This window comes from Pseudopodoces humilis, chromosome 24 (genome assembly GCF_049639895.1).
Source record: "Pseudopodoces humilis isolate 2021_Gansu_Grassland_sample_001 chromosome 24, ASM4963989v1, whole genome shotgun sequence".
NCBI classification, from domain to species: Eukaryota; Metazoa; Chordata; class Aves; order Passeriformes; family Paridae; genus Pseudopodoces; species Pseudopodoces humilis.
In genome coordinates, this window is record NC_142223.1 from 5,235,832 (window position 1) to 5,368,482 (window position 132,651).

The 132,651-nt window shown below is 40.7% G+C and overlaps 4 protein-coding genes across 7 annotated transcripts in view; 2 read left to right on the forward strand and 2 right to left on the reverse strand.

Annotated features, from left to right (window-relative positions):
* The window catches only part of FAAP20 (FA core complex associated protein 20), a 3,598-nt gene extending 1,043 nt beyond the window's left edge, over positions 1–2,555 (forward strand). The window contains exons 2-4 of the mRNA XM_014257200.2: positions 134–281; positions 958–1,559; positions 2,118–2,555. Of these exons, the coding sequence (XP_014112675.1) occupies positions 134–281; positions 958–1,559; positions 2,118–2,190 (823 nt within the window). The 3' untranslated portion in view covers positions 2,191–2,555. The remainder of the gene's footprint in view (positions 1–133; positions 282–957; positions 1,560–2,117) is intronic.
* A 2,985-nt stretch (positions 2,556–5,540) lies between these two features.
* On the reverse strand, positions 5,541–43,885 carry PRKCZ (protein kinase C zeta). Of its 3 annotated transcripts, XM_005528365.3 has the most exons (19): positions 43,651–43,885; positions 42,687–42,885; positions 38,926–39,047; positions 37,004–37,093; positions 36,569–36,619; positions 24,137–24,222; positions 21,305–21,436; positions 20,084–20,165; positions 19,831–19,883; positions 17,682–17,870; positions 15,183–15,280; positions 12,148–12,234; positions 11,367–11,502; positions 10,779–10,866; positions 10,429–10,548; positions 9,832–9,911; positions 9,187–9,276; positions 6,231–6,346; positions 5,541–6,039 (listed from the first exon to the last, which is right to left on the reverse strand). In XM_005528365.3, exons 2-19 carry the CDS (start codon positions 42,755–42,757, stop codon positions 5,952–5,954), a joined length of 1,779 nt encoding a protein of 592 aa, XP_005528422.1. In that variant the 5' UTR covers positions 42,758–42,885; positions 43,651–43,885; the 3' UTR covers positions 5,541–5,951. The 3 variants fall into 3 exon arrangements, with proteins under 3 accessions (XP_005528422.1, XP_087922588.1, XP_087922587.1); XM_088066462.1 differs by lacking the exons at positions 36,569–36,619; positions 37,004–37,093; positions 38,926–39,047; positions 42,687–42,885; positions 43,651–43,885 and adding an exon at positions 33,290–33,501; XM_088066461.1 differs by lacking the exons at positions 36,569–36,619; positions 37,004–37,093; positions 38,926–39,047; positions 42,687–42,885; positions 43,651–43,885 and adding an exon at positions 32,928–33,003.
* Positions 43,886–53,068: 9,183 nt separating this feature from the next.
* GABRD (gamma-aminobutyric acid type A receptor subunit delta) lies at positions 53,069–73,203 on the reverse strand. 2 transcript variants are annotated; one of them, XM_005528367.3, is made up of 11 exons: positions 73,044–73,203; positions 69,175–69,312; positions 66,563–68,049; positions 59,692–59,804; positions 59,078–59,145; positions 58,502–58,722; positions 57,639–57,721; positions 56,144–56,281; positions 55,084–55,236; positions 54,303–54,514; positions 53,069–53,997 (listed from the first exon to the last, which is right to left on the reverse strand). In XM_005528367.3, the coding sequence occupies exons 3-11, from the start codon at positions 66,628–66,630 to the stop codon at positions 53,698–53,700; spliced, it is 1,356 nt and encodes a 451-aa protein (XP_005528424.1). In that variant the 5' UTR covers positions 66,631–68,049; positions 69,175–69,312; positions 73,044–73,203; the 3' UTR covers positions 53,069–53,697. The 2 variants fall into 2 exon arrangements, with proteins under 2 accessions (XP_005528424.1, XP_005528423.1); XM_005528366.3 differs by having other exon boundaries at positions 55,084–55,239.
* Positions 73,204–73,512: 309 nt separating this feature from the next.
* CFAP74 (cilia and flagella associated protein 74) lies at positions 73,513–109,732 on the forward strand. The gene is made up of 40 exons (XM_088066613.1): positions 73,513–73,736; positions 74,364–74,474; positions 74,574–74,611; positions 75,023–75,113; positions 75,545–75,691; positions 75,892–75,990; positions 77,420–77,524; positions 78,639–78,812; positions 79,410–79,520; positions 80,682–80,784; positions 81,517–81,674; positions 82,174–82,381; positions 82,794–82,976; positions 83,632–83,802; positions 84,264–84,382; positions 87,201–87,267; positions 87,679–87,768; positions 87,888–88,061; positions 88,821–88,968; positions 89,898–90,010; positions 90,481–90,603; positions 91,599–91,720; positions 94,243–94,371; positions 97,364–97,451; positions 97,800–97,973; positions 99,170–99,303; positions 99,911–100,187; positions 100,652–100,747; positions 101,421–101,566; positions 102,735–102,869; positions 103,247–103,356; positions 103,715–103,770; positions 103,991–104,110; positions 104,316–104,468; positions 104,769–104,898; positions 105,437–105,591; positions 106,400–106,529; positions 107,311–107,432; positions 107,870–108,004; positions 109,417–109,732. Exons 2-40 carry the CDS (start codon positions 74,395–74,397, stop codon positions 109,528–109,530), a joined length of 5,028 nt encoding a protein of 1,675 aa, XP_087922739.1. The 5' UTR covers positions 73,513–73,736; positions 74,364–74,394; the 3' UTR covers positions 109,531–109,732.
* Positions 109,733–132,651: the final 22,919 nt, after the last annotated feature.

The following is a 132,651-nucleotide window of genomic DNA, read 5'->3' on the forward strand; positions in this document are numbered from 1 at the left end:
ATATAATGCTGCAAAAAATAGTTTGCAGGCACAGTAATGCCTTTGGATTCCAGAAAAAAGAGGCAAACTAGTATCAGTGTAAGAGTATTTTCTTTCTTTCCCACCTTCAAACTATTGGACTGTATCTTTACAGGGCATTGACTGACAGATGTTCCTGGTTTGAAAAGGAAGACTTAAATGAGTGTGAAAAAACCTGGCTTTTGCTACTGAAACACATCAGTCAAGATTTGCACTGCACAAACTGGGACACAATGCCCAACTTTCCGGCGTTCTTGGAAAAGGTAGTGTGCTGTATCCTTGTTTTTGCACTTTGTGTCCTGCTTACAATAGCAACAGCCTGATTAATGGGAAACAACCCGAAATAGCCTTTAGAGATGTAAGGTTTCAGCTCTTCAATCTCCACAGCAGCATAAAACCTGTGTGCAGTGATGTGGCTGGGCATGGTGTGGCAGGGTATATAAGGACAGCTACAAGCAGCTTTTTTTGCAGTAGAGCAAATTCTTTCCAACATTTTGTTGGGAAGAGGGAGCCTGTGTAAGGATGCTGACTGTCATAAACACCAGCATCTCCCTAAGGAATGAAACTGGAAAAAGCAAACTGTAATGGAGGGGTTAATTACACAGAACCTACCCTGACATCACTCCAGTGGCAATAGGCAAGATCACAACATAAAAATCAGTCCTAAAAAAGACTGTACACCCCTGAACAGTAGCAGGTTGTTGTCTTCATCCTTAGTCTCTCTGGAACATGAGTACCCATTGCATCAATTTAGAAATGTTAAGGGAAGACCCATATTCCATCAGCTCCAGGAAACTCCTGGAAGAGGGACATAAATAAAATGTTCTTTTCTTCCCTATAGTTCAGATTTCTCAGTATTTGCAATGTCTTCCCAAAGCCTGGGTATTGGTTGAGCTCACTTTGCTTTAGATATTGTGTGTGTGTATGTGTGTGTTGTAGGAACAACAGGAAAGGAGTCCAGAACACCATGAAGTCTTTACAGTCAGAATAAAAGACATTCAGTGGGTATCATTCCCATCTTTTCACAAAGAAAAATGTCTGAACCCCAAGGATCTGAGCTCTCAGCAGCCAACACAGAGTCAGAGCAATGAACATAAAGGACAGGACCAATCATCCACAGCTGGGAAAACCTGCAGGGGAACTAGTACAGATCAAGCCAAAACTGTGTCTGGGGCAGACACAAAAGGTGTTTCAGAGCTGGATGTGAGTCCTAAGTCATGTAAATTCCCTGGGCACAGCAGCTCAGCACAGCCCTTGGCCTTGGTACAAAGCCCTGCAGAAGCTCTGAGCCCTCAGCAGCACCACACAGGGACTGTACAGAACAGTAGGGCAGACAGGAAAGAAAAGGGTGAGGAAAAGACTCAAATCCAAACACATCAGGGGGATCTTCCAGTGGGGGAGGCCACAGAGGTGCCTGCTGAGAAGCCTCGGCTAGGGAGCACTCCAGGGGCTGAGAGCCGTGAGGAGAAGATGGAAAACCAGAGTGAAGCATCTTCAGCTCTTGACAGTTGTCCAATGTGTCTGATGCAGTTTAGTGGAAGGTAAGTTTGTGTTTTGGTTTTTTTCCATAACTTTCCTATAAATGAGCCCCAGCAAGGTCTGCATGCATCTTCGATATATAGAATAACAAAAGCAGACAAAGCTACTGTAAGCTGTCAGAATTACCTACTTTAATCCCATTTACAAGTTGAGTACCTGTCCTACAGTAAGAACTGTTAACGAAATTTTATAGTACTTAGGCTGTCGGAGTTGCTGAAAATGTGCTTTTGCACAGGTCCTCTAACCCTGCAAGCTCTGTTGGGTGCCACTTTCCCTGTTGTTGGGAGGCTGAACAGGGAGACAAAGGAATGGCTACATTAATATCTACACAATTTTGGTTATTCTGTCCAGAGACTTAGACAGACAGGCTTAAGATGCCTGGTCTCCATATTCAGGTCTGTGCTACTCAGCTCCAGTTAGAGCAGCAGTAACAGCAAGGCTGGGAGGTTTTGGTAGAGGATTTGGGCATAGGAGTGACTGCCCCTCTAAGGTACAAGAACACTTCTGGGAGAGAGTAACTAACAATCAAAACAAGGATGTGACTGTTCCTGTGTTTGCAGACTCTCTCAGCTGGACATCGATGGCCACCTTGCCAGGTGCTTGTCTGAAAGTGCAGATGATGTCATGTGGTAAATCCAGAAGAGTGGAGAGCAAAGGAACAAGGCCAAGGATGAAGCTTTCTCAAAGGAAAAGGAAAAATGTGTCAAGGAAGCACATCCTTTACTCTGACTTCAAGCAGTAACTCAGAAGAAGGATAAATGCCACCTGCCTATTTGCTTCTTTTTTTTTAATTTTAAAGCCTACCAAATGCACATGAAGTAGTTCTAGTTCTGAAAGCAGTGCTCTGGGATGTCCCAGAGACCCCCAGGGAAATCAGGCTTGGTATTCCTGAAAAAAATGCACTAGTGGAAATCCCTCAAGCTTTGTCTCATGTACCAGAGTTCTGAACCTCTCAGGACAGAAGAAAGCAGCTGAGCAAAAAACAACTGTTACTTACTCTAACCCAAAAGTTTACTGTTTTGTTTTGTTTTTTTTTTTTAACAGATAATCTATGAAAATAAATTCAGTTAAGAAGTAATTTGAATTTGGCATTTTTTGTTGTTTTAATATCTACATAGGAAAGTGTAATTGTACAATTGATCCTGGGAGTATAGCTATTTAAGAGAAAACATAGCCCAGACAACATAAAGGTTGTGAGGTTTTTATGGTTCTGAAGGAGCCCAGCTAAATTCAAAACCTTACAGTGCAGGTTTCTAAGTTAGTATCAGTGTTAAACCGGTGATTAATATGACTATAAGCTAATTAGCCTGCAGAAGGAACACTTCTGCCAGTGTCACAATGCTGAGCTGGAAAATGAGATTTAACACAGTGAGCCAAGAGCAGATTTTTGTACCAGTTCCACATGGCCCCCCCAGCCACCATCAAGGGCTGAAAGCAGGGAGCAGCCTGGTGGGGCTGGGAGGGGCTCAGGAGGCTCAGCTGCTCTTTTGGTCACTTCTCAAGAGGAGCAGGAGAACACTTGCTAAGCCTGGGAATGACAATAAATGACATTTAGTGACAGCTCAGTAACCACAAACCAAGGGATGAGATCACCAACCTGCTCTGGTTTATTTCCCTGTGCCCTGGACCTCAAAACGTGCAGCTAAGCTGGGATTCAGATACAGGAATAATGATGGAAATACCATTGTTAATGGTATACAGAATAAACACAGAATACAGTATAAAAATACAGGGAGGTTCCTATAGATTTAATTTACAGTGGGGTCTGTTTCAGTGGTTGGACACAGCCCAGTTCACTGATAAATAATAAGTCTATTAACTTTTTCATTAAAGTCTTTAATAGATGTGCAAGAATATAAATGATCTCAGCTGTTATGGATTAGTATACCATCTTCTGCACAATTAAAACTGATCAGCAAAGATCCCAACTAATCAATAATACAAAACTACAAGAACATATTTACTGTTTTACAATCATTAAATTAGCTAGAATTTTCATTTACTATTTCAAATAAGACAACTATATATCATTACCAGAACCATTTGCAATATATTAGGATTTTTTTTCCAAACCACACATTTAATTACATCCTTCATTTTCTTTTATTTATAAAACAAGTACTTTATATAAAAAATTTCCCCTTCGTTATGAACAGAACATTATTCAAACACTTGCACATGAGCAACCAAACTTGTACCCAGCAAACTATTTGGCAACACAACAACATTGTAAATACTGTAAATTCTTAAATAAAACTCAAATAGTCCTTAAAATGTTTGATTACCAAAATGTGTCTTTCTATTCTTCCTTCCCTCCCTCCCAAGATGTTCTGAAACCTAGAAAAAAAGGTTAAAAAAAAAACCCAACCCACATTTCTAGTATTTCCAGTTTAAAGTTCCATGCCCTGGTATGTCAAAGGACAGCTTAACTGTCACAGTTCCATTCATGAGCTGCCTGCAGTCACTCTGATCACTACTGATTAGCTTTAGTACCAGGGGAGCTGAAAACACTAAACGGGAAATTATTCAGGGGAAATAAAATAAGAGGGAAAAGGGGAAAAGAGCAATTAAAAAAATGCCAGATTACATTTAAAAGGTAAAGTTGCCTTTAGTAGATAAGAAAGTATCTAAAGTCCAGGCATTTGAGGCAAGTACTTTTTACTAGTTAAATTATTTAGTGCTGATTAAAACACATTTTGCTGAATATGAAAAGCTACAGTCCAACAGAGAAACCCACAACTGAAACCTGAATGGGATTCATAGAACTAAACAAACACAGGTCTGCATAATTGTGGCTAAAGAGGGGATACAAAACCTAGATTGTTAATGATTAATTGAATATTTCAAACAATGTTTTGGCAGTCTGGTCCTAGCACCTCATGACTTGGATGTGAATCCCAAAGATGTCATGTTCAGCACCTAATGCAATGCTGTACCCTGAGAAAACCATAGGTTAATGTAAAGAAAGTGAAAGTGTCACAATTTATCCTGTGTTTTACACCCAATCAGGTGAGATGCCACAGCATGGGGTTTCTGTTTTCCCTTCCCAACCAGCCCTGGAGCTCAGCCCAGCCTGAGGCAGCAGAGCCTCTGCTGTCCCGGGGCTGAACCCCGAGGGCTCAGCACAGCTCTGGCCCCCCAGCATGGCTTTGCCAGCTCCTGAGTCCTCCCCTGCCCCTGGCTCCCCTGGCACCCCCCAGTTCCCACCAGAAGGGATTCCATAGTTGTCTTTTGCTTTTTCCAATTTCTTAGGTATTAATTTTTCTTCCATGAAAAGAATTGTACTACTTTGATGCAAATAATTTTGCTGAAATATCCTATTCTCTACTGCAGAATGATTAGTTATTAATGGACACTGAGCAACCATAAGCAGACAGTTTATCGTAAGTAGGAGGTGTCCTTTATCAGGAAAGTAGATTTCATCTTACGGTTATTCTAAATTTGCTACTTAAACTTTAAGGCTATGCTTTACTAGGATTTTGCTCTACATCTGAATATTTGTATTGTTGATAAAAATACTTCTCAAAAATCTAATATACAACACAATATTATTGTAGGTGTAGGCACTGCTTAAGTAATGTTTAGAAATCCTTTGTGTGCAAATTTAATTTTCTTCAATCTCTACATTTTGGTAAATTTGGAGTTTAAGAGAACAGATTCTGAAATTGATACTGTAAATTCTAATTTGGAAAGAATCTCACTGAGTCACTCTGCATTCCAAATTCTACAAAAATGCAACTAAACATCAGGCTGCAGCTGTGAACTGTATCTTTCACATGGAAATGTTACTTAATATTAACAAGCAGAACTTACCAGGTGTAAAAATATCCCAAATATGCAATAATCCTTCAATGCAGTTTATCCATTTAGGCACTTAAATCTTGTACCCAAATTTATGTTTTGATTGCTAATAAAACACAACTCCTTTTAAATATATCTGAGATGTTTAGACAGGTACCACTTGTGAAAAAAGGCATCAAAAATAAGCTTCAACACCACCATAATATATTTTATTCTTCAGGATGTTACACTGCAATACTCTTCAACTGGGAGCTCATTGCATCAAATGTTTGTAGGAAGTGTGTGGATCTCAAAGTTTCTCATTATCTCCTTTTGCAGGGATGCAATGAACATTTCAATCCTTCATGAAACAGGCACAAAATGCAAATTCCTTCATTAATGAAGCCAGTTGTGTCAGTGCCCAGAATGTAAGAATCACTAAGTGGCAGAGGACACCCACCAAAATCATTATTCTCTTCTTTGATTTTCAGCAGCAAATTTGTTTTGAGATCATTGGTCTCTATCCAAAGTGACCAGTCCCCAGCCTCGCATGCATATACTGTAGTTAAGGATAAATTAATGTCATTCGCACTGTCCCCAACAAGGTCATTCCTTCATACTGTTTCTTCTGTTGACAGCAACAATGGATTAATATATTCAAATCCTTCAAATTCTGACTGATCTATTCGCTTTATTATATCTCTGAAAAACAAATGAGAGCAGTGATTAGTTTATCAGAACACTGGGCAGTCTTCTATCATCTAATAAGTTATGCAAGATACAAAGAATTTCAAATTTACTGTAACGTGACTATGTTTTAATGGCAAACACATAGTCTCTTAGTGATTTTCAGATAGTTTATGAATTAATTTCTGGGGCAAAGCCGCACGTACTCATCATCTGGGGTGAGCTGCACAGGCTCGCTGGTGAACTGCGTGTCAAAGTTATCCAACCCGTAATCGTCCGTGATCTGTGGCTGGAATGGGGGCGTCATCTGCTTCTTCTCCAGCTACCCAAAATATGGGGGACAGGAAAAAAATTACACTGTGGAAGAGTTACAGCATCCCTCAGGAAACTCAAATCCAACTGCTGTAAATGCTATTGGAAAGGAACATCAAAAATACCAAGTACTACACCTGACAAGCCAGGCAACAGATACCAGTACAGTTACTGCTCTGCATTTTAAAATAAAAATCCACAAATAATTCAGCCTTTTAAGTTCTCTCTAAATTGGTAGATTAGACTCAGGATTGATAAATTCCCACAGTACTGCAATACAGCAGTTAGCAAAATATATTTACTTTCGTTCCTGAGAAATCAACCTACTTTTCTTCCTGCATTTGTGTGCAATGTCACATAATCCAATTTATAGTAGACACTACCTTTCTAAATCTAACATTTATATTCAGTTAAAAAACTGTCTAGGCTGCAAATCTCCATAATCTAATTTAGGATAGGTAAGTGTGATGAGAGTGAGTAGTAGTTACCACTGACCAAAATGATCACTTGTATTACCAGCATTGGATAAAAACCTGATTTTAAGGCCAGGATCTCTCATGATGCTTGGTACAGAGCAAACAAAATGGGGAATAAATCACAGAAAAATCTTGGATTTCATGTTTCAGACAAGAGCACAGGAAGTATAGACGAAGATAGGAGGAAATTGTGAAACTGTCACAGGGTGGTGCATTAACATATCAACATCCCATCAATGATCAGGTCTGGGAAAGCACCATGAAATCCAAGTTGTGAGGAAAAAATAATCAGGTCCTCCCAAACAAGAATGGCAACATGAAAGAATCAGCAAAATGAATATTCAAAAACTGAAGTGGGTGGCAGGGCTGTCCCTGTGAGTTGTTGCCACACACTCACATCCAACAGCCAGGCACTATTCCACAAGGGATTAAACATCAGACTTCCTTCTTTGTTATACTCAGTAAAGTGTAAAAGCCCTCTTAAATCAGCCACAGAGAGATGGCTTCAGAAAACTGAGTTTTAACTTGAGAAAATGAGTGAAAAAATAGGTGGTGCAGCTCTAGAAAATGCCTAACTGCAAACAGGAGCTATGGCTTTGTAGCTCTTTCTCCAGCATATAATGATTAAACACCGGAAAACAGGCACTGAGGTAAGAATAGACTGAAAATCCCAAAACAATCCAAAAATGAGCTGCCCTGGATGCTACTGAGACATCCTACACCAGAGTGAGCAATCTGAAGTGTTCTGGGCTCTGCCACACACTTTGGATGACTAACACATGGAAAAATGTTCCTGGGCTGTGTGTTCACCTTCCCTGTATTTATTTTTCCATTTAGCTCAAGCTTCACACGGAACAAGTTTAAATCAGTGTTAGACTCATTTCCTTAGGTTCCAACTTGAAAAGATTCGGAAAAACTTTTAAGTCCAAATGTTTTCTTTGAAATGCAGGTGGTGAGTATGAGATTCTAATAACTAAAAAAGCTTTCCAAGTATTTTCTCATTTTTTCCTGAGTACATTTTCCAGAACTTATTAGAAATTTAACTTCAAATTTATCTGGTGTTGATCCTCCTGAGCAGTACTCTCTTAATAGTATGACGAAGCAGATCATCTAAATATTCCTATTTTTTTAAAAAGTAGAGATTTAATATCGAAGCATTCCACCATAAAAAAACGTTAGAAAATATAAGAATTCAGTCAGCGTAAATGTTGGCCAAGAAGTATCAATTTTGATGAAGAGTTTTTTTTTCTACAAATAAACAAAATATAAATCTAACAGCTGTCATTTTCCCTCTCTCTCAAAAAACTTCAAAGCAGAACAAACTGGAAGACATTATGTTCTGCTCCACACCCCCAGGTGAGCTGTACCAGGGGACCACAAGAGAGAAAAAACAAAACAAAAAATAACAAAAAACAAACAAACAAGAAAAAAAACCACCAAAAAACCACACAAAAAACCCCAAAAAACAATAAAATAACCAAAAAAACCAACAAACACCAAAAAACCCCACTCAGGTTGAAGGGATAACTCCAAACAAGGGATGTCTGACAAAACCAAAGACAGCCCTCATTACAGGGATAATTTTGTAAACACCAGGTCTTTTAAAGCAGGGACTCTTTCTGCAGTGAGTGTGTTCTCTGAAGAATGTTACAATGAAATTCAGAGCAGAAACTTCAAAGGGAAAATGAAACTCTGCAGCTTTCTCTCATCTGAACTTTCATGTTAGTGTTGCCTCTTCCTACACTTCCTGCAGCCTTTCCAGACTATGGAAATACTACAGAGACACACTTTTCAATTGTTAACCACCTGTTAAAAATGTAATGCTGATAGGGAGGTGCTCCAGACTTTACAGCATTTATTGCTCAAGTGCCAATAAATGCTACTATGGCATTTCTGGGATGGTTTCCACACTTAAGACAGAAGGTAACACAATTGCCAAGTAGCAGAAGATATAAAAACCCAATTTTGATACAATTTTATGCTTGCAAACCCACTAAAAAGCAAGTCGTCTTCTTCACTATGAACCAAAAACCTCCCTCACCCCAACATTACTGAAGAAAACCTGCAAACTGTAATCAGAGCGCCTTTAAAAATAAGCCCAGTACTCTCCTGTCACATCCTTAACAAAAGGGACTGATCCTGCTCACTCCCCCTCAGGTCCCTAAACCCTGGGACAGCCACCTGAACAATCCTGCTGATTTTAGGAGTCATAGAATTGGTAAATTCAGCTGGGTTTTGATGTACTGTGACTGCTACTTTTACAGTCCTAGAATTCATTTTCCCTGTTTGCAACAGGGTTGTTCATATGCACAAAATGAATAAATTAGTGAATTATTCCTTTTGAAAACCCAGAAACACAAGGACTGATTTTTACCAGATCCCAATCTATGCTGCGGAAAAACGTGTGAGACTTGATATCAGCAAATCCCGTCTGGGGCTGACAGCCAAGCCTTTCTTTGGGATCCTGTGGAAAACAGACACTGGAATTACACACTCCAAGCCTCTTACAGCCCACATTTGCCAAAAGCCCACAGAGATGACTCCAGCATTCCCAAGACTGTGTAAACTCTGCTGGGATAAACACACTATGGGTAGCAAGGGATGTTTAATTCTTTTTTTTTTAAATAAAATTTGTTTGAAACTTAATTTTTAAATGATCTTTTACAGCTTCTTAAAATAAGAGATTTCTTTAGCAATGTATAATTCATATCCTTCTTTTTTCCATTAATGATAATGGATCTTCAGATTCCAATCAGCTTAATTAAATGAGTAATATATATTACAGAAAAGAGTTTATAAACAAAGCTACAGTTATTTTTTAAAAGCCTGCACCTAGATGAAAATCAAGCCCATGCTGTGGAATTCCCTCAATAAATTTCCAGCTAAGTGGGATTTTTAACATAGAGGACACCAAGGTTTTATACATTTTCTTAATAGTAAGCTGATTAACTGTATCACTTTCAACAGGAAGCTCTGACTTCCAGCTTTCAGATGCTAAAAATAAGAGACTGTTATTTACCTTGTTTAAAAATCCTTTTAACACATGGGAAGCCTTGACAGAAAGAAACCTTGGAATCCGGATTGGCTTCTCCAGAATAACTGTGACAGGTTTAAAAACAGCAATATTGGGTTTTGGTTCGTGACACTGACCAGTTTCAATACAAACACTTATTTCAGTATGGTACCAGTTAGAAAATGGAAGATACAGTAATTATTTAAAATCATGCAAACAAAAGGAGCTACAGGAATTCAAGGCATTGTTCTATTGACATTGGAAGATTTCCTAAGGGACATGTTACCTTCAATACCCTTTGCTATTATTTGTTGTATAAATAGGAAATAAAACTTCCAGTACTCAGTATATTTCAGTCCACACTTTGTGATTTTAAACAGAAAATGATTTTATATCAGGCCCTTCAAGAAGAGCATTGACAGATTCTGTCACAGAACTGCAGGAACTGCTCTAAAGAAGTTTTGCCTGTTACGGAGTTTGCAGCTTCACAACTGACCAGCTCCAGCAGCTGTGGGGCAATATTGGGAAAGGGAACCCTAACTCTGCTATGCAAACTGCCCATTTTGATTGTATCCCCCCCAACCCAAACCCCAAAGGCTGTACCTTGGAAGAGGTAATCTTCAGTGTTCATGTCTGGATTGTCAGTGATGATGTCGAATGGGGACCTCCCCGCCATCATCTCAAACATCAGCACTCCCAGTGCCCACCAGTCCACACTGAAGCCTATAAAATCATTTAATAAATATTTTTCAGGCCAAGTATGACTTAAAAGAAGCTGAAATAAGTGATTGGAAGAGAAAAAACCACTTTATTTCAGGATAAAAATTAAATTGTAAACAACCACTCAAGTTTTACTACATATTAACATTAAAAAAAAGTGTAGAGTCAAAAAATTAATTGCATTGAACCAAGCTGCATTTTTTGTAACTATAGGTTGTTTAGTCATGACTTACCATATTCTTCTCCTCTGAGGATCTCTGGTGCAATGTAATTTGGTGTCCCACAGAAAGTGCTTGTAGTGTCACCTGGGCCCAAACCTTCCTACATGCAGAAATAATTTCATAAATTAAAAGCTGACCTCCTTTTCTGGGTATTTCCTTTAATTAGACTTAAAACCTCAAGTTACTCAGGGACTTCAAAGAGCTTCCTTTCACAAAATAAATAGTCATAGTGCTCAAAATGCCCTAGGACTCCACAGCTCCTCTTCAGCAAAGCTGATGAAAAATGAGTTATATGTAGGTAACAATACTACTGAGCTACAACATGTAGGTAACAATATTTTGTTCACTAATTACAGATACAGATACATTTAAAAAAATCAGTTCAACAATTTGGAAGTCCCTTTCAAATAAATGTTGGGGAAACAAAACTTCTATTACAATTCAGTTCCAAATGTGGTTCTATTCAACAGTTAAGTTTTTTCAAAATAAACTTCTAATTTCACAACTAAATTCTGGGCTCAGTAACACTAGTGTTTATATAAAGATGAATTTTCTTAGTGCTCCCTAAGAGTCACAGAAAAAAGGTCAGGAAAATCCTACCTTGCACATGCCATAATCTGTTAATTTGATATGACCCTCTGCATCTAAGAGAACATTGTCCAGTTTTAAATCTCTGTAGATGATGCCTCTTTCATGCAGGAAGTTTAGAGCAATACAAATTTCAGCAGCATAAAACCTGAAATTAAGAAGGAGAAAGTTCTTATTACCATTAAGATGACAACAAAAGCTGGTGCAATTTAAACGTCTGTTTTTAAAAACATAATTTTACAGCTTACAACTTTTATGTATGAATAGCACTAAAAACCCCAAGCAACATTTATTGATAAGAACACTGACCTCTTGTAAGACCATTCCCTAAATAAAAATGAGATTTTTTTTTTCATTCTACTAATTAAGAAAATATTTATTCTTTATTCTACAGATTTTTTTTTTCTGAAGATTACACATAGCAAGATGGAAGATCTTTATTTTCCTCTAATTCAGAGTGACAGTGAGCCTTTGTGTGGTGCAGGGCCATGCAAACTGGAGTTTTAATCTTCTCCCACCAGCACGGTATTATTTCAACATCAGAGCAAATTAGATAGAATATTACATGTTCTATCAACAGACCAAAGAGGCATCACCTAAATATGAAGCAATAAAGAGGAGTAAATTGGAATAACTTCTACTGCTGATGGACTGCTTGCTCTCTAAAAATAATCACATTCTTCAAAAAGATAAAATTTACATTTCTTCCCAGGCAGGACATTCTAAACTTAAGAATCCAAGTCCATTAAAGCACCAAAACCGAAGAAAACACATGCCCTGTGTCAGGAAATACCTTGCATGTTCCTCAGGAAGTTTCCTCTGCCGCTGCATATGGAACATGAGGTCTCCCCCATTCACATACTCTATGACAAGGAACAATCTGAAATTATAGAACACAAATCATGCATTCCAAGGAAACTCTCCAGAAAAGCTGTTTTTATTCTTCCCATCTGAGCCATTTTCACTTCCACTCTTGATTGAGACTTCTAGATTTCTTGTAGTTACAGAAACTACTCTTGAGGGAAAAAAGAGAGTACTTATTTGATGTATATTATGTAGGAACATCCTCTTTAAATGCCACTGCCTTTATCCATATAAATTAATTAATTATAAGTTATAATTTATGAATTCAACAAGTGTGACACTGTACACAACACAGGCACCAGGTGGAAGCTCTGGGCTCATTTGTTCCTCTGGAGAATGAATGTTTCAAACAGGCTGCTCTAAACTAGGGAAAAGTCAGTAGGGGACAGAAATCCAGGTGGAATTGGGCAGACAAAAATTTTTATGACAGCCTGCAGGAAAGCTTTCATCCTTGGGAAAATATGATCCAGGCAATGCTGCCAATGTCAGAGAGAGCTCAGAATAGGAATGTGCTGAGGGAGAGCTTCTGGGGAAGGTTAGGCTGGCCCAGGGAGCAGCATCTCCTTCTACACCTCATTTTCCATGAGCTGAAAACTCCTTTCCACACATCCACACACTCGAAAACATTCAGTTTGGAGAACATGTGCTCCAGTCTCTCAAGATCACTCTAGCTGGCGATTTTCTTTGTTCCTTGAAAAGGAGTCTTTGTTTGAAAAAGTTATAAAGTGTTAAACTAGGAAAATCTGTTGGATAAAATCCAGCTGGCAGGACTCTGAGTGGCCTCCCCACAAGAAGAATAATGCTAAACTGAACTTAAATAAGCAACAAACAAAAATACATAACAATGCCATGAGTATTTTATTAAAGCACTCCTGATGTTTTCTGCTGCCAGCTTTCCTATCCTATTTAGAAGTCCCCAATGCTTTATCACCATTCAGAAGTTGCATTTTCGAGCTCCTTATCAAGTCACATTCAAGTATATCAGTAGTGGCAGGCCTTGCTGGGTTTAGGATTTAGTGAAACATCCCCAGTTTTGCAGGCTGGACGCTTCAGGTTGATGCCATCCTTGGAAGAAACTTATCTGGCAATTCTGGGTAAGTCCAAGGCACATATTTTATTACAATAATGAAACAAGCATCATCTGTATCTGAAACAATGAACAGCTACATACAGCATCAATTAGCCCCACATTTAGATACACATTTGTGTTAAAAACTTATTTAAAACTATATTCAAGAGGAAGAGCATCTTCTGTGACCTTCCTGTTAGTACCCTTGTCACAACCTGTTCTATCACAACTCATTTTCCTTGGGCCACTTAACGCAATCTGATGTTGATGAATTTATTCACTCTGAATCAGGTTTGTGCTTTTCCTGCTTGATGTAAATGAGGTCATAGTTATGATTTTATAAAATTATATCTATAATTAAGTTGTGAACTCATGACATTATGGTTATATCCATGGCAATTGGCTGAAGTTACCAACAAAAAACTAGAGTTTCACTGCAAGAAGCAGCTGAGCTGGAAAAGCAGGACTCATAAAGATACATCAGGAATACAGAAAGCTTTGATTATGTTCAGCATGGGGTTTCTTTCCTATTTCTGCTCCTCAGCTCTGTCAGTATAGCTGCCAAAAACAAATGCACAAGGTCCTACTGCTGACTCGGCTTTTTCCTGGGTTTCAGTAGTTACAAGAAACTTCATTCTCAATCCCTCACCCTGCCTGACAACTTGAATTTTTATATTTGGTGTACAATTCTATTTTGTGTTTGGTGAGAAAGTGTTTGGGAATGTTGGTTTAACTTAAGAGCCTTACCAAACAGTTTGTCAGTTGTCTAAAGGTTTATTTATTCTTTCTGACAAGTCTGTTTTGGTCAAATCCTGACACAGTGACCTTTAGGAATCATTCTTTATTTCTTTCTCCCTGCTTTCAAACACTCCTTGGTCCATGTACCTTCAGAACACTGATACAGCTCCTTTACCTCCTTCACCCTTTTTCTCTGCTGGAAGATTTCCTCTGTCTCTAACCATTAGGGAGGTGAAAATTTGGGGACTGAAGAAATGTACAGTGCATAGCTTTGTATTTTAAAACTTGACAATACACATTGCAACAAACAGATGATTATTCTTAAGGATAAATGACTGGAAAATCCATGAAAACTTTTTAAAACTTTGCACTCTGCACTGCAAGTAAGTTGGATAGAAAGACAATTTTCTGATTATGACACAATAGCATGAGGCAATATAAAAGTGTAACAGCAAACAAGTGCTTGTGAAAACAAAAAATATCCCAAACCACCAGCAAACCACACCTCAATTCCCCAGTAACATACTCTGGCATGGACATGAAAGTTCTTATTTTCTTCATATTCCAATTGCAAAATAAGCAGCAAATAATCCAGGTCATATTGTGCACATAGGGACAAAAGAATTAGTATTTCTAAGTAGTTAAGAGTTAAATAAGCACTTTCTCAAAATCACACACTGCTTTGATATGTGCTAAAGGCTTTTAAGCTTCATAGGTAACAGTACCACTATGCAAGTATGGGTTTATAGTATCATTAAAAGGTTATTACTGGGCAGCCCAACTCTCAGGCTCTTTAGGAACAGTGAACTGCTGAGAACTGATATGGCCTCCTCAGCAGAAGGTGCTGTAAACTGTGTTCCCCATTTCACAGGGCTGTGCTCAGGATCCTCCTCTTCCTCATTCCCCCTCCCCCTTCAGGTCTGACCCAGAACACCAGACTTTTCTCCAGACTCCTGCCTGAGTTACCCCTCTAGAAATGACTTTGTTGCAGCAGTGAATCCCTGACAATGCTAATGCTTCCTTCCAAAAATTCCTTGCTCTGTGATGGCAGTGGTTACATTTGCATTAGGAGAAGCAGTTCAGCACAATGATCAAGATTCTCAGGGAAAGAAAAAAAGAAAAAAAGAAAAAAAAAAAAAAGTTCAGATCATTCTTACCGACTTGTTGTTTGAAAGCATGAATGTAAACCAACTAGGAATGGGTTACTGGATGCCTGTTCAAACACATGTTTCTCTGTCTGTACCCAATCAATATCCTGAAACAGAGTAATTGAACAATCAGATCTCCTGCTGGATAACCACTGTGGGTATTCCCAGAAAAACACCTGTGAACATTACAGTGCAGCCTTACACACGCTGTCATTGTTATATTGTTCTTCAGAAAAACAGACCCCTCAAAATCTGGAGTAAATTATAAAACTCTGTAATTCAATTATATATTCAGAAGTTATTTAACCACTTAAGGAAGCCCTGCACAAAATATAAGTCATTGTTAATAACATACATCTGCAATATTTGACAAACTGCTCACACTGCTGCATGGAAATAATTTGAGTTCTTACATAAATGATCCCAATGAGCTGTTGAAGCAGCTCATGCCAGTAACACAAGCAACGTGAATCTCCAGCTTTTAAAAGGTTCAAGGGAACTGAACTTCATCTCCTCATCTGAAATTCAAATTTAATTCAATAAAACTACCAAAACCTGTTTAGTTGGTCCAGCCAAAATTATTTCAAAGCATCACAGATACCTTTAAGCCTTCAACAGGGAGAAGTCTTGAACACGCAGTGGAAAACCACATCATAAAAACCTACCACAGTTTGCGTGATACTGGCACAGTGCTGCAAAATTCAGAGCTGTGATAAAGCATTTAAGCTTTACTTCATATAACCATGCACAATTTAAACATCACAGCTGGGTTTAGCAGCAGATATTCACCCTTCATGCAATGCACTGATCATGTGCCACCCTGCAAACACTCAGGACCCTGCCAATATACCAGAACTGTACTTGTTCTAAAAATTCTCCATTTACCACAGATACTCCCATCATCCCAACCAATCTGGAGACAATAAATACAGAGACTGAGAAATCAGACCTTCCTGTCAGGGATGGATGCCAACACTGAAGTCTCAGAGGAAACCAAGAACTGTCATCATCAAATTAAATAAACCTCTTAGGTTTTGTGTGTGGACCCTCATGAAGATCACCTTGGAAGGGTAAACCTGAGTCTAGACCAAAATCCAGAGCCAAAATCCAATTTTGAATAAAGCACTAAATATGTCCACTTCTTGGTTTAACTAAATGAGCTTCTCTTTAAGAGTCTTTAAATTCATTAGTGCACTTGTGTACCTGGCATTAGGATTTTACCAGTGCTCAATTTTACAAAACTAAGTTTAGCTAAACTGAACAGAAGCCCAGGTATTTGCCTTCCCTCTATCTCTCTTCTCTCTACTATCACCCATACCCTGGAAAGCACCAGCTAATTTCAACATGCTAATACTTGCTATGTAATTGATTTTTCCTTCTTTGTGGAACACTTCTAAGGTGAAATTTCCATTACTTGCAGTATCTCATGCACTCACAGAATTCAGTCAATTTCCTATCAATTCCCAGAATTTCATTATACACCCTATCTTAGGGAAAAGAAAAACCAATTAGCTCTATCTTCTACGTAGTTACAAGAGCCACATTCCAGAAAGCCTTTCCACATCTGCCTCTGGCTCTCAAACAGCTGCACAACTCATTAAACAGGACTTGGCTTTGGCTCCCACCTTCTTGGAAAAACACATGTTAAAAAAGGAAACAGTAAATAAACCACACAACAATGGTTTACAAAATAAACGTCAAATAAATGAGAAAGCCAAAGGATTTTAGGAGAACTAAGCCCAGCCTGGAATGTCTGGAATTATCACAAAGATGACAGCCAGAGCAACTGATTGAAACTACCAACACAAAGAGCACTTAAAATAGTGTTTTGATGTTTTTTTCCCAAACATCCTACTTTCAAAAAAGTGTAGTATAGGAAAAAGATGAAAAAAAACAAACAAAAAACTTCCCTTTTTAATTTTCAATTTTCCCCCAAAATTTGTGCTTTGAGATCTTGTATTAAAAAAAATCTGAAGGATTTTGAAAATAATCGAGAAATGCAGCAGATTTCTGTGGCAGACAAACACAGGGATCTCAAATGGCAGTAGCATAATTTTTGAACTCACAGAAGAAATATTTCAGAATACTGAGTCACTTGTGCATAGGCTCTGCCAACATGAGTGTAAGAACAGTTTCAGCTCCGCTTCTGACACACAATGCTTTTGCCTTGAAAAACATATTTACTTTCTTTCAAAATTAACTTCACAAATTCACCCCATTTATCTCATCACTTACAGATTAGCACATCCATGTTGAAAGGTTTAATACATGATTTCTACCAAGACCATTAGTAATTGTTAATTGTTATTAAAATTAGGGACATTTATCTCAGATTTCATCCTGGTGCTTCATGCAGAGTTGATGACAAATGAGTTCAAATGACAGAAAAACTTCTCTGCCAGAGAAGTTGTCTGAAACATGAGCTCCTTGCTTAGTTGAGTGGTTTCTGTTAAAAGCATAGTAAGTTTTTATAATATGTAACAGAATGCAATTAACACAGACTTTTACCTCATCATCATGGACCAGTTCTTTTTTCACTACTTTCATAGCATAAACCTGATCATTCTTTTTTAACCGAACTAGAAGAACTTTGGCATAACTTCCACGGCCGATAACTCGAATTAAATCAAAGTCCTGGAGTCCAAGCCCCTGAGAAATCTTAATTCCATCCATTCCATCAATGACTGGTTTGAGATCCTGTGTAAAAAGAAACAGATGCTAGAAACTGGGGACAATTCCATAGCAAGTAACTATTAACGCAGAATGATCTTTAAGCACTGGGCAGAATTTGCTGACTTTGCTTGGCACTGGCACCCAGGGCTGTTTGGAACATCTTTGTTTACAAATCTTTGGTTGCCATTGGGTTTGCTTTTACTAAAAGTTACTGTTTTCTTCAAGAAAGTAGTTCATCCAACTAATAATTTTCATATTCTTGAAAAATGAGGTCTATCCAAATTCCTGAACCTCAAGCCATGGACATTGTATCCTTTGTACAAAGTGAGGAACATTGTCAATATTCTGACAGATACAGCACAAATTAATAAAGGCTATCTAAAAATAAGATGAGTAAGGAAACTAATTTGCTAATGAATATACCTGCCTTGGTTTCAGTTTAGGCAACAACTATGCGTATTCAGCTCACTATAATTTTGATAAAAATTAAGATTCCTAACAGGTTCCTGGGAACACACAGAAGCAGATCTCAATTTCTCAACTCTAAGAAATTGCAGGAAATATTCCACTATGAAGAATGTAATTTTTAAATTCATTATTTTAAAAAGAGAAATTTTATCATCTTGACTGTCTGCTGGAACTAGATGTGAAAACATGGGACTGAAGATGGAGCAGCTGAACTAGACAAATACAGCAAGTACTTGAACTTTCAGGTTTTACCAATATACCCAAGGCTTTGACACACTTCTGTGGCCTATTTTTATTTGACCTCACACTACTGTACTTGTAGACAGATCAGCATTCTGCAGAACTGTGGAAAGTGTTTATATAAAGAATCTTGATCTAGGATTGACTGCTATTAGAAGAGATTGCTCTAAGCTTAAAGATTCTAGACAAAGCTCCCATAACACCAACTCCTTTCTATAGGATACCTTAAATTATTTCAGTACAGCTCAAAGGCAAGGTGGGACAATCAGAGCAGCATCATTCAGGACAGCTGAGCAAAAACAGCACCTACCAAATTTCAACATAAACCTGAGAACTGACCACAGCTAAAGTGAGCGATTAAAATTCTCTGATGTGCTTTTAATTTCTACCCTTCCACTTCTGATTTTTGGATAATCATACATGGCTGAAAATAAGGCAGTCACCCAGGAGCAGGAACTACTCAAGTATGAAAGGAATGGTAGTGACAAGCATTGTAGTGGAGGCAAGGGAAAATGGTGCAGTATTGCTCAGAGGGGAACATCAGAGCAACTGCCAGTGTTCTGCAGAGTGCATCCTATTTATTTTAAATATGCCAGAAGCTTTCTTAAAAGAAATGTCTTTAAGCCCTTTAGAATTGAAGCATATTCAGTTTTTTCAGACTGCTCTAGAGGAGTAACATTGTTGATGTGCAGAGATTGAGTCAGATCTTACACAAAAGACCTGAAAAAAGAGTTTAAGTATATGTTATTCTACTTGTGCTTCCACAGAAGCTGTCTAAAAATGCTTAGGTATTATTTATATGAACCCTCTCAGAGTACTGGGTAGTTAATGGATTACCAGACTGAACCAAGTTCCACAGCAATAGTCTGAGGGTGACAAGAGTTGAACATCCATCAGGGACAGCAGTCAAGGCAATGGCAAAGCCACCATTTGTCGTAAGGACCGTGAAATCCTCTGCTAAATCACTGTTATTCCAACAAGTGGAAGTGAGGAAACAAAAATGTTAAAAGGTATCTTGGATCATGAGTGGAATGACAACAGCTGAACAGATAAGAAATCTGAAAAAAATCCAATAAAAAAGCTTAAAAAAAAATTATCAACTTTTAGAAAAAAAAAAACAAAAAAACTTTTGCAAAGGGCAGCAGAAAGCCCAGAACAAATAATCAGCTATAATAATTAGGTTGGACTTGATGATCTCAAAGGTGTTTTCCAACCTAGTTCATTCTGTGATTTGGAGTACCTAAATACAAATTGGAAAAATATTTTAAGAACATACCTCAGAGTCATCTTTAATGGTGTCATGTTTCCGGTTTGAAGGAATGTAGGGAACTGGAAAAGAAATCAAAGTGGTGTGGTTATAAAGGCCTTCATTGAAATAGTTTTAAAAATCAATAAACAGAAAGATATTTAGTAGTTTTTGGCCGGTTTGCTTTAAATATTACTGGAAAGTTGACCATGTTTTTCCACTTTTGTAAACAGGAAGAGTTAAGAATGAGGGCAAGAGGGATTCTAAATAACAAAGCACTCACTTCCATCTGTGTCTTCAGAAGGGACATCAGCCTCATCGTTTTTGTCATCTAAGCGAGGTTCCTGGGAAGGCATGACAGAATCCTGCCAAACACACAGGTCACACCAACAAACCACAATGGGCGTGCAGCCCCCTATGAGTGCCCTCCCTTATACTACAGCTCCATGAGATCTTCACATTTTCCATAATGAAAACTGGATTTTGGAGACTTTGTAGCCAAATATTAACATTTTGTAATGCATGATAAAACCAGCCTACCAAAACCTAAATGCTAGATTAGCTATTCTCTGCAGCTACAACAGATGCTTGGCTGTCTTCTAAAAGTAAGAGTGGTGTATTTTACAGCAAAGTTCAAACTTTTATTCTACTTAAAGACCTCTGAGTGTTTTGCATGGAACTACAACCAAGTAAACGTTTCAGCATGATGTTACACACTCCATTTAGAGCACTGGCATATTCCTTTCCTGCTTAATAAAAACATGAATTGTTGCTTATTATGCATAAATTAGTGAAGATCACAATAACAGATATTTTGTATTGCATTTAGACGCTGGGTTCATCCCCAAGCCTACAAGACAAGGAGGACTACTCCAGGAAGAACAGCAGCATGCAGAAATTAATTGGCAAAGAATTGGTAATGTCAAGGCAAGTCACATACAATACCAGCAAAGAAAAATACTGGTTTAAGTTCCAAGTCACAAGAAACATGATACAACCACCAGTAAAATACTGGGGATGAATACAGGAAAGGGATAAAATTCAGATACATAGATGTTTAAATGTTTTGATATTTAAAGCCTAGGAAAGACACCAGCATTGGCACTGGAATGATGGTCATGGAGAGGAGGAGAACAGTACTGGAGAGACTGAGATGGCAAGAACAGGAAAGCAATATGCCTTTCTGAAAAGAGCAGTGCAGAAATTATATCAGTGCCTTAGTTCTTAAAACATTCCCACAGGCTAAAAGGAATAGCTTCTGAGGTTGCCAGGGTCTAATGGAGAAGTTAAATTCAAGCTTGAACATACTGAAGTCACATCACAAACTTTCTTTCTCATTTTTTCTCTGCTCACAATCCAAAGGCTTGTCCTCTGCAGAAACAGAATATACTCCCAAGTGTTACAAATCCACAGCTATGCTCACATTTCATTACTCAGGACACATTTACCAACAGCAGCACAGGCCAGAGTGGCACCCCTCAGCCCTGCTACAATACATACTCACCATATGCCTTTTGCAGGTCAGTGGGACAAGGATATGACAACGTTTATGGACCAACAGCTTGCAGTTGATACACTTGTAGCCTTGCCTGGCGAGCCCCCATATCCTTTCACTGCACTGGCCACAGTATGCTCTCTGCAAGTCACAATGCACATTGTCAGTTCCAGGATCAATCCCTGCTGGAAGTGAGCAGTTCTCTAGCAGCAAGAGCCCATCCCAGTCAACTAACAGATGTTCCATAATAATTTTAGAATACCCAGAATTACAATAATAGCTGAAGGTTATATTTCACACCCAAAATTCAGCTAAATGCAGTTCTTTTTAAATTAATGTTAGGAAAACTAATACCTCAAGCATGTGGAACACATTAGTGTGACATCAGCAAATAGTTTTTAGAGAATAAGTCCACTTAGAATCTCAGGTTTTGACAGAGATTACCCAAACAGAACTGCCAGAATTTGGTACTACACAATTATGTATAAAAAGCACCGAAACAGACCGTGTTGGAGAGCACTGGCACAAAAAGTTTATCACACAATGTGTAAAAAGTGTTCTACATCTACACCTATACATTTTAACAGTGGTAGAAACTTTGCATAATTAAAATCCATTAATCATGTCTGATAATAAGCCTCTCTGTTGCACTGAGCATCAAAAATCCATGGTGTTTTAACATATGCAACAAAAGAGCAAAATGAGGATAATGAAGAAGCCAGACATCCTGCTGCCGACTTTAACAGGAGATGTTTTTAAATCACTGTTCCAGTGTATGTTGCTACGGTCACTTCATCCACTCTACTCAAATTGGCAAACAACAATCTGAGATCCTTACACACAAAAGTCACCCAGGTCCAGTGATCCCACCTCACACTACCAGTATAAAACTCGCTCATTATTCCCTGGCTGCCAATGCTCTTCAATAACTCCTGTAGCAGGCTGAGGTATTGCCCATCACCCTGCAGCTGCTCCCAGCTCAGACAGAGCTCCCAAAGCCACAATGCCAGTCTGTTCCTCCCAGGCACTGCCCATTACACTGCGGTCATTCAGATGCTCACACCAGTGACTCACACACACTCCTGCCCAAAACTCTTCAGCTCCTGAAAATCCCTACTAGTAGTGCTAGAATAGTTAAAAAAATAATATTCCTCTTGCTGTATTTTGGTAGTTGTAGAAAACAGGACTTAATTCCATCTCCCTCATCTGTGCAACCAGTCCTCCTCAATCAGAGAAACCTAAACTGCACCGCCCAGAAAAAGAAAAACAACCCAAAAACTGCCAGATGAGAGGAAGCCTGGGATATCTACTGCCACCTCTTCCAAAATTCCTGGCCCACCAGACTTCCTTCAGTATCCTTTTATAGGTTTTGCAGCAGTAGTATTAAGACTAAATAAAATCTGTCAGGACCTGGAAGTAGAGGCAGATCCCAAATTCCATCAGAAATTCAGGTAACCCTTTCATACCTCTCCAAAACACATGCAGTCAAAGCCATATCAGAGAGCTGACCTTTATGTTATGTTCAACAATATTAAAGTTTAAATTTTTGCATGTGTTCATTCATCTGAATGACCTGAAAAAGTTGCAAAAGGTTACTCTGAAACAAGAATGAATTCTTAAGGCAATACTCCAGTTTTAAAAATTCCACCAACACTAAAATTTGGTATTAAATTCAGTAATAAAGACATGACCGTAATTTCTCATTAATTTATCAATCTTAATGTCATAGTTTACAGTTTATGTCAACCTGCTTACTAACTTCAATTGGATGTGATTTGTGTCCTGGCTCTTTATGATGTCATTTGTATGCAGGCATAAAAGCAGTCTTGTTTAGGATTGTGACATCCTAATGAGGTATCAAAATCTCTCTGTGTATATTCACTATTTACCTTGTTGCAATTAAAGCATCATTATCTATAACATTATGGATTATTAAATGACTGTATGCATTCACAAGTGTTTCAACGGAAATATATTGTTATTATGTAGCAAATAAACATAAGTATACTTTAATACTATGAATTAAAAAATTGAATTCCTGTAGCACATTATACAAATTCATGTGATAATTCATATATATGATATTTTTAATATATTTAGTGATAAAATGCTGAGTTTTAAGGGGCTTTTCCTTCTTTCAGTGCATTTTTGGGATAGGATATTTTAGAAAAAACCTCTTATTTCAATGTTTAGAAAAAATGTCCCTACTGAATGAAAGAATTAACTCTTTTGAGTGCACTCAGTTTTGTGAGGAAATCCCCCAAGTACATTTGTATATATGCTGCAATACTTAGGCATAATGGGATAAGTGAAGGAGATGTCTCAGCCTTAAAGCCACATTCACTTATGTAGATTAAATCAGGCTCTCAAAACACAGACATATTTTAGCTCAATAAAAAAATCTTTTTAAAATTCTTTGATTGTGTAGTACCTCAGACTCTAAACAGTTAAAGCTCTCATCAGCAGCTGGAACTTTTACAGATGGCAAAGTGTTCTGAAGGTAAAAGATTTTACTAACAAGCAACCAAAATCACAGAACAAGTAAAGACAGGAGAAGCTGCTCCAAGGATGTATCAGCTTAAATAGTCACAAACCCAGTATTTTAGAGACTTTAAAAATAAATAATTTCCACCAATCCTGCAGTAACTCAAATTCAAACACTGCCAAGTTTTTCCTGCTCATTATGACTTGAATAACATCACAGAGACCGAAATGTCACATCAACAAGCATCAAGCTTTTCCTTTCTTTCCAACACTCCAACACAGAAAAAAGCACAGACTGAGGCAAACAATGAGCACAGAACATGAGCAAACCCCAACGTTTCATGCAACAGTACTCACTCTGTTAAAACGTTTTGCTTGAAACAAATGCCCATTCACACGGTACAGCTTCCTCCATCTTCGAGCTCCCCGGCGGTAGATGGATTCTAAGGAAGAAACCAGAAAGGTGTAAAGCAGCAGCATGGCAGCCCAGCAGCACCACACACAGCAGTGTAAGCAAGTTGTGACTCAGAACAATCTTGCTTTCCTAAATATCAACGCACAGCCACAATCCCTGGGGATTTGGATTTTTTAAGGCGGCCGTGAGTGACAGCTGGGGCAGGATATGCTTTCACCACTGCCTCTCCCTTCCCTCCAGCCCTGTCTCTTTTCCCTCACATGATCATAATCCCGTTACAGTTCTGTGCCTGCTCGGGCTCAGGTGAGAAGGACAGAGCTGTTAAAGGAACAGCTCCTCAGGGAAATGGCGCTGCTGCTCTCACCCTGGCACCTTCCATGGACTGGCACAAAGGATGCCTGGTACTGATAGTGTGAGACATGTTTGGTACTGATAACACCTCACACATGCAACATGAAACATGTTATAAGTCTGCATTATTTGACTTCAAACGTTACCTTGGCAGTAAACATTACCCAAAATATTTCTTTTGTTCAGGCAGGTCAAGTGCAGGTCCACAATTATTTTTAATATATTCTAAACATAAGATGAAATCTTTTAATCTGTTTAAGCCAAACACAACATCTACTCCAAGTTACTTTTGTTGTTGCTATTTACACGTGGATGAACAGTTTCTGTGTGAATGGTTAATTAGAGAGTTTCATATTTAATATTAAGTGTTGTGCCACTGGGGTCCCTTTTAGAGCTGCTCTTAGATGTAAGGGTGACACAGCAAGCCCTGCACACCACCAGGGTCAGCAGCTTCCCACAGCCATTGTGGGGTAGAGGGACCATAAAGTCTGATATACTTGATTTATAATTGATACTCTGTCAGAATGAAGCAGGCTGTACATATATAATCCTCAGGAATTAATGCAAAAGCATCTTACATTTTCATCTTTAACGTTACTTTCAAGTTTCAAACATTCACGCTTCATCATAGACAAAGACTTTTTTTTTAATAGAAAAGCACAGAGACATTTTCTGTGTCAAATAATAATGCAAGTAGTAAAAAAGTTTCTTTGTCAAAAAATTATTTTAACATTATATTGAGCAAGCCAAAATTCACAGGCTACTGACACTCAATGTGTGAACACTGGCTGCAATACTAGGTCTGATTTTAGATCGTCTATTTTTGTCCTTCCAAAGGAAGTACTGAAGTTTGTGTGATTCCACATATCTACAGTGCCAAATGCCCAAACATTCATACCTACTCTATTTGCATGTGCAAATGTTTACTGTGCAAGCATTTGAAACAGATACTGCACTATTAAACTAATTGTTAACGATTTGGAAAAACCAACCAGCTTCTCAAAGTAGCTAAAAGACTGCACACCAAAAGTGGCAAACATACAGCTACTGGAACAGAGATGCAGACTAAATATGGCCATTTGACCCAAACAACTCTTCAAAACTGCCACATACCAACTTTAAAGCAAACTTTTCTCAAGTGCAAAGAAAATTAAAATGAGAACCTAGCAAAATGACTGCAAAGTTTTTAACTAAAATATGCACAAACACCAATGGAAAACCCTCCCACCATTTCTAGGGTGACTTTTCACCAAAATCTCCACAAGGATTTTTTTTTTCCAAAATAGTTAATTAATTCATTAGACAAAGCACCATATGGAAGCAATGCAATACATCTGTGATCTGAACATTAGCTTATCACTGACATTAGGAATATTAAGTGAATGATAAGCTAACGAGCAGCTTGCACTGATGAAATCTGTAAATAGAGGAGCAAGTCACCTCCCTAATTAATGATAAATATTAAATCAAAGGCAGGGGTTTATATCATGTACTTGTGAGGCAACAGTCTAACAAAACCTGAACTTAATATAGACTAGCTTTAAAAAGTAGGAATCCCTACAATTTAGCCCTAGGACTGTCGTGGTTCAGTGCAGGGGCTAAGGTAAATCAATCTGTATTCCCTGGCTCCAAAAGGGGCCAAGGTAAAAAAATGAGAAAACAGTGATCCCTGCAAGACATACCTTTATAGCACATGTTCTATTATTACTACACCATAAGATTAAATTTATCTGACAGAGTAAAACACTCTTGTTCACTGAGGATCCAAAACTGGGACAAGTGGCTGATGCACCACACAGTTGTGTTGTCAGGGACCTCAACTCCTGGAAAACTGAGCAGGCAGGAACCTTATGAAAGGGGACATCCTTCCCAGAAAAACCCCCAAGGATAATGCCAGGCTATAAAAAGCAGTTTGAGTTTCCAAGATCATCTTTACTTTGAAGCATTATCAGCTACAAGTCCCAAATAGAGCTCTACCAGATCAAAGAAACCACCTTGAACAATAATCAGATTAATAAAATGGCAGTAACTGCACACTTTGAAATTAAGAAACAATTTCTTGTCAGTGTTGTGTGAACAAAGCTCTCATCTGACTTTGCATCTCATCCCTTTCACATGGCAAAATGAACCCAAACAACATTTTCAGGGACATGTTTCTAGAACACTTCAGACTAAAACAAGGAATGGATTCCGTCATTCCTAGTAACCAAGGACTAAACCAAGTTTATACAGGGTTGATCTCAGCTACCTAGAAAGAGGAATGCCACCACAAAAGTTTGACTATTTAATTACTGAGCTTAATGAGAAGGGCTGTTTTTTCATTTATTTCACAGGACACATCAGTTAACTCTTTAAGGAGCTCAAGCTGGCTGCTTGCAGGCTGAAGGAGATGATAAACCCCTAATAAAACAAAGTCATCTTTTCTTGATGATTAGCATTAAACACAAGACATTACCTAACAACAAAAAAAATCCTTCAAACCCTAATCTTGTATCTGAAAAGGTTTAGAGAAAAAAAAAAATCAAATATATTTTAAGCTCTTAGCAGGGATAACAATTTTTAATTGGGGAACACAAATACGTATCTTAAATACAATATCTACTTCCAAGACTGGAAAATTGAAAGAAAAAAACACAGGCATTTTCAAAGTAAGAGTACAAGGGAAATAAAAACACTCAGAATAAAATTAATCAGCTGCCTCTACCTAAAGAGCAGTGAGGAACAACTGGCTATTGCTGCTCTGCAATTCTTCCCTCTGTTGTCAAACTGTGCAACTACATCACTAACAGTGATACACAGGAAACCCCACAAATAGATTTGAAATTACATTTCCTAGGACTGGGTTTGGGCTTCTTTCCTCATCTTTTAAAAGATATTGTAGAAAAATATTCTAAAATAAGGAAAAGCATGAACACGCAAATAAAATTTTACTGTGGATATAAATGGACAAGCAATGTCTACTGTTTAGTGTTAATTAAAATGAACTTATCTACAGAAGATACTCCTCAATTCCATAATGAGGTCTGCAGAACTTCACAAAAAGGATGAGAACTTTGCCTTGAAAAATGTAACTTGGAAAAGCAGGGGAAAATAGAAGGAGGCACAGTTGCTTTCCAAATGACAACACAGTTGGTTTACACCAATGAAGGGCAGTAAGATGGCCACAAAAATTATTCCCTCTTTATTCGGATTTCCAAATGCAATTCCAAAGCTGGCTTTTATGTGATCCAGCTCTAATGAAATCTGCTCCTCTCCTGAGCACAAAGGTAATTTGCTATAGCTGCAAATCACTTCTCAGAGATTAATACAACTTATTTACAGGCCAATTATCCAGCCTGCCAGCTGGACACTACCAGAATGCCCAGTTTTTGTTTTGTTCTTTTAATGTTGTGCTGACCACACAAGTGAGCATTCTTTCAAAACCAACTCATGAATTACAAGGGGGAAATTGATATTGTCATTTCAGATAGACTGGACTTGATCAAGAAATTACATCTAAAGATAGAACATATTTTTTGGGGCACTAAATTACAAAGTACACTTTGATAGTACATTGCTTGACATCTGTTTTTTAATTTCCTACAAATAGTTACATTTAAACAATTTACATGCTTCAGAAAGCAAATTTAAGACATATATTGGATGTTAACTGGCTCTTCTTTTTATTATGAATAAGTTGCTATTTACAATTGAAGCTGGAAAATGAAGAGAGTATCCCTAACAATATGGAGGTATTAAGTGCTTTGACCTCTTGCAGATATTGCAAAATATTAAATGGCCAGAAAATAGCTTTTTAAAATTAAATTTAAGGCTTATTAGCACTTGGGAAACCATCTCCCCATCCTTTTTTTCTCCAACAGACACTAAAATCAACTACAAAGTTAGATCAACCTCTGTGAAGGAAAAGCACAGTTAAGACAGCAACAATGATCAAGGAAGTGTAGGATCAGTGGAGAACCTATCAGGAAACAAATGTCCCACAGAGCAGCAGCATTTACCCAGCACAGCTGGATGAACATCCTTCCCCAGTGCCTTAGAAGGGGCAGTTGAGTCCCACCTGCACTGCACACACCCCCAGTGCTCCCTCATGCCTGAGCTCTTGGATGATCACCTTCAAATCCTGCTGCTAAAATGGCTCCGTGGCACTGCAAGGTTACAAAGTCACACCTCCAAAGACAATGCCACAAATACAAGAGCACTACTGCTCATTTGGAGTGAGTCTCTGACTCACAAGCCTGTGATTTTATGTGCAATTTATCAGATGTACTTGAAAATAACAAAATATACCAAGTGCTACTCAGGAAATCATCACTAAGTCCAGTCAGTGGCTACTGCCCCAGCAGTGACCATGTCCTGGTTCTGAGCATCTCTGGGCACATCAGTGACCACAACCTGCTGATGTCCTTCCCTCCTCAGCATCTTGTGGTGACAGTTCTGCCCTTTGCAAGGCTGTCCCAAACACAGGATAAAATGCTGCTTTATTTGCTGCTCCAATTTGAAAGAATGTTATGAAAAGGGCTAGAAGACAACTGGTGGTGGATCCACACTTCTGAAGGCGATTAACATTTTTGTTTAGGAAAGGAAAACAGGTTCATATTTTCCCTTCTCTAACTGGGCCCTCTAAGCAATTTTCAGTTCATACTCTTTCATGATGTGCAGTTGACTCCCCTGGTTACAAAGTCAGTGGTCACATGAATCCCAAAACCAAACTTGCATTGCATGGTAAATAGTATGTCCAAAGGTTTCTTCTGATGATTGCATCATTAATTCTCCTAAAATAAAAATCTTCATCACTTTCATTAAAATATTTACTACAATGAAAAGTGAATTGAATGTTCTATTAGCATCATTTAGGAACTGCATTAAAATGTTTGATCAAGCTGAAAGAGTATTGAGCCAGTACTTATTTAAATTATTGAATTTAGTTAAGTTAGGACTGAAGTACAACAAAATGAAGTTCTGAATATTTAAGCAATCTGTGGCATCTGTATCCACTTTCAGGCCACTGTTTTGTTCTTAAAAAAAAACTCTGTGTCTTGGTACATCCATGAAGCAAAACTTTGTTATAAATAAAAGCCAGATAACAGAAAGTCTCTGTCTTTTATATATCCTGGAATCACTGAAGAAAGCAACCAAAAAAGTGAGGAGCAACCTAATGAAGTTTGGTGCAGGAATTTGGGTCTGCTGTATCTCAGCAGCAGCCTGGATTATTTAAGACTTGCTGGGAGTCTTACCCTAGACCTGACAGCACACATTTTCAAGAAAATTTTCATCCTTTGAGCACATGTAATTCAAATCTATGGGTAACTGAAAGGGGGAAGAAGTCCAGTTCTCGTGACTGATCAGAATGAATTGAATCCACACCATTCACGTGTCATCAGTTAAAACTTGATCAGATCTAGTTTTCGCCTTGTCTTATTTTTTCATCTTAAAAAGCAAATTATGACATGTCTATTGTAAAGATCAAAGGAAAAACAAAAAGCTAACTAGTGACAAATCCCTGAGAAAACATTTTATAAGATTTTGTTCTAAGTGTCCCATTTCCCCACTTCTTGTCCTTTGGAAAACAGTTAACTAATTTATCTTATTCTGTCCCAAATGTGATTTTAAAATTAATTTTAGCATATTTGATCAATTGACTTCTTCTAAGTTGAAGTCTTACTCTTGTCTCCTTGTATTGAAACATTCCACTGGTAGTGGCCTGTCCCATACACTTATTTCCCCCTCATTTCAGAGTTACCTGGACAATTTTACTTGTATTGCAAAGCAGTACTGCATATGAAGCTGATCACAGAACTACCAAAAGCTTACCAAAGAACATGTGCCTGGAATGAAACTGAAATTAAAGTTAGGTAACTTTTCATCAGAGTTGGCAAAGTAAAGAACAGGGAGTCTTGTGCCGGTCACAGAGCACCTGCACTGCTTTACTGAAGAGCACTAGATGAGAACCTAAATTATTGGAAGAAGCATACAATAGCATTATTTGTAGTAGTAATTAATTGTAAAAATAAAGGTCATACTAAAATCCTGGAGTACTGCCTTCAAATAGTTTCTGGTTTCCTTTGTAACATGTCACCAGCTAACAATTCAAGGACAAGCCCTAACAGATGCAGAAGAAATAGCAATGAAACTCGAGTTACAAATGAGGCACTTTCTGGTCAATTGAGAAGATCAGTTTTTCCTTTTTCCACTCCCCAAGGCAGCTCCTTCCCCATGTGGTTTTAGGATGAACTGTACAGTCTGCTCACTCTTCTCTCCCTGACAGTGATCAGGGCTCTCCTGTGCCTCTCCTGGGAGACACCCTGTCAGCAAGCCTCAAGTTTGCTGCTTTTTGCTTTATTTGCCACCCAGACTTGCACTACTGCAAGCTCTCAGAGGATACAACTGCTACCAGAACCTCCCAAGGTTTGCTCCTGGTGCTCTCCACTCCAAATGAGCAGCACTGAAATCTCACACATAATCTGGTTTCTCACAGCAACTCCAAAATACAGGAGATCAATGTTGAAGGGCCCATACATTTGCCCTGCAGGCCTCTGCTGTGAATTCTGTGGCTCAGTTCAATGTTAAAAATCATAACTTGAATAAAACAACTAATTTCTGAAAGTATTACACAGAACCCAAGTATAATAATATATAATTAACCTTAGTTGTATAAATGAGGAAGTTACATACTAAACAGCTCTTCCAAGCTACTGAAACACACAGACCTAACTCAGGTTTAGCAGGCCCACGAAAGTTCACTGATTCCAGCAAAACTGAAAAGCTTCATCACCTCCTTTCCCATTTAGTTACCCAAGTGTCTGAATATCAAGAGTGGATTTACCAGCTTATGAGAAGGTATGAGACATAACACAGGGAGAGGAACTAGACATTACATCAAAGAGAAGCTTTCTGAAACCAGGTGACATCCTTTCTGCATTTAATATACTACATTCTGAGTAATAGGAGAGGGGAAATGGAATAAAGAACAGAGATCTTTTGTGACACCTTAAAAACCAGCCCACACATTCCTTAGGCCATTGTCATTTTAGTCTATAGTTTATAAATTGGAACACAAACATCTGCTAAGACACCCAGTACCTTTAATTAAGGGCAGATCTCAAATCCCACAATCAGACTTTTGCTTCATAATTTTATGCCTGAATTAAAAAAAGGGTGGTCCAGCCCTTTATTATTCATTGGATGTTTCACAGTTAAGAAAAGTGCTGACATTATTTAGAATTAAAAAATCATGAAATGATTATGACATTATAAACCAGACCTTTAACTACAATTCTGTTCTCAGTAACTTATGCTGTCTCAAAATCTGTCTCTTTTTCAAATATGTCATATATGACACAAGCATGGTACAGTTAAGACAGAGGAAGAGATTTCAGGTACTCTTGAGAAACTATGACACAGCTATTTTCAAATCCTAAGCAAAAATATCTTACATTAAAGAAGTACAGTCCCTCCCTCCCCCTAGTTCAATTACTAAAATCCAAGAGAGGGTTACTAGCTGTTTCAAGATTGCCTAATTATCCAGTGGAATCCAATCTATGTCTTCAGAACAGTCTCTACGGTGGCAATAGTGCTTTTCTTCATTGGGGGATTAAATTGGTTCACGTGCTCTGAATAACCTAATCACTGCTGCCAATACAGCAACAAATGAAGGGAGAAACCTGCCTTATGAGCTAGAAAAATATTTACAGGCCACACTACTCCAGCAAGAACCATTTTAAAGCTATTTCACTGTATCAGGCAGGACATGAGGCAAAATCAAATATCTATACCTAAAACAAAAAGCCCACAACAATAATTAGGTTACTAAGATACCTTTACTTAAGCCTATGAAGAAATTTTCAAGAAAGATGGCTTGGGGGGAAAATGAAGTCCAAACACCTAACACTAAAATGCTGAGCAGATAAACAAAGAGCATAGGAGACATGCACAACAGTGTAATCATTACAGAAAAAAAAAAAAAAAAAGGTAGAAAAATCAGCCAGAAATATTAGAAAATAAAAACTATCACACTAATCTCGTAAGTACTAAAACACTAAAAACATATTCATTCTCTTCTGTTAATTAATTTAAAGGTTTACTATTCTGCATTCTTCTATTTAATGAAGCCAACAGCAAATAATAGCTATCCAAACCCAAGATGAATTTGAATATTAAATACACAGATCTATCTGTTAAGCAGAAGTGAACTAGCACAGTTAGTTCTGACAATATTAGAAACTAAGTAACCCTTCATTCAAAACAAGTATTTCACAATTAAAAAACAGTCATCTATGACAATCCACTAAGCAGAATTCAACAATAAGGCCTCAGAAAATTATGCTCCTAAATGGTTAGCCTTTACATCAGCAAACCTACAATAAACAGGCCCTGAGAACATACCGTCAGGGTTTTTGGGATACATTTCTGTCATTAATGTCCAATATTAGCAGCAGCAGCATCACTCACTCTTCTGTTCCTTTCCTCCTAAAATACATTCCCCAGGAGTCCTTTCAATGCAATTTTATCAGCATTTCCAGGAGGTCTCTCAGCCACATCCCTACACACAGAGGCAGCAGGAATCTCTGCATTTGTAACAATCCATGGCTGCAAGGGAGGGTGGCAGGCACAGCGACTGTACCATAACCAAAATGCTGAGTTCTCTCCTGCAGCACACGTACACACAGCCCGCATCAGTGCCTGCCGCTAACAACAGCAACCACAACGATGACATAAAATCTACAGAAAAAGCATGCATTACTCACTGGGTTTTATTCTTTAGCCTCTTCAGCATGTAATTTACAATGTAGTAGGTATGAAATGAAACATTTTCCCTTTATTCCACGGATACCGCCGTGTGAATACCATTAGACACCATGGACAATAGGCAGGATCAGCTCAAACATTAAGAGCAAATATTTAATGGAAGACTGGTTACCCTGTCTCTCCCTTTCACATCTCTGCCTCATGTATCCAGGCACGGGTGGTACTGGCTCCCTTGAGAGGCTGTAGCTAGCAGCTGAGGCACAACTAAAACATGGCATGGATGTCAAGGAGCTGATGTCACCAAAACAAGTATTTCTCTGATAAACCCAGCAATTCTGTTAGGGAAGCCCTATAAATCGATGGGAATTGTTCAGCTGGATGTGCTGTGTTACACAATGCATTGCAGCACTAAGAGTGATAAATCAGATCAAGATCTGTCAGGATAAATAAGCTGAGACTCCAATAACTAAGCTATAAAGCTGCCAATCAGCTGCTGGGACACGCACTGTCAGGAGTGCTGGCACCTCGGGGCACAGGAGAGAACTCACCAAAAGCCTCTGAAACAACCTTGTTTATTTAATTCTGAAAGAACAGCTCATCTACTGAAAAAGTAAAAGGGAAATGCAAGACTGGTCTAAAAGTCTGCCATCTTTTTCAGGAAACACTGATCAAGCACCCAAGGCTCCAGCAGATGCTGGAAATGCCTGGGAGAGGTCACATTCAGTGTCTGGGAAGGGATGGGAGATGTTTCAGCTTCACTGTCACCTCACAGCAGCACTGCCAGCACAGTTAGCTCAGGGAAAGGGGCTGCTTGTAACCACAGCTGTGCACTTACACTGGGAGCTGGGGCTGGGTCCAACAAAAAGCACAGAAATTCAGGAGCAAAGGAATACAGAGACAATACAAATGCAGATGCTGGAGACTGCAAATTCTGTCTCACAGACAGCACCACATCAATATAAGAGCAGAGGTTCTTCAAGCACAGAAATAACTTTCATTAAGTCATACAAATGGAAGTGAAATATTAATCATGTGGTTTATTTCATTAATGGATTACAGGCTTTTATTTCAAGTTTTGCTGACTGGTACAATCTCAAAACCATATCAGTTTAACAAAGGTGAGGATAGGTAGCAACTCTATTATTAAATTTCAACATAAATGTAAACCCTCCAGTCTGTATTCCTGCACACTTCTTCCAAAGGATTATTGTTCTGAAGGAGCTGGAAAGAAAAAACCCTACAATCCTAGAGAAATACAGATTTGCACTTCAGAAGATCACAAACTATTGGAAAGAGACACTCTGTGACCTAAGATGGACACATCTGAGCAACAGATTGGAAATGTAATTATTTCACAATTGAATAGTTTTATTTAAAAACTCAATTTCAAATTGTCTGTAGTTCTGTAACAAACTAGCAACCCACACTTAGAACTGCTAATTTAAGTAGAAGTTTATTTTGGATAGACCAACTACTTCACTGTTTGTTTCTGGAAAAAAACCAAGGCAAACTCCTAAACTCCTTTATAGTGTAAACGTGATGTTCCAGAAAACATATACATATATGATATAATATCCCCACTTTTAAAAGGATTTCCTATGAACATAACTACAGCAATAAAGACACAAAATAAGAATTGCAGATATGATGAATATTTTCTGAGGCAAAGACAGTGTTTCAGTCCTGACAAAATAAACAGTCCCTTAATTAAACTGTATCACCAATACAGTAACATTTCCATACAGTCCAAGTACAATGAAGATGTTTATTGTGGGCCTTTGGCTAACAAGCAACAATACTGAATGTATTAGTCTATGCTAAATAGGTCTGTTGCAAAAAACAGTTATACCTAGGCCACAGGGCCTAATTTCTATGCAGGCCCCACAGAGGCAAAGAAGTAATGTGCATCAAATTAACTCATGAAAACATGAGAAACCTGATCAGAGATCCCTTATCAAGTACATCCAACTAAACAGGCTTTTTAAATAATGTGTGATTCAATGTGACCTGTAAAACTATACAAGGAGAAATACCCTACAGACACAATAATCAGGTCAGCTGAGCCACACTCAGCTGTGCTTTCTGCAGTTCATCTCGTGGCTTGAGAGAACTAAAACTTCTAACAAATTAACACAAAAAACTTTCCTACTAGAATATCTACACCTTTAATGGGTTCATTAAATTAGGTCTCTCAGGGATAATTTCTTTAACTCTTCTAATCACAGTAGAAGACGCTTTATCTGTTGTCTTTGTTCAGCAAATTAGAGAAATTAACATTGTACATTTACTTTCTTTGTTCCTTTCCAGAAGACAATTTCTATAACCTAGTCAACATGAAAACTTACCTGGCTTTTACAGTCAACCTTTCATCTACTGTAGTTTAAATGTAGAAAATAATTTTTGAACTCTAACTTTTTGGTATTTATTTCACCTCTCTCCATCTTCATAGAAGTTCTCAAGAGTGCAATTATTAGCATTATTTCTCTGTTTAAAAATAGTATTCACAGCTATTACCACTGCACTACTCATCTTTAGCCAGTCTGTCAATGTAAATCCTGATCAACCAAGTACTTTTCTCCTAGTACTTGCTCTTATCAGCAATTAATGTTATCTCCTCTTATATTTCTCAAAGAGAAGAGCAAAAGTTCTTCAAATTCTTCAGTCAGCTTTTCTTTATACTCCTGTGAGCAGCTAAGCATCATCTGGTACCTCTGGCACCCAATTATCCCCATTCCCTTCCTTAACATTTACCAAGATATGAACTAAAGTCCTGATGCCATCCCTCTGTAATGAGAACTGACTATACAGCTATTTAATCCTTTTATCCCTGTGCAGTTCAGGCTATTGAAATACAGGTAAACCATATCAATTATGTGTCCTTCCTCTGGAATTTTATCTACCTCACACAGGATTATTTTTATAGAGACTAATAACCTTTCTATTAAAATGGCTGTATCTCCCTCTTCAGTACATAATTTCTTTCACCTGAAAGTTAAAAAAAATCAAAAGAACCACAAAAAAGCAAAGGCCTACGTTCCAATAGGCATCAAAAATCCTGTTGTCTCCTCCTCTGAATGTCTGAACCACAAAAATCAGCACTGATACAACGATTTATGCAATTTCTCTGTTGACAAAATGTAAAACATTTTACATTTTTTTAAGAAAACAAAACAGATGCACACATATGTAGCACTAATTATGAAAATATTTTAATGTATTTCTTTTCCATGTAACAGAAAAAAAATTTAGCTAGAATTTAATAACATTTTAGTACTCACGATCTTCTCCTGGACAAGGCATGCCTGGTTTCTCTGGAGTACTTGGGAAAACTAAAACAAAAACATTAGATTTTTAAGGTAAAAGATTCTCAGTAGTAGTTTTCCCTTGATTCTTGGATAGATTTACACACAGACAGTTTTTGGAAGCCTTTAAATAATTCTGCATGAGAAATGATGCAATCAAAATTTGGTTCCAGACTGGCAGGAGCTTATACTGGAATAAAGCATGAACAAATCTGTGCAGTGCTGAACTCAAAGCCTCCTGCACAGTTTCAGCTTTGAGCTCCACTTCCTTCCTTCCTCAGCATCGAACTCCAGGACAGCAGCTACACAAAGAAGGATACTTGACAGGCAAGGGAGTCACTCCAACCTCCCACTTAAGCAGCTGCTGGGATTATCAGACACACAGGGGATCCTGAACTGTGCAATACTTGCCATGAATAATCAGCCCTTCGTCTCTGTTCTGACAATACAAACGGAAGGCTTCCTCCAGCTCCATCTGAGATGAGATGGTACAGGGGTCACCTAACAAAAAAAACAACACACAGGCAAATTTACCCCTGAAGAATTCAGTGGAGAATTTCAGTTAGTAAAAAATGTACCAGCTTCAAGTATTGCCTTTCTTTTAATCACTTAATATTAAGCTGGCATTTTGATCAAATGGAACAACACAATTATTCCTTAAAATTTTATCAAAATTGAGTAGACAGAACTATCCTACAGGATAACCAAATATACAAAAGTGAACAAATATGCCTGAAGAGCCCCCCCATTTTCTTGTTGTCTGCTTGTGGTCACATTATTAGCATTACCTTGGGAGGGTTATTTTTGTTAAAACTGGATAATTAATCCATAAATCTACTTAACCAGACACACATAAAGTACAGTATGTCACAATGCACTGAGAGCAAGCAAAGAAGCAAGTGTGTCACTCTGAACCCGTCTCTTTGTGGAACAACCACCTTCCTGCAGCACACCTTGGGTGACAGGTGACCTTATGATAGCTAGGCTAAGTGATGACACCAGTGTCAAGCCACATACTAAACCTTAATTTCTAATTTTTAAAAAACATTCTTATTTTGTAAAATGATGAATCCAGGGCCCAGCTACCTCTCTTTGAAGGCCACTGCTGTTTGATGATCTATAAATGCAGAAATAATACAACATGAAAGACAAAATAATTTCTTGTACTGCAAATCAACAATCCATATTCCTTATATGTTTACAGGATTTTATCATGAGTGAGCTCTTCACAGTTCAAACCTTTTGGACCTTGTCAAAAACAAAGAAACACCATACAAGCCCAATCTATTTTCTTCATCTCTTGGTAGGTTTTGTTTATTCATTATGCCATCGGCAATTGTTTGCTATTAGTTAGTTCAAAGAGAACATCTGTTTGTTTCAGTCAAATGAACTTAAATTCCATGTGGCAATAAGTGAAAACACTTGTATGCAGAAATATGATAACTCACAAAACCCAGGAGGATCGAGGACAGCCAACACAGCAGATTGGCTGAAACTCAACAACTCAAACCCAGGAACCAGAAAAAGGTTGTACAGGTATGTATTTAACCAAGACTAGAGGAAAATACTAGAACAAAGACTAATTTCATTTTAATTTAAGTAAGCTTCAAAAAGCCAATGCAACAGAGAGCCCAACCAATAAACACTTAACAGGACTCATGTCTTAGAATCCTCCAACTCAAAACTCAGGGAGTTTTCCTCTTCCCTGCAATAATCTTCCTTTATTAGCAGGCGTGCAGTTCAAACAGCTAAGTACAGGCAATGTAATTATCTTCCATGTCCTTCTGATCAGGTTACTTTTTATTATACCACTATTAAACTGAGGTTGGTACAGTTGCCTTTGCCCTTCTTGATATTCAAAAGATATAGAGTAAAATTTAGAGGTATTAATACTACTTCTTGGTGTCATAAAAAGGGCTGAGTCATCTTTGACTACCAGCTACCTCCTTCCAAGGTCAGAACTTTGAAATTCCATTCACTCAAACAGCACTATCAGCTAAGAGAGCTATTAAAAAAACAAAACAAAACACACCACTACAAGTATCAGCCAAACCTGTTTGGTATCTTTCCACCTTTCTGTATTCAGTTCTAGTTCTGCAGGCCCTGGCTTTGACAAGGTGCTTCTGTAGAAGTGAATTTGAGTGCTACTGCAATCAACCCTGATGTCTTGCGTCTCATTTCTCTAAGCTCCCTGCTCTGTGACAGGATTCTGTAGTTAGGCATTTAGAAACAAAAAAACTCCACATTATGATATTTGTTTATACAAGTTCCTCAATGCCCCTTCTCTGTACCACAGTGACCCACAAACCCTGAGAAATATTTCAGACCAGTACCTTCATCATCAATCCACTTGAGGGTAATTGGCTGTTCTTGTTGCAAGTTACACATCTCATGCACTTCATCACAGAGTTCAGCATAGCTCATGGATGCATCCAAATTTGTTATAAGGATGTCCCTGCAGAAGATGAAAACATTTTATCAGAAAATACTTGCATATTTCAACAGTTCCGTCCATGGACACCAAGCTGCAGAATCATACAGAATGAGCAATCCTCACATAAAACGCTCCCACTATGCCAGCACGATTACACCTCACAGTGCTTAAATTAAAAATACTCCAGTATGGAAGAAATAAATGTGTTAATTACCCGTCTTTAATGCATGTTTACTCGGGTGAGCCAAGCTCCTTTATTATAATTATCAGCGTTTGAAGTGTTGTTAAAAACACACCAGAAGTTTTTGTAATATTTTTTTTGTAATCCAGGTGCTTCTTCCATCAGGAGATAAATAAAATGTCAATTACTGTAAAATCCTTTTAAACTGTAGGCTTTTCCTCACATCCACTATATTGTTTGAGATGAAGCTTTGACTAGGTGAATCCTCAAAAGTTGTAATTACAGGAAAATTCAGATAAAATCTTACTCAAATTCTGCATCTTTCACTCTACCTTTGTAGTGTTTAGAGAACGTGAACCCAATACTGAACTCTCTATGTAAACTATACATTATCTCAGGAATTTGCGACAGTAACTTCTGATATAATGGAAGTTCACAAGTCCAGTCAAAGCAGGTCATATACTGAAGACAGGAAAAAAGATTATGCAAAACAAAGTCTGATGATAAAAACAAGACTCTCTACTATTTTAAAAATAGTAAATATTTTTTATATTTCAAATAACTAAGTCTGGGAAATCAATTAATAAACAAATGCAAAAAGAAACAGGAGATGAACTTCTATCATTTCACTGCCTTCAAAACCTTCCAGACGACAATTAGGACACTGTTTTGTAGTTAATGGCTACTGACATGTGTAATTCTTTCCCCTCTTAGTTTAATATAGGAAATATATCAGAAGTTGTCCAACATGAATGAGATAATTTTTTTATTTCCATACTGTGTGACAAGTCATTTTAGAAAAAATGTTATACAACATATTCTGCCTACTTGTGTCTTTCAGCCAGCAGTTGAACAGTACTACACTGAAATAAGAAACTTAAACGCCACAACTTACATTTTAAATTATATTCATTAATAACTCACCATTTTGCCTTTGCTAAGAAAAATTATGATCAGCAAAGCTCTAAAACAATCTTAAAAAACTATACTGCTTCAAATTCAGATTAAAAGCACTGCTACCTTTTCAAGTGTATCTTTAATCTATACTTTGTAGAGCTCTCAAAGAACAGCAACTTAGTAATTCTTCACAACAGCAACAGCAAAAGAAATACATATGCCACTGCCAACCTGTAAATCTGTATCACCCATAACACTGAGAACTGTCAGGTGAGGTTGAGTTTAAGAACATTCCCCGGTCAAAGAAGTCATGTTTTATGCATTTATGAAAGTAAGAGACCAAACTGGTTCTCACAGCAATGTTTGAGGGCTGGTACAATGCCTTGCCCAAAGACAAGGTCACCAACAAATGCAGCTCATTATTTAAAGCACTGCCACCACGTGCCACTCATGAAATCAAGCAGCTGTAGATGTGTGGTAACCGTGGACAACCACACTTTCATAAGTATCTACATAACATTCAGAAACTGAAAATACACTGTAAGATAACACTACTACGCACTATAAACTCCAAATAAAGCTGGCAACCACTAATGAGCCTTGAATTGTTAAAATTATTATAAAGATCTCATTCTATAAGTAAATTAATGAACTTCATATCCATGATGTCCATGTTCCTTTGAGACTTACTTATTTAATCTTGACATCTCTACAGCCACATCAGGCAATCAGGGCACAGGGAAGTGAAAACCATTCCTTATTTCACACTACATAATCCCACAGGACAGTTTAAAAAAAAATATTTGAAACTGGACACTACACAGTAATATGAAGAGCTAATGACCTGTAAGTTCTGTCTGAGCAGTTACAGCAAGAGAAATAATTCCAGTGACAGATCAAACATGTCACATCTTAGAGACAAGATAATACACAGCAAACCAGACTGCACCACTGCTCTGTTTCAGTGATTTCAAGCAACCAGGTATAAACTAGAGAGGCAACCTGTGTAATTCTTAGTTTATCACTGCAGTTACTTAGTTTTAATTTTGTAATCTCTTCTGGCAGTGATTTCTAGTGTGCTATGTTAGGAACTCTGTCACACCCAGAAACAGGAATACCCGAGATACTCGGCCTCCAGAGATACACTCAACATTCATATTTCAAACTTCCTCATGCTCAGATTTCTAACAACGATTTCAATATGGCATCTGTACTATTATTTTAACTTTAGCAGCTACTTGAATAAGTTAGTCTCTAATTCTGAAGATGCCCTTGATGATTTCCTGCAGTCTGTCAAGCTTGTTCAAAAGCTGAATGCAGTACTGCAATGGAGATACTGAGGTGATCAGTTGTAGAGGCTATAATGCCAGAAAGAGTTTGACTTCACATAATTTGATCAGCAGAACAAAAACAAAATTCACAGAGCTTGGAACTCTTGTTTGTAACTTCTACAGACTTCACAGCTAATGCAAAAGACTGAATGTAGTGTTGCAGGAAAGACTACATAGTTTATTGTAAAACATGGTAATAATAATTACTTGACTTCTAACATTGACACAATTATTACCACCTCCCCCAGTTCTGCACACAAGTTCCACAGACACACTCCTTATATCAACACTACCTGCCAGCAAGCCACCACAAATTATTTACACACAGTTCTACTGATGTTTGTAGTGCCTTCCCTTACAGACCTGAGGCAGCCCTCCCGTTGCATTACCTCATTAATTTAATTGCTCTAGAACTCTAAATTCAGGACTTCAAACTACATGGCACAGATGAACAGGTACGTTTAAAAAGAAAACATTTTGTTTTCAACAAAATTTGTGAAGTGACTTGCATAACTACATCACATTTAAGGCAAAACAGCCTTTTTCTACACCATAATATAAGAACATGCACAGCAGTAGACACATTTACTTACTTAACAGTAAAACATCAGAAAAGATCACTCAAGTCAAGTATTAAATGCCAACAAGTTCAGTCTAAATACTTCCAACCAAGTTTAAGGATCTACTTGGGCCAAATATTTAACTTCTCAAATGCCTTAAACTCAGGCCTTGAAGGAAGACACGAGAGACTAAAGCATTATTTTACAAGGTCCTCAGAGTGGCAGCAAACCAATTAGATCAAACATCCCTGAAAACTCAAATTTCATGTTGCTGCAATAAAACCTTCCTGTTTACACTGACAACTGAGTGAAGTCATAAAGGACCATAACATGCTGATTATAGACAGGATAAAATGTAATAACTGCATCTGGATACAGAAGATGGATCTAGACCTGGCTGTGACTGTGGGAATCAATAACCCATCAACTCACAATAACTGTGGGTTTGTCAGTTATGCACATTTTCTCCCGTTCTGAGACAAGACTAAATTAACTTTTCTTCTTGATCAGCACATTGCAGGAGTGTGACTGGTATTTTAATAGCTCAGAAGTTTATCTGCCTGATGTGATATTAATTACAAATCCACCAAAGCCCTGGTTACTCTATCACTAGGTCAGACCACAAACTCCTGCTCAATATGCTTCAAAAATAGACAGGTCACAACACAGAGGAAAGGACACACTGACTTACCCACTGTAGTGTGTTTTTACTCTGATGAAATCTTTGTTCAGGTCAATTTTGGAGCCCATTCTGCTAGGCATGGTCTGTATTTAGCAGCTATATAAAATTATAAGTATGCAAAAATAAGTTGATTTAAGATAGATAATAGATTTTGAAGTGAAAAGCTTCACGTGAAATGTATTTCTCCTCCAGATGATTCTCAATCCAGCTGCATGGATAAAAAAACCAGAATACTGATGAATATACACACACTGCTAAACAAGTTGTGTCAAATTTTAGAAATACAAATAGCTTTACATAGAACAGCAAAAAAATCAAAAGGAAAATGTGTAAGACCCTTGACCTGCACAGAAATTCAGTAAGATTGGTTAAAAATACCCTGTCCGATTTAGCTTTACAGAAATATCCTAAGCATTTGAGGATGTTTTCTTAAAAAGTCATCCAACAGCTCTCTCCTGGCTGAAATAACTCCACAAAAGTTTCTACTTATTCATCAACACAGCATCTTACTTTTTTCACCCAAAGAATCAAGTAATTAAAAATAGCTTTTCTGTAAATAAAACACTGTAGCCAATAACTATCAGTTACAAATTTACCCAAGAGAAGCAGCAGAGGAACTCTGAGGGGCAATTAGCATAACTTTATGACTGGAGCCTGACAAACATCCTGTTTATTCTAAATTACCACCTCACACATGAATGCGTGTATCCAGACACTTCCCTAACCCCGCTGTCCGGGCAAGCCAGGCCACAGGTACCGGGGGAGCGGAGACTCCCGAACTCTCAACCCGAACCTCCCGCGGGGCTCAGGGGAACACGCGGCCCCTCCCACCCACCCGGGGTCCCCCCTCAGCCCCGGCCTGCGGGGAGCGGCCGGGACGCGACACCGTCGCTCGGGACGAGGTGGCGCCGGCACTTCTCCCGACGGAGCGAGCTCTGCCCAGCCTCCCCACAGTGAGCTTCCGGACTCCTACCTGCTCCGACCGCGGTGGTCGCACCCCACACAGCAGGGCCCCGCCGCGAGCAGGGGCCGCCCCCTGAGCCGTGGTCGGCTACAACTCCGCGGCCTCAAGTTGCTCAAAGTCCCGCAAGGAAGTTTCGAAGCGGACTTTGCCTCGTTGCCGGCGGTACCCCGGCGGAGAGCAGCAGCGGCGGCGGCCGGCAGGAGGAGCCGCGGTGTCCCTCAGGTGCCCCCTCAAGTCCCACCCCAGGTGCCCCCGGCGCCCCTCAGCCACTGTCCAGGCTCAGTGCCCCGCGCCCGCGGCAACATGGCGGCCTGAGGGCGGGAGGCGCAGCCAATGGGGGGCCAATCCCCGCCCGGGTTCCGCCCCCCCGCCGCCAATCGCAGCGCGGGAACCGTTACCTGGGGAGCCGGAGCGTCCTGGCCAACCAGAGTGGGCGGGGGGGGGCGGTGGGGAACACCTGCAGCCAATGGGAGCGCGGCGCTGCGGGGGGCGGCGGCTGAGGGAGCGGGGCATGTGTGAGAGGACAGGGGTCTGCTGAGGGGACAGTGCTGAGGGAACAGGTGTAAGCGGACAGGGGACTGGTGTGAGGGGACTGTGCGTAGGGGACAGGTGAGGGGGACAGTGCTGAGGGGGCAGGTGCCGAGGACTAGGGAGACATGTAAGTGAGGACAGTTGTGAGGGATAGAAGACAGTGCTGGGGGACAGGGGACAGGTGTGAGGGGACTGGTGTGAGGGGACTGGCCCTGTCTGCCTCCCCCCAGAGATGCCAGAGCTGCTTTCCAGGAAATTTCAGCAGGAAGCCCCAGCAGTGATGTCCCGTGAGTGTCAATCCAGCGTCCAGTCCGGGGAGGGGCCACTCAAAGTGGCTAAAGCAGGAAAACCACAGCTGAGATAATAAAGAGGGAATAATATCAGACTCGCCAGACCAGAGAGAAAAACAATATATTAGTGGTGGAGCAACCAGAGTTCCACAACAGGCAACCTGTGACATGGTTAATGCCCTTCACTTTGTAAAGTTGGGTTTGGATGTTTTTCCCTAATGATGCTGTGATATTTTGCTTCCAAACTGTGAATCCTCTGTGACTGAATCAGGATGTCCTGTGTTTTCTTCACATAAAGCTGGGATGGTGAACTTGAGTCGTCTAGCGGAAATGCTGCTCATCCTGCCCAAACAGTTGGTTTCCATGTGTATTTTAAAACTTTCCTAAGCAAATAAGCTATCCAAGCAAAAGGTGTTGCTTTGGGACTTTTTCTTGATGTATTTATATCCACCACTGGGCAACATAACTTACCACATTTGAAAAATAAACCAAAACAGGGAGACACAAATGTTCGATTTTTTTTTTTTTTTTTTTTTTTTTACTACCTGGAGTTGAGTGGTCACAATTTGTATTTTGAAATGGAAAAAAATAATCAGTCCTTAGTCTCCTGCTATTCCATCTACACCTACATCAAGTTTTTTCAGTAATGTTTAGCGCTTTCTCATCACCTTTTTGGGGCTTTTGGGGTTTCTGTGTTGGACAGTTTGCAGCAGTGTAGCTCTGAGACATCTTCCGGTGTTTCTACAATCTTCCAAAATACAAATAAATAATAGTTGGCACTAGTTTAATTAGCAGTAAAATGGGAAAATGTATTCCCATCAGTCAAGATGTTTTCTCTGACACCAAGGAAATGCACCCAATGGCTTCATTTATCAGCCTTTAATTAAATTATTTGTGTGTCCACTGCTAATTTTATCTTATTGAACTCTCAATTTGGTTTCAAAGTGGGCCCTTAAATCTTCATGTGTTTCAAATTTCTCTGCTTAAAATGGAGAACATTATGTAAGGTTGGTCTACAAACATAATTCTTTTAGGTCCAGGTAGACTTTGATCTCCATGTCACATCAATTAAATGCTTCATCTCCTTGAGCTGTTGGATTGGGAGATAAAAGGTTTTCAGAACTGTGATCTGAAGTTTTGTGTGGGTTATTGCTGTTTTTTATTCTAGCACAACTTACCAAGGAGATAAGCTAAGGTATATTTTCAGCGCTTGATGAAAAAAAATCTCAACCATCATAATATTTTTACATCTCACAGAGATATTTTATAGTTATTCACTTAGTATCAGTGCTGTTGTTTTAGAAGTCTTGTTTTGGGATGGTTTGTATTTTCTTACATTACAAGACTGTTTAAACAGTTGAATTTCTCAGTAGATGCTTCCCACTTCTAGGCAGATGGCAGTTTTTGGAGGGGATCTTGGCTTTGCTCTGTGCATTAGCTGACAAAGTTGTAACTGGTTTGAAACACAACAAGTTGTAAATCTTGAGTGTATTCATGACCTTTTTTCGCCCCTTTATTTTCCAGATGGCAGGCATTGACTTTTGACTACCAAGCCATCCTTAACGTAAAAGTTGCAATATTTCTGTCTACTACATCTAGATTTGAAGAGCTGACAGCCTCCTACAGGTAATTTACTTTAATTCCAGGTGTAAATGAGATATCTAAAATTTTAGTTATTTTAAAAATCACCATTAGAATCTTTTCATATCAGATCTTTTAGTCTTAAGAGCAGTGATCTGAAGTGATCTGTTTGAGAAAGAGAAAGCTAAAAAGGGGTTTTGGGGTTTTTTTTCAAATATTTAATTTCTGAAATTCTACATTCAACCACAGCATCCAGTCATGCCACAGATTACTGTAGCAGCAAAGATGTTATTTATTAAATAATCTAATGATGGTAGTCCAACTAATGCAACCTGGGAGTCTGATGTTTCATCCTTCTTGAACTATCTTTTTTGACTAAAAGTTATGAGCATTCTGAGTGTTGCTTTCTGAACATTCTCCATTATTTCCAGGCACTCTTGTTAATTCTTTTCAGGGCTGTACATCCGCAGGTTTCCAGCAGATGGCAAGAGATTCCCAGGCAACGCTCTGGGAATCACGGTTGTGCAGGCGATTCTTACAAGTCGTACGTCTTTATTTAGTGCTTCAGGGTGTTGAGAACTGTCCTTTAAAAATCAGTTTAAAAGTGAAAAAAAAAGTCTTTGGGTTAATGATTGCATTAATATAAAGTACAGCATCGGACACAAGGTACTTGTGGTACTTATCTCTCTGACAAGGCTGACCAAAAACTCCTCCCTCCCAAATGCTCCAATGAAAACATCATTATGGCAGCTACTTCTTCAAGACAACTGTTGCAAAAAAGGGTCAATCAGTACTAATTTCACCTTGGTAGAAGACAGGTATCCTGTTTGTACTTGAATTCATGACTCAAAATCTTCAGCTATATTAGGACCTTCCAAGTTTCCAACATTTTAAAGATTTAGTAGGGATTAGATTGATGCTTTCAGACTGTGAACTAAACAACAAAGAAATTGAGAGAGCCAGCTCATATCTACAAATGCATGTTAAGTGTGAATAACCGGTTCTGTATCACTTCAGAATAAAACAGAATAAAAATGCCTCCCCATAGAATGTCTCTTTAACAGATCAAACCAGCAGCATGTGCAGGCTGCTCTCCAGCCTACTTAATCTCTTCTTTTGCCAAGGAAGAGACTAGATATTGTTTCCACTGAAATAACTGGCAGTGAAATCCTTGGATGCAATGGGAATGAATTTGGGCCACATGCCACAAAGTTTGGGTAAAAATAATAAGGCAAAGCATTAATATATTTGAAACATAAATTGGAGTACAACAGATATTTTACATAATATCAGAAATCACCATGGCAATTCTTTGTAGCCTTTCTTGCTGGCTTGAATATTAGTGTTTTTCTAGCCAGTGTTAAAATAGACAAAATGAATAGCTTCAAGACTATTTTAAGCCAACACCTCCCTTACTTGTCTGTCTTATATAAGGTAGAAGCAACCAGAAGCTGACTCTCTTGTTGACACCTCATTAGCCAGGAGGAGAAAGAATTCTACGAGTAGCCCAAACTACACAACTTTAAAAGCAACTAAACCCAAACCTTTGTGCTTCTGTATTTACTTTTTCAGGATATTTAAACAACCTGTTTGATTTTACAATACTATGTGCACTGTAATTGATAAAGAAAATACAGAATTTCCTGTCCTTCATATATATTCACATACAAGCTTGTGTATGTAAAAGTTTCGCCCACAAAGATGAGGGTAGGATAATCCTAAATGTATCTGTAAAAAATGAGGTTAAAGATATACAGAAATAATTCTTTTGTATTTGTTTAAAGCTGGAAGAAATGCAGCAATAAAGGAAGAACAGCCTGGATAGAGCATTATACCAGATGTTTTACAGATTACTCTGTATTTCATCACTGAGTCTTTATTTAATCTTAAGGCTGTAGTAATTGTAATACTGGAATAGCTCAGTGGCCTATATATTGTTTTGCTACTTCCAGCTCTGCCTTTTCCAATTGGTCAAAGCTGACCAATTATTTATTACTGTGGAAATAAAAATGTTCTCCCTACTTCACTTGGTAACCCCATAAATGAAAATTGAGTTTTGTGATATTTGTGCTGCTCTCATTGAGATTACTTACCCAATAAACAACTAATGATACTGGCTTTGCTAGTAATTTACATTACCCAGTAACTATGTTAAAGATGTTTGGGCCAAAATTAGGAAGAAGAGTTTCCTTAAGAGTGTGGAGAATTTGAGGCATGACAAACTATCTTTTTCTCTCTATTGCATGTATGGGGTTAGTAGTGTGCAGTGTAACAGAGTGAAACAGGGAGAAAGAGTGTGTTTGTGTGGGAGTGTGTGTGGGAGTGTGCTGCTTGATTATCACAGGGTTGAGTTTCTTGCCTTTTATGTAATAATCACTGGAAGGTGCAAAGGTTTGTCAGTTGAGACTTTCAGTCTCCCTGTTTTTCACAATTGGCCAATAAGATTATATTAGTTTTGCCTAATATGTTCTTGTGCCAAAGAGAATGAAAATTTCCTCATCTTTTCCCCTTTCCAAATGGAAAAAAAAAGGGAAAGAGAACTGAGGATCAAGGGAAACAGAGGTATTGCAAGAGTTAAAGAAAGGGATAAGTTTCCAGAGGTTTCTAGTGTCTCAGAAATGCAGGATATTTGGATTTCTTTTTTTGGACCAATCTTTTCATGGAACAGTGAACTCCCAATAACATCTGATTAGTTCTGTTGGTGCTACACTTTCTGACAGTCTGGGCTTGACTGTCTTCTCAGATTTGGTTTTACTGTGCAGGACTTAGTAAAAGAAATAGCTGTGGCACAAAGCTGGTATAAGGAGAAAGCAGATCCCTGATGCATTATGTAATGAGGGGCTTAGATCCTCAAATTAATTCTATTTAAGTCACAGTGCCTTTCTCATCTATCTACCAAATCCATCCAAAAACACATATTCATTGCCAAATTTGTATTCTGTTTTCATTAGGAAGAATCAGCTCTTTATGTTTGTAACATATATTGCACACAATGTTATTTTAATATCAAACAGGCTTTCAACCATAGCAAGTGGTTTAGACTGCTGTAATAAACAGGGCAGGAGGGAGTTGCTTCAGATTTTTTTCTTAAACAAAAATATTCTCAGAAACTCTCAATAAGCTATTTGTTATCTGTTCTGCTTCAGAGACAAATATACTGGGTGCTGTTTTCCTCCTAACAAGTGTTTTTCCAGGATAAGGACTGGGAGCATTTAAAATCAGAGCAATCGTATTAAGTGTTTTGTTGTCCCAACAGCAGAAGCCTCATTGAGCTAAATTGGTTTCGCTACATTATCTATTGGATTAGCAAACCATTAGAAACTGATGTGAGAGCTTTTATTTTAACTGGGATAAATGCTTTCGTTTTTACCCAGAAACAGGACAGACATTTCTGTTTTTAACATCTTCATGGTGCTGTCACTATTAATGCCAGCATTACTTTCAAACAAATGCAGTACCTTGCTCTTCTTCATCTTTCATATTGTGCTTTCTGATTCTTTTCAACCTCGTGAGGCAGCAATAGCTATTTTTTTCAGTACAGCAGTGTGCATAAGTGCCCCCCAGAAAGCTTTCATGAACACACAATGGCACTTCCTCTTCTGTTGTCAAGGCCAAAGGAGAGTTTTGCAAACCCTTGGGCACTGAAAAGGCAGCATGTCATTATGAGCTGAAATCTCTAGGGTCATTTTGATTTTCCTTCTAATGCATTTTATCTTCCAGTTCAATAGTTGGAATGCCTATTTTGTCCATTTATAGAAGCTCCAATTTCTGTATATCTACATTTTATTAACACTTCACATTTAGAATGATTACATTAACACATATCCCACTCTTTTTCTCACAGACACGCCAGTCCATAGAGCAGTACTATAAATTGCTGAAAGGAACACAAATGCTTTCAGGTGCAGCACAGAAAAAGTGCCTTCTCATCTGTCACATACTTCTTTTTGTGGCACTAGTACAACCCATCCAAAGTCAGCATTCAACTGACATCAAATCTGGCTTACTTCACTTTATTAAGGGCATCGTGAAATTAGAGTTGAAGAGGTAATTGCCTTTAGATGTTAATAGGTCTAAAGTAGTTATGTCTGGGGATTGTTAAATACAATGAATTCAAATAGAAAAAAAAAGAGTGAAGCACACACAAAAGTATAGAAAATTAAATCTATGCAAAACTCCAATCAATTCACCATACTGCTGTACTGAAATGTCTCTCAAAAGTTTGAATGGCGTCTGAGTTTTCTGTTTCTGGCTCTGGGAACCAATTTAAGAAAATCTCACTCTTGTTGATGGAGGTGTTTTGTCTTCTGCTACTCAGGCAAGTGCAACAACAGCAGCTGAAACTCCTGTTCTCCCCTCAGATCCCCTTGTTCCTGGGATGGACACATGGCCACGTGTTCTCACAGAGCACTTTCTGACTCCCTGCAATCTTCTGAGATATTTTTTGCCTTTTATTTATGCTTCTGTCTACATCACTGCAGGTAGTCTGGATTCTGGCTTTAGGGTTTTTTGAGGAGATTGCTGCCACCTTTTACTTTGATCAGTCACACTGTGCTGTGCACCTTGAAGATCTGCAGTCAAACTAGAGAAAAAATTCACTGAATAAATCTTCTGGAGCAGTCAGCAGGACACGCAGCCTGTGACTCTCCCAGATGGAGAAGGAACTAATTTTGTCCAAAAACCCCATGTGATCAGTCAGTTGGCTGCAGTGTAAGGAGTTATGTCAGGTGCACAATTACAAACTATTACTGCTGAAGTAATTAGATTAGACATTGCCTTTATATTATCTGCAGCCACCTTTTTGCTAATTACTCTCAATAACCAGCCACTGCACTCTAGAGGGTCTAAGGGTCGTGCTTCTTTTTCTGCTCTTTAATAACTTTAATTCCAAAATCATGGATTATTTTCTTATGATTTGTACTCCTCAGGAACTTTCTGTGAATATTCCTTCAGCTAGATTTAGTCAATAATTCCACTCTTAGCAGAAGACAGTGACATTGACAGGCTACATAATAAACTAAAAGCTGGAGAAAACAGTGGGATACAAAAAGGCTGGATTCTGCTTTCTCAGCAGAACTTAATCTGATTTTAAACTACAGATTATTTCTGATTTTTGCAAGTGTAAGAGAGGGGGTGGTGGCACTGTGGTCATTCTAAAGGATGTTGTATTTTTGTGGTGGTGAATCATGGAAAAAGCAACTACTTAGTAAGGAAAAGACATTGTAAAGACATGCTTCTGCTGCTTTTATTCCACTCTGCATTAAATTGTTATATAGAGCAGTAGAACTGATTCAGAAGGCAGAAGAGGTTGAGTTTCCTTGGAAAGAAAGTAATTATGACCAAAAACACGCTTGGAAAAAAAAATATTGTATTACTGAAATGTAGCATTCCATCAACACCAGGAACAAACAATAAGAAAAATTAGAAAGAGAAGAAGCAGATGGAAAAGAAAAGAAGCTTGATTACCTGGATATATTGAAGGAGATGCAGATTTTGATTAGTTTTCTGGGTAAGGTGAAATTTGAGTGATATTTTGCCTTCATTCAGTAGGTGTGCCTCAGAAACTATGGTAAATAGTACCATGAAAGTACCAGATGGATGCACTTACCGAGCTGGAGAATAAGAGTTTCTGCCTTTCCTGAAGGGCTTTTCTTCTGTAAAACTCAAAAACATAGGAAAGAAATAATTATACCAGTTTTTCAGTTGAAAGGTCTTGACTGAGATTCCCCAGCAGGCCAGTGGTGAGATGTGGGAGCAGAATCCAGGTGTCTCAGTCCAGGGTCGGCTTGGTGAGGACTTTGTGGAACAATCACAGCTTGATGTCAGTTGGGATTTTCCAGCACTCTGTTGGCTGGTAGCTTTTCTATGATAACAGAAACTAAAAATTGAGGTGAGCCTAAGACCTACAGTGGAGCATATTTTCTATTACACCCCAGTTCAAGATCATTCTTTTCTTCAAAGCATTCTCTTACTTCACTAGTAATGAAAAAATTTTATTCTAAGTTATAAATCAGTGCTAAAATATTTTATCTTTCAGTGCTAGTCATATGAAATCAAACCATAAATCACAGCTGAGTTAAGGCAGGAGGAATGTGCGCAGGTTCCACCAGGATGAAATCCTCCTTTCACCCTTATTGCAACTATTAATTGTCAGCCACACGCTCAAGAGCCCTATCTTAAATACCAGCAAAGCTCTTCTCTCACCTACAGCTTCTGGCTTAGTCTCTCTCCATGCTCCTTTCCACTGCAGTTTTCAGCCTCTTGCTTTGCTCCCTTCTTTCCCCCTCCCTAATTTTGTCTTTTCTTTTGGGTCAGTCTCTATTTTTAAAACAGCTTCTCACTTTCAAGGCAACAATATCCTGAAAATAAATTTCTGTTTTGTAGTGTCTTACATTGGCTTCCTATACTATCAATATTTATCAATATTCCAATATATTTGCTGTGGAGATTTTAGAGAATAATTGTGAAACTAGTCCGTTGTGAGTACTGTGTTCATTTGCTGAGCTCACTGAGATTATTTACAGAACAAAGTGTTATTTTGCATGAGTTGGGTGAGAGATTTAGTCCTGAATTAAGCAGTGTGTATGAGGACCCATAAATTTCACTTTTGAATAATGGAAGTGAAGAGGCCTAAGAGATTAGGTCAGCCTCTGAATTAAAACAGCAAAAAATATCCAAAGCAACAGAATAACTTAAAGATAGTTATGAAATGTTTTTTACTTCCCTCAGCTATTTAGGGACAGATTCAAAAAGGATATTTTCAGAAGCGCACATGGTAGATTCTCACTGAAAATTAACAGAACAAATTCTAAAGTCCTTCCTGCAAATGGAGTCCGACTTTCTTCATTATCAATCACCTTTCAAATTTTTCCCAATCCAACACAGGAAGCCTGAGCTTTCCCTGTGTTTCTAAATATTTTCTCTGTTTTGGGGCCTATGAAACTAACAAACATTTCTGTATTTAAGTGTTTAAACTTTCATTGGCTTAGATCTGAAATGTAATACAGTCATTATTAACAATTCAGTAAAATTTTATGTAGTATATTTTATTTCATGCTGAGACTAAGAGCATTGAAATTTTCCAATACTTTATCCAAGACAAATAATAGTTTAAGAAAAAAACCTCCACTCCCCTCTATTCCCTTTTACTTTGTTCATGAGATTTTTCAGATTAAAAACTCCAACTTCAGCACTAATGTTAAACCTAGACCAGCCCACAGATGCAGAAAACCAGTTGTGCCAAAGTGAGAAATAAGCTCTTTCATCACAAATAAAAAGAAAATTATCTCAGTATGAAAAGCCAAATCTTCATTACTGATCAATCCTTGAAGTGGAGGAAAACCATGGTCATTTAAGATTTAAACTTTTGCTACAAATATGTACATATGAAAAGTTGTCTCATGGTATTACAGGAAAGAAAGAGCTGGAATTGTTTGGCAGAGTGCAGTCTTACTATATCAAATCAGGTCAGCAATAAATTGCTGCTTTAAGTAGGAATTCCTAGCAGGACCTTCTTGACTTTGGAAGTGTCTTGAGCTCATTGGAAAATATTTCGAGAAGAGGTGCCTCAATTCAGTTTCAGTGAGGGCTTTTTAGCCTGTGGGTATTGTTCAGTTTGTAGGTCTTGGGAAGAATTTTCCTTTTTTTGTTGTCTTTACATTGTGTATGCAACCCAGTATATAACATTGACTGCTGCAAAGGCTGCTGGGAACACGGCTCTGGCATAAATGTCAATGGTGTCAGCATCAATGGGCTTAAAGAGGGACTTCAGGCCAGTCTTTTTGTCCAGTTTCATTCCCTGCTGCTGTTTTGTCTCCCCAGTTTCTATTTCTATTGTGCCATATGATCCAGGCAGGCTTCTGGGAATTCGGTGCTGCCTGTTGGAAATGGCCAGTTCCTGGTTCACACCAGCTATGGAGAGGGAAAACAGAACAATGGCATTCTTCACATTGATCTGCAAAGGAAATAGGAGAATAAATAGCAATTTATAGAGCAAGACCAGTGTCATTCATCCAAACTGTCCATGGCACCAGCATGGTGAAACACTCATGGGATCCATATGTGGTGAATGGGATTTAGCCCCAGCTTTGGCAGAGCTGATGGAAGACTCTGTGCTACCACATATAATTCTGGCTTTACATGCTCTAAATTACTGAGAACATTCTCAAAGCCTTTCTTCTTGAGAAGAATTTGTAGAAAAAGATCATGAAACAGGGTGATTGCTTTGGCAAAGTTATTCCCAGTATCACACTTACTGACCTCTGCACTCTGCCTTCTCGCCTTTATCTTGTTCTTCTGCTTTTTCATGTAGTCGGCATTGAAATGTGCAAAGGCGTATTCCACCAGTGCAGCAAAGACAAACACGTAGCAGATCCAAAAGTAAACATCCAGTGCCTTGATGGCAGAGGCTCGTGGGAGTGAGGATCGGGCACTGACCATCAGTGTGGTCATTGTAAGAACAGTGGTGATACCTGCAGAGTAGCACAAGAGAGAAATATATGCACTAATATACATAAATATATATATTAATATGAGGCTGAGGATTACTTTCACAGTAAAAGCCCCTTAATACTGTGACTTCTGATTTTCACAACAGGGGAACTTGTAAGAAACCGCATTTGTATGACTAAGACAGCTTTGAACAAGTTATCCTTGGTTTTGTCCTAGACTGGGAGAAAGAAAACTCAAAGAATTAACTCTCAAACACTTTTACATCTGGATTGGCAACCCTTAGTCAGACAAATAGACCCATAAGCTGCAGCAACATTTTTTCTGTCACTGTCCAGTTCCTTCAAATCAATTCTTTCATTTCTTTCACAGTCATTACTGCTTTTAGCCCTCCCTAGATGCTTTTCCTTACTGGGGCAGCTGCTCTGATAACATGACAGAAACGAAACCAGGAGGGAAATCTTTCAAAGAACCCTCCCTTCTGCAAATGTAAACACAGTGGTCATAAATGCACCTTAACGAGGATTATCAGAGAGCACAATTACCACTTGAGCACTCCCTTCCCCATGAGTCCCCAAGCCATCTGTTTTACCTAGTGACACCCTGGCAGGCACAGCTGACTGGCTGATCCAGAAGGACACCCACGACATGGCCACCAGTAGGATGGAAGGGACATAAGACTGGATGATGTAAACGCCTCGATTTCGCCGAAGGTGGAAGTGGAGACTGAGCCTGGGAAACTGACCTGCTGGAAAAGAGAGCAGGCAGAAGAGATTCTGGCTGCATGAATTACAGTTAAATTGATATTAAAAATTACATTTTCTACAATGACACAGAGCTAGATTCTTTAATGTCTTCTGGACAAGGGTCACAAAAAGCTTTTTTGAATGCTGTTCGATTGATGATTCATAACCTCTGCACAAGGTACTGCAGCTTTCATCAGCTAAGAATAGGTCAAATGATTTGTCTCAGGTCATATCAATGCCAGATCTGAAAATAAAACCATGAGTCTTCTCAAATAACAGTATTGCTTCAAAATGTGTACTGTCTTATCATCTGCTGTAGAAAGTCCTCCAGATACTAAATTTAGATTTTTTAAAAGGCCAAGTTAATTTCAAACTCAAAAAAGAGCTTAGAGGAGATGTGCAGCATAAATGAGAATCTGAATACATGAAAGAGGATGAAAAATCAGCAGGAAAGAAATTACTCCAATCTTGTACAAACATTGCAATAAGCCCAGTGATAGACATACACACCACTGACTTCTACAGGGTAGAATTAGACTGATCTGACTGTACGTCATAAGCTTCATAACATCAGGGCTAATGGAAATTTTTCTTGATCTGAAGTCACAAATTAGGTCAAGAAAATCTGAGCTATACCTCAAGTGCTTTTTATCAAGTGCTGTCTGGCTACTCCATGCAGTATTTTGTTGAGAAGAGAGAGCTAATGAACAGAACCTGCTACAGTGGCTACCTGGAGGCTCAGTGGCACTTCTTACAAGTGGAAGATGAAGGAGACTCTTACCAGAAAGCTGACAGGTTCTTAAATTAGTTACTTAACAAGAAGGATTTTCTATTATAGATGAAGGAGGTTTCTCTCTGTGGGAAAAAGTCAGATACTGTCCCTGAATTGAAGAAAGATTCTGTTACCAGATTTGAAGTTCATAATTTCTGTTGTGAACTGGTAATTGGTAATTGTAAATTGAGCAAGCTGCAGCTTATCCAGCCCATGGATCTCCTCCTGGTTTTCTGACCAGTGGTAGACAATGTCCTCTGAAGAGTAGCCATCTGCCAAAAGAAAGCTGAATAAACATGAAGTTCATGGGAGAAATTCAGAGCTTAGAGAATTCATAGTAGAAGTTCTCTAATTCCTCTGCTATGCTGATTTCCACCAGACATGTTGCAAACATGCTGAGATTCAGTCTGGATAATTCTCTCTGCTTTGGAGAGGTGCAGGGTACCAGGGTCATGACGGAAAGAGAGGATTTGAATTAGAGGGTTTATGTAATATGCAAATTCACAGGAAATCAATCTTTCCTAGTTTTGCTATTCATTGACATCTTGCTACTAAAGCATCCATTTGTTTAAAGAGACTTTATTTCTGTTTGTTTCACTGAAATGAAAACCCTCAAATTCAATTAAAACCTTCAAACCCCACCAAAACTCCCTGCAGAACTCGCTGGGAGAAAGAATGAATTGCTGGGGCACTGTCTGCTGCCTCTGCATTTGGTGATTATATAAGTAAAACCGTAGATTGCTATTTTTGATAGGATAAAATGGTATTGTGGTTAACAGCCTAGAAAACAAAGTCAGTGACAAAAAAGAAAATGAGAAACTTGCACCAACAGGACAAGTGATCTGCTCAGGATCTGTTATTCCCAGGTCTCTGGAACCCTCAGGATCTGCAGGCTCTTTGATCTAAAAACCAGATCAATTTTCCCTGAGCTAAAAACCAGATTAATTTTCCCTGACTGGGTGGTCCCTGCTTGTGTAAGTGATAATTTTCATCCAGAAGTATTAATGCTCATGGGAATTACATGCTGATCATAGATTAAACACAATTTGGATAAAATATAAATCCATTCTTCACCCTTTTTTGTGAATACAAATGAATTAAGCATATCCATGCAGTATTCTGATGGATTTCTGTGTAACAGATATATGAATGCCAGGGCAAGTTATAAAGCCATGTGAAGGTTAGTCACAATGGCATTCATTAAAAGCAAGGAATTCTTGCTTTTTCCTATTTTCTTATAAATTAAAAATAGCACATCACATTTTGCCTGTGGGCTTTTCTACTTGTTCTCACTGGATGATACAAACCTCAGTAATGCCAGTGACTGCCAAGACTGCACAAGGTTTCATATGAAACACAAAGTTCCAGACATTTGTCAGCGGGACTATACATTGTTCATCATCCCTAAATTAAATCCTAGAGATTTGGATTGGACCAGAGTTGAACTGGTATTGAAAAGTCCACAGTCTAATGCCCAACACAGGGAATGAAGATATTTTTGTTCACTCTAAACCCCAAGGCACCCCTTACATTCCACTGATTAAAGCAGGATCATCCTAGCCAAGTCCATCTAGCTCAGTACCATGTATGCAGACTTTACACAAAAACACAGGAGTACTCTGTCCTTACAGCTTTCCAAATCCAGCATGCATTCCTGCTCATCCATTGGATACTTGGAAAGGTCCATGTCACAGGCCACTGTTGAGGTAATCCTGTTTGGAGCAATGTGAACACCAGTTAGTTACACTCAGACAGAGCCTTTTCCTCAGAACTCAAAAGACTAAGTGGAAAACTTTGAAACCTTAATACTAACAAAGGAAACTGTTTCTAAAGTCCTGCTGGCTGCTGCTGGAGTCTGTGGGAAACCCAGAGGCAGAGGGAATTGAAAAAAGGTCAAATGACTCGTCTAACGTCAGAGGATTCTGCAGCTACTGATGATAAAAAGGAATTTTCTCATTCCATCTCCTCCCTTTCTGTCCCCAAGATCACTACCAATACCTTAAGGGGTACTTTGGACTTACTGTTTCAAAGGTACACATTCATTATTTCTCAGAATATTACAAAATTAACTGTCAATATAGTTACTGAGTGCCAGCCACAGCCCTCTTCCAAAGTGAGAAATACTGCTTTGTCTGTGTGAAAGATGGGGAAGCTGAGCTCAAATAAGGCTCACAACTCCCCTGGAAAATAGTGAGAGAGTGGAGAATAAAATCTGCTTTATATTCAGCACCTCCTTGCCTGGTGACCAAAGCCATGAGAGGCTTTTCTCCCACTGAGGGCATTCTGGATGTGATTAGTGACTGTGCAGTGTTAGTGCTGCCAAAAAGACCTTCCTGACTTCTCCTTATAAAGAAAAGGATGGGGGATAGGAGTTTTTCTTCAATTTTTAACTAATAATTACTTTAGGAAATTGTCCTAGGAATACTGAGTGATTATAGAATGTTCAAAAAGTTAACACACAACAGAGTATACCTGTACTGTTTGATACCCACCTGATGCTGTATAAAATTACTCCATCTGGCTGGAGCCTGATAAGTTTGTTTTCCACAGTCACATCATGGAACCAGGCAGACTTGGCATTGACTATGAAAGTATCTGGCAACCAGAGCTTGTCCACAAACCTGCTGTCCAAGCCCAGAGTTTCGTTGGTGTGGTTGTAAGACAGACGATCATCTCGCCAGCTCTGGTGCAAAAATACTGTCATGGTGTATTCCTGTGACAAGAGAAGTCCTAATTAAGAAGTGATGCTGACAATGATAAGTCTTGGAACTTAGCCAAAAATCAATGTCTTAGCCTAGAAATACATTATTTGCTTTAAGTGCAAATACATATTTTTATACTTAGTCAACCAGTGAACTGCCCGAGCATTTGAATTTCAGTCATATGCACCTACTATGGATAAGGACAAGATATTAAAAAGTGATTTAATATCAATGCTATACATAACACATTGCAAGAGTTGCACAGGTCTTGATGAAGAAAATCAATTCATATAACTCAAGAAATACAACTTGTAGTTTTGAACCTTTGCTTTTTTTAAAGCGAAACAAAAAAATCTGATACTGTACCATATTCACTTCTGAGATGTGGTCAATGCTGGCTACTTCAATTGCCAGAGCAACATTAACAGGAGGACCTGAGAAAAAAAACGTTTGAATGGGATGATTTATATCATCATAGTACCCATTAAAATATCAATGATCCCAGACTGCTAATTCTTTCATACAGAGTGAGTTCACTGAAGTGTTTTCCTTTATAAAGTACATTCTTGAAGCAAGAATTTTAAATAGTTTCCTGATTGTGCCCTCAATTTCCAACAGCACACCTCACTACAGTGATAAGGGACACAAGATAAAATCACAACTACTGAAAATTATAGAATCCTTTCTGGAAATCAGATCATCTAGTTTAAGACAGCATGACTTCAAGCAGATGCAGATCATCATTTAATGAAATACAAAATTCCTTCAACTTTGAAGTCAAAAATTTAAGAACTGCATCAGAAGCCTGTGTTGCTGTTGAACAGTCTGTTTCTTGTCAAAATAAAGTATATTATTGATTGCTATTTTTTCAGCATCCAAGTAAAAGATAATCACAACTTTTTAATGATTTAAAGAATGAATTTCACATAAACATCAGAAGGATTGTAAGAACCAAAGAGATATTATTCTCCAAGTCTCACCTCCAATCCCAGGCCTGAAATTTCGTGCATACCCTTTCATCAAATCATCCAGGTTGGGCAACCAGGAGATTTCAATGTTGGAACCTATGTAATCTCCGATGTCACTCATAGCTCTGGGTAAAGAGAATAAGTATCTTAAAATTTTCCATGTTTACAAACAGAAATATGATAGAAAATGAAAGTTATTGACTTATTTTACACCAGAGACCACCTGCAGTAGAATCAGCTATATTAGAGATTTTTATAGGTAGGAAAACCATTCCAGGTATTTCTGTTTAAATCAAAATAAATTTCAGGCAAGACTATGGCATCTTTAAGTACAAGCACATACTTTTTAAAGTTTCTTTCTTTCTTTTTAAAAAAAAGTAGGAAAAATAGATTTAGAAACTTAGAAAAAGCATGAAGGAAACAAAGATACTTTGTAAACTGCCTAAAATGCATCTGTGAATGTTGAAATTCAGCTGTGGCAGCTTCTTACTATGGAACAGCTGAGATCAAGGAGGCTGGTGCACTGTTAAATGTGACAGAAAAACAGGAAAAAGTGCATATCTGGAATCTGGATAGCAGGCAGCAAGTTTTGGCTGGGAGATGTGTTACTGTGGGATTTGTGCTCGTGGTACAGCCCCTCCCAGCAATCAGCATCCCCCTCAGATGCCTCTTCTTGCCTGGCCAGTGATGCTCCTTGAAGACTAGCCCAGGGTCTGGTTGGCATTTGCCAGCCCCTGGCAGCTGCCAGCCCCTCAGCCCTGGCACAAGCAGTGATGTGGATATTCTACCATCTCTCACAAGCAAAGGCAAGGTTGTGTTGTCTTCATTATCTGTTAAACCTGGCAGGCCCCAATTGAAGATCTGTGCCAGCTCACATCGTTCTTCTCACTGCACTGTGATTGACAGGGCAGGAGGAAATAAATGAGGGGCTGGGATAACGTCTGCCACCACCATTTGCAAAAAGAAGAACTACCAGTGGTTTGAGAGGGCCTGTGACTGAATGCAAGTAGTGGATCAAAGCTGCCTGAGCACTGGTTTAGCATCTTGCACTGAGCCCAGATATAAAAATGGCATTTGAGAGGTACCTATGACTTGTAACAGAAGATAAATGGTTAAATATCCATGGAAGGCTGCAGAGTAATACACCATAAACACCTTCTGCCTTGGTACTTACATAACTTTCTTAGAGTGTTCATGTGACATTGACCCACATAAAGCACATGGTTTTTCTCTCCAAAATATGCCAGCCTGGGCATTCAGCTCAGCACAAGCAGTTATTGCCAGTACAGGAACAGAGTATCCTACAATAACCAGCTCTACTCACAGGAGACTGAAAGAAAAACCTTTGATTGCCCTGGTCTTAAAATTCTTGTCTGGACTCAATTATATAAGGAAGGAGTTCTGGGATTACAACGTGTAAATATAAGTTTTGAGCAGCAGAGAAACTGAAGACTTGCATTAGCAGAGCTGTCAAAGCTTCTGTGACCTCCTAGCACAGGGACATTGCTCCAAGTGCAACTTCATTAATTCCCAGCAAAATATTATGTTAAACTGCATTTCTAATGCAGCATTTCTAATACAGCACACTGCTGTATGTTCATCTCCAATTACTATCCCAGATACTTCTCAAATTCCTCTGTCTCTTCTGAGGAGGCATCTTGGAACACTCCAAGATGTGTTTTCAACTGCATAAATTGGAATAACATAATTGATTTAGACAAGGGCTTTGAAGATTTATAACAGATGTCAACAGAGGTTTTTTTCCTTTTTTATTGGGTCTCATCAACTATAGCAACACTTCTTTCTATCAGATTGCTGGTCTTTCAATCATCCAACCATCATTATTTACTTTCATGAAATTATAGCTTTATAATGTTTGTTTAAAAACATACTTATTTGTAACTCACAAGTCTCAGCCATAGATATGGAAAAGTGTTTCTAATCAGTAAAATGTCAGATATACTTTTATGTAAAGAATGGTACCCTATGTCTTTTCCTAATTAGAATAAATAGTTACAATACACTTGAAAAATATATCTGCTTAAAATCTCTTTGCTTTCTCAATAGAAGGTGATGCTTTTCAGCTTCTGTTGCTAAAACAGCTACAGTTCAGTAAAGTGTTTGGAAACACAATTCAAGTCAGAAGGTGACAGCACTGGAGTGATGTATCTCATGTGCCTAATCATGTTTTGACAAAACACTAGGAGTGCAGCTGTTCTCCTGTGTCAGGATTCTATTTTAATGGCATTAAGGAAAGCCGTGGAGCTCAAAGGAAGTCAAAATGATGAGAGTCAGGTTAAAGACTGAGGGCTATAGCCTGCCATGTGTTTTAAGCAGATTACAATCTAGAGGGAGTTTTACTTAAATATCCATGACACAATTAAAATAAATCTTGTTTCTATTATTAATAAAGCCTTAGGGTCAGATCATCAGTGTAACAAATGTGCTGGAGTTAGTGGAGCTAACTGTGGGGGTTATTAAAATATTACAGCTGAAATAATTTATGGCTCTATTTACCAAGTGGTAATAACTTCTTTGAGTCATTCCTCTAGACTTCTGCACATCACATCTAGTGTTTTCTTAAAGTTACATGAAGGATGGTGAGAGAACTTCCTTCAGCCTTGATAAGCAGTTGGGATTATATATGGCCTAAAATATTACTAATTATTGCACCTGAAAAGGAAGACCAGCATAGAGAAGATGCATTGGAAGGGATTAACTTTTCATAGTGTAAGCAGTAAGGATGAAAAGAAAGGCAACTATTAGTTGATTCAGCAACTTCACTTCCCAATGTAAGCTGCTGTAAAGCTTGTTTCAGTAAGAAAAAGGACTTTGTAAAACCAAGGTATTGATTTGTCAAATCTGAGGGGTAAAAGAGCTCCTGAAAAACTTCTCAGTTTGTACCAGGACAATGTGGAGGGTCTTGCTGGCTGAAAGGCAACAGTCCTGGGGAGTTCTATCCCTCTGGAAGTCATTGCCAAATCTAAAGCTGAAGAGGATGATCCACACTCTGTCCACATCTCATTTCAAGCTGATATTTTTGAGAATATATTTGCATCTGTCCATATCTGGAGCATTGGGAGAACTTCAGCTGAGCTCATTGAAAATAGATTATTGCTGTCTAAACATGTCTAAATATGAAAGCAATAGTGAATTCTCCTGCACAGACAAAGAGAAAGGAAATCCCCATTGATAAACTGCACAAACCTGTGAAGTTCCTCTTCCCCTAATATTGACACAGGTTAGGGAAAGCAACTCCAAGCAATGAATGTCACATGACAGAGCAAAGAAATGTCTCAGAGCTAAGTACTAGCAGTTCTAGAATAAAAAGTACACACATCCCAAAATCCTTCCTACCCAACCTGACATCTCCCTCCCAGCTGCTGAAGGACCAGGACATCGTACTAATGTGGAGTGATCTGGGGGAGAAGCATCAATCAACTTGGACAGCACATCCTTAAAGGGCTTGTCAGACAAATGAGGCATTAGCCTGTCTTTGCTCTCTTTCAGAATGCTGCTTGAAAACATTTGCTAGAAGTTTATCAATATTACTAGAAAATATCTATTATTTAAATCACACCAAGGAAAGAGGCAATCTGTAAGTTCCATGTGAATGAGAGCACAACAGCACTGAGCAAGGGATAGTATTAGTACACAGCAGTGCCAAAATCTCTGGGATCAGTGCAAAAAAAGCTCAGAATCTAAGTCAGTGCCTAGTGGGACACTGATTTGAGGCCACAATGGTCAGGACGATGCACTGATCTTCTGAAAAATTCATAAAGCAGTAAGATGTAGAAAATCACTTTTTGCATCTTCTGTTTCTTCTTTAGATCTTCTAACCTTGAGGACTGTAACATCATTGTTATAGGAATCTTTTAACCTGGTAGATAGAAAAACCAGTTTGACTGGAGGACTGGGACCAGTACATTTAATTTTGATAAGTATTTGGGACAGATGTCCCTGATGTCATCACCACTGAAGAAAACTTTTCCTTGGGAAAAAGACAAGAAATATCCTACAAGGTCAGTGAACAATCTGACCTCTGCCAAACTCCAGGATTATCCAGAACAGTATGTATATCCTTCCCATCTGCCATTTCTGACTCTAAGGGAAGCTCACTGTAAATACGTTTTGTATTTTGAAATGTAATTGAAAAAGCATTAGGCTTAATTCATGGCAACCTTTAAACATCAAAGCCTCTCTGGCAGTTTTAAGCTACAGAAAATGGACCACTCTTTGCATACATTCACATGTTAAAGCTGCTCTGTTTCTACTAATAGAAGTAAAAGGCTTAGGGAGACACACAGCAGAATGACAATTAAATGCAAGAGTATGAAAGTCACTTAACAGTGTAGAAACTTAAATATAAAATATACACCTATTTTAATTAGAGTATTAATTAGATTATTAAAATAATCACTCTCTTTCAGTGAGGAATTACAAAGTACAGACACATACCCCAAAACACCTTTCAGAAATGCTCTTTCCCCACACAAATGAAGAAATATTTCCCCAAGTGTCTTTCTAGAGATGATCTCATTCACTGTGGCACATTTATTATTGAACCATCCATGGCATCTCAAACCCTGACAAAAGTGGAAGCCATAGTCTTTGTCCCAAAGACCTGTCAATCATTTAAATGCCAAATTCCTTGCCACTTATCACTGTCTTGAGCAGACCAAAACCCCCTATTTTAAAAAAATGTTTACCTGACAAAAATGTGCTGACATAGGTTGAATTTGGCTCATTCATTTCAGTGAAATAACATACATGACAGAGAAATTGCTTTACACACAGCTAAAGCACCCTGGAAGGTTATGCAGAAATGCTCTGAGGAAGCCGCCTGCATATATCCCCCACTTCCCTCCTCTGCCAAACCATAGCATTATTTTCACTGGTAGTTTTGCTTTTGGGAAATCTTTTGTCCCTTTTGTCTTACTGGTGCATTTCAAAATCACCAAAATGCTGTTCCTTTTTGATTTTTTTTTTTCCCAATATACAGAGCACAGAACTCAGGAGTAGAGAATTTAGGTGTGTTGGATGGCCTCTATCATCAAAATTCTGAATCACACTGTATTTAGAAAACAAAATCAGAGCTTTAAAATTAAGCCATTGGAAGTTTTGCCCATAAATATGCTGCTAGTCATAAAAGCATCTCATATCAAAAATATTTTTACTAATGCAAGGATAAAATTCCACTTTAGTTCTGTTTAACTAATCCAAAGTACACATGCAAGCAAGGTTACTCCCTTTTTACAAGATTAAACAGTGTCCTGCCATAGCCACCCTAAATCCTGAATCCAAACAGAGCAGCTTTCCTGGACCATGGAAGGTCTGACACTTTGGAATAATTGGAAAACTACAACCTGAACAGTTGGAATTTCAGAAGTTAGAATTTGCCTTGCCTGAGTCTGCCATGAGTGGATGTATTCCTACCAAACAATTCATCATTATTGTGTAACTAGAGAAAGAAAATCAGTTAGGGAATTAATAATAAAATAAATAATGTATCCAACAAACACATATCCTGGCAGTTGCTGTGTGTAGGAGCAGACCTTGGAGACAAAGGCTGAGAAGACTGACTCTTCCTTAAAATTCTCTCTTTTTTTGGTCTTATGTACTCAAACAGCACTTTTCAACCCACAGCTTCAATGGTAGCGTTGAAATGATGGGCAAGATCTGGGTGCCCTTAGGTAATAAGCGGTATTTCCTCTGCCTTCACTGTAACACTGGACTGCTTCAGAGTCTGAGGATGTCAGGATCTGACCCTGGATAGCAGATTCAAGGTCAGAGGATAAATCATGCTGTCAATCCTGACTAAGAGCAGTTGACTTGACACTTTCTCTGAGCAGGATTTTTTTCCTTCCCAGTGAAGAAAAAATCAGATCTCCCTGATTAATTCCAAAACCTGTAACAACAATATTATGTTTTACTACAGTTCCCACTTTGCCTCTTCCACTCCTCTGAAGTTTTTAAGGATGTCTATGAAGCAGAAGATGCAAGACCCCATTAATGCCACAACCACTCCTGCTGGGGGGGGGGGGGGGGGGGGTGGCGTAGGCATGTTTTTACATGCAGCAAGTTCTTTTTACTCCCCCCTCTATTTTCATTGCGTAATCATGGCAAGCTTTCTCCAAATCCAGCCTCCAGATCTGGAGAGAATAAGAATATACCGAGACTGTCGCTGGTTGCCTAGCTAACACCTTTGGAGGGAATGTGACTGAGAGCTGCAAATACGTATATTTCTTTAAATTTTATTATTTTAAGAAATGGTTTGCATTTTCCGAACGTTTTCCCCTCTAAGATCTCTTCCTGCCAACCCAAGTTCAGGAGACTTAATGAACTCATTATAAAGGGACAGTTGTATTTTGGGGTTTTAATGGTTCCTACAGAGGCCTTAAGCAAAGCTATTCAGCTTGTACCCCACTGGTTTTGCTGGGGTTTATGGAAGAGTTTCATGTTTAAGCAGGCCTCTACAGAGCTGCTGGAGGGGCTGAGGCTGAGCTGGGATATTGCAGTACCTTAAAAAAAGTGATTGCCCCCATTTAAAGCAAGTGCCCTCTGGAAAAGGCTTCCAGAGCATCCTGTTAAAAAGCCCTTGACTAAACCAAGAAACTGCTGCTCAACTGGCAGAAGTGCATTCTTAGCTAGGAAATGAAAAAAGAAAAAACTGAAATAGATGAGGAACATTAAGGAAACTCTTCAGTCAAGGGCTCTTTTTTTCCTGGACACTCACTCAAAGCAGTCATGGTCTGTAAGTGCAGAAAGCATCCCTGGACAAAAGTGGGAGCCCCAGCCAGAGCTGGCATCACTCATTACAGCTGCACTGAGAGAACAGCTGCCTGAGGCCAGTCTAAGAAAGAATGATAAGATGTTTTCTTACCTGATACACCTGTGCTGTTGGGTGCACAGTAGAATCAAGGCAGGAAAAACCCAGGTGAGAAATTCCATTTTACTCCCATTTATTAGACAGCAGCGACCAGAACCCAGGTTCCCTGGCTCTCCTGGCAGTTCCAAAGCTCCAGTGGCTTTGCCATTCTTGCCTGCTGTGCTAAGTTGAGGCTGAGTTTAAAGCGATGGATGGTTGCTCAGCAGCAGCAGCCCCCACAATCTCCACAGTGCCCGGGAGCCATGCAGGCAGCCCGGCACGGGAGCAGGGAGCAGGGCAGCTCTCCTCTCCTCTCTCCTCTCCGGGTGGCTCAGTCCCGCCCGGCTCCGCTGCCCTGCTCCCGCATCCCTCCCCTGCCGCGAGCTCTTCCTCCGGCCGCTCTGCCCGCCTGCGAGGCTGCTTGCCGAAAATAACCTTCAAAAGGATAGATTAATCCCACGGAGCGGGGTGGGAGCAACTCAAAGTGCTCCGGAGCCACTAATGTCCTGCGCGCATCGTGCCGGGGAGGAGCAGGAGGAGCTGCAGCCCGAGCCGAGGGCAGGGGCGGCCGGTCCTCGGGCGCTCGGGGACGCGGAGCTACTGTACCCGCTCCGTACGGGGCATGTGAATTGCAGGCACCACCGTCGCCGCCGCCCCCCTCCGCCCCCCCGAGCTCCCAGCAAATCCCGGCGGCACCCGGGCACCGCAGCTGCAGCCCGGCTTCCAGCATCGCTCCGAGCGCACCAGCCATGGAGCCGGCAGCGTGCCGAGGGAAATGCCGCCTCTCCGCTGTCTGCGAGCTGTCCCGGCCCGGCGGTACCACCGAGAGGGGCAGAGCCCGCAATGCTAACTTCTGTCTCGCCGCTCTCGGGCTCCTGAGGGGCTTCTCTACAGTGAAACGCTCAGAGCAGTTCACTGCTCCATCCCGGGCTGCTTGGGCTGCCATCGTCCAGCTTCCATCTCTTCTGCCTCGCGGGCTCCCGGGACCTCCGCCGGCTCCCAGGCACCGCGGCTCCCGGCATGGAGCCAGCGGGGACCCGGCCAAGCGGCTCCTCGGGACCAAGGGTTCATCTTGACTTGCAGGTCAAACTCGTTCTCCTCCATATTCGCTCTTTCCTTCTCTCCTTCTCCGCCTCCTCGGCTTTTTGGTGCTGTTCAATCTCGAATGACAATTTTAAAACCAACCCACAAAGGAAACTGTGTGAAGGAGACATTTTCAAGAAATTATATCATAAAACAAAAATGATTGTGCAGGTAACTTAAGCTAATGAAAGGAGACACCTGGGATAAAGTTGGACCAATATTTTTGTCTTCTTAGTTCTGTACAGTTATTTAGTCCCAACATTTCAAATGGCTACTGAAGGGTAGTGGGTGATGAAAATAACAACTCCGTGAGGTCCAGGAAAACAGATGTACACAATAAACACACAAATGTAATACAACAAGTACAGGGTTGTTTTCTTTCTGATCTTTTCCTCCCGCTGCCCATTTCAATGGCGATCCTGCAACTCAAGGAATAAGACTATTGCATTAATTTTATTTTTATTATTTTTTTTTAGGAAGTAAAATAAAAGATTTTAAATAGAATTTACCTGGTGACACACAGAACAGAATGATTTTATTTCCCCATATAAAGAACACATTCACACCTTTTGGGATATTTTCAGTTGAGATTTTTTCATATTTTTCCTACTCTTAAGGCTGATGGTCCAGTGGACTACATATCAATGCTGAGAATTCCTTGGTGTTCTCCTCTGGCTAATTTACTAGTAAAAAAGAACAGTTTTCTATGTCTTTGGCATGTATCTGTAAAAATAGCCAAAAAATCCACAGAGGCACTTTGTACACTGGGATTGTGTGAATGACACATATAAGTGTATGATGTGTGTATTTGTGTGCTGATAGAAGCACACACATGGTAACACATGCTCTGAAAGGACAGACCTTGCTGAAAAAGTGACCACTGACACAAGTAAAAATACAATGACAATCCTAAAAGACATGTAAAAGTTCTCTCAGATAAATAAATTACATTTACATCTTATCATTTAAATCTTACAATTACATCTACAAGGGGGATTATATCCTCTTATTTTAAAGAAGGATAAATGTTTGGTCATTCCGTCTTGGATTTAGTTGGTTTTACACACAATGTCTTTAAAATAGACTGGTACATATATATATATATATATATATATATATATATATATACACAACCCACTCAAAATAAATAACTCCTATTCTCAAAGGGAAGAGAGGAGATAAAATAATAAAAATCAACAATACATTTAATTTCCTACAATTCTAGCTAAATATCCCAAACTCATTACAGTCAATGACAGATCGAAATTGCTAAAACATAGATTAAGGAACTATTACAATTGCCATTAAAACATCAAAACAAAACAAAAATAAATAAGCTCTCCAAATCTTTTTCATCTAATCCTCTTGAAAATAATTAAAGCTTTCCTTTAGCTACTGGCTGGGAACTGTCAAATAGTCTTAAAAATATGGCCCATGATACTCAATGTTTGCTAAGTCTTTTTTTCACTCAAACTGCTGCTTCTCCTCAATCCCTATGGCTGCAGGCACCAGCTTTAATGGAAATATCCATCCCATGCTCTGACCTTGCACGTGGGCTCAGCAAGCAGGATCCTCAGGGACTGCGTGGGATCACTGCAGCTCCAGCAGGACCAGGCTGTCAGGTCAGAGTTACACAGGTTGGGGCAAAATTTGATCTTTGCTGTAGTAAAGTTGTAGTAGATCTGTGAAAGGAACACAGTGGTCCTTAAATCAGTGTTTCTGCAGTATCTGTCCATGCCAGGTCAAATGATCATGGGCTCTACCCACATCTGGACAATTTTACAATGACATTTAATCATTACTATTTTTTAAATCATTAGTTGTTACTACTACTATATCAACTAATTCTTTAAGTATGTACCCTACTCAAGCAGTAATAAAGGTCACAACTTTGAAGTATATTTTACTACGTTGAAGCCAGAAACCCACATTTCTGTATCTGTCAAGTATTTTTCTTCTCGAACATATAACAGGTATGAATTTTCCCTGATCACAGTCATCCATACCTCTGTAACTGCTACCATACAATCATTTATTGGATGGTGTAATTTGATGGGATTGAGGAGAAGCATGCTCAGTGATTTGGGCCAAAACCAAGTTTTCAGTAATTTATTACTCAGGATTTTGAGACTGTATCAAAAGGACATTATTTCAATTTATTTTACAATTGCACTGCATTATCTGGTATTCTTAATAGATCATTTTCTAAATAGAACAGGTGGTTTTACTGCCAGCAAAATAAAGATGTCATATTGTCAGATATAATTTTTAGAGGCAAAAAATGTACCACAGGGATAATTAGTCTCACCCTCCCATGATTCCACCTAAGCAGCTCATGAAAGACTGTTGTGGCAACATCGCCAAATGTCTCTAGATATATAAATTACACACATATGTCTATTTTTGTAAATGAGATTTGGGAATATCATTAGCAATTGCATGGTGGGAATATTTAGCTCGTTTCAGAGGTTGTAGTGTACTTGCACTGTATGAGCATCCCCCAGCCCCAACAAAAATGTGTCTGTATTTAATCAGTATCTGGATAACCACAATATTAATTTCCCTTTCACCTTAGGTGCTAGAAATATAGTTTTTATCTGTTTCTAAATGTTCTGTAGAACATCTAGTTCCTCCCTCACTCTGCACAAATTTTTTTATAATCATGAAACACACTGCAGGCAGACACTTTGCCCTCCTTTTCTTTTCTTTATGCAACAGATTTAGGATTAATTTCCCCAATTTTACCCCAAACCAGGGCTAATTCCAGGACCAGGATGATAGTTTTACCCCAGCTGTGTTGCTCTCAGGTGTGCACTCCCAGCTGGTGCCACCCCAGGCCATTCCTCCACTAAGTGCTCTGACAGCAAATGCCCCTCTCACTTTTTGTCCATACATCTGTAAGGATGAGTCATTAGGAAAATGCTCATCAATGTTTGCCATTATTTACAGTCCAACAAATCAATGTTTGCCATTGTTTACAGGCCAACATCAATCCCTATCAAACAACAGGGGCAGACCAGTCATGCTATGTAATTGATATGAACCACTCTGCCAAAATGCATATTCCATTATTGGCATGTCTTCCTGCCTAAACGCCAGAAAGCTCTATATATGAGTTCCTGTCACCTTGGAAACGTTCGGAAGGGAAACGCCTACTGCCTGTGGAAGCACAGTATGCAGCCATATAGCAGAGTGAACTGGCCAGCTCTGCTGCGTTTCCAGCTGATCCTGAGGTGGTACTGCAGAAACTTCACAGAAATGCCTCTGAATTTAACCTCATGGGAGCAAAACAGCAGGGATTTAATTTGGATCTGTTCACTCCATTTCCCAGTTTCTCTGAGATGGATCGCTGGGGTCCAGAGCCCACAAAATCTGGAAGAACTACATCAACCAAAGCCTTTTTTGTACATTTCCTGGAGCTTAAATCTTAAAGATTCACTGGCTTTAAGTTGATAGACGTACACTGTAGATTGGGAGACAGGAACTTGGCTGGGGAGCCATAATTTCCTTCAGAGGAACTGCACATATCTTCTCCCTTCTCCTATCTATATGAGAGAGAAAAATCTACATTGTCTTTCCCTAAAAACACATTATTCACCTGACACAAAATCATGACCTTTTTTGATGTTGTTGTTATGAAAATAATTCAAACAGTTGTAAACTGGGACTGAAAAAATACCCCGAATGAAAATATCACAAGAAACTGGCAATCAGTGATATTTCCAGGTGTTCTTCTGAGTGTTTTCTTGAGGGGAAAATCCGTGCTTGGATCTTTTGCGTCCCAACTCAAGGAGTGTGGGAACTGGCAGGTTCAGAGTTAAAATGGTTATAACTATTCCAGATCTGCAGAGAGAGCTATACAGTTAATCACTGCATATTTTTAGCCTACATCTTGTAGCTTTAATCCTGCAAGTGTCTGTATGTAATTTGTTTTATGTAATATGAATAGATGCCATAAAATCAAGATTCCACCATTTACAGAGCTAAGAATGTCCATGTATTTCTCAAGACTGAGGACCTAGAGCATGAATGTCGGGCAATGAACTGGTCACTGTGAGTAATTTATACTCTATACTGTGTGTGCCAGTGGAAATAAATGCTCAGATTAGCAGCATGTGCTTGTGTGCCTGGGATCAAAACCTGGACCTTACTCTCGTAGCAACAATAACAATTACAGAAATATTGCTTACAATTAAGGAACGTTTTCAACTAAATAAATCTGAGAATGCATCTGTCTCTGTGTACAGATCAGGGTGTATTTTAGTGTGGATGATGTCTCAGTATTTTAATAACTGAATCCCTGTGAATCTTTGAATAGCTGGGTTTCTCTAGCACATCATTGAGGCCTAGTGCCAAGAGTGAGGGAACAAGGATCTGCTTTGCTGTGGATCCAGCTGCACTGGTCCTTGACTTTGTCAAAGCAATACAAGGAACAGAAAGGAAACCCAGTTAATTTCCAATTTAGAGCTAAAATCATAGATTCATAGAATGGCCTGGGTTGGAAGGGAACTGAAAGCTCACCCAGTTCCACCCCCTGCCATGGCAGGGGCACCTCCCACTATCCCAGGTTGCTCCAAGCCATGTCTGACCTGGCCTTGGACACTTCCAGGGACGGTTCAGCCTCATCTTCTCTGGGCACTCTAAATCTGGTACCTGAACACTTGATATCAAACAGACAGGCTCACAAGATTCTGCTGCAGAACAGAATATTCAAACTGATTCACTTTATGAACACAGACTTTCACTATGTAAATCACTGAAATATCATCTAAGGATTTTTCATGAAGTGACTTTGTGCATATTTATAACAATTAGAGAAGCTCATACAGAACCTCTAGAGCTGCAGTTGCTGCTGAAGCCAGAGTTGTTCAGAACGCGACATTATAAATGGTCAGCATTACAGGTACATGATTTCTGCTGTAATAACCTTTAATTAGTAACTAGTGGTGAAATCCTTTTGTCAGGATAGTACAGGCTTATTTCTGAAAAGCCATTTAAAACAGGTTCCTTTTGGATCGAAACTTGGAAACCTTCACTATTATAATGTGTGCTCCAGCCCCAAATCCACAGGACTTAACATTGCAGCAAGTCATCTGAATTCACAAAAAGGGTTTTAATCATAATACCACCAACTTGCTTAAAATTTATAAATGTATGCGAATATACACCAAGCTGAAAGTTCACTGAGAATGTCTCTGGCTTTGGTTACCTGAAACCGCCCGAACCAGATATCCCACAGAGGCAGCACAGATAGAGGTGCTCCCACCAGGGTAATTACTGACACTAATATGATGGAATTATTAATGCTGCTGTATTTCCAAAGTGTAAATCATTCTTTTAAAGAACATGTCAAAAGCTCACTCGCCACCACACCCGGGCAGGAGCCGTGTCAGTGGTTCATATTTTAACTTACCTCTGAGAATAAGTAATTTAAACAATCCTGAAGTAGGTAAACACCCCAGTGAGGTGCTCAAGATGGCTCAAACCTCAAGAACTCAATGATTTGAACAACCGCGAGGACCCCGACCGAAGACTACGGCCCTCGGACACCAGACCCAGACCTAAGGACCCCGGCCCTCGGACACCAGACACCAGCCCACGGCTCTCGAACACCGGATATCAGTCTACGGCTCCCGGCCCAGCCCGGCCCGCACCACTCCGTGAGCGGGGGAGACCCAGCAACCCGCGCCGGCAGCGCCGCCCCGCGCCCGCGGCGGTTCGGGGGCAGTTCGCGACCGTGTGTGCGCGGCACCCCCGCGCGCGGTGGTTGGCGCCGTTGCCGTGGCAGCGCGCCCGGCGGCCGAGGCGGGCCCGGGCCGTGAGGAGCTGATCAGGGGTCTGAGCGCGGTCAGCTGTGAGAGAACGGTGCCGGGAACACCGAGTCCGCCCCGGGGTGTCCTGTGGGAGGGCTCGGGCCCTCTGCCGGTACCTCAAACTTTGTTATTTGGGAGTTGGAGCCACACAACCTCACAACGCAGTGGTTTGGCTGAAAGCGTTGGGGCCACTGCTGCATTGGCAGCTCGTTTGATGTTTGTGCCGCTTCTTAGTGCCACCAACATCCCTAAATCAGTAGCCCAGCGTAGGAATCCTGCTTGGCTCTAAGGTGGTTCGTGTCGTTTACTTATTCTTCCATACTTCAAATCCTGAGGTGTGTTTGCTCCTTAACTGGAGAAAAATAGATGTTCTCTTCTTGTTGATTCTTGAGTTCTGCAGAAGGATTTACATAAACGCACTCAAAGGTGAGCCACCTTCGTTAAAATTAATCATATGTACAAGTCTCTCTGTGAGTAAGATGTGAACTGCTCAACCATGTGGTAATAACTCATTCTAGATGACATGCAGAATTTACTGAAATTAATAAATTGTAACAATGTTTGGGAACAGTTTGCTTTGCATTGGAGAACTCTACAAGACTCAAGAACAACTAGTGTTTGTTGGACTTGTGCCCAAATACTTCGGGGTAAAGTCATGGTATGAAGTGGATAAAATACATTCAGAAAGTTTATTACTGAGCTGATTGTTTAAAAAAAAATAAAAATAGAGTCCTTGCTTTTCACTATGACATGTATTCTAGTTGATACTCAAAATGTGTAACTAGCGCAGAGGTATGGCGCTGTATCCAGTTATTTCACATGCATTAAGTATGTACTGAATGCTGTGAATTCACCTCCAGAGATAGTCACCACTATTGCAAGTTGTTGGACATTTGATATGTAAAATGTGTTCTTTTTAGTCAGCCTGGTCATTTGGAAAGAACTGTCAGCATGGAAGATCACGAGATCAGCTATAGTGAGGGAGAACAGCAAATATCTCCTCTAGTGTTTCTAGAGGAGGAAGAAGAAAAACAAGAAGAGGAAGAAGTAGAAGGAGAAGAAGAGGAAGAAGAGGAAGGAGAACAAAAAGAGGAAGAAGAAAGACAAGAAGAGGAAAAAAAAGAAGATGCAGCTGGTCAGCTTCCTAACATTGAAGAACACTGGGAAGGTGAAAATTAATTGTTTTGATAATTCACAAAAAAATGGCATTAATGCTAACTTAATGTAAGATAAACATATTAGATCAATGGCCAGAACCTAGCAATACATTATCCTCCCTTGTCTCTCTCCCTCTTCTTGTCTGTGATTTTCCCACATAAATGGGAAAATTTTCCATTTATGTGGAAAATTCATATCTTGGGGACACTTCCACATGAAGGCAGAGAGCATTCTTCTGTTCATTTGCAGGTGTATAATAGTCCTGTGTGTTTTGCCATATTAATTTTTTAATGTACACTGCAGTAATGCTATAAAATGTCGTCTCTGATTCTCCACACTGTGACTTGACAGCAAATATAGAAAGCTTTGCATTTTAAAATTCAAAGTCTCTTTATTAAGCTGTTGTTTCAATATCTGCTAGAATATGAGCTGGAAGAAGAGCTGGATGATGGTGGCAAGATGGAAAACAAGGACACTTCTGAAGATGTTGGAGACCAGTCTGATTCTAGCACGTAAATACCTTGTTCCAGTTCAAACAGAATTTCCTCTGTGGTGCTGAGTGACCAGCTGTGTATGATGTCTTAAACTAGTTGAAAACATTCCTGTTAAAATTGTAAACTATTGCTCAGGAAAACTAAAATTGCAAAGCCAAGGTGGGATCAAGAGGAGCCACAAACATTTTAAAACAAAGACACATCATTAGTGCTTTAAATGAGGGTATAAATGTTCAACATTAGATATCCAATACTGAAAATCCTGGCTTAAGTCCATGCATGCAAACTTCCTGTGCTGTGATCATGTTTCTCCTTATTTATGAAGGTCTTATTTGTAACAGTTCTGCTAGAATAAAACTGAAAGCAGGGATTTAAGGATATCAGACAAACTTCATATAATTACAGTTTTGCATTATGTTTCTTTGTTGGTTTTGTGTTCCAATTCAAAGGCAAAGCTCAGAACACTCTCTGGACAATATTGGTAACATTAGGCCTCTGAAGTCTGCAGACAGAATTCTCATAACAGCCTTACAGAGAAACCTCCAATTGCTCAATGACATGGTCAGGGAAAAGGAACTGGCAGTCCAAAAAACCAGGTTTGTGTTTAAGCAAACATAATCCATCAGCATAAATCACCAACAAATACTTAGATACTGTATCTGTCATAAATACTAGTGTTTCTAGAACTGTGTATCTGACAGGAATCCTGGCTGTGAATCTTGCTTTCAAAAAGAAGAGTTTCACTGGGAAGAGAAAAGAACCTACAAAACATAAATGATGTGTTTGTTTCTTGCAGTGACACGCTGAGTGCCTGTCGGCTGCAGAGCAAGATGCTGGCAAAGCAGCTGGATCATGTAGACATGGAAATAGAGAGAGTGGAGGAGCCTGGCAATGTGTAGGTAGAAAGTATTTCTGGATACCAAGGATTACAGACATCCACTATATTCATTTTTTGTGTAATTAATGAGATAAGAGCAGAAAGAGGTGGAAACTTGGGAATGGGTAGGAAAGAGGCTTATATTTGAAAATGTAACAACGGGTATTAAATCAGCCTAGCCCACTGCTGTCAATTATGTCTTTCTGGGTCTCAATCTTCTATTCAGTCTGATGAATCAAGATGCTGTGGCACTCCTGGAGGTCATAGCTTTGCTTCTGGTGATTACTCAGTCAGAATTTATATGTATGTATATGTATATATTTTTTTAAATACACACATACACGAGCCATTCCTTTCTTGCGTTGTTCTGGAATTCAGGAATGCCTTTCAGGAGCAGCTCTGCATACAGGAGCTGCTGCTCTGAAACACTTGTGGTACCAAGTGGGAGGCAATTTACTGTACTCTTCACATTTGGTTTAAATAGAAAGTAGTGGGTGGCTTGTGTACCAGGAGCCAGAGGCTTGTGAGCAAACTTTGCAGCTGCATTTCTAGCCTGTGTTAATCTCCAGGTTAGAGCAGTGATGAATGAGAGAAAGGAAGACAGGTTAACTGCCAGAATGGGAGAGCTGCTTAAACAAAACTGATGGGTTGCACCACTCCTGAGGTAGTGCAAGTGGGATCTCAGAGACAGTAACAAATCCCAGCGAAGACAGAAAAGCAGTGTAATGTTTATCCTTATGATGGCTCACATGGAGAGGTCTAGATATGGAAAAAATAGCAATTCTCCAAATCTCTTACATTTAGCAAGTGACTAGTGGAGTGAGAAAGCTTAATAAATTTCTGGCTTATGAAGTTCAAAGTCTTTATGTTTTAGCAATAATGCAAATCCTGGCTGCCTTTAGCACTACCAATGCCAATACAGAAATGTTGAATTTAGAGGAGTAGCTGCAGGTAGGAGATCAATTTTCATTTAGAGGATGGGAGTTTGAATATAGTCAGGCCACTGTCTGTGGATCCTGTAGTACCTGTCTGCTAGTTTTCCTGGGCAGAGAAGGAAAATAACTGTGGGAATGCTGCAGTTGTAGGCTAAATATATGGAATACTGTAGTTCCATTTAAAAAGCAAAATCGGTCTAGGTTCTCTAGGTTCACCTACATTTATCTTCATGAATAATACTACTTTTAACAGTTTGAGAAGTGAATAGTTGCATTAAGCTACTGGTCAGTGCTTTTGAAATTCTCATCTGTTCCTTTCAACCAGTGCGTAAGAGTTTAAAGAAAGTTCTGCCTCAAGAATGGACACTTAAAAGGTTAAACAAGAGGCTGCATAAATTGCTGGGGTTCTGATGAATAAATCTGAGCCATAGAGCTGTGCTTTATTCTTGCTGATCTTGCAAGGGGGACTATGTTCATGCTTCTTTCTGGTGGGTTCTCTCTAATGTTGCCAGTGCAGCTGTGTCCCGCCTGCCGGCCATGAGCAGCCGATTGTTCACTGAACTGGAGAGAGAGAAGGAGCTGGAGCTGAGACTTGCTCTGATATTAAAACAAAACTTGTAAGTGAGGGAATGAAGAAAGTGTGAAGGGAATCAATCTTTATTACACTTTTCATACGGTGTTGGATGGATTCAAAAGTTAATCAATAGAGAAATTGCTTGTAAATACTGAGCTACATCATTCGAGGGCAACTTTTAGTCTGCATGGTTCATTCCTTATAAAGCTGGCTGTTGTGGCTCAGTCTGCAAGTTAGTTTTGCACATGTAAATAAAGTTTTAATTTTATTATGAGAGGTGCATAAATTGTGACCTAGACAGGTCTCATTTGAAATTTAAAATAAGCTGTACTAAAGTAAATCTGTCTGTGAATGAGCATAAATACTTGTAATTTATGCCTCTTAGTGTTTTTATAGGATATAAAGGAAAGGATGGAAAATGAGCATGGATGGAGACATTGTAACAGTACTGTGTATTTTTATGCCAAGCTAATATTGCTGCTTGTAATTGATTGTTTGCACAAAATACTTCTTTATATCAAATAGAGTAAAATTGTCTGTTGCAGGAGGCAACAGGTGAGTGTGTTTATATTTTGGTACCACAGGTACATCAAAGGAGGAACACAGGCACGAGCTTCTAGCTGTGATTAGCCAAGTGGTTAACCAGGATACAGTGTGTTCTGCTGCAATGTTGTGTAATAGCTTTAAAATGCTTGACTTGTTTATTGTGTGATTAGCAATACTCAGTACAGATTAATGTACTCAGCTCTATCATATCTGGCTCCTTCAGCAGAGCACAGAAGAATTAAAGCTGTGGCCTGTCCCTGAAGTTATTTATTGTTGAAGAAAAAGCTATTTTTAGAATTTTTCTTGGTTTTCATATTTTCTTCTAGGTAAATGGGAGAAACACAAACTTGAAGTTTATTTTTTTTTACCTTTTTTTGACCAATATTTTTGATGTGTTTGAAAGGGTTATGCCTTAAAGGGTTAGATATGAGCCTTAGTCTGGAACACCTGTGTCAATAAAAGGGTTTGATTCACAGTATGTTTTAAAATAATAAAAGAAAACATGGTTACATGTTTATTTTCCCCATAGAGACTTCCCTACTCAATCTTATCACCTTAAAATGAAAGAATATCAGTATTCCAGTAAAAACAATCCACACTTTTTTTTAAAGGGTTGACCTGTGGCAGATAGAAACTGAGCAGGGAAAATACGACATCCTCTGTGAACAACTTCAAAAAGACGAGGAGGAGCTACAGATGCAATACCAGGAGGAGAGAGAAGTGAAGATTTGGAAGGAAAAAATAACAGCCCTGCAAGCAGAAGGAACACATCAGACTCGAGAGAAGTAAGATCCTCAAAGTCAGAGCCTGCTGCCTTTCTTGTTTTATTTTCAGCCAATTCTCTGCTGCAGGTGCTGAGATTAGCTAGTTCAAATACTGGTGCTACTCTGTGTTTTAGCTGGGTGTGCTTAAGGAATATTTGATGAGGAATATTTGACGAGGAAATGGAATTAAAATAAGAATTGGCCATGGCCTTGCAGTTGTGATCTATAGGAATAAACTTGTTAATAAAAAACCTATAAATGCAGGCTTTTTTCCCATAGGAAATGAGGTATATTGGGTCAGACTAACTGCATAAGTCTGCAGTGCTTTTGGCCTCCAGGAGCTTCTGGACTTACGGTGAAGTCCACTGAGATTTCCTAGAGCGGAAACAGACACCAAAAAGCATAAAAGTGCTCTTCAAAAGCAGAGCAAAAGTGTGTCAGTCTGGCTTTTGTGAAGTTTATCACTTTGTCTATAATATGGGGGATGTGGGGAACAGACAAATGTCCTAATTTCAGCACATATTAGTAAACTCCCCAACCCCACCCTGAGGTCTCATTGTATTGGAATCAAATTTTCCTTAGTCCTACTGCAACTGTTGGTTTGTCTGTGTTTTGCAGAAGAGAGGAGGAAGCCTGGAGAGAATGTGAAGAAAGAAATAAAAAACTTCTTGAGAATGCCAAAAGGAACCATGAGAAAGCAGTCTGTTTCCTGAGGCAAAGTATGGCAAGGTGGGGCTTCACACCTTTCCTGTTGAACATTCTCTGCTGGGCAAGAATTTATCGTCCAGTCTGTGGAAAATAATGATTTTTCTGCAAGGTGTGTCTTCTGTTGCACCTGGAAATCCCATGCCAGGTACAGTGTGGTGAAGCACTGAGATCTTACCGAGCACAAAAGGACATGGAAAGAAGAAAATCCACTCAGAGTCCTAGCATGGCCTCCAGATTCCCTGGAGTCTTTGTCCTAAGGGCTCTGACCACTTGGAGGCACTGATAATGATTTGAAGCATTTTATATGTGTGTGTGTGTGTGTGTGTGTGTGTGTGATTAACTGAAGTAGTATAACTAAAATCCGGGTTTGAAACCTGCCCTGTGCCATTCTATGTCCCCTCAGAAAAATAAGCATCAGTGGGTTGATGGGTCATTTCTTTGTGTTCCTGCTCTGGTTGATTTTAAATTAAATGTTCTTTCATGAGTTTATGTTATTACTCTGGTGTTGAATTATTGTGCTTCTGAAGAAACTGAACATTTATACTTATTTTACATATATGCAAATATTAGGACTTAATTTTAAAATTACTGAAAAGTACTGTTTCTGCACTGGTTTATTTTTATTAGATGTTGTGTACAAACTGATCATAATTAAGAAAAACAAAGTCAAATAGATTTTTTTTTCTTTACAAATGTATCAAACATATCAATTTTTTTCCTGGTTTCCCATTATATTAGCTGGAATACTCCCAGGTTTGATCCCTGCCCACATATTTCCATCTTGCAGAGTTTTTAGGGTTTATTTTTAGTGTGGGTGCATGTGCTTGGCTTGTAAAAGTTTGCTACATAAGGTTTAGATAGTGCTTATATGAGCAACACCTGAATTCTTTATGTTAGCAGTCAGTCATGTCGTAACATGAAACACATTCTTCATATCCAAAATTTAAAAAAAAATAAAGTTGTTGAGCAAAATATTTGAAAACCTGTTGGCACTTGGAGCTTGAGTGGTGCCATGTTTGGAGGAGTCTCTGACTGTTCCCCTGTGCCCACAGCCAGTGCCCACCAAACGGGTTTACAGCAGCAGTGCCTGGGGACATTGGTAATTATTCCTTGTCAGCTCAGACCTTCTAATACCAAGAGCTTTCCAGGATGAGTGCCTGAAAGATTTTACTTTGCTTACAGAATTTGTGAAAAAAATGCAAAGGAAGAAGTGAAAGCTCAGGAGCATATGGAGAGAAGGATACAAGCTGTGCTTTCCCTGAAAACCAGCATCACTTCCAACAGGGTACTGATGGGAATGAAGTCACTGACTTGGGAGGCTGCTGGGTTCTAGTGCAAGTCACTTCAGTTTTCCTTCCAGAGCTGTGAAGTGATTTTTGATCAGATCAGTGACAAAACCTCTTGAAACAGGGGACAGTTTAACCGTTGGAGGGATGGCATGAGATCTGTGTGGGCAGGTTTTGACACTTCTGCTGATGCAGTTTATTCTGTCAATAGTCTAGTTGTTCTGTGAGGGGAACTCTCTGGGAAATAATACATACTAAAATAAATTCTCTGGAAGTTCAACCAGAAGGATTTCCAGTTATTTGGATCCCAGTGCAGAAATATTCCACATGGAGAAAACATGTGGAAGAAAAACAGTTATTTGAGAATTTAAATAGTATAAATTAGGAATTTCTGAGCTATGCTGCTTTGCTTTTCTATTTATGTTCTGTAGAATCTGAGGGAAAGATCTTAATTTAATCTGGATTTGATTAGAACTGTTATCTTTCCACATTCCTTCATTAAGCAGCATTTCAGGGGCAGACTGGAAGGGTAGAGAAGTACCCTGGACCTAGTCAGAGCTTTCTGCATTTCAGCACCCCATGACTACAGAGAATATTACAGACAATACCTTCTGCTTCAGAGACATCCACCATAAATGTATACTTGGATAAGGGGACCGGCATTACATTCTCTGTTTTATATTCTTTAATATGTGAATCAAATACGTAACTGGTTTGTGTGACTTTCATAGGAAAGGCTCCAAAGTCTCCAGATTTTGAACAAAGCAAAGGCCTTGGAAGCAAAGAAGGAGGAGATGAAAATGAGGGAGGCCATCCTAGCAGAAGGAAGCAATGTTATCAGGGAAATTTTTCTCCATAAACAACAGCAAGAACATGAAAAAAAGAAAGAGTGAGTATCATATCTGTATCAAACTCTGCCTGCTCCCTGGGGCTCAGTCAGATCCTGAAGGCAGAACATCTCTGATGCTGCCTGGAAGGAGTGAACTCCCTCTCCCACTGTGTGTGTGACACTTGCACAGTCTGTTCTTGGTGCCCTGAACTCCTGCCTTAGGGATGCTCAGAGCACCAGAGCTCCCTGGGTGTTCCATGATCAACTCCTCCAGGAGTGGAGTTCAATGACCCTAAACTGGAAACCTGAAGTAACTGTCCTCCTCTGAACACTGTGGAAGTCTATATCAGCCTTCTAAAACACTGTAACTGAGTATATTTAGTATGCAGAAGTGTATAAACAGCCTCTGAATCACTTGATGTCTTGGCACAAATTACCACTGTGCCCAACTTAAAGACTTGCTATTTAGCTAAAAGGCTCCAAGGCAGCTGAGTTGTAGTTAATATTATTGGTAAACAACTGTGGTTGGGTTAATATTTCATATAATTTTGGGTTACAGAGCTTTTAGAGAACTGCAGAAGTCAAGAAAAATGGAGATTGTGTCTCAAATTTTGCAAGAAAGAGCTTCTATTCACAAGCAGAGAAAAAGTCAGTCCCCTACTAAGGCAATTATGGCTCATGGTAAACTTGAGGATCCTTTCCTGCAGAGGGGGGAAGCCTGGCAAAGTGAGGAGACCTGCAAACATGCAGATGGGGAAATATCACAGGTAATCAAAGGCCTAGGAATTAACTCTCTTTAGATTGTTTTGGTTTTTTTTGTTGAACATGCAGGTCATCAAATTCTGTTTAAAAATAGCACAGGCTACAACTAAACATGAGACAGTAGAGAACAAGTGGACAGTAATTTCCCCATCAGATCTCTTAGTATCTGTTAGTTTCCTTTTCCTCAAAGGAGATATAGTGACTTTTAACATAAGATTTTGTCTGTATTCAGTGTTTTAAAAGGGGATTGGTCTAAGTTGGCATCTTTGGCCTCTGCGCCAAAAGCCAAGAGGCCAGAAGGCCAAAGACCTGTCATTTTTGTGTTAAAAGATCTCCTCAGAAATTTACAGCTGTTAAAGTAACTGTTCTCTAGTCATTCTTAGCTGTATCTTCAAAACCTGTGTTCTTTCATCGAAGTCGTGGCACTCTCCATCAGTTTGTTCCTTGGCTGGGGAGGAAACTGCTCCCCAGGGAGAGAGTTCTGAGGACATACCCCAGCATGTGCTCTGGGAAAGTGGTGATGAGGACAGAGAGAGGGACAAGACGCTCCTGGTACCAGAGTTCCCAGGACTTTGGAGTCAAGAATATGACTTGCACGAGGTAAATGTTGTGATATTTCTTGTTAGAAACAGAAAAGAACCTTGCTTGATACCAATAATTGTGTATTTTGCAGTTAAAATGCAGACATTATGTTATTACATAGATGCAGAAATTCAGATGTGAGAATATCGTCAGTCATTGCTTTTTGACACTGGTCTGGAGGAGAGAAAACAGTACTTCAGGTTTAGTTCAGAAATCTGTGAAGACATAAATCACATTATGTTTAATTGTTTGAGTTTAAGAAGACTTCAGAATAGATCAAAAAAAGTCATGTCAGTACATATTCCTAGACTAGCATGGAGAAGCACTGGACCATGACTGAAACATTCCAGTGAAGTCAGCTGATATTTTTTTTCTCAAGTTTAATAAGGTGAGGGGGGAAAAAAACCCTTAAAGTGCAAAAAAGTTAATTCTGCCATGAAAAGCATGATGATGTAGTGTTGGGTGATGATAAACTGCAGAATAGATAGCTAAGAATCCATTCAATTCTTCATATTGAGGTCGGGATGCTGAGTTTGACTGGAGAGAGCCAGACAAAAGCTGGCCAGGTGCTGGAAGATTCCTTTTGCAATCTTTCTACTGGAGCTGAAGATTCTGTGATCCCACACAGAATGTTTTTTCCACACAGGTGTTTTTTCTGCATGTTCCTTTTTAGGTGCCCAAAGCAGAAGATCCAATACAGTTGGCTATAAGGGCAATGATGAAACAAATAGCTGAGAAAAAAACGGAGAAACTCCAAACTGGAATTCTTCATAAGCAAACTGTGCCTGGCCAGGAACATAAGAGCTGTGCTTTCCACAGCAAACCCAGCTGCATTCATTTCAAGGTCAGTGGCCATTTTGCATGGAAATGTAGAGAGGTATCTGCTGGAGGTATATCCCTATAGATCAAGATTCTGTTGCAGCCTTTAATAGGTCTGTAATGAAATTTGAAACAGCTCTTGCCTTTTTCTCTAACAATCTCTTAGTTAAATGATAGATTAAATAAACTAGTTATTTTTACTGTCTAAATTATAAAATTTTTCTTAGTGGAGTTTAAATACTGTGAGAAAGGTGAGCAGATGATGAGCTCCTGTTGGACTGTGTTGTGTGTTTTTTGAACGGCAGCATGACTAGTACTTGTATATTGTTTGTAAATACATTATTACTGTAAAATAATGTCCTTAAAGAAGTGGTGAGTCCCATGCAGGTAAATTTCATTTAGTCAGCAATACTGTTAATAACTCACTTAGACCATGAGCATGATATCATGTCTCTGACATTCACCTGGTATGTTTGGCATTCCAAGGATTTTGATGTTGGTCAAATCTACAAAAAGAAGATAGTTTTGACAAATGCATCCTACAGTGCTAATTACTGCAGGCTGGTGGGAATCAGTGAATGTCTCAAGGACTTCATTAGTGTTCAGTAAGTAAATTAACTGCCATCTTGTTTTACCTTTGTACCACAAGAGCTGGAACTCAATTCTGTATCAACTGAAATTTCTGCTTCATGGGTTAACCCTGCAGGCAGAGAAATTCCACAGGGCAGCTCCTCAATCCCTCCTGAGTGGGATGGGGGAGAAAACTGGGGGGGAAGAAACATCAAACTTATGGCTTGAGATAAACGCAGCTTAATTGGACAGAAAAGGAAGAGAAAAAAACTGATGAAATAAAGGAAATCAATCTCAGAGCAAAGAGCACTTAAATTGCAGTCCTGTGGTCTTTCCCATCAATCTATTCCTGTAATCCTGCTGCCAGGTTATGTAATGAAGCACCGTGTCTTCATTATGGGAGATATGTTTTCAGTTGGGAGATTACAAATTAATCTCATTTTAACTACATTGATAATTTTATCTCACTGTTTATAAGTAAACAAAAGGAGGTATCCACAAAATGTTTCTTTTTAAGAATCCGGATACCACCTCTCTCTGGACTGAGCCTTTAAGTAAATAAAAGGCAAGTTGTGAAAAGTAGTATTTCTTAAAAAAATTAAGTCAGGAAAATAATTTATTTACCTGGAATTCTGTGAAACAAACAAAAAAAATTATTGTAGTCTAGCCTAAAAGTGAAAAAAATGCTAAAGCTCCTGTGTGTAAGTGAAGCTTATGGACAAATAGGAGACATGAAGGTGAATTCATTTGGCTTTTGGAGAAAGTTCAGGTTTCAACCCTTATGCTGACCTGGAGAAGCCACCTGTGGGACAGTTTAATGACACCCCAGTAAACAAACAAGTTATTTCATCACTGTAAGTGATTTCATACTCCAGAGCTCCTTTCCCAGCTCACTGTCCACTGTCTTTGTGGGGATAAACCGCACATGGAATTTCTGGATCATCTGATAAGGACAGGATGGTCCAAGGTGAAGCCATTCCTTGACCACTTTGCCCCCACAAGAGTCCCCAGGAATGTGAACAGAGAGTTCTTGACTGTACAACATCTCTGGAGAGCTGTAAAGTCTGAATCCAGCTGCTGTGGGTGGATTAGGAAAGGTGTGGAACACTTCATTCCCAGCCTGATGGATGTGGATAATTGAGCAGGACAGCAGAACCCTTCAGCTACTAAACCTGCTTTGGTGCTTGACTCCATGTGTAGCTCCTGATTGGATCAAAATCACATGTGTGGATTTAATTTTGACCCACTTACACATGTTTAATTTCTGTGACAAAGCCTGAAGCTACTAATCTGACAAAATGAGGGTTTTCTGCTGTCAGAGATTGATTTTTTTCTTCTCATTTAATATGTTGGACACTTCCATATGATAAATCAGCACCTCTGGTTTGTGACCATAAATTAAACAATGCTTTTTGAAAGCCGTAAGTCTTTCCGTGTTATAATTGCCTTTCAAAGTACCCTCCAAATACAAATGAAACATCAAGAATTGTGAATGATTTTTCAGTGTCTGATAAATTAATTAACCTTTTGAAAATTAAATTTCTTCCCCACACATTTGCCAGATGGATAGCTAGCAAAAATAATCCAAGATTTTTTTCTCAATTGTCATGTTAAGTAATAATTTGACCAGCAGAGCACAGACCTGTGTACACTGATCCTACACTGTATAAAGTTTATTTCAGGTAGAACCAGACATAAATTGTTTATTACAAAATAGTTTTGCCAAGTATTTTGAAAATACCCAGCACATCTACACTGTCATGGTGCACTGTCCTTGGAATCAGTGCACAGGTATTTAGAGACATAATACTTGAGAGCTGTTATCAGTGGCAAGCACTGTATTTGCTGCTAAAAAGCTTTATTCTAGTGGTTAAAATGAGCATTATTACATTCCATGCAATGAACCTCTCCTTAGCAGAGTGGTTCTGTGTGGGTTTGTGTGTTTGGCAGTTTGTGTTCTAAATCAGAACTATTTTGTCAAAGTAACAGTTGAAATAACTATTCCTTAAAGTCATTCTCAGGAGAAACTGCCAGGGACCTGTTCAGAAGGTTAGAATGCAGGTGCTTATTCCTTGTCCACATTTTAAGCTCATGAATTCAGAAATGTTTCCTTTCTGAAAATGTTTCATTTTGGTTTGGTTTGAGTTTAATTTTGTTTTGATAAAACTGTGAAGGGCTAATATGTTCTGTGTCTCACTTGGCTTAGGGGCTCCCATGGCTGACAACACTTCCTTATCTCCTCTGCCTCTTCTGCCAGGCAGAGCAGGGCTCCAGGAGTGCCTCAATAATTTCATTTACAGTGCAGCTGTGAGATGCCTTTTCTTCTCATGGGCATTTTCCCTGCCTCACACAGACCATGAAATGAGTGGCAGATTCTATTCAAGATAATTTTGATACAACTGGAAACAACTAACACATTCTGTAATCATTTGCATGTCCCTACATGGGTTTTTCGTCTTCATTTTGTGTTTGGACAGGGGAGATGTTACAGATCAACATTAAAATGGATAATGGGAGAAGTTGCTTCCTAATTGTCTGACAGGGCAGTTCCACCTGCTCTTGCTGATTTTGAGCCTCAGCTTCACCTCTTTGGCTACAGTCCCTGTATTGCCTTTTAAAAACAATTTTAAAAACAATTTATTCTTTCTGAATAAAACCTTATTAAAGAATCAGCCTTTGTTGTTTCCCAGTTGCAGCAGGGTTCTGTAGCCTTTCATTAATCTGTCATTCATTCTGACTTTTCTGATAATTAGTCCAAGTGAGGGAAAAAAAAATAATCTGCCATTGTTACCAGAGCAGGAGCTGGGTGTTCCATCCACAGCTTTAATTTGGAATTTTATGTTATCTCCATAGTTTTGACCCACCTGGCAAAATGTCTTCTGGGATGTCCTGTGAATTCCTAGTAACATTTAAGCCAATGGTAAGTGTACAGTGAAGAGAATCCTAGTATAGGTGACTAGTCTGATTAAAACCATCATTAATTGAATTTCTTAACTGTTAACAAGGAAAAAAACCTACGTTTTTAGAAGAGCTACTGTTGTATATGGACAGCGGTGTGCATGTTCAAGCTCTGATAAATTGTCATAACGCAAATTCTGAGGGCACATTCGGAAAAATGCCTCCAAATGAGAGCAAGTTTCCAAATATTTATAATCTTGACCAGCTAAAGTTAACCAGGCTGTCACAAAGACTGTTTTAAAGTGGAAACATAGAATCAGTAATGATGCATTTTAATATGATACTCCAAGAATGAGTGAAAATATTTTTTATCAGACTACATAGGCTAAATCTTCTGAAATTACTTAGGGTTTTTTTCTGTTTTGGTTTCTAGATAAATGAAGGACTGGAAGGAGCAGTCATATTTATGGCCCAGACAGGTTCTTTTTCTGTTCCACTGAAATGTACAGTCAAGACCTGCATTGTAAGGGACCTCTTTTAAGCATGTGGATAATATAATTATTATTATAAAAAGCGGATGCTCATTTAATTGACATTAGTGCTATGTAGGCCAGTGGTAATTAATGGTTTATCTTCTCACAGCTGGCTCTGGATAAAGAGCTCATTGACTTTGGCAGCCTTGTGGTGGGAGAGACAATTTCACGGACCATCAGCCTGACAAACAGCGGGGCTTTGGGAACCAGATTCAAAGTTCAGACGTCAGCAGGTGCTACAAGTACCCTCAGAGCAACAGTAAAAGCTGCTCCTGCAAGAGTGGTGGGTTCAAAAGCACTTCCCTAAAGGAGTAGAAATGTTCTGCTTTGGGAAATGTGGTGGAGTTATGCAGAGTCACAAAGCAGCTCAGGTCAGAAAGGACTTGGGAAGATCATCTGGTCCAACCTTTGGTACATTTGGGTCAGTACAAATATAATCTGTTAGAACCAAATACTGGAAGATAAAAGCAATTATTTTGTGAGAAGTGGGGAAAACCAACAATGCTGATTTTTTAAGTACTTTAGTAATTTATGTCATGATTCCTATTTTCTCCACATTCATGACAATTAGAAGAAAATACTTCAGTTAATAGAGGAGATTCTGACAGAGTCATTAAAAATCTTAACTTGTGGAGGGCAGAAACATGTGAACTGATGCAAAACTCACAATGAAGTGAGGGATGTGATAAAGAGAAGGCTGGTTTCACCAGACTTAATTTTGACATAGAGCTGACTGGGTTTCCACTAGAAGAATGTTGGTTCTGTTCATTGTAAAGTAACTGGCACTGCACTGCATTGCTCCTGTTATATTATTTACCTGTTTGGGGCAGCCAGCAAAAAACTCAATCTGCTCATTGATAAAGGTCTTGTAGAATGTGCAGTTCTTGGAAAGTGCAACACATTTCTCCATTTATAACATGGAACTGTTGCAGGAAAACACAAGTCTGATTTGCATAAAACTTCTGCTGGATAGAAATGGAGCTGGTACAAGGCAGAGGAAAAAATCTGTCGGGAGAAAATCCATCTCTGTGTTTCCTAATAGGTCACTCAACATCCCAGTGCCCATGACCCTGAAGAGGAGGGCATGAGTCCTGTGGCAGCTGGAGATCCAAACGAGCAGATTTGTGCTGAGCCCAGGGAGGGGGTGACCCTCTGTGCAGCTCAGGAGCCCAAGAGCAGCAGTTCCATGGGTGAGGTGATGCTTTGGAACACGGCCCTGCACTTCCTCAGGCCAAGCTTTATACAGCTGTAGTCTCCTGTAAATAAATGAGCAATTCGGTTTGCAAAGTTACTCAGTAAATTCATCACTCCAGGAGTAATGTTATATTTCTTTGCATGATGTCTCACAGAAGATTGCTAAAAATAATGTCTTGACACCATTATATCAAAAGTAGCAGAGAACCTCACTGCTCATTAGTGATCAACAATTCAGTTTCAGAAGAACACAGAACCCAACCAGCTTCAGAAATTGCAAAATTGTTAACATCATCCTTGTCTCAGCAACTGAATCCCCACTTCTCAGAATAGCAATCCACATGACAGGTTTATTTTTATAGTCTGTAATTCTAAGAACTAGGAAGCATAAAGATGAACCTCCTCAGACACTTTCCATCTCATTCCTAATGTTTACTATGTGCTTAATAAAATCCAGTCTTGTAGAAGAAAGACTTTCTTAATTTGTTTCTTAACTATATTCTTTAACATTTCTTCCCAATATTGATCATTCCAATTTCAGGAAGCTGACAGTTCCATGCAAAGTGGTTCTATGTGGGTGGTTTCTGCAGGTCCTTCTGGCTGCTTTCCTATATCCCTATATTCCTATATCCCTGAAATTGCTCTTGAAGGTCATCCCCTCTTCCAGCTGAGTCTGTATTTTTGAACCATTCATGTTGTTACTTAGCAGTGGAAAGCTCAGGTGCCTCAGGTAGAATTCCAAACTTGATTAAAGCTGGGTGGCCAAACAAATATTTCCTTCCACGCATTCCAATTTTCCCATCACTGCTGTACATGCTTGGATTTGCAATATTGACTCAAAGTAATGTGCTTGTGCTTTGTTGGATATTTTTTCGATGGACACACTCAGCATTTTGTTTTGTTTTGTGTTTGTTTCGTTCCCCAGAGCAACTTGGTCAAGGAGAACTAAATACCAGATCAGATCTGGACACAGATAATGCAGATAATTTATTGGAGTTTTTTCCTGAAGAAATACCAATTGAAATTATGCTTGGAAAGGTAATGAATGCTCTGAGATCCAGACAAGATTTCCTTGGTCTAAGCCTACATCAGATAAATTGCTGTGGTGAGAAATGGTCAAGTACACATGGCCATTCCAAGTCAACTAGACATCACTGTATCACAGTTAATTCTTAAAATGAAATCACAGCACACTACTCCCCTTTCTCTTGATCTATACAGACATACAGTGCTGAAAGATTCTGTGTACATTCACATTTTCCACAATTTAACTCTTTTTTCTGCTATATGGTTCAGTGGTTAAACAAAGTCTGGTGACAACACACAAGGAGGGGCAGGAAGAATATTTGGGAAATGTCAAATTTGAGCCCTATTATTGTTCTGATTCGGATTTTTCCTGTGCATAGTGAGTTCAATTCAATTACCAGGTGTAGTAGACTGTGCATATATCATTATGTACAGCCTCTTTATTTCAATGCAATTTCTAGAGTTTCTTTGTTGTTGCTCAGGTGACTGAGGGTGAGATTGGACCCTTCAGCTTAGTGAAAATCCCAGTCCTGTTTGTCCCAGCTGTCCCTGGGGATGTGAGGGCAGAGTTTGTGATCGTGTTTGACAACCCAAACTGCAAACCAGTGAGTGACCTGCTTCAAAACTTGTGTAAAATAGTTTAAAATCTTCTCATTTGTGCTTTTCTCAAGAATGATGTTTGATGGGAGGTAGTTTAGTAAGTCATAGCTCTTATTTCTGATGCAGGATGTTTGTTAAACCTGCTCATTCTCTTAATTTCTATGCAAATAATACCAATATTCCCATTTTATTAGACATCATATTAAAAAATATCTCATGTCCTGGAAGCCTATGTGGAAGTATTCTCCCTTATTCCCAGTCCACACAGTTTATTTCCTTTCTGATCTATCAGAATTGGAATTATTTAGCAGGCAGTAGTGAAGCTGATGTGTGAAAGCTGGAAGAGATGACAACTTTAGTTACCACTTCAGCATATTCTAAATTTTATTGGAAGCCAAATTCTGCTTGGAACAGTTCACAGAAGCTTGCCAAAAAATAAAGACAAACTTCCCAGAAGCTCGGCAGCCAGTCTTGGCAGTCCCTAGGGTTGCAGAAGGAGCTGCAGATATCTGCTGAGGCTCCTGTGGGCACTTTCTCCACCACTCTCTCCCCAGGAGAGGAGGGCTTTGCAGGGTTTAGCTCCGTGGGCCCTGGTGCCGGACCCAGGTTACTGCAGGGAGCACAGCCCTGTGCTGCCTTCCCTGCATTTCTGTGCTGGCTGAATGAGCTGCAGCTCCAGGGGACCCTGGATTTCAGCCCATTCACTTCATCTAAAGGCACTTTAAATACTTCTTTTCAATATCATGGGCAGATGTTCTTCCTTCAAGTTCCCTGTCAAAGAATCCATCCCAAAGTATAATTATGTTTTTCTGCTGGAGCACTGTAACATCTTGGGTTTACTTTGCAAATGATTTTCCTAGGTCTGCTTCATGAAAGAACCTGTTGCTCCACAAATAATAAAATATTTTACTCTGCTGAATTTATAGCAGAAATTCTTGCTGTAAGTCAGTAAGAATCTGAGACTGACAAAACTAATCCCTTGTCATTGCTGCCCTGCCAGCTGAGTTTCAGTGCCATTGGAGTTTCTGTAGATGTGCCCATCTGGGTGCCCCAGCCCAGCGTGGACTTCAGAATCTGCCTGTATGAGCGGCTGTACCAGGACAGCGTTGAGGTGTGTAGCAGGTGAGCTGCCCTGGGGCTGCCTCTGGCCTTGGCACTGCAGGGGCACATCCTGAAAGCCTCTGAGCTCTGGAAATTGGTCTTGGGCATCCTGCTATCCCAAAATCCTAACCCCAGCCTGAGCTATGAGATATCCACAACCCTCCCCACTCCTGCCAGATTCCCTGGGTTGTTCCTGTTCTTTGGGGGAGCTATGAAGTTCCTAGGGAATAGCAATCCCACAGTTTCCTCATGTGGAATTTGCACACTAAACATTTAGGGAGATAAATGTGTCCAAAATTAAGTGCACATTGGGTCAATTCAACCAGGAAATTTTGTTGTTTCTCAGCTATTTTGTATTCAATTAAAGTCCTGGGGGGACCTAGGATCTGGAAGCCAGTTTCATGAGAGTCTTTCCAGACCTGGGATTAGATGCTGGATAAATCATTTCAGTCCTTCTGCATTCACTCTAAAATAGGAAAAGTGCAGTTCTGCTCACCCATGGAGGCATTAAGGTCTCCACTGAAAGGACAGGTCCCTCTGATTACACAGAGAGTGACCAGACAGTGATTAACAGGGGAAAAATATCTGGGTGTTTAAAAGTCAAGTCAGTCACGTCTGAAGACTGGTTCTGTTTGCACTGTGATATAAAGGGAATATTCCAGCTCCTTGGCTTCTGGAGATTTCCTGCTATTAAAAGTAGTTATGAGAACATTTAATTGTCTTCAGGTGCTGGGTGCTTTCCCTCCACCTAATGCAGTCACTATGGAGTTCTTATTTTAACAATTTGCATAACTTGGAGTCTATTTCAATAGGATTGGGGTGGGTTAGTGGGAGGGTGGGGGAGAGATTGGTTATGTGGAAGGCATCCATTCTAAACCTCTTACCAGAATTACAGACAGCAGAGATTCTTCACAGTTGGAAAGAAATGAGTAAAACTGTTATCTCAGAAATTCAGCTTACAGATATGACAAGCACAAGTTGTTATGCAAGTGATTTTACTTGGTCTAGATAACCCAGGGATAAAACTTATAAGTATAGAAGCAGAATAACTCTCCTAACAAAACTTAAGAGTTCAAGGGGATCCCAAAGGTAGAAGCTGTCAAATTGCTTAGGGCAAAACTTCTTAACTGAGGGAAAAATCCTGTTGATCCTTTGCCAAGTTTCACTAAATTAAGAGCATTTAGTATGTAGTAGCCTGTCCTTAGTGCTTTGGCAAGTCAAGGCTTTGATTTATCACCCAGTTTCCATAATTAGGAAAAATTGCCTGTTATACAGTCAGGTAGGCTGAAATTCAGTGTATTTCATGTGCAGAAATACCGTGTATTAACTTTTTATCCTGCAAAAGTCAATAGATTTCATCATTCTGTTGTGGCCTGAGCAGTTTCTCCCTCCAGGAGCTCCTGACACGTCCCTTGGTGTATCAGGAGGAGGATTCCTCCTGGAGACTGCCTGTATCCACTGGCTGTGACTTGTAGGCTATAGCACAAGGGGAACATAAAGTTTCCAAGTGAGTCAGATACCTCTGGAACTGGAATGTCCCAGCAAGCCCTGGTGAATTGTAAAATATTGCTAATACTGGTTTTGTTCTGGGTTTTAGTTGTTTGGTTTTTTTCTGGTCATGAAGACCCTGGTAATCAGGCAGCATAAATAAGCAGCATAAAGGGTCTGAAAGTGTCTTATCAGAATTGTGTTCAATAGAAAGCATTTTGAAAAGTAATTTATTTGGCAGGTTATAATCTGCACTGATTTAATGAAGTAGTATATAATTCTCTTAGATTGTCAACAGTCAGAAATCATTGCAGGCTCCCAGCCCCACTTGCTGTAGCTGTTGATTTAGAGGAGACCATCTGGCCTGACAGCTTTGAAACCAATCCAGGGGAAAGAGAATGACAAGCTGAAATATTTGTAAATTGCTCGGCAATTTTGCACTTAGGCATAAAATTCCAAAGCAGGGGATGATCCATGGCTATTGCTGTGCTATGATACGGCCAGAATTCAGTAGATAGGCAGAGGATTCCTAGCTTCCAATGTGCCATTCCCAGAGCAAATTGATTCCAAGATTTAGCAGAAGAGCTGGCAGGACCAACTCAGCCATGCTGTGACTTGCAGCCCTGTAGAATCTCTGCTGGTGGAGGACAGGTAACATCTGTTTAAAGAAATCACCAGGCTTCAGTCATCCTATTGATCCAGATAGAGCCAGCATATATTAGGAGCAAATAATCATCTGATATTTCACAATAGCTTGGCTTTGACTGCCCCTGACCTGACTTAGCACTGTGCTGAGCTCTGACAGTTCTCTTTGAATCAGCTGGTGCACTGTTTGCTACAGCTGGGTTTGTTACAGAACTTCCAAGTCTTGTTTTCTGTACTTAAAAGAGAATACAACTGTGTGAACTTGCTGTAGCAGATTTCCCTGCCTATCATTTTCAAAGGAAGCTTGGGATTGTTCTGGTTACAATGCAGGGATGGGGGCAGGAGGGCTCAGACTCCAGAGTCACTGAAGTGACCTCAAAGCCACCCAAGCATGTCTGATGTGTTTGCAGAGCAACAACCAAGCTGCGTTTGAAGTTTGAGGTATGCAGAGAATTGAGCAAGCACATGGAACTGCTTCCGAAAACAGGCTACATCCAGGCTCAGTCATCCTTCAGTGCACAGCTCAAGTTCCTGCCCAGGTAACCAACATTAATCCAACTCTAATCTTTCAGGATTTCACACAGTGTCAGTGGAAAAGCTGAGCAGGGTTGCTGTTCCCTCCTGCTGTCCAGGCTGGACCTCACAGTGCTGCTGCAGTGCAGGTCTGGTCTCCCCCCTGTCCCCCTGGAAGCTGCCAGATGCTCCAGGAGGAAATGAACTTGGCTGCCAGGGCTGTGAGGCAATGCCCTCCCTGTGGTGACAGCAGCACAGTGACAGTCTGAGCTCTCGTATTCCTGGGAGGCTGCTCCTGTTCTGTGGGAAGCTATTATTGTCCAGGAGGGAGGTTATTGAGGCAGGTGGCAGCTTCATGGATCACTGATTGAATAATTTCTGGACAAGAACTCCTGTGTTTGCTAATTTAGGTGAGAGTGGTTGGGCTTCCTGTCCATGTCTCTCCTCCCCAGGTACATTTTTCTTGAAATGATGATGGTTTTGATAATGAATTTCATATTGTGTTTTATGTTACATCTCCTGATGCTGAAAGCTTTATCCCAGCAAGATTTGCTTCTCCATTTTATGAAACATCTACAAATACAAACATAGCTCAGTGATAGGAAACAATCCCAGTTTCTAAAACTTAAATAACAGAGCTCCCATCAGCCACTGTTCATTTTATTTACCTCATCATTGCCATCCTATAGAATTTAGCAGGACATTGTTTTCAAAAAATAATGACTTATGGAATTCATTTTGGTGTACAGCCAAATACTTCAGTGTCTTTGGCTTTGACTGCTGCTGCAAACCTGCTGCTTCTGTGATATGGATTTTTAGTCCCATGGATTTGTGTTTGGATTTTCACAGATGTGCTCAGCACCTCTGGATTCTACCCTGATTTCAAAATTTTCACCAGGTTGGTATTCAAAGAACTAAATGTATTTACAGTTCTTGCAGCATCTCAAATCCCATCAGATTACGACAGTAACATGATAACATATTCTGTCCCTGAACTTCAGCTGCTGCAAAGCACCGCTACCCTCTCCAAGGGGATGAAAGCAGAGCTTGGATTTAGAACCTTAATCTTCCTTTAAAAAACAGGGAAGCTTCAGCAAGGAGATTTGATAAAATTAAGGCATTTCTGACACACAAAATAAGTATCTGGCTGTTTCAGGGTATGGATCAGTTTTAAAGACCTAATGCAGGGGGCAGTGCTGGGAGCTGAGGGGAAGCACTGAGCCAGTGACACATTTCTGTGAAGGCCTCTCAGTGAGCTGGCATTAGGAGCTCTATTAATAGAGCAGCTGTGTTACAAGTGACACCAAAAGGAAAGGAACCCCCCACTCAGCAGTGCTGAGGGAGCAGGGAGCTGCCTGAAGGTTTGGGAAGTTTTCTCGAGTGTTCTGTGCACACAGACATGCTTGGGCAGGTGTTCCAAAACCCAGCTTCTGAGAGTTTAAAGCCAACATTTCCAGTTTAGTTGAAGGCACATTCTCTACTCTGCTGCCTTTTACCATTCCCAAACACCATGTTCTGTAGTTCCCTGCATTTGGAACTAGTCCTGCTCATACTGGCAGTCTAAATTTGATTTGTCTTTTTGTGCTCCTCTTTAACTGTGCCATTTTCAGAGAACTTTCTGAAGGACTCCAGGACTTTTTCCCCAATGTAATTTAGAGTCCATCCCCATGTCCATAGAGTTACAAGTGTTTTCTTCCCCCTCTGGATTATTATGAAATAGATTAATTTTTTTTGCTATTCAGATGTCCTCTGACAAAGTGAAAGCTGATGCTCTGCTCCTCCCTTCCACTTAACCTCAGTTCTATGTGTAAAGAAATTCCCAACACTTTTCAACATCACTCTTAGAGCAAAATAACAGCAAGATTTTGGATCACCACGGTGACTGAGTGACTTTAACAATACATTAAAGAGTTGCATGCAATTCCATGAGTAGTAGTAGAACATGAGCACTGTGGAGATCCAAGAACAGGAAGCAACGCACTCTGGTGCTCTGAGATATAAATAGAGCAGCAGAGCTAAAAATACTCCAGGTTTGTATTGTCTTAGCTTGAAGCTCTGGAATGGAGCTTGTGACAGCAAGATGCTTCACCTAGAGAAAACCTGTATATTCCTTATAAATTCCCAGTCTGGTTGGTAATCAGGCACTGCTGGGCTCCAGGTTTGTTCACTTTATGTCTCTGCTTTGGGATACAAACTGGTTCTGCCTCAGGCTGATCATTAACACCAGTGGCCAGAGGGAGCCACTGCCTTGGCTGGGCTGGCGACATGCTGGGGCTGCAGCGAAGCTGCACAGGGTTTATATTCTGATTGGAGAGTAAGCTTTTAATTTTTCAGAATTTTAAATGACCGGATGGCATTTAAAAACAAAAAGGATAAATGATGGCATTTAAAAACAAAAAGGATAAATGTACGCTGACCTCTGTGAGTGGTCTTAAAATCCCATGTCCAAAATCCTGTCTTTAAAAACAAAAAAAAATTCCGATATAACTGTACAAGGTAAACCATTCTGACATTGCTGTCTTGCAGCCCATGCCCTCCTGCTCAGAGCATTGCCTGGGGGTCCCAAGATGAAGGAAATCTGGGACAAATCCAGAATCTTCCTTGATCTTCTTGACCTGACCTTGATATTCTTGACCTGACTGCATCTTCTTTCCCTTGGTCAGGAGGTGGGCCTAGATAGGTCACTAATTTTTTATTGGTATTTTCTTGCACCATTCTTTTACCATTTTCTCTAATATTTAAATTTATCTTGAAAGCAGAATTTTAATGAGAATTCCCTTTAGTGAAGAACTGGAGTTGATGCTTAACCAGGTGACTGCTCCAATTTGAGGACAATTAAATGAAGATTAAAAGCTTTGAATAATAAAACTTTCAGACCTTAAGTAACAGGATTCAGTTTGTTTTTCTTTCTGTTTGGAAATAATCCATCAAAAGTCCATTGTTCCCCTTGGTGAGAAAATAGTTAGAATGTTTTAATGGCACTTACTGTACTTTGGATTTGTACTTTTGTGTTTTCAGGAAGTCTCTTCCTGAAGATGCAGGGAGGTATTTCAATGCAGAGACAGGAATCCTGGAGGTTCCAGTGACAATCCTCATCGTGAACAAGGTCAGGGATTTTTGTGATGCTGATTATCAGACTGACAGTTTATGTAAATTATTTTAGTGAATGTTCACTTAAAGGTATCTAATTTTAGATTAGTTCTTTACTAATTGGGGCTCTGTGATATTAGTAAAAGATGCTTAAAGTGCTAATACAGATTTGATGTTTTTTTCTTGTCTCATGTTTGCAGTACAGGAAGTTAAATCCTTTCTCCTCAGTGCTGATATCATGTTACTGTCAAGGAACAGAGTAACTTTTTCTTGCACTTTTCCTGTTGGAGGACATTTCATTTAAATCCTGTCCTTACAACCCACAGATAGCGGTGTTACTCCTGTGCTTCTGCATTTGTTTCAGGCTAAAAAAGTTAATTTTACTGTCCATGCCATTGTTACTACTTCTGATTTGGAAATCAGCCCAGAACAGATCAACTTTGGATACTGCACAATCTATGAAGCTGTGCAAGCAAATGTCATCTTAACAAACAAATCCATCTTGCCCCAGGAGTTTGGATTTGTGGGACTGCCAGAGGTATGGATTTACCCACAGGCAAAAGAGTACACCTCCTCTGCTGTCAAAGATTTCAGTGTCATGGGAACATCTTCAGTGTGAGTGTAAATAAATCATGACTGGTTCTTGAAGCCCCTTGGGAATCCTGCTCCCTGTGGACTTCTGTCCTGGCGTGTGTGAATCTCCCTGGGTGACACCCTCTGCATTGGCAAAGCAATGCAAATCCCTGGGAGGAGATTTTCCTGTTCCTGATCTTTTCCTATCAGAATTCCTGGGTTTTTACACCAAGAGATCTCCTAAGAGAACACCTGGGGCACTTTTACCATTATATAAAACAGGCTTGGGGCTGTGGCCTCAGGTAAGAAATGTGCCCACTTTGCACCAAATGCCCAAAGGCTTTACCTTTAAAGTGCTCCTTGGGAACCATCCCAATCCATGCCTGGGCACTTTCTGAGTCACTAGAAGTTGATGTGAAAGCACAAATTTAAGCACAGGACCTGCTGGGTTCATGTGGGCTGGGTCTCCTGAATAAATTTTTGGACAAAGTTGGTTCTTCAAGCTCCATAATAGCAGTATGAAATGGCTGGGCATGTTGGCATCAGAGCTGGAGGAACCTGGCAGTTAATTAGGCATTGTCCTGTTCTCTGCTGTCTTAGGGATTAAAATCAAGGAGTAGCTAAAATAAATTGTTAACTTCAGCTTCATGGAAGCTGTACTTCCCAGCATTGTTTCCTGAGGAGCTTGAAGAGTGATGGGAAGACTTTCTTGACTTATCTTTAACTTAAGCACAAACCACTGCACAGCTGTGGATGTGGAACTGCTCCTGTCCCTGTGGTGTCCCTGCCTCAGACATGAATCAGTTCTCAAAGACATGGGGCAGCTGCTGAGATTTTTACCATATTACATTCAGTTTTATGTGAAGAGTAAATGAACAGTAGAAGAAGGCGATTTCCACAGATGGGAAGAAGCTGGGGAAGGGATTCTCCTGAAATCTGAGTTAATGAATGTAATGCCTTTTGAGTTACTTTGAGATGAGAAGTCTGCCCCTCAGACTCTGGACATTGACTCAGACAAAAACTTCTCCCTGGAAGGTTTCTCTTTTCCTGACGGTTCCACATTTAATAACAATTTTTTAAAATCTTGCCAGTAATGTCTTATTTTATATTACTAATAAACTGATAATTTAACTAATAATTTCTTATCCTGCCATTTTTCAGTTTGTTGAAGTTCAGCCCAACAATGGATTTGGAATTATTCTTCCCCTGGAAAGCCTGACACTGGACATAATCTTTAAAGCCACCAAGGCAAAAGAGTACAGCTTTGAGCTCTCCTGCAGGACAGAGATCAACAGGTGTGTTAATGCATGGACAGCTGGGAAGCTAAAATCTGAATGTCACTGAGCTCCTACTGTTAATCCAGTTCAGAAATTGAATCCCTGCCTGCCTTGGGGAGGTGAGGCTGGGATAAGGTGAGGCTGAGACAGGTGGGAATTCTCCAGGTGCAAGAGTTGCTCAGTGTCTGTTGGTTTCATCCTAAGTTTTCACATCTGTCTTTACCGAGATGACTTTTCCCACCCCTCCTCAAGTTTATTCTTGTCCCACACCCAAGTTGCAGCCCCTCAACCTGAAGTGCTCTGCTGCTTATTCAGCACAATTACTGAAGGAATTGTTTTTTGTAAAAATGCTTTACTCCTTAAGCCAATGCTTCTGCAATAATGATGGCATAAACTTTGATTTGACTGTATGTATTTCCAGAAGTTCACAGAGGAAGAATTCAAGCAGGGACTCTGGCCAATTGTGCCTTAAAAATAGATAGTATTATTGTTCATCTTTAGGCAAAATTCCCATTGCAAGCTTGAAATTCTGCTTAAATAGGGACTACAGGATTAGCTCCCTATTTTCCGGGCTGATTAAGACACTATTTTATGCTGAGACAATTTATCATGTGTTTATTTTTAGACAATTCAAGCTGTCATGCAAAGCAGTTGGAGTCCACCCACCTCTTGAATTGTCTCATTCCTTGGTTCAGTTTGCTGCTACAGTCCTGAACTCTGCGTCTTCAGCCACCCTGGATGTGCTTAATTCCCACGTGGACAGGAACCCCCTCACTCACCCTGTCCCATGGATTGGCAGTGGGAACCCTGTCCCAGTTGGCCCCACTTGCTTTGAATTCCATGTGCCCCAAGACTGTCCTGTGACCATTACACCTTCTGTGGGAACTGTGCTGCCTGGGCAGGTAAATTCACTTTAAATGTAGGGTGTTCTGCAAATTTTTGATCATCTGTATGCTTAGAAAGGCTGTCACTTGTAAACAAAACATCAACTGTTGTTAAAATAGCTGGAATATTTTGTATTGTTTGAAAGAATGTTTTAAATCAGACAGGAGGGTTAAGCACCGAATCTGGCTAATGCCTTATGGGAGTGCTCTGTCCCCAGTGTTGTCACTGTGATTGATGTGAAGAATGTTTAAATATCAAAAGTATTGGCCATGTAAAGCCAAGCCACTGTAACATCCTAGACTTCCAAAAAAGCTGCAAGTGCCCTTATCCTGAGGATGTTGTGATTCCCTCAGAGCAGAAGTGCACTGGATGTGTGAATTGTGTGCTGCTCTGTATGTGCTCCTGTTGAGCTCTGTAGGTGTCACATGTGTCTGAGGGCTGAGCTCTGCCCTCACTCCTCTGTGTGCTCTCACATTCCCAGAAAAGCTCCATCCGAGTATCCTTCAGCCCGGTGCTGTCAGATCAGCAAATCAGGGAGGAGGCAGCATGGAGGCTCAGCACAGCAGCTGTGCCAGAGGCAGGAGCACAAGTAAGGAATGCTAAGAACAGCACATGCTGTTGGTCTGTCACTTCCAGATATTTGTTTCTCTGGATGGTATTTTTATCATAAAATTATTTGCATATTAATGAAGCCCAAGGTTGTGGTCTATGCAGGACCTGCCTATAAGGAATGATAGTGTGACTGTGCACTCAGTGTGTGGCTTGTTCAGAGCAATAATTTAATTTCATGCTCACAATTTCCAAAGTGTCCTTAGAGGGTTTTATTGCAAATGCCAGCTGAAATACTCTTTACGAAAAAGAAAAAGAAACTTCTACACTTCCTGAAAATTGGCAGCATCCATTGACTTTATATGCAACCCTTAGGTCAGTTAATTTTGTGAGCACCTGTGATTGTCTTTGATTATGAGATAAACAGGTAAAATTCCCATGAGATACAGACTTCTATTCATCTGCTCCAAGAGGAGACCTCTTCTTCTAAGAGGGGATAAAATATGTCCATTTCAACCTAATTTTTAAATTTTACAGTATTGGAAATATGTCTGTAAGAGCTACTGTGTCTGTGGGCTGTCACTATCATCCCATTGTCCCTTGTCCCCTGCTCTGTGTCACCTCTTAGCTCTGTGTTCTTGGGCCAGGGCTGTGTCTTTGCTCACTCCTGTCTTGGTCAGATTTCCAGAAGTCCCCCTCAGTCTCCGATGGGCAAAAAGAGGAAAGATTCAAAGAAAGAGCGAAAAAAATCAAGCATTTCCATTCCCAGAGGAAAGGCTGGAAGCAGGAAATGCCTGGCTGCTGTAAATAGCCCTAAAGAGACAGAACCTGAAGAGTTAAAGCCCAAGTAAGTAAACAGAAGCATCTTGTACTACACAGACAACATTCTCTTTAGAAGTAGTTTAATAAATCCACTAAAAGTGTAGGTAGACAAGACAGCAAACTGGAGAGGGAACAGCTTCAGCTGTGTTGCAGAGGCTGTTTCCAAAATTAGTGCTGCTTGTGAGCCACACAGCTGTACCCTCTCATGTGAGGCAAAGAATCCCTTTATGCATCAGAAGGATTGAAGACTTCAAAGAATCTGTCAGGGAGCAGGAGCTGGGGCTCTGCGGGGGATGGGACTGAGCCAATACAGGGTTTATGGAAAGGGCAACTGCAAAGCTCAACTTGGGGACCAACCAAAACTACTCAAAGAAACCTTTTTTGAACAGATCTGTCAGAACCAGATGATGGCCCAAATCCATGCCAGGGAGTAATTTCTATTTTTAATTTGAGGGCTTACATAGTCCAGCAATTTAGTCATGGTCAGTATCAGTGCTGGCAGTGAAATACTGCTGGGAAATGTGCATTTGAAGCAGTTCCTGTGCGGTGTGAGCACCTCAGGGAGAGTCAACATCAATAGCATTGCTGCCTGGAGGCTGGGAGACTCACATGCAAAATCTGATATTTGAGGGTCCTTGTACACCAGGTAATTCAACTTCTCAGAGCCCCAGACTTCTGCCCAGTCTTAGTAATTTGCAAGTATTTAGAAGTAAATACATACTGAAGCACCAGGCATTTGGCTGTACTGGATGTTTTGATATTTTTTACTAAAATCCCATGCCCATTGCAACCCATTAATTATAATTTTTAAGCACTTTCAACAGAGATCGTAAAAATAAAATTCCTATTTTAGAAGTATTGCATACATATTGCATTAGAGGAGTGTGATCATGTGTGTTCACATGTCATTGAAATGTAGAAGTACTGGAAGACACTGAAATACCTGATGTATTCAACCAAAGCAAATTGGATTGAGGTTTTTGCAATCTTTAGTGTAACATCCGTTATATGGGTTCTTAATTTTTATTCTCTTTTGGCAACAAAAGCCAACCACTTTGTAAGGTGGGTCCATTACTGACAGTCATTTAGTTAGGTGCGACTAAGAAACAATAATCACAAATAGCTCAGCAGATATTTATTTGTTTTTCTTGCTCTCTCACTCACGAGATAATTCTTATTCCTGGATTCTCTAGTTCTGATGTTTATAGAGCAGCCCAGTTTTCCCTGACAAAGAGTTTCAGAGGGAGTTTTAACAAATACATCATCCCATGCTTTGTTGCAAGTGGCCACACCACTGGAGAGGAGGGCCCTGGGAACTTAACCTGCAGGTGGGTGCAGTTGGATAACCCAGAGGTGTGAGGGGGAAAGGGTGGGCTTGCTAATTTATTCATTTGGGGGAGAAATTTGTTTTCTGATCCTAATTACTTCATAGCTCAGTGGTAAGAAACTCAAGCTCCCAGCCCACCAGTTGGATAAGAATCAAACACATGAATATCAAAGCAGCTGAAGGAATAATTATGTGAAAACTTTTAGGCAGCTGTAGCTCATCTCTGCTCAGGCACAGACAGTCAGTGACCAAGCCCTGTGCTGTCACACCACTGCAGTGACATCATGGAAGGAGTAGATCCCTGGCAATAATTGTTATCTCTGTATGAACCCAGAGCTCTGCCCTTTAATTCCCCAGATCCCTTTGCTCTCTCTCCAGCCCTCACAACACCTTGTACCTGGAGCTGCACTGCCCTGCTGTACCCCCACCTGTTCTGATCACTTCCGACTCCGGGATCAATGCGGCCAACTTTGGGGACGTTTCTGTAGGTATGGAATTTGAATTCTGGTTTGGAGTGGTTTCCCTCTGACAATGAGTTCTTGCCAGTAGAGTTTTGTATTTTCAAAAGTCAGGATAGAAATTAGCCCTTAGTGGGTATTTAAGTGGAAAACAAGGAGCCTCTGGCAAGCTGAGGCTCATGAGAGAGCAGACCTGATCCCCAACCATGGACCTGAAAGCTCCAGAAGTGACTGGCCCAATCTGAAAGCATTTTGGTGAGCTTTGAGTAGTGCCTTAGCCATAGGCCTGGGATGAGTGCCTGGCCTAGGCAGGAGCAGGAGTAAGGGGGAGGAATGGGAGGGCAGGAGTGACCATCCTCACTTTGGGAAGTGTTTTCATTCCTTGCAGGCCACAGAATGATGAAAAGAATTACAATAGAAAACATCTCCCCACAGAAGCTGGAAGTATCCTTGATTGGAGCACGTGAGCTCAGCCTTCAGCCTCTGCTTAATCAGACTGTCTCTGCAGGAGACACCAGCTCAACTCTCTCTTGAGTTATTGATCTCTCAAAAGCTTATAGATGCTTAGTTCAGACCAAAGACATGTAAACAATATATAGAATCTGTTCTCATGTCTTTTTTCTCAATCTTTATGAACTTTTTTCCTTGAGTTGCACTGTTTTAGCTGGGATTCTCAGTTCTGAATCCCAGTGGCCCTTTCCTGTTGGTCAGAGCTGTTGGAACGCTTGAGCCAGGTGAAAAGAAACCCCTCATCATATCTTTTTGTCCAAGTGAGGATAAATGGGTGAGTAAAAGATACAACAGCAGTGGGGGAAAGGAGAGATGTGAGGGGTGTGTAACACACACATGTTACCAACAGGAAGAACTTCTGTTCCCTGTCCCAGCATTTGGATCTTGTCTCAGTTCTGGGATGGCTCTTTGGGAGGGGTCAGCTGGAGGGTTGGGGGTTCCCTCAGCAGATGGACTAACTCAGGCACCCTCTTGGGCAGTTCTTGGAAACTCTGGACATCCAGGTGGGAAAGACCAACCTCACCCTCCACCTCTCCGGGCATGGGGTGGTGCCAAGCACTGAGTGCTCCGTGGGAGAGGTGCTGGACATGGGATACATCATGGCCAGAGACACGGTGACTGCCACAGTCAAGGTAAGGCCTCTGTGCTGAACTGCAAAGCAGGAGTTCTTGTGAGGAGGAGGAGAACATAAACGGTCTCCTTTTGGATTTCGTCCAATGTGTGTCAATAACCAAAGTCCAGTATTTGATGGGGAATGGGGGTTGGTATGACACGTTATGGGCAGCACTGATTGTGCCTCTGGTGGCATGTGGGGACAAAGAGCTGCACTAATGTGGCAAAATTAATTCAGCCACTTTGCAAACTATGGATCTTACAGGCCTGAGAATCAATTTCCATAATGCAAATGCTGTTATGTGAATGAATGTCCCCAGATAGAGAACACTTCCAACCTGACCCTGCTGTTCTCTGTACAACTGGAGTCGCTCTCACCAACATGGGACAGAGACAGGCAGAAAATTCCATCCTTTCTTACATCTTCTATGCAGAGAACAGAGATTGTTGGTAAACTTTCTTTTATTCTTTCCTCTTTTTCCTCTGCTAAATACTCAGGAGGTGTAAAGCAGCATCACTGTGTCCTCTTAGATCCACTCAACTGTCAGACCTGGGGCATCACAACCCTGAAGTTAAAGATCTCATTTTGCTCCCCAGTAGGAGCTGTAGTAATTCTTTCAATATGGGGAGCTGTAAATTTATACAGCCTGAGCGAATACCCACAAGTGAGGAAATATTAGTCCTTAAATCTAAATAAATCCACACAGTAATTGCATATTAAAGATTAGATTTAAAGATGTTCATCTCTGTACAAATACATTAGAATATAGGAAGGGTTGGTGATGCTGTTTCAGTTCCTCTGGAGATGAATGCATCGAACTGATAGATGGATTTTTCTGGTGTTCCTAACACCCTGTTTTGCTGCAAAGCCATGTATTAGCTCTTATTTATTTGCTGTTCCAACAAAAATTAAATGGGTTTAAAATTCATGAAAAGTAAAACAGAACTATCCTCCTTTCTTATCTGTATCCTCATTTTTATTTACTAGGAACACAGAACTATAATGGCTCCAGTGTGTTCAGTGTCTCTCCAACAGAAGGAAAAATTGAGGCTGGGAAGACCCAGGATTTTGTTGTTACTTTTAGTCCTGATCATGAAAGTCTCTACTACTCTGACTGTCTTAAGGTTCTGCTCTTTGGGAAGGTGAGACAATCAGGATCATGAAAACAGTCTAAATGCTGGATGAACTGATGTAGGGAGGAAAGGGCACATTTGGGGGCCCTCTGACATTTTTCAGGTTTAGATATTCAGTTATTCATTGATAAAAATAGTGATGTGGGGTCCATCCCTGTCCTCTCTCAGGGCATGGTCAGGAGGGGACAGGAGATGAGCACAGCTCCCAGGGGCTCCTGCAGGGAGCATTTAATGGCGGAGCAAAGGGGAGAGGGGAGCTCCACCTGCCCAGTACAGCCCAAAAGGAGCAGGAGCACCAGGGAGCTGCTCTTGCAGCCGCTCAGTGCCACGTTCCATCTGTGGAGCTGCCCTGGGATGCTCTGGCCGGATGCACACGGGCAGCCCTGGGCCCCTGCCAGGACATCAAAAGTTAGTGCAGAGTGACCACTAATGCCCAGCAACAGCACTGCAAGCGGGCTGGGGCTGAGCGGGAGCTGCTGCTGTCCTTGCAAGCTTTGGATTGCAGTTAGGAATGAACAGCAGGATAAGCTGAAGACGAATGGGCACTTGACCCAAGTTTGGCAACAGAAAATTTTTGCTTCTTTTAGTGGCCTTTGTATAAATCGTTTTTCCAATGCCTTCCTGAGACACATTTGCCAGGTTGTTTAAAATAGAAGTGCCAGACTGGGCAAGCCCAGGGGCAGGTGCAGAACTCCTGCATTAGGGCCCAGGATCATTGGGATCTTTCACGTGGGAGGTGATTTCACAATTTCCTGGGCCAGGTCCCAGCATCGTTCAGGTGATCTGAGCTGTCACCAGGACTTTTTGTCTCACCCAGCAAACAGCCCACAAGATCCACCTGAAGGGTGCAGCCCGGGATCACCTCATGTTTGTGGAGGGGGGAGTGCCCCTGGATGTACCCATGGAGTCCTTGGCTGTGACCTCATCTGTGGCACCACAGGAAGGAGGTAAAGTGCCACCACTGTTTATTATGGAACGGGGGGGATCAGGCATGGGAATGTTCCTCTTCCTTTAAGAAAAAAGGAAATTAAAGACAATTTTTCCAGAATCAGAAAAAATAAGCATTATGTTACAGCATATATTCATAATGCACAGAAAAACCCACAAAACTTTCTCTTAAGGAAAGTTTTTATCTTCATTTTAATGCAGTTCTCTCTTAATGATCATCTTCCACTTCTGCAGCTTCCCTGCAAAATTTATTATAATGTAATACTACTATGAAGAATTAGATGCATTTGCTTTCTGCTACTTCTCTGAGGTGTATTGAATGTTTAAGAAATTATTTCATATATAATCACATATCCTGGATTGTCCTGTTTGTCCTGTTATGAAACTTCCAGGGGTTTGAAGTTACTCTTCCTTAATTTCTTGGGACAGGATCTGTGTTAAGAGACAGGATGCAAACAGCTCCTGACTCCTGAGTTTTAAATAATTCTAAGCACATACACATAAGCTGGAATAAAGTACACAGAGGTGTGTGCCATGGGCTAGAAACTGAGCCTGGAACTTGATAAACACGTAACAGTTGCAGTTTGCAATTACGAATTATCCAAACCCTCTTTTTCCTTAATTCCTCACAACTCTGTAAAAGGATCTCTTTTTCTCTGCCAGCTCCTGAGTTTGACACATCATTTTGTTTTGAACCATAGTGGTGCAATTTCTGTTGGCTCCAAACTGCCAAAGGCAGTTTTGACTGTCTCAAAGTTGACCTGGTTGCTGTTTGTTTAGGGCCACAAGAAGCAGTGAGGTCTCTTCTCCTGCTCCTGGAGTACATGGAGAGCTCAGCAGAGCCAGCCAGGGCAGAGATCACCATTGGCACCATGCAAAGTCCTCTGCTGGCAGCCAAGAAGGTGAGGGAAATAAAACCTGCAGGTTTGTGCCAGGTGCTGTATGGGATCCTGACAGTGTGCAGAGGTCTGCTCATTCCTTCAGTCCAAAATTCACAAATTCATAAATTAAAAAGATCAGCTTTCAGAGTTTCTGGTAAATTTTACATTATAAAAGCATCAGTGTTTGAAAACATTATTTCCCAGGGGCTAATATAAGGAATTAGCATTATCATACTAAGTCAGCAACAACCTTAATTTATGAGTTTGCTTCCTCAATTCAGGAATACAGAATTTTGAGCCCAGAACTGATTTACAGTTCCCATCCTGGTATTTCAATGGAGTATTGCGTGATGAGGTGACACAATGAATGTCCCAGTGGATAGCTGGTGTTTTGTGGGGCAGTTCGGGCAGGGGCAGGGCAGCGGCCCAGGTGTGACTGTGCCTTCTGTCCGTGCCAGGCCGTGGAGTTCAGCCTGGACAGCGGCCCGGAGCTACAGCAGGCGGGGTTCACGCTGGACGGTACGAGGGGAGCCCTGGAGCGCGGGCAGCTGCAGCATATCAGCGTCTCATGGATGCCACCTGCCGACCTGCAGGTGAGGCACGGCCCGGCGCTGGCACCGGGCTCCTGGCAGGGTCACACCGGGCTCCTGGAGGGGTGTCACACCGGGCTCCTGGAGGGATGTGACACACAGTTCCCGTTGGGGTGTTATCCAAGGCTCCTGTCAGGATGTGACACCAAGGTCCTGTTGGAGTATCACACAGGGCTCCTGTCAGGGTGTGGCCCAAAGATCCTGCTGGGAGTGTGACACAAAAGTCCCATTGGGATGTGACCCACAGTTCCTATTGGGGTGTCACTCACAGTTGGGATGTCACCCAGAGCTTATATTGGATTGTCACACAAAGTTTCTGTGACCCACAGCTCCTGTTGAGGTGTGACCCACAGCTGCTGCTGGGTGTGGGCAGCACAGGTGGCTCAGACACAGCGAGGTGACAGCTCCTGTGTGGTCCCTGAAGGAGCAGGGGTGGTACAAACCCCCTTTTGGGAACAGAAGCTGGAACAATGAGATGATCTGGAGCCTTCCTGCCTCCCCAGGGCTGTGCTTGGCTGTGTGGTGGCAAGGACAGGGGTGAGCCACTTGTATCCCAGAGGAATCCCTTCCTGCAGGGAAGTCCAAAGGCCAAAGTGCTGCTGCTGTTAACAGGGTCTGGTGCCCTGAGTGAGCTCTGTAGGGCCCTGGGACAGAACTGCTGCAGCCTTGCCAGCGCAGACCTGACTTTACATGGATCACTCTGCAATACATTTCTTTGCCATGGGCTGCCTTTCCTTTGGCACATTCCAGAAAGTCAGTCAGTCACATTCCTGGGGCCTTTGGACTTTCCACTTTAGGTGCCCCATTTCCCTGGCTACTTCTGCCTTGTATCATAGAGGTTGGATATGATGTCTCAACAACTCCATGAGGCTGTGATTGCCCTTCCTGATTCACCTCCTTGGGCATTCATGGAGACTGAAGACATTGACTCCCTGTGTGTGGGATGGCAGAATGAGTAGCTGGTTCCAAAATTAATAATATTTCTGCCATCACACACAGAAAGAGGCAGCAGAGTTTCTGGCAGGATGTATCCAGTCCACATCGTGCCTCTTGGTAACCTCTGGGTCTTGTACAACACTGAGCATTTACTGGGGGCTGACAGGATCTGTTTCCTTCCAGCCCTCTCTGGGAGCTCTGAGGTTGCTGCTGTGCCCAGTTGCCATAGCTGTGATGTGGAGACAGTCTCTGTGGTACTCTGGGTACAGAATTCTGAGTCACTGTCATACCTCACTGCCTGCAGCATGAGCATCACTTGGGGACAGGAAGGAGCCAGCACAGTGGCTGTAACCTGTCACCTCTAGCTATAACTGGTACCTTGAAAATTGAGATGTGAAACACAGATTTTAGGAGGTGATCAGCTTATGTCTCCTATGTTCAAAACACCAGGCTGGTTTTCTGTGTGGTTCTTCCTGCAGACCAGTGACCCCCCGCTTGTGTCAGCCCTCCTTACTGTAAAAGGTGACATTACAGAATCCTACCGAGTCCTGTTCATGGCAAGAATTGTGTCTGCACCTGCTCCCACTGAATGAGGGACCCAGGCCAAATGGAAAGGAAGATGGAGGCTACATTACTGTGAGATCCCTGGATCTCTGGTGAAACATGGGAAGATTTTGAGATTGCTGCAAATAAGTGAGGGCAGCAGGGACATGGGAAGGAAGGGCCATGTAATATTTCTGCTCTGTTTCATCCAAAGTTTTCTGTAAACTCTGGTGCCAGTAGCTTCATTTTCCAGCTGACTCTGTGACAATAATCTTGTGTTAGAAGAAAGAATTACTGAGGGCCCCAAGAAGCTACACCTGCTGTTAATCCCATGTCTCCCAAAGGTGGGCAAAGGAAGAGTATCTGGTTTACATCCACATAGGTGAGTTTCTATATTTTTCCAATTTCAGATGCTTTTTGTAGGATTTGTAAAAGCCTTGACTTTTTCTTTTTTAAGACCAGAATAAAGTTTCTTATTCAAGCCTTCTCCAAATCATTCAGGCAGTCACTTTTACAATGTACAGTCAAATCTGCCTGGTAACACATGGTCATGGGAGAATATCCCTGTGCTGTTCCCTGGATATGGCCAAGCATTTGCCAGAGAGCCTGGCTGTCCAGGAACTTTGTATTTCTATATTTGCCTTCTGCTGAATTCCAGCTGTGAAAAACGAAGTTCACTCCTGTAAAATTTTAAAAAGGTTTAATAAAGACAATAAGAGACATAAAGTAAGCAAAGAGTTACGGCCGGGTGCCTTGGCGCGCTGCCAAGAGCACACCTGGTATCTCGGGAATACCCTTTTTATCCCATCCTTGCTGTGAGGGGTTAATGCATATTCAAACATGTCCCCTCCCTGGTTCCGCCTTCTTGGATCATGCTCTTCACAGTTTTATTTTCTGCTGGTCAGCATATTTTTTGCTGGTCATCATTATTCTAGCTGATCAGCATTATTTTGGAGTTTTTGGTTTCCTTTTTTCTGCAGATGGTCACTTGTTGATAAGAGTCCGGGCCCCTCATCCTTCCTCTGAGAGCAGATGGGCTTCATATCTTTCCCCCCCGCCAACGTCCTGGTACCGGCTTTTTGATAACAGTTTGCTCTCCATTTCCTGCTGCTGATAATAGCCTGTTTTCCACAGCTTGATCCTCCCATTGTCGTGCCTGTTGGAGTTATCTTGCCTTGTCCGGATGAAACATATCCTTACCATTCAGAATTCCTATCTAAGCCTATAACTTGCTAAGAGAGAAAAGAATATAGTGAAAGCATATAATATACATTTATCAGAATAATTGTGAAAAGCCAATATTTACAACATGAATTCACAACAACTCCTCCTTTTATCTTTTTTATAAATCATTTGGCTTGAGCAATAATTCTTGTTTTCTAGCTTCTAGCACTCGTTCATTTTTCTCACAAATCAATTTAGCTTCTTACAACAGATCTTCCACATTATTTTGTTTTCTTAATACCATGATTTTTTGTGCCGTTCCAAATGTAGCCAATTTTGGGTCTGTAGGCATTGCTACTATTTGCATGCCCTGCACCACTTTGGTGATTAGTTGGATGAAACAGGGGATTAGACAAGGAAGGAATATTAAACCAGCTGTAGCGCATAGGAGGAAGAAACCTAGCTTCTTCCACCATTCTGTCCCCAACAGGTTATTCCACCAATTAGTGGTCATCATTGACTCCCATTTTTGGACTGGCACATGGGCTATTTTTCTGATGTTCTTGGCGATATCTAGAACGGCATTTCCATTGTCATCAATTTGCAAACAACAATCTGATGTATTAAATTTCCCGCAAACACCCCCCTCTTCAGCCAATAGATAGTCCAAAGCCAGTCTATTCTGATATATTGCAGCTCTGGCTTGGCGTTGCTGACTGACTATTAATTCCATAGCCCCAGCTGTTTCATTGGTTATGATTTCTACTACAACTTGGAGTCTTATAATGCGATTTAGCACGTAAATTGGGGTTCGATATCCCCAACTTCCATCTTGTGCCCAAGTAGCTGGCCCATATGTTTCTAGTATGCGTTCAGGGGGCCATTCTTCATCTCCCCATTTTTGAGGCCCTCCAAACAATTCCCTTTTATTTCTTTTAAGTCCTCATAAACCGGCACTCCCAATTGATCTCCATCTGGTCCTGGCAAAAGGAAGAATCCTGGTTGAATGATTCCCAGAGTACAACTCCCTTTCCATTGTGAAGGGAGCTTTGGGTATGCCCTTTTCCCACATATCCAAAATAAGCCATCTGGTGCCTTCCAATAGTCATTTTTCTGTTGATTTATATTTTCCCAAAATTTAGATATTTCTGGGATTCCAGAGTAAGGATTTTTCCCTTTACCATTACATCTGAAGAGTCTGGTTCAATTATCATACACACAATTCTTTTCTTTTACTTTTCCTTGAGTCCAATACAGAGTTGGTTCCTCTGGGATCCACCATGTAGAAGTTCCATTGCTAACCTTATACCTTTTACAGGGAGTTTTCCCTATTTCTTTAATAAATTCCTTACCAGTTCGCCATAAACATTCTTCCCCTATCACTGTTGAACTTAGAATCCATCCTTCTGGTCGAGTCCCCCCTCTTATATTGGTCCGGTTCCACTTAAGGAGTTCCACCGGGCCTATGCTACTACCTTTCCATGGCCATTCCTCCGTCATCAAGGCTTCTCCACAGACCCAGCAGTTCGTTATGTTAAGTTCTTTACTTATCCTCTCCCCTAAATCCACAAACAGGTTTTTCCCTAGTCTTGAGATATCTATTTCCCCTTTTAATTGCTGTTTGAGCCTTGCATACAGGTCCTGACGTGAGGTTAAGTTAGGTTTAGGTTATTGTGTTGGTTTTATCTTTTTTCTTATCACTTGCTCTTTTATCAAATCTTGGGTCTTTCCCTTGACCGCCCCCGTGAAGCAAATCCATTTTTCCCCTTTTGGGCAAGTGCTTCCCAATCTAGTACCACTGACTCCTAAGTTTTCTGTGATCCAATATTTTTCCCTGTTATGTATACAGGTACTCAACTTGGATGGGTTATAGCAGTGACTATTGATATTGGTGTGGGTAATAAGAAAGAAACCCCAGCGTCTTTCCATGTAAAGTTTTCGATAGCATTTGTAACATGGTTTTGCTGGTGTCCCAAAAGGGAAAAGGATAAGTGACAGAAGAAGGAATAATAGGGGTCCAGTATGGCTTACACCCCCACCCATCCTGCCTATGAGGTTGCAGCTCACAGCAAGTGTTTTATATTCTTCTTGGTGGCGAGTTATAGAGGCCAATCTGGTCTTGCCCCCTATTTCCTTGTCGCTTCCTCTTTTGTAATTTCCAAGCAAATCTCTTTTGACACCTTTTAACAGTAGTATACCACCATTCTTCAGGTATTTCCCACTCAACAGGCACCAGTAATTCCCATCCACAGAGCAGAGTTATTATTTCAGTTGCCTGCAATTCTGTTTGGATAGAGGATCGATTATGTGCTCGACACTCCCTACAACAAGAACGCCGATTGTGTGAGCTGCAATACCAATTTTTCCCACAAATTAAACACTTATATTTAACCCAGCTAGCATGTCCCGTATTGGGATGATTTATACAAGGTATATGGTGTGGCACTGATGGAAGTTGTGATTCTCCCCCTTCTTTATACAGATCACAGGCCAAAGCAAAAATATGAGGATTTCCCAACCGAAACAGCCCCAATCCTCCTGTTTGGAGTGGGAGTATTCCTTCCCAAGGTGGATATCGAAGGTGTCTCAGAACTTGTCCAGGCAGAACTTGAAACCACTGATACAGGCTTGGTCTCACTTCCCAATTAGGCGTGATTCTTTGCTCATCCCTTGGATCCTGTGGATTGTCCCAGTTCATTACCACCCAGCCCCCGCTTTAGAGTCAATTTGGTATCACCCGGTTCAGAAGTTATAATCCACTCCTTAGGTCTTTTCACAGGTCCCTTGATTCTACTGGCGTGGATCCAGCCTCGCTCCCTGGTCCAGATTGCAGCCTCCGTTGTCAGCAGTACCTGAAAAGGACCTTCCCATTGAGGAGTTAAAGATTGTTCCTTCCATGTCTTTACCAGTACCCATTCTCCTGGATGAATATTATGAATTTTGAGCTCCAGAGGGGTGGTTTGAGGGATCATTCCTTTTAGCCTTAGGTTTTCAAGTGTTTTAGCAATTGTGGTGACATATTTTCTGACACTTATTTCCCCTACTTCATAAGTGGCAGTTTCATGTCGGGTGGTAAGGAAGGGTAGTCCAAACATCATTTCATAGGGTGACACTCCCAAGTCTGACCTGGGTTGTGTTTGAACCCTTAATAGAGCCAGAGGTAAACATTTTACCCAGGACATCTGGGTTTCAATCATTAATTTTGTTAAGGTCTTCTTTAAAGTTTGATTCATTCTTTCCACCCAGCCTGAACTTTGTGGGTGCCAGGGGGTATGCAATTCCCATTTTATTCCCAAGGTTTGGGTTATTTGCTGTAAGACTTTAGATGTAAAATGTGTTCCTCTATCTGAGTCTATTTTATTAATCATTCCATACCTGGGAATAATCTGTTCCAAAAGAGTTTTACACACCACATTAGCTGTGGCCCTGGCAGCGGGAATAGCTTCCAGAATAGTGAGTTAAGTGGTCTACTATTACCAATAGGAACTTCCATTTTTGGACTTGGGGAAGTTCAGTGAAATCCACTTGAATACTTTGGAATGGCCGTAAGGCTAATTCACGGCCACCTAATGGTGTTTTTCTCATTATTTTTCTATTTACCTTTTGGCAAGTTATGCGGTTTTCAGTTATTTGTTTTGCTACCCCAAAAATTCCAATGCATTCAAAATCCCTTAGAAAGTGATCACACAAAGCCTGAGTACCCCAATGAGTTTTCTGATGCATGTCTTCTAATATTTTCCTGGTGAGTGGCTTATTAAGTAACTGTCTCCCATCAGGGAGTTTCCATTTTCCAGACTGATCCCATTCTCCCCCTATCTTAAGTAATTCTTTTTCTTCTTTCTCACTAAATTTAGGGATTTCCAATTCTTCCCTGTCTGGGGTTAAAATTAACATTACTCGTTTGTCCCCATTTTCTGCCGCCTCTTTAGCCTCCTGATCCACCAAGTTATTCCCTCTTATTTCAGGTGTCATTCCCTTTTGGTGTCCTTTGATATGTACTACAGCTATCTCCTCAGGCAGTTTTAACGCTTCTAAAACTTCTAAAATAAGTCCCTCATGTACTAGTCCTTTCCCTTTTGAGTTTAGTAACCCCCTTTCTTCCCAAATTTTCCCAAAGGTATGAATTACTCCAAAGGCATACTTTGAGTCAGTATAGATGGTTCCCTTTTTATGTGCTAAATGCTCCTGTGCTCTTTTTAGGGCATATAATTCACAAGATTGAGCAGACCAGTTTGAAGGTAGACTTCCTTTTTCGATGGTCTGCATATTTTCCCCATTAACTACAGCATATCCCGACATTCTTTTTCCTTGCAAGCATCTGGATGAACCATCAACATATATTTTTTTTCCCCTCCAAAAGGGCTTCTGCTAAATCTTCCCAAACTTTAGTTTGGCATTGTATAATTTCCAGACAATTATGTGCCAAATCATCTTTTGGTTCCCCATACAGAAATTGGGCCGGATTGAGACTCCTGCTTGTTTCTATTGTCAAATCATTATTGTCAATTAAGATTGCTTCATATTTTAACATCCTGGAGTCTGTTAACCATTTCTCAGCTTTTTGATTTAGCACATTTCGGACAGCATGGGGTGTGCATACAATTAATTTACTTCCAAAGGTGAGCTTATGGCTTTCCTCCACCAAAATAGCAGTAGCTGCTATTGCCTGCATACATACTGGCCAGCCATGGCTCACTGGATCCAATAATTTGGATAAAAGGGCTATCGGTTTCTTCACCCCCCCCCCCCCCATTCTTGAACTAAAACCCTGTGAGCTACTCCGTTTTCCACATTAACATATAAATGAAAGGGTTTTTCTAAGGAGGATAGGCTTCGGGCTGGTCCTGAGGCTAGTTTCAATTTCAATTGTTCTAATTTATCATCATCATCTTTAGTCCATCTTATATTGTCCCCTCCTGTCAATTTCTCATATAAAAATTTTACTGCTTGTGTGTATCCTTCAATCCACAATCTACAATATCCCAGCAGTCCTAGCAGTTTCCTAACCTCTTTCTTTGAAGAGGGAGGAGGAAGGGATAGGATCCCTGCAATTCTTTCAGGATTTAATTTCCTGCTACCTTTGCTTATCAGGTGACCAAGGTATTTTACCTCTGATTCCACAAACTGTAACTTTCCTTTTGATACTCTGAGTCCCTTTTCCCCAAGAAAATTCAGAAGTTTTATAGTAGCTTCTCTAACTTCAGCTTCTATTTCTCCTGATATTAGGAGATCATCCACATATTGGATGATTTGTATTCCTACAGGAGTGGGGAAAGTTTGTAGTATCTCTTCTAAGGCTTGCCCGAATAGATCTGGGGACTCTGTGAATCCTTGTAGCAATTTTGTCCATCTTAATTGTTGCTTTCTCCTGGTATTTGGATCTTCCCATTCAAAGGCAAAAATATTTCGGCTTTCTTCTGCCAGTGGGCAGGCCCAGAAAGCATCTTTAAGATCCACCACACTGAACCACTGATGTTGAGGTGGGACTTTACTTAAAAGAGTATAAAGATTAGGAACCACAGGGTAACGGGCTCATGTTCTTTTATTTACCTCCTTTAAATCCTGCACTAATCTGTAATTTCCATCAGGTTTCTTTACTGGGAGTATAGGGGTGTTATGAGGAGATTTACAAGGTTCCAATGTCCCATCCTTTATCAATTCTTCTATTACTGGCTTTAAGCCTTCTCTCCCCTCCAAAGAAATAGGATACTGACGTACACGTATGGGACATTCTTCCCTTTCAATAGTGACCCTTATGGGGTCAATATTCAATCCACCCCTATTTCCTTTTCCAGCCCAAACTTCTTTTTTAATTTTCTCTTCATCTTCTTGGCCAAGTTTTAACACTTTGGCTGTCATTTTCCCTTCTACTGGGATAACCCCAATTCCTAATTGTATCTGTAAATCCCTTCCCAATAAGTTGCTGCCAGCCCCAGGAACTAGTTAAACATCTCCTATTCCTATTTTTGTTTCTCCTTCTATGACCACATTTTTAATGACAGGAACTTTAAACCCTTCCCCTTTTGCCCCTGTTACTTTTACAGTATCATTACTTATATCACATCCCTTTGGAATATTAACAACACAAGTCCTTTCTGCCCCAGTATCAACTATAAATTCTAATGTCTTCTCTTGGGGGCCCACTTTTAAAGTTATCAAAGGCTCCAGATGGTATTTGTCCCCCAAAAAATAGAGCCCGTGACTTCCCTATTCTTCCTCTGGAGGTGTCTCTTGAAATATCTTTAGATCCCTCCTTAAGTGAGGGCATTCTCATTTAAAATGCCCTTCCTTTTTGCAATAAAAACAGGTATTCCTGGGTTGTCCTGGGAATTTTGATTGTGCTGGATTTTTATTTCTTCCCTTTTCCCCCACTTCTAGCCCCTGAGTGTTTAGGAGGAATTCCAGAGGGTTTTTGATTCAGATTTTTCTGGAAAGTGTTTTCCCTCATAGTGGCTATCATGATTTTTGCTTCCACTTTAGCTTTTTCTTCATCTCTCCGCACATAAACCCTTTGAGCTTCTCTTAATAAGTCATTTAAGGGTTTGTCGTGCCAGTCTTCCAATTTTTCTAGTTTTTTCCTAATATCTGGCCATGCCCGGGTGACAAAATTGACCCTTAGCAGGGCTTGTCCTGCTAGGGACTCAGGGTCTATTCCAGAGTATTGTTTCATATTTTTTCGGAGCCTTTCCAGCCATTCAGTTGGGGTTTCCTCTTTTCCCTGTTGTCCCTCAAAGGCTTTTCTAACATTTTGCCCTCGGGGCACTCCCTCCTTTATCCCTTTGATTATCAAATTATGATAATCATTCATACTTCCCCTCCCAACTTCATCATTCTGGTTCCAATCAGGAGGTGCAGTTGGCAATTTCTGTTCTCCTGGTGGGCCTTGTTGGTTTTCTCTTTCCCATATTTTTATCCCAGCAGTTCTAATCATATCTCTTTCCTCTTGGGAAAATATTATTTTCATTATTGATTGCATTTCTTCCCAAGTGAAAATATTGGGCCCTAGGAATTGATCTAATTGTTCAGCCCTACCTATAGGCTTCTAATAGCCCTTTAATCTCCTTTTTGAAATTCCTAACTTCTGTAGAAGTCAAAGGAGCATTCATAAATCCCATTCCCCCCTGGACTCCTCCCATAGGTACTTCTCGTAATGGGAATAAATTGATTTCTTGGTTCCACTCTCCCTGTCTATCTGTTTTTACACCCCCCTTCCCTTGTTTTGTATTAGTGTTGGTGACATAGAGATTATCAGGCTGCTTTTGAGCTTTAATTGCTCCTCTTGTGTTCTGATATGGTGCCCCTTCATTAAGAAGAGATGTTATCTGGCCGGCAGGTGCCCAACCCTCCAAAGGAAAAGAAGCAGAAACAGAGTCCAGCAGGGAAGCTGGGATCCCTAGTGCAGAAGGAGTGAGAGCGGGGCCTGGCAGTGAAGCTAGGGCCGCCTGTGCAGAGCTGCTGAGGTCCGGCATTAAAGCCGGAGCTGCTGCAGCCGGAGTGCTGCTGTCTGGCAGTGAAGCCGGGGCCGCCAGGGCGGGTGGAGCAGAAGCCAGAGTCAGGACACCCAGCGCTCTCCCCGGTTCAAAGGGGGGGGCAGGAGTTCCCGGGACAGGTGGAATTCCCAGCATCAGTGGGGGTGGGAGGATTCCCAGCGCCATTGGAGGTGGAGGAATTCCCGGAGGCTGGGGAACCCCTGCAGCTGGCTGGAGCGGGAGGGCTCCCTGTGCCAGTGGTGGAGGTAAAGCATCCAGGGGGTCCCATTTTTTTTTATTTTCTGTTTGCTCAACCTCTGGAGTTTTAGATACTTTAAAAACTGGCTCCCAGAGGTTCTGTGTTTCCTAACCAGCAAGAGGCATATTCTCTTTCTTCTGGATTAAATGGCTCTTTTGAATTCACAAATATATTTAGAGCCTGGCAGATCCAAGCCTCAGAGGACCCGTATTTTGGCCAGTAAACATGATCAGGTCTAATTTCCTTTTTTACCCACTCCTTCATGCAAAATTGGATCATTTTTACTTTGTCTTTCCCCTTTGTATTGGGATCTGTATCCCAATTTGCTAGCTTGATCCCGAGGGGACTTTCTTGAGGTATATCCTCTGGTATTTTATTAATTCTTTTTTCTCTTAAGGCCAGCTTACTGGTTCTCTGTCCCATTTTTCCAAGTGTTCTCTGTTTCAACCTTTAAGCACCACTATTTAGACCACCAGTTGTACTATTTTAGAATACCAATTCCACTCCTTTAAAACACCAGTTCACTTCTTTGAAATACTATTTTAACTCCCTTAAAAAAACACGAGTTCACTTCTTTAAAACACTAATCACCCTTCACAGCACCACCAACAAAAACCAACAAACCCCAAATCCCTCTCTCAATGTTCTTGTTACAGTCCACCTTTCCCCCCTCAAGATGCAGTTATACATGATCTCTCATTCACACATGCATTCTCATTTCTTTAATAGGCTTTCCACACTCACTTTCACTCACACCAAGACAATACAATAATAAGGTACCTTCAATGTTGTTGGCCAACCCCCCAGATTTTCTTGGGTGTTGTATCCCACACTTCCCGTGGTTTGCACCCTCAACCTGGCAATATTCCCAGGGATTTATTTTTTTTTTCCCCTTTTTTTTTTTGTCCCGTCTCCTAGTACACTGAATTTAGGAGAACTCCCGATTCCTTCCTTTCCAGGGGTCCAACCCCTCCCTGAGACCCCAGTCCCAGTAACCCCGGGGGGATTCTTTCACTCCTTTTTCATTCACTTCGTCCAATTCCCGGCCTATTTTCTCGCGAAAGATAGGAACCTCGGTAGTATGGACTCCGCTCTCGCTCCGCAGGTCTGGGGTAACCAGCTTGCGTCTCATTCACACACATTCATCCCCCCGTTTCCACCCCCCGATCAGTACTTACCAATTCCTGTTCAGGTCCTGAAAGATTATGGGGTTTTGAAGGAGCGCTTTATTTCTTTACTTTTTATTTTTCTTTGCTTTACTTGTCTCTCTTGTCCTCCGGGTGTTGCCCTGCTACCACCGATGACACCAGAAGAGCCAAAGCGGATTACCAAAACTGGCAGGGAGGCGCCTTCCCCCGCCTGGAATCTCCTGGTTTCCCCAGGGTGAGGTGCTTCATCCCGGACGAGCCCCCAATTTCTGTGAAAAACGAAGTTCACTCCTGTAAAATTTTAAAAAGGTTTAATAAAGACAATAAGAGACATAAAGTAAAGCAAAGAGTTACGGCCGGGTGCCTTGGCGCGCTGCCAAGAGCACACCTGGTATCTCGGGAATACCCTTTTTATCCCATCCTTGCTGTGAGGGGTTAATGCATATTCAAACATGTCCCCTCCCTGGTTCCGCCTTCTTGGATCATGCTCTTCACAGTTTTATTTTCTGCTGGTCAGCATATTTTTTGCTGGTCATCATTATTCTAGCTGATCAGCATTATTTTGGAGTTTTTGGTTTCCTTTTTTCTGCAGATGGTCACTTGTTGATAAGAGTCCGGGCCCCTCATCCTTCCTCTGAGAGCAGATGGGCTTCATATCTTTCCCCCCCGCCAACGTCCTGGTACCGGCTTTTTGATAACAGTTTGCTCTCCATTTCCTGCTGCTGATAATAGCCTGTTTTCCACAGCTTGATCCTCCCATTGTCGTGCCTGTTGGAGTTATCTTGCCTTGTCCGGATGAAACATATCCTTACCATTCAGAATTCCTATCTAAGCCTATAACTTGCTAAGAGAGAAAAGAATATAGTGAAAGCATATAATATACATTTATCAGAATAATTGTGAAAAGCCAATATTTACAACATGAATTCACAACACAGCCGAGAGCAATTCTGCTGAATTCCAGCTGCTGTTCAGGAGAAGCCAGAATGCCCTGCATGTGGAACCTCTGTCAAGAAGCAGCAGCTGGTTCAGGGCAAGTGCAGAGCTGGAGAATGGAGGGAGCAGGAAGGCAGCAGCCATATGACACAGGATAATCCTGTACATCTCGTATCACACTCTTTCCTGAGTCACAGCCAATCTGTGGCAAAGTTCCCTCCCCACTACCACTCCGAAGGCATGTTGCCCTTTGGCCCCTGTATCTGTTAAATCCCTGATTCAGATGATGCAATCAGAAAATATAAACATTATTTGTAAATATCCCCGTGCTGACGAGCTGGGAACTGCAGGAAGAAGCAGGGAAGCAATTGTCACAAGGAACATTTTAACCAAGCTTCCCATTTGACAGAGGAGGTTTGTAGGAGTGAAGAGGTGTAACCTTGTTTTTCCAGCCAGTGTTCAATCCATCGAGATGTGTTTTCATTTAATGATGGACCGAGTGCCTATGGAGTCACTTAATTCTTCAGTCTAAAGACTGCAGATGCTGAAGCAATCCCAGTGTCCTGGGGTGGGGAGGAGCTGGGGGTGGCAGTGCCAGCCAGAGACAATTCTGCCTTCCAGAGGCACTGGGTGTTGCTGCTGGCACATCTGGGCAGGCGCCTGGAGCTGGGCACAATGGGCTTTGTGTGCTGGCTCTCCTGCAGCCCCAAAAGGGTGAGTATGAGGTGCCCCCTGCCCAGGGAGGCAAAGATTTAGTTTCAGATAAGCATTGTTAAAGTGAGAGGTGTGGCTTTAAAGCCCAGGAAGTGTGAATTCCATTCCTCTGCCTCAGGAGATGGGCCCTATGAGACCAGGAAAAAACGCCACCCCAGACCCCTCGTGGGGTGGCAGCCCTCTGTTTGAGCCCCTGGGGTTTCTCCCTTGCTCTGTCCCTATTAGTCCCCAACCTTAAACCTCACCCTGGTTCTGTCCCACAAAACCCATCACCCTGCCTCTGTTCAGGGCTCTCTGTCTCTGGATCTAAGTTGTTTGTTCCTGTGCTGAATAAACGGTTTCCTGAGCAGAAGCCCATCTCGCTGGGGTCTCATGTTGGTCACTGGTAACTGTAGCCTCCCTGGACATGATCTTACAGCTGCGGAATGCAGCACACAGATCCCTGGACACAAATGGTGGCCCTTTTCCAGAGGGAAAAAACTCAGTCCCCCAGGTTCCTGATGTCAGATTGTCAGAGGTGTTTGGCACTCCAAGGGCAGCTCGAGTTCTTGGTGGGGGAAGCCTGGGTCTTGGACGAATCCTGCTCCCTTCCTAATTTTCGGAGGTAGAAGCCCTCTCACAGCCACAGGCCCCTGGACACAAATGGCAGCCCTTTTCCAGGGAAAACAAAACTCACCCTCCCAGGTTCCTGATGTCAGTTTGTCGAGGGCATTTGGCACTCCAAAGGCAGCCCAAGTTTTATGTGGGGGCAGCTTGGGCCTTGGAGGAATCATGCTCTGTTTGTAATTTTTGGAGGCAGAAGCCTGCTCACAGCCACCAGGCTCCTTGACAGGAACAGCGGCCCTTTACCATGTTAAACAAAACTCACCCCCTCCAGGTTCCTGATGGCAGTTTGTCAGAGGTGTTTGGCACTCCAAGGGCAGCCCAAGTTCTAGGTGGGGGTGGCCTGGGTCCAGGAGGAAACCTCCGTTTGTAATTTTCGGAGGCAGAAACCCACTTGTGCCCACTGGACCATGGACACAAACTGCGGCCCTTTTCCATGGGGAAAAAACCTCACCCTCCCCAGGTTCCTGATGTCAGTTTTTCAGAGGTGTTTGACACTCCAAGGACAGCCCAAATTCTAGGTGGTGGCAGCTTTAGTCCAGGAGGAATCCTGCTCCATTCATAATTTTTGGAGACAGAAGCCCACTCACAACCACTGGTGCCTGGACACAAACTGCAACCCTTTTCCAGGGGCAAGTAAACTCATCCCTCAGGTTCCTGGCCTCAGCCTGTCAAAGGCATTTGTTCCTCCAAGGGCCACCTGAGTGGGGGTGACTTGGGTATTGCTGGAGCTTATCTGTCACTATCACTTCGGCCTGCGCCAGGAGTGGGTCACGCCCCAGGAGCAGGATGACCCGATATGCGACTAGAGCACTTGCTCTATGACTTTTTGGCTGTCAGTCTGTGGTCTGAGGAGGCAAGGACGAGAGGGAGGTCTTTTGCATGGGATAATAGAGGATTTATTGCTCTGAGGAATCTTGGGGGCAAAAGACAGAAAATGCAAGGGTGCAACAGCTGAAAGAGGGAGGCCGTTCAAAAGGAGGGTACAAAGCATCAGCTAATCAGAGATGTCCTGGGGAGGGTAAAAGGCAGGGTTCACAAAATCATCGTCCAGTGAGGAAGTAGGGGGGAAAGCCGGGTCACAGGAACTAATCAAGCATCGAAGTTTAGGGGATTTCCAAAGTGTAATTCCAAGCATGAGGTGGGCTTGAGACAGATTGACAGGAGACTCAGGGTAGATTGACAGTGTGGGGTAGGAGGGTCTCATTTGGACTAAACCATCAACTTACGTAATAACAGAAAATACCATTAACAAGAAACACACTGCAACACTTGGGCCTGGGAGGAATCCTACTCTCTTTGCAATTTTCAGAGGCAGTAGCCCACTCCCAGCCACAGGCCACCACAGGCCCCCTCAGAATGAACCATGTTTCTTTTCCATGTTAAAAAATCCTCAGCCCCCAGGCTCCTGATGTCAGATTGTCAGAGGCATTTGGCACTCCAAGGGCAGCCTGAGTTTTGTGTGGTGGCAGCTTGGGCCAGGGAGGAATCTTCCTCTGTTCATAGTTTTCAGAGGCAGAAACCCAGTTGCAGCCACAGGTCCCTGGATACAAACAGCAGCCCTCTCCCATGTTAAACAAAACATACCCCCCAGGTTGATGATGTTAGTTTGTCAGAGGCATTTGGCATTCCAAGGACAGCCCGAGTTCTTGGTGAGCGTGGCTTGGGTCCGGGAGGAATCCTGCTGCGTTCATAATTTTCAGAGGCAGAAGCTTACTTGCATCTACAGGCCCCTTGACACGAATGGTGGCCCTTTTTCAGGGGAAAGAGAACTCACTCCCCCAGGTTCCTGATGTCAGCTTGTCAGTGTCATTTGACACTCCAAGGGCAGCCCAAGTTCTAAGTGGGGACAGCTCCAGTCTTGGAGGAATCTTGCTCCATTCGTAATTTTTGAGGTAGAAGCACCCTCATGGCCAAGGGCCCCTGGACACAAACAGTGGCCCCTTCCCAGGGGAAAGAAAACTCACCACCCCTGGTGCCATAAACTTCCTATCCCCTGTCCCTGAGTACACCCAGCTAGCCCTTGTAGATGCTAAATGCAAAAAGCAAGCAGGGAACAAAGCCTGTGTGAAATTAAGTCACACAGGCTTCTCAGTCTGGCCTGAGAAAGCATGAGAAAGAATCCAAAACAATCCAAATAGTCTTTGGTAAAGGACAAAAATCTTAACAGGTGTTGTTTAGGAAACAGTCAAGGGGTGATGTTCCACTTAACCAATGATGGTGGATGTGTTGCTTTAATGACCAATTAGTTTTACCTCTCAGACCTTCTCGAACATATGTATAAAAGATTAAGAGTAATAAACTTTGCTCTCTTGGACAATGCAGCTAAGAGAGTCAGTGTCATACTTCTCGCCATTCCTAATATAGTGCAACAAGCCTTAAGTCCACCGGGAGAGGAAGGAGATCCGACAAGGATAAGGTAAAAGACAAAGGAGGCTTTTTTCTCTGAGATACAGTCCACAGTTTATTCTCAGAATGTTGTGGTTTTAAAGCAGTAACTAAAAATTTACTAGAAAACTTATTTATTTCTTGCTGTGAGATATGGATTAGAACAAGAGCAAAACAGGCTTAAAACTTAAAAGGAATAAAGAAAGTTTATTAACAAAACTACAAGAATAAAAACACCAGAATAAACTTTCAGAAAACCCTTTTATCCCCCAACTATTTAACCATTCCCTTGTACATGTGACAACATAGAGACAAAAAACTTTGGAACTTTGGTGGTTAAAACAGTCTAAATTCTTGTTAAAGTCTTTTCATCAGCCTTTGTAGAGAAACAGAAGTTTTCCTCTGCTAATCTATGGAGTTTCTCACAAGAAAACTATTTCTGTTATAGTTTTCTATTTTTCTGATGCCAGCTGCCCGGAAATCCTGTCATCAGAGTTCACTCCTCCCATTTCACATCACTCTGAGGTATGTATGGGCCATGAGTCTAGGGATGTCATTTTAAGGATGAGTTATTCAAAGGCAAAAGTCTTCTTCATCTGTCTCTGTGAGCTTTCCTGGGAACAGTTTTCTCATTGCCCTCAAGGCCTCAAATCTTCGCTTCACTCTGTTCCAGCACCTCACTGTATCACAATTACTCTCTCTTTTGCTCAAAATCCACACTTTGAACACTCCATTCCTCCCAATATACTCTGTCATGAATTAAAGGAGTTTCTTTCCAAACTACTATTGTCCATCTCCATAGCTTTAACAGAAAGATATTTCAGTTTATAAAGCATCTCCTTATTCTCTCTTCCCCATCTAAAACTTAACTCTTTTCTTCACTGTTGTTGTTGGTTTTATGATGTCTTCTTCATGTTGATTGTCTCTCTCTCTGTCTCTCTGGGAAAAAGGAGTAATCTGTATGTTTTATCCAGGTAGTAAAATAATTAAAGTCTTAGAAAAGCTGCAAGAGTTCATGGTGTCAGGTTTCAGTCCAGCAGCAGAAACTGAAAACTAAACCAAGCTGGCCGGCTCTGCTTCTTCCCCCCTCCCCGCCCTGCGGCCTTGTCCAGCCTGGAGCTGGGGGAGGAGGCCAAGACAGAGCCTTGTTACCTTTCCAGAAGCCGGAAACACCAAGAGCACAAGAGAGCTTTGACTGTACATCTTAAGGGGGTGTTCACAAGTTGACTTCACTTTTTAATGGTCAAAACTGCTGTCAATTCTTAGAAATGACTGATAATTGGTCAGGAGGAAAGACTCCCATCAGCCACCAGCAGCTTCAACTTCCTTAGCTCCCAAAACCACCTTAAAGGTAAAGCCACCCCATGACACGGAACAAACTCCAGGAAAATAAGAGGCAGAGATGGAGATGGTGGGAATTTCTAAAGTGGGAGGAAAGGGGAGGGGAACAGCAACCAATGGGAGAAAACCAAAGGGGAGGGGCGAGGGGAAGGAACATACCACATACCACCAATCCAAGGGGGAGCAACAGGGAAAAAGCACTTTAATGCAAACATAACAACTAGCCTAGTGTAACACCACAGCCAGGTTCCAGACATTGGCTTTTCATAGGTGTTCACTCCAAGAGCAGCCAGAGTTTTAAGTGGGGGCAGCTTGTGTCAGGGAGGAATACAGCTCCGTTCGTAATTTTCAGAGGCAGAAGCCCACTCATGGCCACGGGCCCCTTGACATGAATGGCAGCCCCTTTTCAGGGGAAAAAACCCTCCACCCTGGGTTCCTGACATCAGCCTGTCATAGGCATTTGGCACTCCAAGGGCAGCCCGAATTCTCAGTGGGAGCAGGTTAGGTTCCCGAGGAATCCTGCTCCGTTTGTAATTTTCAGAGGCAGAAACATGCTTGACACTTGACACAAATGGCGGCTCTTTTTCAGGTTAAACGAAACTCATCCTCCCCCAGGTTCCTGACATCAGCCTTTCATAGGCATTTGGCACTTCAAGGACAGCCTGAATTTTAAGTTGGGGCAGTTTGGGTTCTCGACGGATCCTGCTCCATTAGTAATTTTTGGAGGCAGAAGCTGGCTTGCAGCCAAGGACACCTGGACATGAAAGACAGCCCTTTTCCATGTTAAACAAAACTCACCTCCCAGGTTCCTGTCATCAGCCTGTCAGAGGCATTTGGCACTCCAAGGGCAGCCTGAGTTCTAGGAGGTAGCAGCTTGGATCTGGGAGGAATCCTTCTCCATTTGTAATTTTTGGAGGCAGAAGTCTGCTCGCAGCCAAGGGCGCTTGAATAAGAGCGACAGCACTTGTAATAAGTTGTTATTGTTTGTTAATCAAATTTAATATGGTTGTTAAATATAATATGATTGTTGAAGATGTTTTAAGAGCTAATACTGTAAAAATGCCTAACCACAAACATCCTGTTGCAAAAACAAGAAACTACAGCAGCTGCAGAAAAGCTAAAACCCACAGTATCTGGCCACACAAGCAAGAAGGGGGCGTTGCTTAAGAAGAGGGGAATGGCTTAAACATTTCAGAACCAACGCCTGACCACGAGACTGGGGAAGACCCTACCCACGACCACCAAGGAGCAGAAGAAGACCCCCTAGCAACAGGTGGTGCAGGTGCTGACACGATCCAGGAAGACACAGATGCAGGGACTATATAAAAAGAGGAACCTCTTCAGCCAAGGCGCGCACCGTGTGTAGGACGCTAAGAGGAAGTGTCCTCCGGCCCGCCCCAGCTGGTGTTTTCTTGCTTACTGCTTGCTGGATTAATAAAATTTGCTTTCATGAATGATTATTTAAATTGTCCCTTCTATTTTGTCACGCCAATTTATAACAGCACTTTTCCATGGTGAATATGAAAAATGAGGTTTACTCTCTTAATAAATTATAAGAAGTTTAATATAAACAAAAAGACAATTAGGAGACTAAGAAAATAAAGCAAGGGTTAGAACAGCCGGGTGTCCTGGTGCTTTGCCAGGAACACACCTGATATCTTTGGAACACCCTTTCTATTCTCTCCTGCTGTGAGGGTTTAATGCATATTCAAACTTTTCTAAGAAGCATTTTGCATGGCCACTTCCTGGTTCCACCTTTTTAGAGCATGCTCCATAGATTTTTATTTCTTCTGATTATCATTTTATTTGGGCTGGATTTCCTTTCTCTGCAAGTGGTCAGTGTTGATAACAGTCTGGGCCCCTCGTCCTGCCACTGATGACAGCTGGGCTTCATGTCCTTCCGCTGTCAATGGTCTGATCCCGGCTGCTGATAACAGTCTGGGCTCCATTGTCCTTCCACTGATAACAGCTTGAGCCCCAGTCTTTGCTCTCTGGGGTTTTCTTGCTTTGTGCAGAAGGACATAGTTTTAATGTTCAAAATTCCTTTATGCCTAAAACTTGCTAGCAAGAGAAAACGTACAGACATAGCCAAAAAGCATTGAACATATAATATTCATCCTAATACTTGCGAAAGCCAGTATCACAATATGGATTTATAATATGAAGAAAACTCACCCCCCCCAGGTTCCTGATGTCAGTTTTTCAGAGGTGTTTGACATTCCAAGGACAGCCCGAGTTCTAGGTGGGGCCAGCTTGGGTCAGGGAGGAATCCTGCTCTAGAACCCAGCTCATTTAGACTGTGTTGCCTCTAAGGTTCAAGAATTCCCTCACCATATTCACAAACAACTTGCAAAGGATCTGGATTCCTGGGAACCCCCACCAGGAGAGAGGGACCGTTGTTATACTATGTGGACCACCCGAACCCAGGAAGAATGTGTGGGTCTGCAGGGGTATAGAGTAGCCCAAAAGAAAGCCCAGATGGTGAAGCAGACTGTTATTTCACTGGGCTACGAATTAAGTGCTGAACAAAGAACTCCGGGGCAAGATTGCAAGGAAGCAATATGCCAAACCCCAAAAGCCCAGACAGCAAAGGAACTAAGGATATCTCTGGGCATGGTGGGGTGGTGAAGGCTGCTGATTTATAATGATGGGTTACTCATAAAACCTCTATTCCTTGATCACAGAAGGGAGCAGGGACCCTCAATGGACAAAAGAAGCAACACAGGCCTTCAACCAACTAAAGAAGGCCCTCATGGCAGCTCTAGCCCTGGGATGCCCAGATGTGAGGAAGCCATTTTCTTGGTTTTCTCACAAAAGGCAGGGAATTACCTTGGGAATACTAGCACAGAACTTTGGCCAGTACCAGAGGGCAGTGGTCTACCTCTCCAAGCAGCTGGACACAGCAGCTGAAGGGTGGCCAGGGTTTCTCAGAGCCATTGCAGCAGTAACAGTGAACATCCAGGAGGCCTGTAAATTCACCTTAGGCCAGAAGATAACACTACTAGTTTCTCACAGTGTCTGCAGTCCTGGAAGCAAAAGGCAGACACAGCCTTTCCCCACAGAGATTCCTGAAATACCAAGCCATAAGGGTAGAAGAAGATGATGTAGAGGATGTAGTCATCAACATTGTCAGTGCAGCTGTCTCAGTTTTGGATGACAGGTGTCTGCTAGAGAGGGCAGGAGCTTCCCTTGGAATGAAAATGTAGACTCCCTCCCTGCGAATTATTATAATTTTGAAATCAAAGGGCTCTCAGGCAGAGATCTGGAGATAAGAATAACAGTTCTTTACTAGTATGTGCAATGAGGCACGCAAACAACAATAACTACAGCATTAACAACTAAACAGAACCAGGGACCCCGTGACAGCCTTCTTGGCTGAGACAGCAAAGGATGGAGGAGAGGCTTTGCTTCACAAACCCCCTCTGGCAGTCAGTCCCAGTGTTCCTGCAGGGCTCTGAAGAACACTTAGCTGGAACGACAGGAATGAGCAGAGATCCCGGCCTGGTGGATGAGGTGTATCAGCAGCTCTGCAGCAGTGACAGGCACTGGCATGTCCCAGAAGGGCAGGGGGTGCAAGGCCCACCAACAAAGAGGGATGAAGGAGAAGAAGAATCAGCAGCTCTGTCTCGGTGATAGCGAATTCCCTTCTCCCCACAGCAACAGCTCTCAGCAAAGTGTCCTTCTCTGAAGCAGAAGAAACCCACAAAACTACCCCCGCCCTATCTTTTTCCTGCCCCCCCTTCCCCCCTGGGCCCAGTTGAACTCTTTGTTTTTCTCAAGCACCTACTAAGTACCAGCAGTCAGGTTTTCCCCCGCCCCCCCCACACCCCCACCCCCCCTCCCGCAACTAATGGGTGAAAATTCCACAGGTGAGCCAGAACTAAATGAAGGACACTTAACCCCCAACAGCAGCTTCTTTCCTCAGTGGAAATACAGGAAAGCAGTACACCATGACTGCTTGGAAACCACTCAAGCAGTGTACTCAAGCCATCTAGATCTGAAAGGTGCTCCTACGGAAGATGCAGAAGACTGGTTCACGGACAGAAGCAACTATGTCCTGAATGGCAAAGGGATGCATGATACACCATCACTGCTAGCCATGAGGTAATAGAGTCAGAGCCGTTGCCTGTCAATACCTCTGCACAAAAGGCAAAGCTAATTGCCTTGAGCCGAGCCCTGGAATTAGTCCAATGTAAGAAGGTAAACATATACATGGATTCCAAGTACACTTTTGGATTTGTGCATGCTTATGGAACAATCTGAAAGAAAAAGAGGACTTCTGAACTCCCAAGGAAAAAACATGAACTTGCTGGAGGCAGTCCATTTCCCCAAAGAAACTAGCGATTACATCAAAAAGCAAACTGTGAATTAGGAAGCAGAAAGGAGCTGGTGGACAGAGAGGCAAAAGAAGCAACAAGGAGAGAGATAACAATCTCAAAAAAGCAAGTGAAATCAAGCTAATTGTAAATGTAGAAGAGACATTTAATAAAAAAGGGTAGGCCTAGACTATAAAAAGAAAGGAAATTGTCAGGAAAATTAATCTACAAACACCAGAGGTTTATGTCCAAAAAGGAGACATGAGTCCTTTTACTTTATTTAAATAAAAGGAGAGGCCATGGGGCATTCCGCTGGGGTGTCTCTCAGTTTTGAAGGGCTCAGCCTCTTTTTTATCCTAATTCCTGGCACTTGTCCCTTCTCTCTTTCCCCATAGGCTGAGGTACTTGAGAGGTACAGATTTCCTGGAACACCTGATACCTGGGATACCTTCCTCCCGCCCCCAATGCATAATCCTTTCTTAATTTTTAACTCTTGTGGAATTCATGGTGCTCTTTCAGTGCCTCTTTCATCTTTCAATGGAATCTATTCTATTGTTTCTGTTATCTCTCAGTGATAGTTGCGTCTTACCAGCAGACCCACTGCTTGCTTGTAAAGATAAACCAGTCATTCATTATTTATTAGTACCTTTTCAGGGTGGCCTAAGTCTTTTCCCACAAGAGGTATTTAGGCTCAAGAACAGGGCAAGGTATTGGTCAAAGAAATTTTACCACCATTTGTGGTTTTGGTCATCATTTCCTTAGACAGAAGACCCTATTTTATTTTTCAGGTGGTACAAGTTAAAAGTACTCTGGGTACAGATTACCAATTACATACTCCATATTGTCCCAAGTTAAGTGAAGAAGCAAAAGAAAACCCCTAAAAAAACCCCAAACCATCTGATTAAATAGGGAATTGTAAAACATCAACATGAGTAGAAAAAAAACTAGAACATAATTGATGGTGACCTTAAGGGAATAGCTAAAAAATATCAAGAAACATGTTTTAACAACACATTGGAAGAGATTAGATGGGATTACATAATACATAATGTGCAACCTAGAGATGGATGTATATGTAAAGTCTTTTGCAGAAAAAACTCTAGGACCAGAGTGAAAAAGACCACACCAGGTACTCCTCACCTCCTTCACTGTCATGAAAATCAAAGAAGACTTCACAGTCATCACAGAAAAACAAGCAAGTACAACTTAAAAACCTGTGACTTTCACGATCCTGGTCATAATTATGGCTAAAACTGATGCCAGTGCAAGACCTTTTGCACACAATGTGACTGGCATTTATATTTGTGAGGGAAAACCTTTTAATTTTAACATGTTCAGGTGTTTATGGCAGGTGTTAGAGAAATGAAAATGTCTAGACAGGGAGAGAGTCTTAGGATACAAATTTACATTTGATGAAGAAGAATTCTATCGAAGACCTATAAAACCCTTCCAAATTGGTAGAAAATATTGTGACACATAAGTGTTCTGAATTCAGGCTTAAATACTTGCATAAATACAGTACAGAGTATTTATCACTTTGAAATCCATTCGGTTAAGCAAACCCAGACAACTTAGTTTGTGTATGTAAGTTATGTATGCCTTAGTACAGCATGCTCCAATATGGTAGTGGACGAGATCACCATAAACTAATGTATCTTAATTTGTGCATTTGTAACTTTACCAAAAGTATATTACGTCCATATATAAAGGCGAATTTGACCATTGTCCAGAAAATATCACCCGTGTCTATAGAAATAAATTTGACTTCAAAAATAGAGAAAAAAGTCTCTTGGATTACGATACACCATGAAACAGAGACCATAAGAAGAGTCTTTAAAAGGTTAGAAGAAACACATCCCACCATTAGTAAAATACCTTTTTAGATAGTTACTCAAAGCAACAGACATACTTAATGCTTTAATCCACCAGATAATGATTTTGTTTCTTTTAGTTGGCACAAGTCTAATTTTGTCATAACATTTGACTGAAATGAGATATTACTACGAGTTATGACCTTGACTTTGTTGTCAAGAGTACAGTTTTAAGAAATACTCACTGTACAAATTAGGTAACTAGAGAGAAATTTTTGTATTAGAAAAAGAATTCACTAAGCTTTTAGACAAAAGGGAGAATGAGTTAAGAAAATGAGAGAATTCAGGTTTTAACTAAAACAGGAACAGCTTATGAGAAAATTCAGAGTGAGAGATGAAAGACAATTTGGGATAAAGGCAGTGTGGGAGGGGGTATGCTTGGTTAGAAGCTGGTATATGCAGGTCATGTTTGCAAAGGGACTAAACTGTAGCCAACAATTGCGAAAATCAAACGAATGCTCCAAAGATACAGATATCATTCCGATTGCCTTGTACTTGTAGAACGGGAAAAAAAGGACGGACTGTTGCGGAAGAGCAAAGGACAATGTCTACATGCAAACAAAAGATCAGAACAGTGTCCAAGAGAAGCAGGAACGCTGCCAAAAGGACACGGTGGAAAAAGATCAAGCCCGGGGAAAATAAAGAATTCATTAAAAAAACTCCAGATCAACTTAAAAAAAACCCCTGACCACACCCAGAGTGGCGTAGAGCTAATTACAATAGGAGAAAAAACCAGGCAGTCTGGAAATGAATATGTATAAACGTACTTAGAAAACCATGCATATGTAACACGATCGGAAAAAGAGAGAAAAAGACTCACTGGAGGACTCACAAGACTTTGAGAGACGACGATGGCAAGTTCCCTCATTACAAAAATGTATCCAACATAACTCGAAAGACCTTAAGAGTCTGCTAACAGTAATTATATTGCCTCATTTATTGACATAGATGGGACAATTTTC

Excerpts from the sequence above, each read along its gene's own strand:
- CFAP74 (XM_088066613.1), top strand. The coding sequence starts at position 74,395 with ATGGAAGATCACGAGATCAGCTATAGTGAGGGAGAACAGCAAATATCT. Across the intron at positions 84,383-87,200 it reads AAGGACTTCATTAGTGTTCA|TTTTGACCCACCTGGCAAAA; the intron begins GTAAGTAAATTA and ends TTATCTCCATAG. Across the intron at positions 106,530-107,310 it reads TGTGGCACCACAGGAAGGAG|GGCCACAAGAAGCAGTGAGG; the intron begins GTAAAGTGCCAC and ends CTGTTTGTTTAG.
- PRKCZ (XM_005528365.3), bottom strand. The coding sequence starts at position 42,757 with ATGCCTAGCAGAATGGGCTCCAAAATTGACCTGAACAAAGATTTCATC. Across the intron at positions 20,166-21,304 it reads TGACCTGCAAAAGGCATATG|GATTCTGTCATGCCTTCCCA; the intron begins GTGAGTATGTAT and ends TGTGTTTGGCAG. Across the intron at positions 6,347-9,186 it reads GCAGCATAGATTGGGATCTG|CTGGAGAAGAAGCAGATGAC; the intron begins GTAAAAATCAGT and ends TATTTTGGGTAG.
- GABRD (XM_005528366.3), bottom strand. The coding sequence starts at position 66,630 with ATGGAATTTCTCACCTGGGTTTTTCCTGCCTTGATTCTACTGTGCACC. Across the intron at positions 59,805-66,562 it reads CAACAGCACAGGTGTATCAG|AGCTATGAGTGACATCGGAG; the intron begins GTAAGAAAACAT and ends CTCTTTACCCAG. Across the intron at positions 53,998-54,302 it reads CGAGAAGGCAGAGTGCAGAG|ATCAATGTGAAGAATGCCAT; the intron begins GTCAGTAAGTGT and ends TTTCCTTTGCAG.